Here is a 144,179-nt window from a genome sequence, read left to right as displayed (position 1 = left end):
AACCATCCAAAATCATCTAATCAGAGTGTCCGTGTTCCAAATGGCACCCTATTCCGTACATAGGGCACTACTTTTGACACTTTGGCCTGAGGTCAAAAGTAGTGCACTATATAGGAAATAGGGTACCGTTTGGGAAGCAACCATAATCAGAATGTGTGGGAAATCCTTGCTCATGTCCTGCTGGCGACACCAGTGAGTCCAGTGTAATCAGATAATTACAGTGACATTAATCATCTTTGCTTTAAGACTGTCTGTAATTCATATGTCATACAGCTGTACCCCTCTCGCTTTCCCGCTTGTTATGGGGACTCAGTAGAGGGTAATTAAAAAGTAAAGACAACGATTATTCCACACTCTGGAGAGGCGTCCACTGGGACCTTGGTATCTCCGGATCAGAACCGTATCCCAGAAATTAGTTGGTGGATGGGCACAAATTAATTAATAAAAAGGTGTTGATGTTTTTTTGGGGGGGGGTGCAGAGAGGAATATGTGCAGTTTTACAGCTAATCTCATGCTATTCTATACATTTTGCCATTAGGCTGAGAGAAAATGTTGCATTTTTAAAGCTAAAATATGGTGTGTTAACTATGATGAAGGCACTGGATTATGAGCTGTCTTGTTTGCTAAATGAACAATTAAAATAGGCAGTGGCATGGTGTATTTAGCCATTGAAGCATAGTGACATATGCCTCAATAAAGTCATATTCGTTCTGACTTTTTTTATTGGGGGTGTGGCGTTCAGTTAGTTATTTTTAGCCTGTCATTCCACTGCTTGCTTTGAATTCTATCTGATGGTGTTGCATGTTTAGGTAAAAACACAAATATTGCCCCGTTTGGAACACTGACAATTGGAGATAATTTTTTGGCTCAATCTGATTGGGTGGGCCTGGCTCCCCAGAGGGTGGGCCTGGGCCCATCAGGCCCACCTGTGACTATGCGGCTGTTCTGGACGATTCTATCTCTAGGCCAATCTTAAGGGGGAGCAGTTTTGTTTACCTATTTATTTATTTGTTTGTGTTTTTCAGTTATTTTATGCAGGGTTCAGTCCCGCGAGGGTTTGTGCATTGGTGATAAGAGTTAGTGTTGAGTTCAAGAGGTAAAGTACGGTTAAGGAGGTAGTGTTTAAAACGCAGTGTTAAAGAGTTAGTGCTATGCTTTTTGTCTTAAGCCATTAGTGTTACTGTAAGGTGTCAAGGAATAACTGTTAAGCAGCTACAATAGTGTCAAATTAGTGTTAAGGCAACAAGTGCTGAGCTCTGAGACGGTAGTACAAGATGTCTATTGAGCGTTAAGACTGAGTCAAAGTACCGGTTTGGAACTGTGTGTTAAGGGGTGTTGACAGGTGTTGCTGGCAGACACAGGCAGGTTGTGATGCCCCGTCCAGCATACGGATGTCATAGCACAGGGAGAATATTGCCATGGCAGATAAACGAGAGCTCCCTGGGGTCCATTTTCTTATGTGGAAATTGTATGATACACAGTGGGCTTCAAACAGGTTTTTAAACACGACTGGTATGGATTCGATTCAGGATTCATTCAGACTGCACCGGATCAAATCAGACAGTTCATTATGGATTACAGTACTGTTTGAATGTTTTTTAATTTATGTTTAATTTCACCTTTATTTAACCAGGTAGGCAAGTTGAGAACAAGTCCTCATTTACAATTGCGACCTGGCCAAGATAAAGCAAAGCAGTTCGACACGTACAACAACACAGAGTTACACATGGAGTAAAACAAACATACAGTCAATAATACAGTAGAAAAATGAGTCTATATACAATGAGAGCAAATGAGGTGAGATAAGGGAGGTAAAGGCAAAAAAAAGGCCATGGTGGCGAAGTAAATACAATAGAGCAAGTAAAAAAATAATAAAAAAAATAAACACTGGAATGGTAGATTTGCAGTGGAAGAATGTGTAAAGTAGAGATATAAATAATGGGGGTGCAAAGGAGCAAAATAAATAAATAAATAAATACAGTAGGGGGAGAGGTAGTTGTTTGGGCTAAATTATAGATGGGCTATGTACAGGTGCAGTAATCTGTGAGCTGCTCTGACAGCTGGTGCTTAAAGCTAGTGAGGGGGATAAGTGTTTCCAGTTTCAGAGATTTTTCAGTTCGTTCCAGTCACTGGCAGCAGAGAACTGGAAGGCGAGGCGGCCAAAGTAAGAATTGGTTTTGGGGGTGACCAGAGAGATATACCTGATGTAGCGCATGCTACAGGTGGGTGATGCAATGATGACCAGCAAGGTGAGATAAGAGGGACTTTACCTAGCAGGGTCTTGTAGATGACCTGGAGCCAGTGGGTTTGGCAACGAGTATGATGCGAGGGCCAGCCAACGAGAGCGTACAGGTCGCAGTGGTGGGTAGTATATGGGGCTTTGGTGACAAAACGGATGGCACTGTGATAGACTGCATCCAATTTATTGAGTAGGGTATTGGAGGCTATTTTGTAAATGACGTCGCCGAAGTCGAGGAACGGTAGGATGGTCAGTTTTACAAGGGTATGTTTGGCAGCATGAGTGAAGGAGGCTTTGTAGAAGGAGCCAGTTCTAGATTTAACTTTGGATTGGAGATGTTTGATGTGAGTCTGGAAGGAAAGTTTACAGTCTAACCAGACACCTAGATATTTGTAGTTGTCCACATATTCTAAGACAGAACTGTCCAGAGTAGTGATGTTGGACGGGCGGGCAGGTGCAGGCAGCGATCGGTTGAAGAGCATGCATTTAGTTTTACTTGTATTTAAGAGCAATTGGAGGCCATGGAAGAAGAGTTGTAGGCATTGAAGCTCGTCTGGAGGGTTGTTAACAGAGTCCAAAGAAGGGCCAGAAGTATACATAATGGTGTCGTCTGCGTAGAGGTGGATCAGAGACTCACCAGCAGCAAGAGCAACATCATTGATGTATACAGAGAAAAGAGTCGGTCCAAGAATTGAACCCTGTGGCACCCCCATAGAGACTGCCAGAGGCCCGGACAACAGGCCCTCCGATTTGACACACTGAACTCTATCAGAGAAATAGTTGGTGAACCAGGCGAGGCAATCATCTGAGAAACCAAGGCTATTGAGTCTGCCATTGAGGATGTGGTGATTGACAGAGTCGAAAGCCTTGGCCAGGTCAATGAATATGGCTGCACAGTATTGTTTCTTATCGATGGCGGTTAAGATATCATTTAGGACCTTGAGCGTGGCTGAGGTGCACCCATGACCAGCTCTGAAACCAGATTGCATAGCGGAGAAGGTATGGTGGGATTCAAAATGGTCAGTAATCTGTTTGTTGACTTGGCTTTCGAAGAAAGGCAGGGTAGGATAGATATAGGTCTGTGGCAGTTTGGGTCAAGAGTTTGGGTCAAGAGTGTCCCCCACTTTGAAGAGGAGGATGACCGCAGCTGCTTTCCAATCTTTGGGAATCTCAGACGACACAAAAGAGAGGTTGAACAGGCTCGTAATAGGGGTTGCAACAATTTCGGCAGATAATTTTAGAAAGAAAGTGTCCAGATTGTCTCGCCTGGCTGATTTGTAGGGGTCCAGATTTGCAGCTCTTTCAGAACATCAGCTGACTGGATTTGGGAGACGGAGAAATGGGGAAAGCATGGCCAGCTGTAGAAAAATGCTTATTGAAATTCTCAATTATAGTTTATTTATCGGTAGTGACAGTGTTTCCTATCCTCAGTGCAGTGGGCAGCTGGGAGGAGGTGTTCTTATTCTCCAAGGACTTTACAGTGTCCCAGAACCTTTTTGAGTTTGTGTTGCAGGAAGCACATTTCTGCTTGAAAAAGCTAGCCTTGGCTTTTCTAACTGCCTGTGTAACGACGTTCTTCGTTTGTCGAAAGAGAGTCGGACCGAAATGCAGCGTGTTGGTTACTCATGTTTTTAATGGAACAAATGACGATACACAAAATAACTTATAAATACAAAAAAACAACAAACCGAACGTGAAAAAACCTATACAGCCTGTCTGGTGAACACTAACACAGAGACAGGAACAATCACCCACGAAATACAAAGTGAAACCCAGGCTACCTAAATACGGTTCCCAATCAGAGACAACGAGAATCACCTGACTCTGATTAAGAACCGCCTCAGGCAGCCAAACCTATGCAACACACACCCCTAATCAGCCACAATCCCAATAACTAAAAAACCCCACTAAGAAATACAACAAACAATAAACCCATGCCACACCCTGGCCTGACCAACTAATTAACTAAAACACAAAATACTAAGACCAAGGTGTGACAGCCTGTGTGTATTGGTTTCTAGCTTCCCTGAAAATTTGCATATCACAGGGGCTGTTTGATGCTAATGCAGAACGCCATAGGATGTTTTTGTGTTGGTTAAGGGCAGTCTGGTCTGGAGAGAACCAGGGGCAATACCTGTTCCTGGTTCTAAATTTATTGAATGGGACATGCTTATTTAAGATGGTGAGGAAGGCAAATAACCAGGCATCCTCTACGGACGGGATGAGGTCAATGTCCTTCCAGGATACCCCGGCCAGGTCGATTCGAACGGCCTGCTCGCTGAAGTGTTTCAGGGAGCGTTTGACAGTGATGAGTGGAGGTCGTTTGACCGCTGACCCATTACGGATGCAGGCAATGAGGCAGTGATCGCTGAGATCTTGGTTGAAAACAGCAGAAGTGTATTTAGAGGGCAAGTTGGTTAGGATGATATCTATGAGGGTGCCCGTGTTTACGGCTTTGGGGTGGTACCTGGTAGGTTCATTCATAATTTGTGTGAGATTGAGGGCATCAAGCTTAGATTGTAGGATGGCTGGGGTGTTTAGCATGTTCCAGTTTAGGTCGCCTAGCAGCACGAGCTCTGAAGATAGATCGAGGGGCAATCAGTTCACATATGGTGTACAGAGCACAGCTGGGGGCAGAGGGTGGTCTATAGCAGGTGGCAACAGTGAGAGACTTGTTTTAGAGAGGTGGATTTTTAAAAGTAGAAGTTCAAATTGTTTGGGTACAGAACTGGATAGTAGGACAGAACTCTGCAGGCTATCTCAGCAGGAAATTGCAACACCGCCCCCTTTGGCCGTTCTATCTTGTCTGAAAATGTTGTTGTTAGGAATCGAGATTTCAACATTTTTGGTGGTATGTATGTGAACCATTTGTGCAATTACAGATTATTTTAGTTTTTAACGTGAAATCTTCATTTAATCAGAACCAGTATTTTTGATCTGACATAACAGGTCTATATTTACCAATACCATATGTTGGTGTAGAGGAAATCATGTGTGTAGTAGAAAAACAAAATTAAAAAGGAATAAGTGCAGGTGCAAAAATAAGTGAACCACAGGTTGCATTAGTCAAATCAAGTAGGTAAGTAGAATCAGGTAAATAATTGGGTACCAAATGAACCAATCAAAGGAGAGATCATTAGGAAGGAGATTGGGTGGTATAAATAGAGATAAGAAACCTGGTCAGGTGAATGCATAACAGGTGAATGCATAACACACCATGCCGAGAGGAAAGGAGAGGACATCGGTCTGGGAAAGGCTATAAAATCATCTCAAAAATATTTCAGCTCCATCAGTCCACTGTAAGGCAAATAATTTACAAATGGAGAGCATTTAACATGACAGCAACTTGGCCTAGAAGTGGACGCCCTTTCAAAATATATCCAAGAGCCACAAGAACAATAATAAATCAGGGAAAAGCCAACCCAAACATTGCATCTAGAGATTTGCAGACCTCCCTTGCTGCATCTCCGGTAACTGTGCATACTTCAACAATAAGAAGAACACTGAATCGAAATTCCTTTCATGGGAGGGTTGCTAGGAGAAGCCTCTGCGGTCAAAAAAATAACCCAACTGCCCATCTTAACTTTGCCAGAAACCACCTGCACAACCCTGAAGCTTTCTGGAAGTCAATTCCTTGGACCGATGAGTCCAAAATTGACCTTTTTGGTCAATCAACACCTCTATGTTTGGCGAAAACCCAACACGGCCTACCTAATAACATTATCCCAGCAGTCAAGCATAATGGTGGGAATGTCAAGATCTGGGGCTGCTTTTCCTCCTCTGGACCTGGATGACTCCACATCATTAAGGGAACCATGAATTCTTAGGTACACCAGGAGATTCTTGAACCTCAGGTCATCAGTCAAGGAGCTAAAGCTGGGCTGAAAATGGGTCTACAACCCAAAGCATTCAAGCAAAACTACCAAAGAATGGCTCAGGAGAAAGAAGACTTGTGTTTTGGAAGATGCTGTGGCAAGACCTGAACCGGGCAGTTCATGTCAGACAACCCTCTGTCACGCCGTGACCTGAGATATCTCTGTTTTCTTTATATTTTGGTTAGGTCAGGGTGTGACTAGAGTGGGTACGCTAGTTTTGTATTGTCTAGGGTTTTTGTATTGTCTATGGGTTTTGTATGTCTAGGGTTTTGTAAGTCTAGGTGTTTTGTAATTCTATGTTGGCCTGATATGGTTCCCAATTAGAGATAGCTGTTTATCGTTGTCTCTGATTGGGGATCATATTTCGGTAGCCATTTCCCTTTGGTGTTTGTGGGATCTTGTTCTATGTTTAGTTGCCTGTCTGCACTATTCGTATAGCTTCACGGTTTGTTTGTGCTTGTTTGTTTTGAGTTTTGGTTTTATTAAAAACATGTGGAAACTATTACACTCAACTGAACGACTCGATTAGCGTAGTGTCAGCTAGCTACATAGTTGTCTTCGCTGTCTTCGTATCCAAGATAATTGTGTAGTTTAGAGTGTGTAGACTTAGAGTGATTATCTTAATTTACCGAGGTTAGCTAGCCAGCTATTTGTCGTCCTTAACGTAGGAGATGCTGCTAGCTAGCTAGCCAACAGCTCGCCAACCTCTACCGAATTGAACTTCTACTACCCGGTCAACATTCCGCGTCGCTCCACAGGTAGTATCACATTTTCATTTCACTTCATTACAGTACAACGGTTTGATTTGTTTGATCGTAGCTAGCCAGCTACATAGCCGTCTTTGTATCTAAGACAATTGTGTAGTCTAGAGCGATTTTATAGGTTAGCTGGCCAGCTATTGTCGTTCTTTTAACGTAGCTAGCCAGCTAGCCCCCGAATAGCAGCACTGTAGAAACTATTACAGTACAACGGTTTGATTTGTTTGATCGTAGCTAGCTAGCTACATAGCCGTCTTTGTATCTAAGACAATTGTGTAGCCTAGAGCGATTTTCTAGGTTAGCTAGCCAGCTATTGTCGTTCTTTTAAGGTAACGTAACGCAATCAATCTGCTAGCTAGCCAGCTAGCCCCCGAATAGCAGCACTGTAGAAACTATTACACTCGACGGAACGACTTGATTAGTGTAGTGTCAACATCGCAGCCACTACCAGCTAGCCTACAAAGTCAACAACGCAGCCACTGCCAGCTAGCCTACTCCAGCAGTACTGTAGCATTTCAATCATTTTAGTCAATAAGATTCTTGCTACGTAAGCTTAACTTTCTGAACATTCGAGACGTGTGGTCCACTTGTCATTCCAATCTCCTTTGCATTAGCGTAGCCTCTTCTGTAGCCTGTCAACTATGTGTCTATCTATCCCTGTTCTCTCCTCTCTGCACAGACCATACAAACGCTCAACACCGCGTGGCCGCGGCCACCCTAATCTGGTGGTCCCAGCGCGCACGACCCACGTGGAGTTCCAGGTCTCCGGTAGCCTCTGGAACTGCCGATCTGCGGCCAACAAGGCAGAGTTCATCTCAGCCTATGCCTCCCTCCAGTCCCTCGACTTCTTGGCACTGACGGAAACATGGATCACCACAGATAACACTGCTACTCCTACTGCTCTCTCTTCGTCCGCCCACGTGTTCTCGCACACCCCGAGAGCTTCTGGTCAGCGGGGTGGTGGCACCGGGATCCTCATCTCTCCCAAGTGGTCATTCTCTCTCTCTCCCCTTACCCATCTGTCTATCGCCTCCTTTGAATTCCATGCTGTCACAGTTACCAGCCCTTTCAAGCTTAACATCCTTATCATTTATCGCCCTCCAGGTTCCCTCGGAGAGTTCATCAATGAGCTTGATGCCTTGATAAGCTCCTTTCCTGAGGACGGCTCACCTCTCACAGTCCTGGGCGACTTTAACCTCCCCACGTCTACCTTTGACTCATTCCTCTCTGCCTCCTTCTTTCCACTCCTCTCCTCTTTTGACCTCACCCTCTCACCTTCCCCCTACTCACAAGGCAGGCAATACGCTCGACCTCATCTTTACTAGATGCTGTTCTTCCACTAACCTCATTGCAACTCCCCTCCAAGTCTCCGACCACTACCTTGTATCCTTTTCCCTCTCGCTCTCATCCAACACTTCCCACACTGCCCCTACTCGGATGGTATCGCGCCGTCCCAACCTTCGCTCTCTCTCCCCCGCTACTCTCTCCTCTTCCATCCTATCATCTCTTCCCTCTGCTCATACCTTCTCCAACCTATCTCCTGATTCTGCCTCCTCAACCCTCCTCTCTTCCCTTTCTGCATCCTTTGACTCTCTATGTCCCCTATCCTCCAGGCCGGCTCGGTCCTCCCCTCCCGCTCCGTGGCTCGATGACTCATTGCGAGCTCACAGAACAGAGCTCCGGGCAGCCGAGCGGAAATGGAGGAAAACTCGCCTCCCTGCGGACCTGGCATCCTTTCACTCCCTCCTCTCTACATTTTCCTCCTCTGTCTCTGCTGCTAAAGCCACTTTCTACCACTCTAAATTCCAAGCATCTGCCTCTAACCCTAGGAAGCTCTTTGCCACCTTCTCCTCCCTCCTGAATCCTCCTCCCCCTCCCCCCCCCTCCTCCCTCTCTGCAGATGACTTCGTCAACCATTTTGAAAAGAAGGTCGACGACATCCGATCCTCGTTTGCTAAGTCAAACGACACCGCTGGTTCTGCTCACACTGCCCTACCCTGTGCTCTGACCTCTTTCTCCCCTCTCTCTCCAGATGAAATCTCGCTTCTTGTGACGGCCGGCCGCCCAACAACCTGCCCGCTTGACCCTATCCCCTCCTCTCTTCTCCAGACCATTTCCGGAGACCTTCTCCCTTACCTCACCTCGCTCATCAACTCATCCCTGACCGCTGGCTACGTCCCTTCCGTCTTCAAGAGAGCGAGAGTTGCACCCCTTCTGAAAAAACCTACACTCGATCCCTCCGATGTCAACAACTACAGACCAGTATCCCTTCTTTCTTTTCTCTCCAAAACTCTTGAACGTGCCGTCCTTGGCCAGCTCTCCCGCTATCTCTCTCAGAATGACCTTCTTGATCCAAATCAGTCAGGTTTCAAGACTAGTCATTCAACTGAGACTGCTCTTCTCTGTATCACGGAGGCGCTCCGCACTGCTAAAGCTAACTCTCTCTCCTCTGCTCTCATCCTTCTAGACCTATCGGCTGCCTTCGATACTGTGAACCATCAGATCCTCCTCTCCACCCTCTCCGAGTTGGGCATCTCCGGCGCGGCCCACGCTTGGATTGCGTCCTACCTGACAGGTCGCTCCTACCAGGTGGCGTGGCGAGAATCTGTCTCCTCACCACGCGCTCTCACCACTGGTGTCCCCCAGGGCTCTGTTCTAGGCCCTCTCCTATTCTCGCTATACACCAAGTCACTTGGCTCTGTCATAACCTCACATGGTCTCTCCTATCATTGCTATGCAGACGACACACAATTAATCTTCTCCTTTCCCCCTTCTGATGACCAGGTGGCGAATCGCATCTCTGCATGTCTGGCAGACATATCAGTGTGGATGACGGATCACCACCTCAAGCTGAACCTCGGCAAGACGGAGCTGCTCTTCCTCCCGGGGAAGGACTGCCCATTCCATGATCTCGCCATCACGGTTGACAACTCCATTGTGTCCTCCTCCCAGAGCGCTAAGAACCTTGGCGTGATCCTGGACAACACCCTGTCGTTCTCAACCAACATCATGGCGGTGGCCCGTTCCTGTAGGTTCATGCTCTACAACATCCGCAGAGTACGACCCTGCCTCACACAGGAAGCGGCGCAGGTCCTAATCCAGGCACTTGTCATCTCCCGTCTGGATTGCTGCAACTCGCTGTTGGCTGGGCTCCTGCCTGTGCCATTAAACCCCTACAACTCATCCAGAACGCCGCAGCCCGTCTGGTGTTCAACCTTCCCAAGTTCTCTCACGTCACCCCGCTCCTCCGCTCTCTCCACTGGCTTCCAGTTGAAGCTCGCATCCGCTACAAGACCATGGTGCTTGCCTACGGAGCTGTGAGGGGAACGGCACCGCAGTACCTCCAGGCTCTGATCAGGCCCTACACCCAAGCAAGGGCACTGCGTTCATCCACCTCTGGCCTGCTCGCCTCCCTACCACTGAGGAAGTACAGTTCCCGCTCAGCCCAGTCAAAACTGTTCGCTGCTCTGGCCCCCCAATGGTGGAACAAACTCCCTCACGACGCCAGGACAGCGGAGTCAATCACCACCTTCCGGAGACACCTGAAACCCCACCTCTTCAAGGAATACCTAGGATAGGATAAGTAATCCTTCTCACCCCCCTTAATGATTTAGATGCACTATTGTAAAGTGGCTGTTCCACTGGATGTCAGAAGGTGAATTCACCAATTTGTAAGTCGCTCTGGATAAGAGCGTCTGCTAAATGACTTAAATGTAAATGTAAATGTGGAACTCTACTCAAGCTACGCCTTGGTCTCATCTTTATAACGAACGCAGTGATGCGCATGGTGTCTACAGTGCCCAGTACGTCTTGTTCTAGCGCCCCGCACTTGCCGGGCTCAAGTGAGCATCAAGCCAGGACGCATTGTGCCAGCTCTATGCTCCATATCTCCAGTACGCCTCCACAGTCCAGTAAGTCCTGTGCCTACTGCCCGCACTTGCCCTGAGGTGCGTGTCACCAGCACGGTACCACCAGTGCCGGCACCACGCATCAGACCTCCAGTGTGCCACCACAGTCCAGTACGTCCTGTACCTCCTCCCTGCACTCGCCCTGAGGTGCGTGTCATCACCTCGGTACCACCAGTACCGGTCCCTCGCATCAGAACTCCGGCGACAGTTCCCAGTCCAGAGCTTCCGGCGACGTTTCACAGTCCGGAACCTCCAACGATGGGCCACAGTCCGGAACCTCCAACGACGGTCCACAATCCTGAACCTCCACCGACGGTCCCCAGTCCGGAACCTCCACCGACGGTCCCCAGTCCGGGGTCTCCAGCAACAACGATGATCCGCAGTCCAGAGCCTCCGGCGATGATCCACGGTCCAGTTCTGCAAAGGCGGAGGGATCAGTGTAAAGAAGGGGGGCTGCATCCAGAATCGGAGCCCCCACCGAGGGTAGATATAGGTTCAGGTTTGAGGCCGGGAGTCCACACCTTTGGGGGCGAGGGGGGTACTGTCACGCCCTGACCTGAGATATCTCTGTTTTCTTTATATTTTGTTTAGGTCAGGGTGTGACTAGGGTGGGTACACAAGTTTTGTATTGTCTAGGGTTTATGTATTATCTAGGGTTTTGTATGTCTAGGGTTTTGTAGGTCCAGGAGTTTTTGTAATTTTATGTTGGCCTGATATTGTTCCCAATCAGAGACAGCTGTTTATCGTTGTCTCTGATTGGGGATCATATTTAGGTAGCCATTTCCCTTTGGTGTTTGTGGGATCTTGTTCTATGTTTAGTTGCCTGTTTGCACTATTCGTATAGCGTCACGTTTCGTTTGTGCTTGTTTTGCTGAGTTTCGGTTTTATTAAAAACATGTGGAACTCTACTCAAGCTGCGCCTTGGTCTCATCTTTATAACGAACGTGACACCCTCAAACCTCACTCAATTGGCTGAGTTCTGTAAGGAGGAGTGGGAAAATAATTCCTCAAACAGATGTCATAGACTAGATTACTGGCTATAGGAGACATTTACTCCAAGTTCTCTCTGCTAATGGATGTTACACAAGCTATTGACTGAAGGGGTTCAAATCTCAGTTTCTGTTAAGTAAACAATGAATATACATATTTTTTGGTTTATGTCATTTACTTGGAATGTCTTTATTGTGAATTGGGGTTTAGATAAGGATATTATATGATTATTTTAATATTTTAAAGCAAGATAATGACCAGCCCTGTAGGGTTTACATACTTTCCAGCAGCACTGTATATAAGACATGCAGTATTAAAACATGATTCAAAAACTAAAGACTGTTGTCAAGCAGCACACAAAGACGAGGTGGGATTGCTTTGCTATATACTATCCTCTCTGCTTAGTGAACTTGTGGATGGGGGACAGGTCAGCAGACACATATAGTACAATGTACAAGGTACATAGTATTCATAAACCCACACAAACAAACAGGCACACTTATGAACAAGTGCATGCTTCCAAACAGAGGGATGTGGAGGAGGCTTTGGACACAATGTACATTTTAGAACTCTTCTATATTGGGCTCGCCTCGGTTCCTATGGCAACGGTGACAGACGGCCACACACTGCCCATGAGTTCCTCTTGTCTCACTCCCCCCCCCCCCACACACACACACACACACTGGGTAGAGGTATCTGGTGTTGTGTGCCCCCCACACCATCCCCCAAGGGCGAGAGTAGGTGAAGTGAGGTCTAGGAGCCAGCTGCCTACAATTTTTGACAAGTGCATGCACATACTCTTTCTCTGCCAACACACACACACACATACACACACACACACACACACACACACACACACACACACACACACACACACACACACACACACACACACACACACATACACACACACACATTAACACAATTCCAGTCTCCATCTCTCTGGCACACATGCCCTCATACATCCTCATTACATGCCACTTTCTCTCTCAAAAAGTACACACACGTGTGCACAGAGACACCGTTGTCTCGAATGTCAGTTCCTCCTCTTTTCCTTTCAACGTGCTTTCGACACGCACACACAGATCCTCCCCTGCTCTCCAGCTTTGATCTGAGGGAACAGAAGATTGTTTTTTTCTCATCTCTTCCAGACCTGGAACATCCCTCAGCAGTCTGCTCCGACCAAGAGAACTATTTCACATTGCAATCATCAGGTCAAGACCTCATGCTCCAGGGTTTCCCACTGCGATGGAAAAATATTGTTCCATCTCTAGTTCCCACAGTGTGTCTGATACTTCACTGTTGTGGAAATGTCAAAATGTTGTAAAATACCATCCACCATCACATAGAATTTCTATGTTTCATCCAATCATGCCCTGCATCACCCAACATGCTGTGAAAACATTGAAATTATAAGATTTAGATTTACTGCCCTAGTAATTATTTTCAATTTAACAGTTGTGAATCACTCGGTGTACATTTGAAATAGTCAACCAGTCATACAGCTGGACATTTACTGAAGCAAACCAGATTACAAGGCCTTTTCAAAGTGCACAACAGCTGTATGGCTAGAGATGCATTCACAGTCCACCAGCAAGCCTCCAGTAGTCTCTGGTCTACATTTCAAACACTGAGGTAATATTACCATAATATTAAGTCAATCCATATTCCGTGATGTTTTTGATGGGAAATTCATCGAGCCTCAATTTCTCAAACATTCATAGAAGAAGAAAATAATTTGCTTCACAGGGCAAAGGACTTGATCTTAAGGAATTGTGACGGGTTGGTTCCTGCACACACATTGATGCTGATATATTCATTTGATCATAAGCACACTGCACTGACATAATTGGGCAAACATACACTTGATAGATGAGATACTGTGATATCAGGCATGATGAATGCTGCCTGTCAATCACAGTCTCCTCCTGTTACGGATATTACTCTGCTGAGAGAGCGTAACTGAAGAGGATCTACACTTGATGTGTAGACGGCTGCTATCCGTCCGAGTCAATTTGCCCTACTATTTCCCATCCTTTGACCACCAGAGTGAGGTGTTCACAATGTTTTTACATTCAGTATCAGTACATCAAGGAAAATATAGTATTATTTCTAACAAAGATATCTACATATATTTCTGGATGTTTTGTATCCCTGGAAATAATCGAATGAATTAAACAGCATTGAAAACATAGCTTTTCAAAAAAGTGGTCTCGGCACAACTTACCCCGGGTATGGGGTAAGTTGAGCATAGGGACAGGGTAAGTTGAGCCACCTTGGGGTAAGTAGGCGATGGTGTCCTGTGACAGTGGGTGCTGGTAGGTCAAAGATTAATTCCTGGAACGGGGTTGTGGTATATTGTATATCTTAAATGTACGTCTACATTTAGATATAGATCTCTCTGTTCAATATCACTTACCCTTCCATTTCTTGACCAGTTGTCTGGGACAGGGATGTTGTTTCGATGTACCAATTCGTAGGAACGTTTTCCGCATTTAAAGTACTAAAGCTGAAGAACAAATGCACATTCAGGTACTTTTAGCAGGTTCTGGAGTTATGGGTGAATGCATGAAAAATTAAAAGGAAAACTTTGCACTGCCCCCATATATAGGACCTTCCACCCCCATCTGGGATATGGATGCCTGATGAAGACCTAAGGGGCAAAATGTAGTTATAATGAAATCACCTAGGAGCATGAGCAGCAGCGTGTTGCGTTTTTTTGGGGGGAGGGGGGGTGAGATTATTCATATGTTTAACAAGCTCAGACTCCGTAGCCGTAGTTACGCCTTGCATTAACATGTGGTTGTCATCATCCAGTCAAGATGATCCGATCACTATGTGATCGAGATTTGTTGCGTCTACTCATGGTAACAAAATGTCTCTCTTATCTGCCCACATCATCTGTATTGTGACCAAATTACCTGGTCCCTCCCTGTATGCTAATTAACCCAACCTGCCTTGCACCTCCCCTTGTGGCACAAGCTGTATAAATCGACAGAAAACAGCACACTTTTATAGTCAATAGTTTTATACTCTCATCCTTCGAGCCCACTTTTGTTATCCAACGATTTAAGACTGGGCGTCCACAGCAATGCAAATAAATATTCTGGGAATCTCTCCCATCCCTAAAACATTCAACACACAAATGAGCTGAGTATCTGGAAGTGTGTAAAAAAAATAAAAAATTAAAGCACATTATAAATAAAAATGGCACTTAGGCCCTAATGCACACACTAAAAGCATAAACAGGTTAAGTTACAGAATAGGCTACAAAGGGCATCTCTGAATGGCACAGCACATTTATCCACACAGGTCTGGACAGGGTTGATCTTTATGCATGGATGTACAGATATGTTGTCTTTATATTAGTGTAATCTTGTATTGTAAACTAGATGTACATTTTCCATGAAGAAAAACTTTGTGACTTGCTTCAGTTTTTTGAAACTATTTTTGCGACTATGGATAGGATTTGTGAAAGTTGGTTTGGTGTCTCTTGCTTGAAGGGTTCAAGAGTTACTGTTGGTGAGTCATTTTATTCAAATGTAGCACATTTATATAGGTGGAGTTTATAAAGATCCTAAAGAATTTGAAGTTAGGATAGCCTGAATGTTTTAAAGTTGTTTTAATGTTTTAAAGATAATTTAAAGACAACTCTCTAACTTTGCCCATACCCTTTGGACTTCATAGCATTCTCAGAAGGCATGGAGTATTGAGTCATTGTTAGTTTTACATTGTTATCTTATGTGCATCTGTTTGGACATCTTCTGCACTTTATTCTTAGCTTGAAAATGCTCAAAGATTCACAGTATTTAATATAATATAATGCAATCGAAAATGATTGCATTACAATATCCATGTATTATTTTCATAACTGATATAGCAACTGAATTAGACTATACACCACCCTCCCACAGTTCATTTTAGATCTAACTTTAGTCATTTAGCAGCTGCTGTTATCTAGAACAACTTACAGGAGCAATTAGAGTTAAGTGCCTTGCTCATGGGCACGTCGGCAGATTTTTCACGTAGTCAGCTCGGGGATTTGAACCAACTGACTTTTCGGTTGCTGGTTCAACGCTATTAAACGCTTGGCTAAAATTAGGCCTACACATTATTCCTTGTTATACACTTGTCATTCAATGTGCACTTCTACTCCATCATTGTCCGTCCCATGCATCCCCGATACATTTCCAGTTCAGTTTATATTCTGCTATTACACTCCTTGGCCATTCTGTATGATGTTTTTAAATATTAGATTTTGTGCTGGCATTGGACGTGGGAATGCGAGAACCTTTTTATTTTGTTTGGACGATATCTCTACATAAATATATTTTTCTATATGCCCATTTTATTAAGAGCTGGACACAGTATTGGACTGCGGCATCCGTTCAAAGTGCCAGTAGCCAGATGGTTTCTAATGAAGACTATGATCTTAATTCAACTGACCGGTGGGATTTGTTTTTTTTAGGGCAGGACAACCGTGACGTTGGCCAAATGTATGCGATCATAACCATGTCATAACCATGTCATAACCATGTCATAAAAGCTAATATGGTCATAACACTTTCTTGACACTTAGTCCATTCAATGGATTTTCTTTATTTGTACTATTTTCTACATTGTAGAACAATAGTGAAGACATCAAAACTGTGAAATAACACATATGGGTTCATGTAGTAACCAAAAAAAAGTGTTGAACAAAGCAAAATATATTTTATATTTGACATTCTTCAAAGTAGCCACCCTTTGCCTTGATGAAAGCTTTGCACATTCTTAGCATATATGATTATGATGGTCATAATGCTTCTTGACAGTGTCATGAAGTGTATTTTCTTAGTCCAAGTAAAGTGACACAGGATGGTCACAATGCTTCATGACAGTTATTTAAAATATGATTTAAAAAAAAGCATGACTGTAAAGAGTTCATTACAACAACAAAGGATTTAAGGGTCCCGCTTTAAATGATGTCCAGCTTAGGCTTAATAAAACCTTCATAATGCCTTCATTAGCACTACATAAATGTCTTACAAAGCATCTATAACCATATGTCATGCTTTAGGGTTCATCAATGCTGCGTAACTGTGTTACATAATCACCAATGTCAAATGCGACCTAACCCACTATGTCGAATATGATATAAAAAATGTGCTTTATAAAAGGGTGACATGTTGTGCTGAGGGGTGACATATGCTCTAAAGGTGTGTGATGTTAGTCATAGTACACCTAATCTTGTTCCTAGACAGTGGACCAACGCATCAAACTTGGCATTCATTAGTTAGAGTTAGGTTTAAAATCTAATTTTAGAAGATAAATTGTGGAAATGGGCAGGGTTTAGCAATCATTTTGACTTTATGACTGTGTTAAGTAGTGAAGATGACAAATACTTTACTCAGTAAGGTCACTCCTATATAATTTTATGGTCACTCCCACTAAGGCCAATTTTGAATGGTTGATATCATAGGCTTATTCATTATGCACTGTGTGTGCAAGAGCCTTGGGATGGTGTTACGTCAAGTAACACTTACCTTGATGAAAGCCCCCAACCTAAAGAAATGTAAAGTGCCTTCTGGAAGCAAGTTACAAATTACTCAGTACACAAACATGCACACACCAAAAACAAGCCCTACCATAGGGTGCTGTTGGCACCATTGTAACAGATTGTAATTAAGCCCTGGTCTCCAGTATGGGAACAGAAGAGAATACCTGGTGCGGTAGTCTCAGGTTGGACTACTCTAAATCATCTTGGTTCTAACCAGTGGTGTAAAGTACTTAACTAGAAATACTTTAAAGTAATACTTAAGTAGTTTTTTGGGGTATCTGTACTTTACTTTACCATTTATATTTTATGACAACTTTTACTTTTACTTCATTACATTCCTAAAGAAAATAATGTACTTTTTACTCCCTACATTTTTCTTGATACCCAAAAGTACATTTTGAATGCTTTGCAGCACAGGAAATTAGTCCAATTCTCGCACTTATCAAGAGAATACGTGGTCATCTCTACTGCCTCTGATCTGGCGGACTCACTAAACACATGCATCGCTTGTCAATTTTGTTGGAGTGTGCCCCTGGCTATCCATACATTTTAAAAACAAGAAACTGGTGCCGTCTGCTTTGCTTAAAATAAGGAATTTGAAATTACTTTTACTTTTGATACTTAAATATATTTGATCAATTGCATTTACTTTTTATACATAAGTATATTTAGAACCAAATACTTTACTCAAGTAGTACTTTACTTTTACTTTTACTTGAGTAACTTTCTATTAATGTATCTATACTTTTACTCAAGTATGACAATTGTGTACTTTTTCCACCACTGGTTCTGACACACACACACACACACACACACACACACACACACACACACACACACACACACACACACACACGTTTTACAGGTCCATTGACCCATTTAAATACCTCTAACACCCTACAATAACCTGTGGATTGCTCATGAGATAACCTTCATAAATCAGCAGAACGTTTATAACCTATTCATTGACACTTTATGTAGTGTCCTGTAATACTTTGTTTGAAGTGAGACACGTCCGGTCAATAATAACAAATCCATAAGGACTTAATGACGTAAACACAAATGTATTTCTCTCATGACCTTGTACTTAATTTAAAGTCAGACCCCCTTGGTCATTTATAACACATACATAAATGCCTTGTATCATATGACTCTGTACTTTCTATAAATGCACACACCTTTCATAACACATACATAAAGGCTTAATGACGTAAACACTATGTATTAACACATAGGGAATTATTACTAACAGCCAAAACAAATACACATTAAAGACATGTTTAAACTATACATTTCCTTTTATCTGTACATTTTTAAACAACACAAATACATGAAGTTTCAAAACATCCAGCAATGCAATTACATTGAACATTACACAGGGCTGTGAATAGTGGAGGAATGGTTCTTGCCTCTCTTCCTGCTGGAGGTACTACATGTTGATTCCAACCTTAAAAGTAACAAAAAGAAAGTTAGCAGGTCTGTTTGGAAATGCCTTTGTCACACTATTTGGATAAAGGTATTCTGTGCTGCGCCAGATACTCTAAATAGGAAGATGGGAAACTTCATTCAATTCGTATGATTATATTCCTCTTTCATTGACAAATCTCATAATGTGACTATGAGACGTGGCTGTATCTAGGGTTATTTGTATTTAGCTGAGCTTGATAGCGAGCAAAATTTCGGCTAGCTAGCAATTGCTGTGAAGTCACACAAATTATTTGAAATAAGGATTGAGTTAGCTACAGTATGTAATCTAACTCAACACTTAACTACTACAAACAAATTTAAAATGACAATAAATAAAGGTTAACTTGCTTTTTGCTGTCCAGTGGCAGCCCAAGTGGGCATTTGATTTGCGAACTCATCACATGATCAGCGTCTCAACGGCAACACTAAAAAAGTACTTCTGGGTCATAGGATTTCAGAAAAGTGCCCCACATAACAGTAGAAAAGTGTCAATATTCATGAAATATTCATGAAATATGAAAAATAATTGTCTTACAATAACAATGATTCATATTTGTTCCTATTTAAGTGACATTTGCATTAAACGTGGGTTTTAAAACATGTTCCAAGATCAAATAAAGGCCTCCAATGCGAATCACTGTGTATGGAATACATATTGGCTTAGAGCAATAACTATTCTGGGTGCAGTAAAAGTATTGCAGGGAATACTCAGAAGGGTCTGTAGAATTGATATATGGTGTCATTTCATGGGGCTCTGAATTATATGGAGTATTGCTGGCCTTTTCCTCCACCCATTCCATTGGTGGCCGAATCACATGTGCACTTACTGCACTACAGAAAACTCTTTAACCAGACAACAGTGCAGGTCATGCTCACTAAATTAAAGGGCAACTACACTCAAAACTACACTCCCAGTGTCAAAGGTGTGTACGGGAGGCGAAGTCAGGTGTAGGAGAGCAGAGTGTAGTGCTTAATTCCGTTCCAAAATACACAGCACATAAAAACAATAACGTGTCAAAAACACAGAACATCAAATTTATTTATACAGCCCTTCTTACATCAGCTGATATATCAAAGTGCTGTACAGAAACCCAGCCTAAAACCTCAAACAGCAAGCAATGCAGGTGTAGAAGCACGGCGGCTAGGAAAAACTCCCTAGAAAGGCCATAAACCTAGGAGGAAACCTAGAGAGGAACCAGGCTATTTTTTAATTTTTTTTTATTTTACCTTTATTTTACTAGGCAAGTCACTCTGGGGGCGCAATTTCATTTTTGGATGAAAAACGTTCCCGTTTTAAACAAGATATTTTGTCACAAAAAGATGCTCGACTATGCATATAATTGATAGCTTTGGAAAGAAAACACTCTGAATTTTCCAGAACTGCAAAGATAGTCTGTGGGTGCCCTAGAACGGGAGCTACAGGCAAAACCAAGATGAAACCAGGAAATCAGCAGGATTTTTGAGGCTCCGTTTTCCATTGTCTCCTTATATGGCTGTGAATGCGAGAGGAATGAGCCTGCCCTTTCTGCCGTTTCCCCAAATGTGTCTGCAGCATTGTGACGTATTTGTAAGCATATCATTGGAAGATTGACCATAAGAGACTACATTTTCCAGGTGTCCGCCCGGTGTCCTCCGTCGAAATTGGTGCGTCTTTTTCAGCTGCTGGTATTTTTCCATGCGATTCTGAGGGGAAAGCAGGCTTCCACGAACTGCATATCAATGAAGAGATATGTGAAAAAACACCTTGAGGATTGATTCTAAACAACGTTTGCCATGAGGTCAGGTCCAATGTTGACTATGCACCCAAGAGGGAAAGAGGTTGGGTCATCCTAGAAATGTTTTCGTGAAATATAATATATAATATTTAGTAAATGCTTTTATCCAAAGCTTGAGTCATGCGTGAATACATTTTTACGTATAGGTGGTCCCGAGAATCTAACCCAATATCCTACCAAGATGCATGACAGGATAATAAATGCTTTGTGAAGCCTCCATTTAATATGATTTATAAGGCCTTTATTAAGTGGTGCTTATGACACTTTATAAAGCAGAGGTTTATTAGCCCTATAGGGCGGCGCACAATTAGCCCAGCGTCGTCCGGGTTTGGCCATCATTGTAAATAATAATTTGTTCTTAACTGACTTGCCTAGTTAAATAAAGGTTAAATAAAACTTTTTTTTTAAATGTCATATTTGACATAGTGAGTTATGTCACATTTGACATTGTTTGTTATGTCACACAGTTATGCCACATTTATGAACCCTTTATAAAGCATGTCATATGATTATAGATGCTTTGTACGACATTTATGTAGTTCTTATCAAGGCATTATGAATTCTTTACAAGCTGGACGTAATTTAAGAGGGACCGATTTAAGAAACACACTTTCAAACTAAAGGAAACTTCTTGGCAGCCATAAAATAACGCAATATATGTCACAACAGGTATATGACAGTGTTATGACAAGTTATGTCAGCTGTCATGACCTATGATGACACGGTTATGATCATGTTATGACACTGGGTGTCAAGTAAAATGCTACTCTTTTTTTGTCAGGATTTATTCACACTTCAAGGATATCCATACAAGATGTGTTTTCGACGACCTCCGGAAGTGGTCAGGAAGATCTAATCACAATCGGATCACAATTTATCTTTTGATTGTCTACACCTGTGTGCCTCTGCTACATAGCCTCTCTTTCTTACAGGTACATGTTATTTTCTTTTATTGTCAATGTAGCTCTTCAATGTAATTCAGTCTATTTTTTCATCCCTTGCTGTTCCTCAAATGGACTTCTTCTCTTCTCTCACTTCCTTGGCTGCTCTCTCAACAATCTCAAGGGGGACCAGACCCCTGCTTGTTTAACCTTTCTAGCGACAACATTCCACTGAAAAGGCAGCGTGCGAAATTCAAAAATAATTTTTTGAAATATGTAACTTTCACACATTAACAAGTCCAATAAGGCAAATTAAAAGAAACTTCTTGTTAATCTACCCATCGTGTCCGATTTAAAAAATGCTAAAGCACAACATATCATTATGTTAGGTCATAGCCAAGTTGAAAAAACACAGCCATTTTTCCAGCCAAAGATCGGAGTCACAAAAAAACAGAAATATAGATCAAATTAATCACTAACCTTTGATGATCTTCATCAGATGACACTCATAGGACTTCATGTTACACAATACATGTATGTTTGGTTCGATAATGTGCATATCAATATATCAAAAAATCTCAGTTTACATTGGCACCTTATGGGCAGTAATGTTTTGATTCCAAAACATCCGGTGATTTTGCAGAAATACTCATAATAAACAATGATAAAAGATACAAGTGTTTTTCACTATCGTTGTCTCTGATTGAGAACCATACTTAGGTAGCCTGTTCCCACCTGTGTTTGTGGGTAGTTGTTTTCTGTCTCTGTGTCTGCACCAGACAGAACTGTTTCGTGTTGGTCTATTTTTGTTATTTTGTCTAAGTGTTCTGAGTTAAAATAAATATTAACATGGCCACGCCGCGTTTTGGTCCGATCTTGACTACTCTTCCTCAGACGAAGAGGAGATTCGTTACATTTACGGAAAAATCATAATCCGAGAACGGCGCTCAGAACCCAAAACAGCCAGAGGAATATCCTCCCTTTTGGAATCAACAAAGTTAGAAACAAAACCATAAATATTCACTTACCTTTGATGATCTTCATCAGAAGGCACTCCCAGGAATCCCAGTTCGACAATAAATGACTGATTTGTTCCATAAAGTTACATCATTTATGTCCAAATAGCCACTTGTTGTTAGCGTGTTCAGCCCAGTAATCCATCTTCATGAGGCGTGAGCATTTCGTCCAGACAAAAACTCGAAAAGTTCCATTGCAGTCCTTTAGAAACATGTCAAACGATGTATGGAATCAATCTTTAGGATGTTTTTAACCTCTTACACTTATGGTGGCGCTATTTCATTTTTGGAAGAAAAACGTTCCCGTTTTAAACAAGATATTTTGTCACAAAAAGATGCTCGACTATGCATATAATTGCTACTGTTCGAAAGAAAACACTCTGACGTGTCCAGAAATACAAATATCTTCTCTGTGCGTGCCCTTTAACGTGAGCTTCAGGCAAAACCAAGATGACTTGGCATCCAGGAAATGACAAGGATTTTTGAGGCTCTGTCTTTCATGATCTCCTTATATGGCTGTGAACGCAAGAGGAATGAGTCTGCCCTTTCTGTCGTTTCCCCAAGGTGTCTGCAGCATTGTGACGTATTTGTAGGCAGATCGTTGGAAGATTGACCATAAGAGACCACATTTACCACGTGTCCGCCCGGTGTCCTGCGCCGAAATTGGTGCACAAAAGTCACCTGCCAGTATTTTTCCATGGGGCACAGAGAGAGAAGCAAGCTTCCATGAACTGCATGTCAATGAAGAGATATGTGAAAAAACACCTTGAGGATTGATTCCAAACAACGTTTGCCATGTTTCGGTCGATATTATGTAGTTAATCCGGAAAAAGTTTCACGTTGTAGGTGACTGCATTTTCGGTTCGTTTCGGTAGCCAGGCGCAATGTAGAAAACGGAACGATTTCTCCTACACACAGACGCTTTCAGGAAACACTGCGCATTTGGTATGTGGCTGGGAGTCTCCTCATTGAAAACATCAGAAGCTCTTCAAAGGTAAATGATTTTATTTATTTGGTTATCTGGCTTTTGTGAAAATGTTGCGTGCTACATGCTACACAAAATGCTATGCTAGCTTTGCATACTCTTACACAAATTAGTCAATTTCTATGGTTCAAAGGCATATTTTGAAAATCTGAGATGACAGTGTTGTTAAGAAAAGGCTAAGCTTGAGAGCAAACGCATTATTTTAATTTTATTTGCGATTTTCAGAAATCGTTAACGTTGCGTTATGCTAATGAGCCTGAGGCTTAGTCACAATCCCGGATCCGGGATGGGGAGTCATAAAACATCAATAATGTTCCAACCGGAGATTTCCTTTGTCTTCAGAGAAGCACTGGAACGAAAAGTAACTCTGTTGGGAGCGCGCGTCATGAGACCAAGGCTCTCTGCCAGACCACTGACTCAAAGAGATCTCATGAGCCCTCCTTTATAGTAGAATCCTCAAACCAGTTTCTAAAGACGGTTGACATCTAGTGGAAGCCCTAGGAAGTGCAAACTCATCCATATCTCAATGTGTATTCGGTTGGCCAAGCTTTGAAAAACTACAAACCTCAGATGTCCCACTTCCTGGTTGGATTTTCTCAGGTTTTCACCTGCCATATGAGTTCTGTTATACTCACATACATCATTCAAACAGTTTTAGAAACTTCAGAGTGTTTTCTATCAAATACTACTAATAATATGCATATATTAGCATCTGGGACAGAGTAGGAGGCAGTTCACCCTGGGCACGCTATTCATCCAAAAGTGAAAATGCTGCCCCCTATCCCAAAAAGGTTAACGTTTGTAACACGGGGAATGATGATATCTGCTCTGTAAAAATACAAATGCACATCTTGAGTTCATATCTATGACACGTTACAAAAATACAATGCATATTATGCATAAAACTGACCAAATCTACTTGGCTTAGACACAAGCAATATGAAACCTATAACAATAAATTCATTTGGCTTCCTAGAAAATCAGTTTGGGACATAACTTGCTTACCACTTTTTCCATGTGGTTTCTTCCTTGACAAACTCCATGAAATGATGACCTCATCCTAAATATTTGGTCACATGATTAATTTTGTATATGGTTTCCTAGAAACAAGGTGTGGCTCAACTAACCCTTTGGCTCAACTAACCCCACTCTCCCATACCATAAGCTCATGCCACAGCCAGCTTGAAATGACGCCGATGGTGCTATTGAATTAGATTTGGTAGCTCAAGCGGTTGGCATGTTACCAAGGAGGGCCGTCACATGTGCTAGCAAAGCAGAGGTCCTGGGTTCGAGCTTCGGTGTCAGCCGAATCAGGAGGAGGAGGCACTTGTTAAGCAAGCAGCGTGATGTCTGTATCACTCACAAACCAGTCTTCAATGTCTGTCTATTGCACATTACAAGATTCCACACGCTAACTTCAGCACTCTCTCTGCCACATTGACCTTTCCGGAGCTTTTGTATTGTGTGACCTAATTAGCTTAGTGCAGCAGCTGCTACAACCCACCATTTCCCAATCATCCAACTCAGCCCCATTATGAATATACCACTAATGCCTCAGATCAAAGAAGACAACATTAGCACGTGCTGAAGGGTGGCGGCTGATAATTATTTTCGTCCACCGTGGCATATACCAATTGCTCTCGACCTCTTTGAGGTCCGCCAGATAACTCCTATCTACGGATGTGTTAATTGGTCTTTCAGCAGGAAGTCGGCTTATTAAAGCAGTCTAAGGGGCTAGTGTACACACCAGACCAAAGCCTCGGGAAATGAGACGTGCTTTGAGCTGACCTTCAGCTAATGTGCAGTCGAAAGGACAGTCTAGGACTGGATTTGCATACACAGATAGACAGAGTGGAATTAAATGCAGGGAAGAAGGAGGATAAACTAAGACATTCAGCCATTTGTGGATGTTAATGTTAATGCGAATTGTCATTTTAACATCACATAAAAAGTTGGCATCAGTGGTGTACAGAAAGTTTTATTTTAGCTCGATATTAAACAATTTGTATTTGTTTGCATGTTAAAGACATTATACATTTGTACATTTACATAATTCAACTGGCTGGTGAAGACCAGTGTAGGATCAGGACGTAACTGGGGTAAACAGTAGGCTACTCAGTACAGAGCTAAAATCAACACTACACAATGTGATCATAATGCCTACACAACCTAATAACAGTCTGTGACAACTGACTTGACACTTATGACAACTGACATGACACTGTTCTGATGTATAATGTTGTGCGATGTTGAACGAAACTATAAATATTCACCATATCACACAGCAAAACAGTGTATGTCATAAGTGGAAGGCTACACATAAGCAAGTTATGCAAGCATTGGGACCGCCATTTCAAGTGTCTCTAGACTACCCCTGTCGTTATCTACATTATTGCACAGACCTAAGGCAGAGCTATTAAGCGTTCTTACAACCAATGGGAGACTGATGCTTCACCCTTTGAGTGATCACAGAAAAGCTGCGCCCAGATTGAGGCCTATGAACCATCGATCTCTGACTACGGTCACCCTTAAATTGTGACATCTGACCAGGGCACTGCAGGACTAGCAGGTAGGTGTTCAAGAGACGATGAAGGACTAATTAAGATGAATTGGACATATTTTGACAATGTAATTAGTACAACAGATGTATTTACATAACATATGTGATGGAATGAGACCGACTTTGATGAGATAGAGATAGTAGAACAGACGTACTGTATAATACGTAGTGACTTCAGAAAGTATTCATACCCCTTGATTTATTCCACATTTTGCTGTGTTAGAGCCTGAATTCATATAGAATGAAATATTTGTTCCTCTTCTCTCCTACACAATAGCCCATAATGACAAAGTGAAAACATATTTCTAGAAATTCGTGCTAATTTATTGAAAATGAAATACAGAAATGTCTCTTTTAAGTATTCACGCCCCTGAGTCAATACATGTTAGAATCACCTTTGGCTGCAATAACAGTCTTTCTGGGTAATTCTCTAAGAGCTTTGCACACCTGGATTGTACAATATTTGCACATGATTCTTTTTAAAATTGTTCTAGCTCTGCGAAGGTGGTTGTTGATCATTGCTGGACAGCCCTTTTCCAATCATGCCATAGATTTTCAAGCCTATTTAAGTCAAAATTGTGACTAGGTCAGGAACATTCAATGTCGTCTTGGTAAGCAACTCCAGTGTATATTTGGCCTTGTGTTTTAGGTTATTGTCCTGCTGAAAGGTGAATTTGTCTCCCAGAGTTTGAACCAGGTTTACCCTAGGATTTTGCCTGTGCTTTGCTATATTCCGTTTATTTATATCCTAAGAAACTCCCTAGTCCTTGCCGATGATAAGCATATCCATAACATGATGCAGCCACCATAGTGCTTAAAAATATGAAGAGTGGTACTCAGTGATGTGATGGATTTGCCCCAAACATAACACTTTTTATTCAGGGCATAAAGTTGCCACATTTTTAGCAGTTTTACTTTAGTGCCTTATTGCAAACTGGATGCATGTTTTGGAATATTTTTTATTCTGTAAATGCTTCCTTCTTTTCAGTCTGCAATTTAGGTTTGTATCAATGCTTCTCCTATCACAGCCATTCAAATTAAACTTTGAAATTGTTTTAAAGTCACCATTGGCCTCATGGTGAAATCCCTGAGGAGTTTCCTTCCACTCCGGCAACTGAGTTAGGAAGGACCCTTGTATCTTCCAAGTGACTGTGTGTATTGATACACCATCCGAAGTGCAATTAATAAGTCCAGCTTGGTCAAAGGGATATTCAATGTCTGCTTTTAAAAATGTTTACCCATCTACCAATAGTTGCCCTTCTTTGTTAAGCATTGGCAAACCACCCTGGTATTTGTGGTTGAATCAGTGTTTGAAATTCACTGGTTGACAACTGAAGGACCTTACAGATAATTGTATATGTGGGGTACAGAGATGAGGTAGGCATTCAAAAATCATGTTAAACACTATTATTGCACACAGAGTGAGCCCATGCAAATTATTATGTGACTTGATAGTCACATTTTTACTCCTGAACATATTTAGGCTTAGATTTGACTACTGTCTCAAAACATTTCAGCTTTACATTTTTATTTAATTTGTAAACATTTCTAAAAACATAATTCCACTTTTGACATGATGGGGTTTTGTGTGTAGGACAGTGACACAAAATATAAACTTTATCCCATTTTAAAATCAGGCTGTAACACAACAACATTTGGATAAAGTTAAGGGGTTGTGAATACCCTCTGAAGGCACTGTATATAATATATATATATATACATACATACACATGACCAAAAGTGTGCGAACACCTGCTCGTTGCACATCCCATTCCAAAATCATGGGCATTAATACAGAGTTGGTCCCTCCTTTGCTGCTGTAACAGCCTCCACTCTTCTGGGAAGGCTTTACACTATACGTTGGAACATTTCTGCAGGTACTTGCTTCCCTTTAGCCACAGGAGCATTAGCAAAGTCGGGCACTGATGTTGGGGGATTAGGCCTGGCTCTCAGTCAGCGTTCGTTCCAATTCATCGACATACCATTTCTGTATGGACCTCATTTTGTGCCCAGAGGCATTGTCATGCTGAAACAGGAAAGGGCCTTTCCCAAACTGTTGCCACAAAGTTGGAAGCACAGAATCGTCTAGAATGTCATTGTATGCTGTAGCATTAACTGTGACCTTAATTGTCTACCGTCTGTAAGCTGTTAGTGTCTTAACGTTAACGTTAGTGCTGTTAGTGTCTTACTGACACTAACGTTCCCTTCACTGGAACTAAGGGGCCTAGCCTGAACCATGAAAAACAGCCCAAGACCATTATTCCTCCTCCACCAAACTTTATAGTTGGCACGATGCATTGGGGCATGTAGCGTTCCCCTGGCATCCACCAATTCCCGATTCTTCCATCGGACTGCCAGATGGTGAAGCGTGATTCATCACTCCAGAGAACGCATTTCCACTGCTCCAGAGTCCAATGGTGATGAGCTTTACACCACTCCAGCCGACGCTTGGCAATGAGCATGGTGATCTTAGGCTTGTGTGCAGCTTCTCAGCCATGGAAACCCATTTGTTGCTCCTAGACGTTTACACTTCACAACAACAGCAAATACAGTTGACGGGGTAGCTCTAGCATGACAGAAATTTGACGAACTTACTTGTTGGAAAGGTGGCACCCTATGACGGTTTCATGTTGAAAGTCACTGAGCTCTTCAGTAAGGCCATTGTATTGCCAATGTATAAATATATAAACTCAGCCCAAAAAGAAACGTCCCTTTTTCAGGAGCCGGTCTTTCAAATATAATTAGTAAAAATCCAAACAACTTCACAGATTTTCATTGTAAACATTGTTTAAACACTCTTTCCCATGCTTGTTCAATGAACCATAAACAATTAATGAACATGCACCTGTGGAAAGGTCGTTAAGACACTAACAGCTTACAGACGGTAGACAATTAAGGTCACAGTTATGACAACTTAGGACACTAAAGAGGCATTTCTACTGACTCTGAAAAACACCAAAAGAAATATGCCCAGCGTCCCTGCTCATCTGCGTGAACGTGCCTTACGCATGCTGCAAGGAGGCATAAGGACTGCAGATGTGGCCAGGGCAATAAATTGCAATGTTTGTACTGTGAGACCCCTAAGACGGCACTACAGGGAGACAGGACAGACAGCTGATCGTCCTCTCAGTGGCAGACTACAACACCTGCACAGGATCGGTACATCCGAACATAACACTTGCGGGACAGGTACAGGATGGCAACAACAACTGCCCGAGTTACACCAGGAACGCACAATCCCTCCATCAGTGCTCAGACTCTCAGCCTTTTGCGGCCAGAGGCTGGACTGAGGGCTTGTAGGCCTGTTGTAAGGCAGGTCCCCACCAGACATCACCGGCAACAACGTCACCTGTGGGCACAAACCCACTGTCGCTGGACCAGACAGGATTGGCAAAAAGTGCTCTTCACTGACAAGTCATGGTTCTCTCTCACCAGGGGTGATGGTCGGATTCGCGTTTATAGTTGAAGGAATGAGCGTTACACCGAGGCCTGTACTCTGGAGCGGGATCGATTTGGAGGTGGAGGGTTTGTCATGGTCTGGGGCGGCGGCGTGTCACAGCATCACCGGACTGAGCATGTTGTCATTGCAGGCAATCTCAAAGCTGTGCGTTACAAGGATGACATCCTCCTTCCTCATGTGGTATCCTTCCTGCAGGCTCATCCTGACATGACCCTCCAGCATGACAATGCCACCAGCCATACTGCTCATTCTGTGCATGATTTCCTGCTAGACAGAAATGTTAAATGTTCTGCCATGGCCAGCGAAGAGCCTGGATCTCAATCCCAATGAGCACATCTGGGACCTGTTGATCGGAGGATGAGGACTAGGGCCAATCCCCCCCAGAAATGTCCGGGAACTTGTAGGTGCCTTGGTGGAAGAGTGGGGTAACATCTCACAACAAGAACTGGCAAATCTGGTGCAGTCCATGAGGAGATGCACTGCAGTACTTAATGCAGATGGTGGCCACACTAGATACTGACTTACTTTTGATTTTGAACTCCCCTTTGTTCAGGGACACATTATTCCATTTCTGTCAGTCACATGTCTTTGGAACTAGTTCAGTTTATGTCTCAGTTGTTGAATCATGTTAAGTTCTTGCAAATATTTACACATGTTAAGTTTGAAGAAAATAAAACGCAATTGACAGTGAGAGGACGTTTCTGTTTTTGCTGAATATATATATAAATATATATATATATTTTCAGTTGAAGTCGGAAGTTTACATACACTTAGGTTGGAGTCATTAAAAGTTGTTTTTCAACCACTCCACAAATTTCTTATCAACAAACTGTAGTTCTGGCAAGTCGGTTAGGACATCTACTTTGTGCATGATACAAGTAATTTTTCCTACAATTGTTTAAAAAAAGATTATTTCACTTACAATTCACTGTGTCACAATTCCAGTGGGTCAGAAGTTTACATGCACTAAGTTCACTGTGCTTTTAAACAGCTTGGAAAATTCCAGATAACTGTTTGGCCATAATGACCATTGTTATGTTTGGAGGAAAAAGGGCGAGGCTTGCAAGCCGAAGAACACCATCCCAACGGTGAATCACGGGGTGCTTTGCTGCAGGAGGGACTAGTGCACTTCACAAAATAGATGGTGGAAAAGGAGGGAAAATTATGTAAATATATTGAATCAACATCTCAAGACATCAGTCAGGAAGTTAAAGCTTGGTCGCAAATGGTTCTTCCAAATGGACAATGACCCCAAGCATACTTCCAAAGTTGTGGCAAAATGGCTTAAGGACAACAAAGTCAAGGTATTGGAGAGACCATCACAAAGCCCTGACCTCAGTCCTATAGAAAATGTGTGGGCAGAACTGAAAAATTGTGTGCGAGCAAGGAGGCCTACAAACCTGACTCAGTTACACCAGCTCTGTCAGGAGGAATTGGCCAAAATTCACCCAACTTATTGTGAGAAGCTTGTGGAAGGATACCCGAAACGTTTGACCCAAGTTAAACAATGTAAAGGCAATGCTACCAAATACTAATTGAGTGTATGTAAACTTCTGACCCACTGGGAATGTGATGAAAGTAATAAAAGCTGAAATAAATCATTCTCTCTCATTATTCTGACATAACACAATCTTAAAATAAAGTGGTGATCCTAACTGACCTAAGACAGGGAATTTTTACAAGGATTAAATGTCAGGAATTGTGAAAAACTTTGAAATGTTGAAATGTATTTGGCTAAGGTGTATGTAAACTTCCGACTTCAACTGTATGTACAGTACCAGTCAAAAGTTTGGACAGACCAACTTATTACAGGGTTTTTCTTTTTACAAATTTGACTATTTTCTACAATGCAGAATAATAGTGAAGACATCAAAACGATGAAATAACACATATAGAATCTTGTAGTAACCAAAAAAACTGTTAAACAAATGAAAATATATTTTACATTTGAGATTCTTCAAAGTAGCCACACTTTTCCTTGATGACAGCTTCGCACACTCTTGGCATTCTCTCAACCAGCTTCATGAGGTAGTCATCTGGAATGCATTTCAATTAAAGGTATGCCTTGTTAAAAGTCCATTTGTGGAATTTTTTTCCTTTTTATTGCATTTGAGCCAATCAGTTGTGTTGTGACAAGATAGGGTTGGTATACAGAAGATAGCCCTATTTGGTAAAGACCAAGTCCATATTATGGCAAGAACAGTTCAAATAAGCAAAGAGAAACAACACGCCATTATTACTTTAAGACATGAAGGTCAGTCAATACGGAACATTTCAAGAACTTTTAAAGTTTCTTCAAGTGCAGTGCAAAAACCATTAAGCGCTATGATGAAACTGTCTCTCACGAGGACCGCCACAGGAAAGGAAGACCGAGAGTTCCCTCTGCTGCAAAGGATAAGTTCATTACCAGCCTCAGAAATTGCAGTACAGATAAATGCTTCACAAGTAACAGACACATCTCAACATCAACTGTTCAGAGGAGACTGCGTGAATCAGGCTTTCACGGTCAAATTGCTGCAAAGAAACCACTACTAAAGGACACCAATAAGAAGAAGAGACTTCTTTGGGCCAAGAAACACGAGCAATGCACATCAGACAGGTGGAAATTTGTTCTTTGGTCTGATGAGTCCAAATTTGAGATTTTTGGTTCCAACCGCCATGTCTTTGTGAGAGTATGTGAACGGATGATCGCCGCATGTGTGGTTCCCACAGTAAAGCATGAGGAGCTGTGATGGTGTGGCGGTGCTTTGCTGGTGACACTGTCTGTGATTTATTTAGAATTCAAGGCACACTTAACCAGCATGGCTACCACAGGATTCTGGAGCAATACGCCATCCCATTTGGTTTGCGCTTCGTGGGACTATCATTTGTTTTTCAAAAGGACAATGACCCAACACACCTCCAGGCTGTGTAAGGGCTATTTGACCAAAAGGAGAGTGATGGAGTGCTGCATCAGATTACCTGGCCTCTACGATCACCCAACCTCAACCCAATTGAGCTGGTTTGGGGTGAGTTGTGACCTGCTTTTCCTTCACTCTTCGGTCCAAGTGCTCAGCATATGTTGGAACTCCTTTAAGACTGTTGGAAAAGCATTCCAGGTGAAGCTGGTTGAGAGACTGCCAAGAGTGTGCAAAGCTGTCATCAAGGCAAAAGGTGGCTACTTTGAAGAATTTAAACACATTTTCAAATGTAACACTTTTATGGTTACTACATGATTCCATGTGTTATTTCATAGTTTTGATGTCTTCACTATTATTCTATAATGTAGAAAATAGTATAAATAAAGAAAAACCCTTGAATGAGCAGGTGTGTCCAAACTATGTACACACACACACACACACACACACACACACACACACACACACACACACACACACACATACATACATACATACATACATACATACATACATACATACATACATACATACATACATACATACATACATACATACATACATACATACATACATGTGAAGACGGCAATTGCCATGAGAACTCATGGCTAGCAGGGTGGTGTTGTTATTCATACTAGGGAGGTGTTGTTGCAGAACAACCAGACAAGTCAATTATGTTTGATGTTTTGGGAGTGGACAGGAGCTGAGAAACTAACCAGAAAAACACTGACTGTCACTATAGCAACAGGGATGATGGTCTGTCATCATTGAAAGGAAGGGAAGGGTGAGACTCACTAACAAACAAACACATACACACACAAACACACACCTGCAAGACATGACAGTAGCGGCAGCTTAGCAGATAAATAGAGACGAATGCTCGATAAAGCAGCATACAGAGTGCTTTTTAGACGCTTATCTAGCACATGTGGATGTGTGAAACTTACACAGAACCCAAACCGGCTGCGTGTGTGCTCCATCTCCCCCCCCCCCCCCCTCACACCAGACTTGCAGCGCGATCTGCGTAACAAATAGAACTGACTTCTATTTTAGCCCTTGGCAGCGCAGATGCGTGTTGGCGCGCGCGAGCAGTGTGGGTGCAATGTTTGAATAATATAGATTTCAAAATGTATTTTGCGAACGCGAGCGGTGTAGTCGGGGTATTACTCCTCAGCCTGTAGTGTCCCCATTTGCGCCAGCAAATAGCTAGCTTTTTGCATGGCGCCGACAGTTAAGACGCTCCAGGAGAGCGGTCACGTGTGCAGAGGTCCTGGGTTTAAGGAGGACGTTGTACTCACTAAGCAAGCAGCGTGACGTCCTTTGCACTTATGTAACTCATTTTCTTTTTTTCCCCGTGAGATGAGACTCTCGCCATGCAACGGCCTCTATTGATCATCAGCCCACAGCATGCCAAAGGGGAGAGAGAGATCATCCCAACCAGACAACACAACATGGCTCAGAGACTCATTCGCAGGAGAAAGACAGGCAGATGAGAGGGAGGAATGAGCGAGCGAGAGAGAAAGGAGAAAAAGGTGAAGGACAGAGAGTGGGGAAATTGGGTGGCTGGGGGTTTGAGGAGCCTGGAGTGAACATGGGATCTTTGAACACTTGTGCTGGAATTGCTTTGGTAATGTTATGCAGTGTGTATGTGTGCAGTAATACAGAAAAGCAGTAATTCAGTAAAGTACTTGATTGAATTGAGTTGTGAGTAAGGCGAAAGGGACTATTGATGGTCAAGATGTGCTCAGGTCATGATGGGGTCACGTTGTTCAGAATGTGCTCGGGGAGAGACATTACCAGTGTTAAACAGTACTATTCCAATGGGCCCTGGTCCGATCCCTCCCACACTCTAAAGGCTGCTACTGTCCACCAAATATCGTCCCGGGTTTCTGCACCATGATTCACCACTACAGAGCATTATCTTTTTATAGCTTTCATATACTGTACATACTTTTCCATATTCCTTTGCTACATACTGTGCATTGCTCTAAAAAGAACATAAAATCCTGTAACCCCTCCCAGTAGTAAAACTAAATTAGTAAAGCTACATGGTTGAACTACCTGACGATGATACAGTGTACCACTTCACATATGAAATATTTACAGTATAAAGTCCATTTTTCCTTTTAACATTTTTCCCCCGTTACAAAGAGCGCGTGATTTAGTTGTTCAAACACACACATATACACCCATATACATACACACCCACAGTCCCACACACACACAAATAGCGGGTATAAAATAAGCAATCGCTGGACTCTATTCTATAACAGCTGCCAAGCATTTGAATATCAATATAATAAATCATTTATTTTCACACCTGAAGATACCTGTGCCTGTATGAACCAATGAGCACACTGTTACTGTATGAAATGTGTCCTTTTAAACTGTTTGTCTATCAGAAGAAATCACTTGTAACCCTAATAAGGAAGTCATTGTGAGACAGGAGGTGACCCGCTAAGATGTCCTGAGATAATGGGGGAATCTCATTTGGATTTGCTCAACTCCTGTGTCCTCTCTCCGGCGTCCTCCCTCTCTCGCTTACTATATATGAAACAAGACTCTTTCTCCACTCGCAATATTAGGCAAATTATGTTTACAAGGGTGGAATCATAGAGATATGTTATATATCCATGGGTGGAATCCCCAAAATAAATGTTTGAAGTGATAAAAAACGAATTTATATAGTTGTGCAAGACATTTTATAGATAAAAGGATAAGTAGCATATCGTTTTTAAATGTTTGCATGCTTTTCACCTTCAAGAAAACAACAGCTGATTCAAAGGGGCAGCTATTAAAATAATTTGGCGCTTGCCACCACGAGGATTCTCCTGTGCTTCCTCTGCAGAAGTAGGTAATCGAGGAGGTGAGCAGGCTCCTTCGTTCGCCTACTAACGAATTGACACTCTCCTCCACCACTCGAACACTTATCGGTTTTCGGAGAGAGGACGGAGGAGTCGAGGAGAGGACGAACTTTTACCCAAATTAGAATCTCCCGATGTCTGACAGCAAGGTCCTATCTTAGTCCAGACAGTCTAGATGAGCAGATGTCCTGTCGTCATAGTAACTGCTCCATTGGAGAGTCACTTTCACATATTTTCTTCTTTTGAAAAACGATCCTTCTCCCCTATTGTCCATAGCCATTTTCACACTTTAGAAATGTTCAGAAAATCTGTGAGATCACATTGGTTCAGCGATGTCAGCTCGAAGATCAGTTTTCCCTATTGGATTACTGGCCCTCAGATCAGCTAGTTTTCTAAAGAAAGTCACCTGACCAGCTAACGTTTCGGCCTCCCCAGGTTAAATGTATTCATAGAGAGAGAGAGAAGTGGAGGAAGAAAGAAAAAAAATGGAGAAAGGAGAGAATAGATGTCACATCAGAGCATTGCGTGTTTTTACCAAACTCCTTGTTTAGAAATGGCTAGCGTTGTTTCTTTCGTTAGCATCAGTAGCAGTGTTACTGTGTGGGCTCAGAAGCAAAATGGCTGAACAGCAGAAAGAGTTGCTGTGAGAAACGGTGACAGTCAGTGGACTCTTGAATGTTGCTTCTCCAACTCTTAGGTCACAAATCAAAATGACAAACGCATGCTCTAGAGATGACTCGTCCTATAGTACGCTGTTGTGAGTGATGACACCAATTTCTGTGGCACAGTCAGGATTTTGACATTGGGGTTCTTCTCGGCAGCGTTGTAATACGTCATCCTTTCACTCCAGTCTCAATGGCAGTCGCTATTACTTTGCACAGCTTCCGATCGCTGTGGCAACAGTCACAAACACTGCTGCTCATCCCCTCATTCTCAGACACAGATCTCTATGGCAGTAGCCATCACCATCTGGCTCTTGGTCTTCTCCCGGCCCGGAGAAGAGTGGTGCTGGCCAGGAGACTCCTCCTGAGGGGGATGGGTGTCAGAGAGGACACTCCTCTTCAGGGGCGCTGGGCGCAGGAGTGAGGTCGTCCCAGGGGGGGTGGAGGGCTCTGGGTGTCTGTGGGAGCGTGATGAGGTGGAAGACGAAGAGGAGTTGGAGGTACAGCTTGCGGAGCATACGCCAGACGAACTGGACCTCTCGCCTCTCTTGGCCCGGCAGGAGGCGCGGCGTCGGAGCTCGCTGACCAGTTCGTACTTGACAAAGCAGAAGACATCCTTCACGCCGCAGCGCTTCTCTGGCTCGGCGGCGAGCAGCCGCTGGAACATGCGTAGGGCGTCGTCAGTGAAGCGGCGCCACTGGGACGGGTAGGCTGCCGTGGGGCATCCTGCTCGCTGCCAGCGGCGGAATTCCTCGTAGAAGGCATCGGCGGGCAGCGCTGCCTCCCAAGGGAAGTTACCCGTCAGCATGCAGAAGACGAGCACACCAAAGGCCCACACGTCTAGACTGGTGGTCACCAGGAAGCCTTCGGCACGACTGGCACGGCACACCTCTGGCGCCGTGTACGGGATGGTGCCGCTCACGCGCTTCACGCGACAGCCCACTCGCCGTGTCATGCCGAAGTCAGCCAGCTTGATGCGTCTGCACTCGCGGTCGAAGAGGAGCACGTTCTCGGGCTTGACGTCACGGTGCACCAGATTCTTGCTGTGCATGAAGTCCAGAGCCAGACCCAGCTGCTGCATACAGCGCTTCACCATCTCCTCTGGAAGACCAACCTACAGGGAGGAGGATAGGAAATGAGGAAGGAGGGAAGATAGAGAAAGGGGTGAACAGATTTGTTTTAGTGTACGGTGGAGGGGAGGAAAACCAAGTGCAATAAATTAAATGAGAAACAGAATAGAGGTATAGAGGGAGTAAAGTGGGACCAAATAGGTTTTGTTAAGCATTATATTTGCACTCATATTTAACAACCTAGAGTAAGAACCTTTGAGTCAAAGGTAGCCCTCCACTGAAAAGCACTGGAATTAAATGAGAGCCTTACGGTACACACTAAAGGAGCATGCAGCTCAAATCTGAGTAGGGACTTAGACAAGGCGCCAATCCCAGAAGGGCTTGTTAAAACCACATTGCTTTGAAACACTGCGCTTGATTGGCTAAGGTGTGGGAGAACAGGGATTGGTGGGCAGATGATAAGCATGATCCAGTACAGTACCTGGGGGGGAATGATGTCGAACAAGTCTCCCGCGGGGGCGTACTCCTGTCCGAAGACGTAGCTATCCTCGGTCTCGAAGAGTACATCCAGGACTTTGATGATGAAGGGGCTGCAGCTCAGTGTGCCCGTCAGGCTGTACTCCCTCAGGAAGCTCTTCAGCTTCGTCTTGCTCTTTGTCACAAACTTCAGAGCCATTTTGGTGCCTGATATGTTCACACAGAGAAGAACAGAATGAATGAATGAATACTTTAATGTCCCATGGGAAAAGTTGTTTGGTAACACTTCAGAAGACAGACAGACTGTATCAAAATACTGTACAGTATCAGAGCAATATTTTAGAGTCAAGGCAAACGTATAAACTAAACTGACATTTATTAAGTGAATTTAACTAAATATGCCTGTGCAATCTGATTCTGTGTATCTGAAACCTCCTCCACTCTCCTCTCTGTACCAGCTGCCTCTGTGCTCTGAAACACACCCTCAGCTGTTGACTAAGCACACAGCTGTGCAATCAGAGCATCTTAGAAAGCTCCCACTGCACTTTTACCCGGTCTAGTGCCCTCTTCACCTTAATGGCATGTAACCTTTTAATGAACTCTCAACCTAAAGAGCCTTTTCACCCCGAAGTCTTACACTATTGTGACCTTTGACCTCACAAACACCCTGTCACTGTAGTGCCCCGTTTAATTGAACTCTTGATTTAGCCTACATTCTATTGCACCATCTGGCTCTCTGGTTCTGTTGTGGTATGACCGTGTAAACTCTATTGAAACCTTTGCTCCCAACAAAGTCCCTTCACCACACCCATGCATGCCCTCTGACTCACCCTGTGTGCGGTGTGCCACCAAGTCCACCTTGCCGTAGGTGCCCTTGCCCAGCTTGCGAATGTGCTCGTAGTGTTTGGCCACATCTGCAGCCGACAGGGAGGTTATGGCCAGAGCCTGCATGTCCTCCACAGGCACACCGCCACCACCGCAGTAGCCCACCTTGGAGGTGGGAGAGCCCCTGCCGCTGCCCACCTGGCCCGGCCCCGACGGGGACAGAGACAGGCTCGCCTTGACGCTGTGGGGCACACTGGGGACAGAAGAGAACACACAAACATAACATTATGTAACATTATGTCATGTCTGAGACAGTAAAGACTAGGAGAGTTTCATGCTAAATACAGCAAGCTTATTTGCGATCAAACACACACACGTGACAACTTTGACTTAGTGTGTGTGTTTGCCTATGTGCAAGTGAATGGTGGTGCGAGCTATGATCCCTTATTGATGTCACATGTTAAATCCACTTGAATCCGTGTAGAAGAAGGGGAGAAGACATGGATTGAGACATGGATTAGGTGTGTGCTATTCAGAGTGTGAATGAGTACGACAAATGATTTAAGTGCCTTTGAACAGGGTATGGTAGTAGGTGCCAAAAGCACCTGTTTGAGTCTGTCAAGAACTGCAACGCTGCTGGGTTTTTCACGCTCAACAGATTTCCGTGTGTATCAAGAAAGGTCCACCACCCAAACGACATACAGCCAACTTGATACTGTAGGAAACATTGGAGTCAACATGGGGCAGCATCACTGTGGATGCTTTCGACACCTTGTAAAATCCGAATTGAGGCTGTTCTGAGGAAAAAAAGGGGGTGCAGCTCAATATTGGGAAGGTGTTCCTAATGTTTTGTCCACTCAGCGCACAACCGACAGGTTCGAGTACATCTTCATTTGCATACAATCAATGCAGTGGCAGGGGAGTAGAAGGGGATTGGGTTGTGTGCCTGGTAGTGGAGGCTGGTGGGAGGAGCTATAGGAAGACAGGCTCTGTGTAATGGCTGAAATGGAATTCATAGAATGAAATCAAACATGGTTTCTATATGTTTGATACTGTTCCATTGATTCCATTCCAGCCATTACAATGAGCCCGTCCTCCTATAGCTCCTCCCACCAGCCTCCTTTGGTGCCTAGTAAACATATTTGACATAGAGTCCCTCTGGGAAGTTAGCCATGTGTCTTAGACTGGGTCTAAGGGTCGCTGATCTTCTAGGAACTCATGCAGACACTATTGACCTTGACAGTACACGAGTTGGATGTAGGGATAGAAACAGCTGACACAGAAATGGTAAAGACAGTGGTGGATATAATATAATAATAATAATAATATAATCCAGATTATATTCAAGTGCCTTTTCCAATAGAGATGCATTTCCATACAATCGATAGCGTGAAGGAAGAAAAAGGGATTACTTTAGTTGTGCCTAGTAAATATTATTTGGCTTGTAGTGGCTCTGGGCTAGCTGTTGGAATGTTGGTTGTCGACTCAAGTTGCTGAACCATGAAAAAGTTGTCGCTGAGATGTTTGGTAGGACTTTGCAATAGGGCGGACTGACCATTGGAGGACTTTGTGGTCGTATAGGGCATCAACACTTCATTACACTCTTTGACACAATAGATAAGCTTATTCGGAATGCAAGGCTGACCTAAGAAACTAACAAATGTATACATCTCTACCATTGTCATTATGCGTGACTGTTTGTACGTGCTGTGTGTTTACTTGTACTGTACACACAGATAGGGTTATTGATAAGGCAAGGCTGATCTCACATGGAGATGTCGTCTATTGTGCATGAATATCAACACACACACACAAACCCAACAGTGTGTACTTCACACAGAGGGCCATTGGGCCTCCCGAGTGGCGCAGTGGTTAAGGGCACTGTACTGCAGCGTCAGCCGTGCCATCAGAGACCCTGGGTTCGCGCCCAGGCTCTGACGTAACCGGCCACGACCTGGGAGGTGACCTACCCCGGCCTCCCCCAACCCAGACGACGCTGGGCCAATTGTGCGCCGCCCTATGGGACTCCCGATCACAGCCTATTGTGATACAGTCAAGGATCCAACCAGGGTCTGCAGTGACGCCTCTCAGGATCCATGCTGGGACTAAACAAGGCCAAAGTGACACCTTGCTAAGTATCTTCCATAAGAATACTAATTTATCAGTCACGATTAGAGAGATATATACTGTACAGTGCATTGTCTACGTTGCTATCAAAAAAACTGCTTTGAACAAGTTTGGTTCAATTGCCCAAATAGCCTTTGAAAGTTAGAAACAGATTGACTAGACCGGATCCCCGCTCCTGATCCATCAATCATAATGAATGTTTGTTTACTGGCTCTCCTTCAGCTCTAGCATGCTAGTTGCAGCCCCCTAGGGCTCCACGGGGAACATGTAACGCTCCGCCATCAAGTCTAATCGCATTACTCAGCCTCCACTAAGACAAAAACATCCCGAACCAAAGACGCTGCTACCTCATTTCCTTTGCAGAGCATGATTAAGAGGCCCAGAATGTGATGAGGGGAAGAGATGCATCAGCTGCAGTCTAAAGTTCTAAATGGGAACCAGAAAATGGAAACCTGCAAAGTGCTTTGTGAGTGTGTTGATGGAGGGTTATGTGTGAGTCTGGGTTTGGATGAAATTGTGTGACCGAGCTACGTTTGCATGTGTATAGGTTTTGTGTGAGCGTCTGTCTATGTGTGTCTGTGCACTCATTTGTGTATGTGTGTGTGCCCCCGTACACACAGTCCGGCAGTGACACTATCAAAGGGCCATTGTGTTTTCTATCTCTCCCAGAGAGCAGCTGCGGCGCTGCATGAGGGAGGCAGAGTGTCTCCACCGGGTCGCTTTCCTCACGACTCAGCGTAAATGTTCAGTTAAGGCCACATGCCATACTGTGCTCCCATACTGCTCTCTGATCCCACTCTGTCTTCGGCAGCTATAACAGAGTGGCACCGTGGATATATACGGATTTCACTGGTGTGAGATCCTTATGTCCCTTGCTTTATTGAGCCAGTGTAGATCATTAAAATGACCGAATAGTCTGCACACTCAAATGATCCATACACGCGTACATTTGAAGTCGGAAGTCTACATACACCTTAGCGAAATACATTTAAACTCATTTAAATTTTCCACAATTCCTGATATTTAATCCAAGTAACAATGCCCTGTCTTTGGTCAGTTAGGATCACCAATTTATTTTAAGAATGTGAAATGTCAGAATAATAGGAGAGAGAATGATTTATTTCAGCTTTCATTTCTTTCATCACATTCCCAGTGGCTCAGAAGTTTACATACACTCAATTAGTATTTGGTAGCATTGCCTTTAAATTGTTTGACTTGGGTTAAACGTTTTGTGTAGCCTTCCACAAGCTTTCCACAATAAGTTGGGTGAATTTTGGCCCATTCCTCCTGACAGAGCTGGTGTAACTGAGTCAAGTTTCAGATCTGCCCACAAATTTTCGATAGCATGGAGGTCAGGGCTTTGTGATGGCCACTCCAATACCATGACTTTGTTGTCCTTAAGCCATTTTGCCACAGCTTTGGAAGTATGCTTGGGTCATTGTCCATTTGGAAGACCCATTTGCGACCAAGCGTTAACTTCCCGACTGATGTCTTGAGATGTTGCTTCAATATATCCACGTAATTTTCCTCCCTCATGTTGCCATCTATTTGGTGAAGTGCACCAGTCCCTCCTGCAGCAAAGCACGCCCACAACATGATGCTGCCACCCCCATGCTTCACGGTTAGGATGGTGTTTTTCGGCTTGCAAGCCTCCCCCTTTTGCCTCCAAACATAACGATGGTCATTATGGCCAAACAGTTCTATTTTTGTTTCATCAGACCAGAGGACATTTCTCCAAAGTGTACAATATTTGTGCCCATGTGCAGTTGCAAACTGTAGTCTGGCTTTTTTATTGCAGTTTTGGAGCAGTGGATTCTTCCTTGCTGAGCGGCCTTACAGGTTATGTCGATATATGACTCGTTTTACTGTGGATATAGATACTTTTGTGCCTGTTTCCTCCAGCATCTTCACAAGGTCCTTGTTGTCCTTGCTGTTGTTCTGGGATTGATTTGCACTTTTCGCACCAAAGTACGTTCATCTCTAGGAGACAGAATGCTTCTCCTTCCTGAGCGGTATGACGGCTGCGTGGTCCCATGGTGTTTATACTTGCGTACTATTGTTCGTACAGATGAACGTAGTACCTTCAGGCATTTGGAAATGTATCTGTTATAAACTTGAAAAACAAGTTTTAATGACTCAAACCTCATTGTATGTACATTTCCAACTGTATCTACTACTGTCACACCCTGACCATAGAAACATACAAAGCAAACTATGTTTTGTTTGGTCAGGGTGTGATCTGAGTGGGCATTCTATGTTGTGTGTCTAGTTTGTCTGTTTCTGTGTTGGCCTGATATGGTTCTCAATCAGAGGCAGGTGTTAGTCATTGTCTCTGATTGGGAACCATATTTAGGTAGCCTGTTTGGTGTTGGGTTTTGTGGGTGATTGTTCCCGTCTCTGTGTTTGTTTGCACCAGATAGGCTGTTTAGGTTTTTCACATTTCTTGTTTTGTATACTGTTCGTGTTGTCATCTTTATTAAAGATGTATACAAGTAACCACGTTGTATTTTGGTCCGCCTCTCCTTCAACTCAAGAAAACCGTTACAACCACGATCAAAACACTTAAATAAAGGTATGTTAGTTAAATAATACAGTTTGACTGCCATTAAAATGGGTGAGCGGATTGCAGTGAGAGATCTATTCCAGTTTATCATTCCCAATTCATGTCATTCTTAACACCTCGCAGGCCCTTAATTTGCGGCTCGCAGTGATTTTCCTATTTTCCATTTATAGTGCATAACACTGATACAATTTCAATTCAATGTGTTTAATGCAGGCCTGAATCACTTCATTGAATAGATCTATTGTTCCCTGGACGGTAGAGAGATGGCAGTATAGCACAGCTGTTGAACAGTAAGGCCGAACTGGAACGTTTGCCGAAATAAAACTGTTCAGCTACAGGGACCGACACATATCAGTTTGCTACTAGCTAATTTTGCAGTCTGGCGACATGGATCGATTTATTGTAAAAAAGAAACGTAAATATATTGACAATGAAAATGAGGGGGAAGAGCTGGAGAACAACGTGACAGCTATGAACAAACAACCACCGGAGAACCAGGAAAATGAGGAAGATGGCGGCAGGGAAATGCAGCTAGCTAACGTAGCTAACATAGCTAATGTGGCTTTGATGGCTAAGAGAAGGAAATCGAACGAAAGTTCCAAGAGAAATGGACAGACAAGTATTTTTTTTAACTGCATGATGGGACCAGCTCACTTTGTCTTATTTTCCAGAAGGCAGTCAATAATTTTAAACGAGCAAAAGTGGAGTGACATTTCCAGTCACATCATGCCCACTTTGACAAAACATATCCGCCACAAAGCAACATCAGAAACAACAAAATAGCGCAGCTCAAAAGAAAACGACAAATGATGGACATATCTAGCACTGTTGCAGAGATTGCTTGGATATTCGCGAGAAACAAGGCCTTCACAGGCGCAGAGATTGTCAAATAATGTTTTTTTGGCCTCAGCCCTAAATATTGTATGCTGATTTCACAAACAATGAAGCTATTTTAAAGCAAATTTAAGGGACTGCAACTCTCAGACTCGGCAATAACAAGACGGATAGAAGACATTGACATCGGTAAGCAACTGATTACTGACATATCCGTGGCGCTGTGTTTCAGTATTGCGCTTGACGAAGGCACTGATGTAAGTGACATTGCCCAATTATGTGTTTGGGTCCGATTCCCTCAAAATTAGTCATTCAGAGAGGAACTTCTATGCCTCTTTAGGGACAAAAATGAGGAGAGGATATTCTGAAAGTCCTTGTTACATTGTTTGCTGATAAAATTGACTGGTCAAATCTGGCATCTGTGTGCACTGACGGTTCCCCAAACATGCGAGGACAGGAGAAAGGACTCATAGGCCTGATGAGAAAGATGGAGGATATTCCCTAATTCGTTACGTTTCACTGTATCATTCATCAGGAAACACTCAAAGACTGTGACTTACAGAATGTGATGCAGCTAGTCGTGTGCGCGGGTGAACATTATTGTTGCGAGGGCACTGAATCACCGGCAATTCCGCGAGTTGCCAGAGGAACACCAGACAGAATGCGAAGACTTGATAATTCACAACGAGGAGAGATGGCTGTCTCGTGGCAGAGTTTTTGGAAAGATTTCTCTCCTCCTTTAAATCCGTGAATTTGTTGCAAGCAAGGGGAGAGACGAGCCAGAGCTGGATGATCCACAGTGAATACTGAAGCGTTCTTTTTTAACTGACATCACCTGCCACCTGAACACGGTGAACCTCCAGCTCCAAGGGAAAGCTAAAACTCCAGGCAAAATGCTGCGTGTGGTCACAGCATTTCAAAATAAAATCACCACACTGTTTGACAGACAATTTGTTCATTTCCGAAAGCTCAGAGCAGTCACCACATCCAACCCAGACATACTGCAACATTTTAGCTATGATGTATTTGTGCGTGTGTTGGAAGAGTTGAAGCTGGAGTTTGAGTTAAGATTCAAGAATATCATGGAGTACAAGGAGTTTTTTCAACTTCATTGAGAACCCCCTTCCATGTGCCAGTGTCTCTGACCCCAGTCATCACAGCCCTCTGTCCTGACCATGCTGGAATAAAGAGTGAGATAGTGGAGCTGCAGGCACATGACACATTGCAAGGTGAACTAAGATCAGGTGTTACCCATCTCTGGAGCCTTGTGTCAGACACAGAGTATCCACTTCTGAAGCAGTGTGTGCAAAAGGTAACACCACTTCTGGTCAGCACTTATTCATGTGAAGCAACATTTTCAACAATGAACATTGTGAAACAAAAACAGATTGATCAGACTGACGAATGCACACATGGATTGCCTCACAAGGATAACAACAACAGACTATACATTTAGAATGAATTCAGTCAAGGAGCAGAAGGGACATTTTCGCTCATCCAACTACTGAGGTAACCCTTAATATGGGTCTTATACATGTGATGTAGCCTATTTGATGTGTGTAAAGTGGGGAGAACAAGTATTTGATACACTGTCGGTAGGTTTTCCTACTTACAAAGCATGTAGAGGTCTGTAATTTTTATCATAGGTACACTTCAACTGTGAGAGATGGAATCTAAAACAAAAATCCAGAAAATCACATTGTATGTTTTTTTAAAGTTATTAATTTGCATTTTATTGCATGACATAAGTATTTGATCACCTACCAACCAGTAAGAATTCTGGCTCTCACAGACCTGTTAGCTTTTCTTTAAGAAGCCCTCCTGTTCTCCACTCATTACCTGTAATAACTGCACCTGTTTGAACTCGTTACCTGTATAATAGACACCTGTCCACACACTCATTCAAAGAGACTCCAACCTCTCCACAATGGCCAAGACCAGAGAGCTGTGTAAGGACATCAGTGATAAATTGTAGACTTGCACAAGGCTGGGATGGGCTACAGGACAATAGGCAAGCAGCTTGGTGAGAAGGCAACAACTGTTGGTGCAATTATTAGAAAATGGAAGAAGTTCAAGATGACGGTCAATCATCCTCGGTCTGGGGCTCCATGCAAGATCTCACCTTGTGGGGCATCAATGATCATGAGGAAGGTGAGGGATCAGCCCAGAACTACACAGCAGGACCTGGTCAATGACCTGAAGAGAGCTGGGCCCACAGTCTCAAAGAAAACCATTAGTAACACATTACGCCATCATGGATTAAAATCCTGAAGCGTACGCAAGGTCCCCCTGCTCAAGCCAGCGCATGTCCAGGCCCGTCTGAAGTTTGCCAATGACCATCTGGATGATCCAGAGGAGGAATGGGAGAGGGTCATGTGGTCTGATGAGACAAAAATAGAGCTTTTTGGGTCTAAACTCCACTCGCCGTGTTTGGAGGAAGAAGAAGGATGAGTACAACCCCAAGAACACCATCCCAACCGTGAAGCATGGAAGTGGAAATATCATTCTTTGGGGATGCTTTTCTGCAAAGGGAACAGGACGACTGCACCGTATTGAGGGGAGGATGGATGGGGCCATGTATCGTGAGATCTTGGCTAACAACCTCCTTCAATCAGTAAGAGCATTGAAACACACAGCCAGGGCAACTAAGGAGTGGCTCCGTAAGAAGCATCTCAAGGTCCTGGAGTGGCCTAGCCAGTCTCCAGACCTGAACCCAATAGAAAATCTTTGGAGGGAGCTGAAAGTCCGTATTGCCCAGCGACAGCCCCGAAACCTGAAGGATCCGGAGAAGGTCTGTATAGAGGAGTGGGCCAAAATCCCTGCTGCAGTGTGTGCAAACCTGGTCAAGAACTACAGGAAACGTATGATCTCTGTAATTGCAAACAGGTTTCTGTACCAAATATTAAGTTCTGCTTTTCTGATGTATCAAATACTTTGTGGGGCAAAAATGTATTTAGTCAGCCACCAATTGTGCAAGTTCTCCCACTTAAAAAGATGAGAGTCCTGTAATTTTCATCATAGGTACACTTCAACTATGACCAACAAAATGAGAGAAAAAAATCCAGAAAATCACATTGTAGGATTTTGTTATGAATATATTTGCAAATTAGGGTGGAAAATAAGTATTTGGTCACCTACAAACAAGTAAGATTTCTGGCTCTCACAGACCTGTAACTTCTTTAAGAGGCTCCTCTGTCCTCCACTCGTTACCTGTACTAATGGCACCTGTTTGAACGTGTTATCAGTATAAAAGACACCTGTCCACAACCTCAAACAGTCACACTCCAAACTCCACTATGGCCAAGACCAAAGAGCTGTCAAAGGACACCAGAAACAAAATTGTAGACCTGCACCAGACTGGGAAGACTGAATCTGCAATAGGTAAGCAGCTTGGTTTGAAGAAATCAACTGTGGGAGCAATTATTAGGAAATGGAAGACATACAAGACCACTGATAATCTCCCTCGATCTGGGGCTCCACGCAAGATCTCACCCCGTGGAATCAAAATGATCACAAGAACGGTGAGCAAAAATCCCAGAACCACACGGGGGGACCTAGTGAATGACCTGCAGAGAGCTGGGACCAAAGTAACAAAGCCTACCATCAGTAACACACTACGCCGCCAGGGACTCAAATCCTGCAGTGCCAGACGTGTCCCCCTGCTTAAGCCAGTACATGTCCAGGCCCGTCTGAAGTTTGCTAGAGAGCATTTGGATGATCCAGAAGAAGATTGGGAGAATGTCAGATGAAACCAAAATATAACTTTTTGGTAAAAACTCAACTCATCATGTTTGGAGGACAAAGAATGCTGAGTTGCATCCAAAGAACACCATACCCACTGTGAAGCATGGGGGTGGTAACATCATGCTTTGGGGCTGTTTTTCTGCAAAGGGACCAGGACAACTGATCTGTGTAAAGGAAAGAATGAATGGGGCCATGTATCGTGAGATTGAGTGAAAACTTCCTTCCATCAGCAAGGGCATTGAAGATGAAACGTGGCTGGGTCTTTCAGCATGATAATGATCCCAAACACACCGCGCGGGCAACAAAGGACTGGCTTCGTAAGAAGCATTTCAAGGTCCTGGAGTGGCCTAGCCAGTCTCCAGATCTCAACCCCATAGAAAATCTTTGGAGGGAGTTGAAAGTCCGTGTTGCCCAGCAACAGCCCCAAAACATCACTGCTCTAGAGGAGATCTGCATGGACGAATGGGCCAAAATACCAGCAACAGTGTGTGAAAACCTTGTCAAGACTTACAGAAACGTTTGACCTCTGTCATTGCCAACAAAGGGTACATAACAAAGTATTGAGATAAACTTTTGTTATTGACCAAATATTTATTTTCCACCATAATCTGCAAATAAATTCATTAAAAATCCTGCAATGTGATTTTCTGGAGAAAATGTCTGTCATAGTTGAAGTGTACCTATGATGAAAATTACAGGCCTCATCTTTTTAAGTGGGAGAACTTGCACAATTGGTGGCTGACTCAATACTTTTTTTGCCCCACTGTATGTCATGCAATAAAATGCAAATGAATTACTTAAAAATCATACAATGTGACAAATTAAAGATCTCGGCCCTCTGAATGATTGTCTCAACCCAAAGTGGCCCCCTTACAAGAAATAGCGAGTAACACTGTTCTAGACTCTAGAGATCACCACATGCAGCCATTTAGTATTTTCTGCAATGTTTCCTGTGCTGTGAACTGAAAAATGACCTCTAGCAGCAATCAGCGCAGAGGTCGTCTACTTTGCTAACCCTAACAGATAAGACATCCCCTTTAAAGCCCAGAATTCCCTAACAGACAAAAGCATACCATTTAAGGTCCAGAATAGTCCACACTAACAGACAGAAGAAACTGCGTGAACCACACACACACACACACACACACCAACATTTCTGCTAAATTCCAAAAACTGTATTATTATATTAAAATGGTCTACAGTAACAGCCTGGACCTCCATATGCCCAGACACGAGATGGCTAGTGAAATAGCCAGACGACCTTTACTGAACAAACTCTTGGCTTGAGATGAGAATAGAGATGAACCCTCCGAAACTAATGCCAAAATGTTTTATTTTTTTGTCTCAGTTTGTATGGCTGGGCCACTCAAGGACTTTCACATTCTTGTTCTGATGCCAATCCAGCATTGCTTTGGCTGTATGCTTGGGGGTCATTGTCCTGTTGGAACAAATCTTTTTCCCAGTCTAAGGTCGTTTGGACTCTGAAGCAGGTTCTCATCAAGGATTTACCTGTATTTGGCACTCATTGTTCCCTCTATCCTTACCAGCCTCCCAGTCCATGCCGCTGAATAATTCCAATAGCAGGATGCTGCCACCACCATGCTTCACAGTAGGGATGGTGTTAGACGGGTGATGAGCTGTGCCTTGTTTTCTCCAGACATAGCGCTTTGCATTCAGGCCAAAATGTTCAATATTATCATCAGACCACAGAATATTTTGTCTTATTCAGAGTCTTTCACGTGTCTTTTTGGAAACTCCAGGCGTGCTGTCATGTGCCTTTTTCTCTGGAGTGGCTTCCGTCTGGCCACTCTCCCATAAAGCCCATATTGGTGAAGTGCTGTAGCGACTGTTATCCTAGCCAAGAAACGCTGTAGCTCTGTTAGAGTGGTCATTTGGGTTCCTGGTCAACTCTCTGACCAAGGTCCTTCTTGCCCGGTTTCTCAGTTTGGGCGGACAGCCCAAGGCAGAGTCTGCGTAGATCCATTTTTTTTCTCTCCATATGATGGAGACCACTGTGCTCTTGGAAACTTTGAACATTCTAGAAATTGTTTAATAGTCGTCCCTAGATTTATGCCTCATCCCAATTATATCTTGGAGATCTACGGACAGTTCCTTGGACTTTATGGGGGTATATTTTCTGCTCTGACATGCACTGTCAACTGTGGGACCTTATATAGACAGGTCATGTCCAAACAATTTAATTTACCACAGGTGGACTCCAATCAAGTTGTAGTAAGTGACATCTCAAACATGATCAAAGAAATTGGATGCACCTGAGCTTAATTTGTGGTGTCATAGCAAAGAGTCTGAATACTTATGTAAATAAGGTATTTCTGTTTTTAATTTGTAATAAATGTGCAAACATTTCTAAAAACATGTTTTCACTTTATCATTATATGGTATTGTCTATAGATGGATGAGAAGTTTTTTAATCTATTTAATCCATTTTGAATTCAGGCTGTAACAGAACAAAGTGTGGAAGAAGTCCAAGGGTATGAATTCTTTCTGAAGGTGCTGTATGTCTCCTTTGTTCTTTACTAAACTTAGCGTTGTTTTGTGTAAAGATTGTTTGGTCTTGAATCTATAATTGATCCCTTGTGCCTCATCTCATCCTTTTCCCATATTCACTGAAATGTTCTATCTGTACAATACTGGCCTCGTGTTTGAGTGCCTATTCATCTCCATTCATCTCAACATGAGAACACATCAATAATTAGGCTCTTTTGTCTTTCATATTGGTGTTAAATTAAAGGCCCAGTGCAGTCAAAAATATGATTTCCTGTGTTTTATATATATTTCCACTCTAGGAGGTTGGAATAATACTGTGCAATTGTGAAAATGGATGATGCCATGTTAGTGTAAGAGCTGTTTGAAAAAACCGCCTGAATTTTAGCCTGTTTTGGCAGTACATTAGTTAATAGAACAATGGGAAAGAGAGTTTCAAACCTCTCTGCCAATAACAGCTAGTTTTTCGTTTTACCCTCCCCACGAAGACCACCCACTGGGCACAGATGTCAGTTCAACGTCTAGTTTTGATTTACATTTGGTTGAGTTGTCAACTAATGTGAATTCAATGTGAAATCAACCAAAAAAATAGGAAATTCCCTTACGTTGATGCGTTTTTGAAAATTCAATCAGTTTTCCACATCATCACCAAAGACATCATGCCCATAGGGGGCACAGGGGCACATGCCCACTCAGATTTGTCCTGTTTAAAAAAAACACTTTTATTTGTATATTTTGGGTGTTGTTTCTCTGTAATATTACTTGCCACCTAGCAATTTTATGACGTTTCCTTTAGGTAGCCCAGATAGGTTCCCAATCTCACAACCTCATAACTAGCTACCAGGAAGCCATTTCAGGCTATCAATCAAGTTAGAGTAGCTGGCTTGTCGAATTATCTTAGCTGGCATGCCTGCTGACAACGTTGGTAGACTTTAGAAAAGCAATTACTAAATGTACTGAATAGGATTCACATTCCCTTCAATCATTTACAGATTTTGCAAAGATGCAGAGAAACATATTTAGTTTCTAAAAATAAAAATAAACACCAGTCAGGAGGATACAGACAGCTCAAGAGGTATGCTTAGATATGCAGAAAAATACTTATTTTTTTAAATGGAATTAAGCATAACGGTTTTGTCTCTAGATAGCAGGAAAAAGCTGTTTCAGATGTTTGAAAAATGATGCCCCTGGTCATCACAATGAATTTTGTGTTGAAATGACTGGAAACAATGTTGATTCAACCAGTTTTTGTCCAGTGGGCACTCCCAGACAGTCCTAGCAAAATTCTTGCTTGAGAAATTGCTCTTTGCAAAGACGCTATTTTTGTTTATTTTTGACCATTTTAATTAAAAACAATCACAGTAAGGTACTTAATTGTTACATAGAAATGATTTGATATTGAGATAAAAACGGCTGCATTGGACCTTTAACATTACATTTCCATGGGAACCGTTTCCCCTGATAATAGACGCAGCTTGGCAACTTCAAGTGGACATCTCTCTCTTACACTTTAATACTGCAGTAGGGATCTCATCTACACAGTAGCATCCTATTCTCTGAGTCTGGCCATTTAATTAAAACTGTATGAATAACGCAATCAGAGTTAATTGTAGCCTGTGAGAAAAAAGTTCTGTGATGAATGTCATGTCATAAGCTTGAGTTGAGGCGAATCAGCCGATATAAAGAATATTTAAAAAAAGCTTTATTTAAAAAGGTATTGCCTGTAAACTGGGGCACTACTTTGGACAGCTCACGTTATTCAATCATAGCTGTATTAATGTCACCATTAGGTCTGCTTGTGTGTGGGTGTGTCTAGGGTGGGCATTCTATGTTCATTTTCTATGTTGTTTGGCCGTGTGGTTCTCAATCAGAGGCAGCTGTCTATCGTTGTCTCTGATTGAGAACCATACATAGGTAGCCTTTTCCCCACCAGTGTGGTGTGGGTAGTTATTTTCTGTTTAGTGTGTTTTGCACCTGACGGAGCTGTTTCGGTTGTTCTTTTGTTACTTGTTGTGTTCAGTTTAATAAATAACATGAACACGTACCACGCTGAGCTTTAGTCCACACCTTCTTCCACCAACAGCCGTTGCAGTACTACCCACCACCAAAGGACCAAGCAGAATGGTAAGGAGGAGCAGCGCTATCTGGAGAAATGGACATGGGAGGAGATACTGGAAGGCAAGGGACCCTGGGCACAGTCTGGGGAGTATTGCCGTCCACAGGAGGAACTGGAGGCAGCTCAGGCTGGGCGGCAACACTACGAGGAGTTGGCACGGCTGGCAATGAAGCCCGAGAGGCAGCCCCCCCCCCAAAGAAAATTGGGGGGGCTACATCTCAGCTCCCCGCATCTGCCGGGTGAGGATCCAGCCAGGACGGATGGTGCCAGCCCTGCTCACCAGACCTCCAGTGAGTCTCCTCGGGCCAGGATATCCTGTGTCGGCGCTGCGCACTGTGTCTCCCGTGTGTCTGCACAGCCCAGTGCGTCCTGCACGTGCCGGGCTAAAATGACCATCCAGCCAAGACGGGTTGTGCAGGCCCGTAGTTCGAGACTGCCAGTGCGCCTCCACAGCCCGGTCTATCCTGTGCCTCCTCCAAGGACCAGGCTGTCTCTCCGTCTCCTCCCTGCAGAGCCTCCCGCCTGTCCGGCGCTGCCAGAGCCTCCCGCCTGTCCGGCGCTGCCAGAGCCTCCCGCCTGTCCGGCGCTGCCAGAGCCTCCCGCCTGTCCGGGGCCCGCTGCAAGGGTCCCCGCTCCAGAGGCGCCACCTAAGTGGGTCAAGCCTAAGGTGGAGCAGGGTCCACGTCCCGAACCAGAGCCGCCGCCATAGAGGCGCCCGGACCCTCCCCTTTAGTCAGGCCCACCTGGACCCTCCCCTTTAGAGGCCACACCTTTTTTTTGGGGGGGGGGGGGTGTACTGTCACGCCCTGGCCAGAGGCTTTTATTCTCTACTTTGGTTAGTCCAGGGTGTGACTAGGGTGGGCTTTTTATGTTCATTTTCTATGTTTTGGATTTCTGTGTTTGGCCGGGTGTGGTTCTCAATCAGAGGCAGCTGTCTATCGTTGTCTCTGATTGAGAACCATACTTATATAGCCTTTTCCCACCTGTGTGGTGTGGGTAGTTACTTTCTGTTTAGTACCTGACGGAGCTGTTTCAGTTCTTTTGTTATTTGTTGTATTTAGGCTTCAGTTTAATAAATAACATGACCATGTACCACGCTGTGCTTTGGTCCTCACCTTCTTCCACCAACAGACGTTACACTACTTTAGCTGCTGTGTTAGAGGGGTCAAAAACCTTCAATGACATGAAACATGGCCGCTCTTTACAATCCATTCTGAGGAATTGGCCAACTGATTCTAAAAAGTGGGGGCGTGGGTGTCTGACACAGCAAATCAATATGGAGAGTTTGCGCTCTTCATAGCTTCTAAAGTCCATCTCCTCAATTCCCTCTTCTCTATTCTTGAGAAATGTAAACAGGAGACTAATGAAAGAAATAATTTGATTTCGTAGTCTGACTCACTTCTCTCTCCCAGGCCCTAATGGACTCTACATTTTGTCTCAGCTGAAAATTCATGATCTCTCACAGCATATTGGATGACCATCATTCATATGACATTGATAGGTTTAGGCTTCTCACATTTGCCGTATACCCATCATGCGGTTGCTACAACCTAGCCTACAAATAAAAGTTCATAATCTAGTTGCACAGGTCGAGAGACGAATTGGAGTAATCAAGGTGACAGACAGTGACGCGTTCAATACCGTTTTGCACATTCTTGCCTGTATCCAGCTGATCTGAGGGGTAATCAATAGTCCAAATAGTTGCATTCCGTTTTGCAACAAAAACGAGAGTTTCTATTGGACAAATTCAGGTAGGTTCATCCAAGTTTCATTCCGCTTCTGTTTAAAAATATATTTTGCAACTGAATCGGCAGAATGAATACACCCCAGATAACCCGCACACACACCTTTCACTTTCATAGGATCCACATACAGCATCATCACTTTGCTCGTTGTATAATTCTCTCACATCTACGCACTCTCCTCCTCTCAGCTCTTCCCTTCACTTGTGGATTTCAGTGCACAACACAACTAAATACAGCTAGCTCTCCCCCACTGCATCTCCTTAATTTTGAAAGATCAACCATTTTCAGCAAATTTATATAACTATTGTCCTCTTTGAGTCAACAACTCACCATACTGCAGTGCTAGCTAGCTGTAGTTTATGCAGCTTATGCTTCCGGTAATAGAGTAATTCTCTGAACCTTTGATTGCGTGGACAACATTTCAGTTCATGCTGCAAGAGCTTTGATAGGTCGGAGGACATCCTCTGGATGTAGTCATAATTACTGTGTAAGTCCATGGAAGTTGGTGAGAACCATGAGCCTCCTAGGTTTTGTATTGAAGTCTCCTACCCAGAGGAGGACGGAAAATAGCTGTCCTCCAGCTACACCATTGGTCTACCCTAGAGGGTGCTGTTGAGGCTACTGTAGACCTTCATTGCAAAACAGTGTTTTAACCAGTTATTTGGTGACGTGAATATGTTTAGTATAGTTTCAACTTTACATTAAAAGAATGAAATTCACTGAGTAGGATGGTCCTTCCCTTCCTTCTCTGAGGGGCCTCCACTGTCACACACACACTGTATCACAGTTTGTGAGCACTGAGGACATGCTTGAGAGGAACAACAAAACACTTTATTCAATATAACCTCAATAAACAACTTGTTCAATAGGAGCGCCCTGTGAGTGTTATCTAGCTCCGTGGTCCACCACTCAGTAGCAAATAACTGAATCATCTACCTTAACAGCACGAGTGCCAGTAGAGCCAGGTAGGAGGAGAGCTAGCTACAGTAGCACTCCTCAGTTTTCCTCACACAGGCCCATAACATTGGAGACTTCCTGCTGGCCGGTGATTGACAAATCACCTTCACTCTGCTGATCCGGCTCTCTCCTCTCTGTCCCCCCACCCCCCCTCTCCCCCACTGAGCCTCTGAGCCGTGCGGGTGCCACTTGACTCCCTCTCTCTTTCTCTCTCTCATGCCTGCCTCAACACCTGCTGCTTCTACTGAGAGCTGTCAGGGACGGTCAGGGACAGTCAGGCACAGTAAGGCATCACCTCGCCACCACGCCGAGTGGGACTGGACAACACAGACAGCACAGAGCGGTAACCCTGCCCGAGGGTAAACACCCAGAGAGCAGTCAACTCTCCACCTATTATTGCTCTATTGTGAGCAGAGCAGCTAGATTCAAAGAAACTAGACTGTGTGCTACTGCTAACTACAATGGATTGAACTATAAGGATGTAGAGCACCATTCAACATGAAATAGCTAGTACACCATTCCACATGAAATGTCTAGTCTACATCATGCAAAAGCAATTATGAAAACAGTAGAGCCACACAAAACCACTCAACAGTCAAAAAGCTGTGCTCAGCCAGCCAATAGGAAAATATACCGTATGCCCCCTCACCCTGTATGCACACCACAGTGTAGGAATGTTTCATGTCATGACTGACACTATAGGATTGAGGACATGAAATGGGAGCGAAACACAGCAGCCTTCCCCAAGGCAGGGAGAATAATTAATCTCTTTGATATGAAATGGATGGGTAACCGTGACTCCACAGCTGTACTGACAACAACTGTAGCAGACTAGAGTCTATAAGAGTCTACAACAGGCTGGGAGAGACACAGTTTGGCTGTATTATGATGAGGAGGATCTAAAGAGAAACTTGGCCATTGGCTGGAGGGGACCACTGTAACCAGAGAATCAGGCCTTGATGTATTACCATGACGATGGGGGGATCCTACCGCCAAACGCCAACCCTGTGGTGACATCAGGCTGGATTGATTGCTGAGGCTGCTGAGATCACTGAACCAGATGGGCTGAAAACCAATCAAGTCCAATCCTCTCACTCGTTCCTTCCCCTTTCCTCTGGCCTCATTGACTTTGGATGGAATGCCTCCGCTGTAGATGCCGCTGATCTAACATCACGCCTATCCATTCAGTTAAGCACATCAATTTACCTGCCACCGAAGCGTGTCATGATTTACCAGCCCACCAGGTCTGTCGTGTCCAACCTGCCCCCTGTCTACACGCTACACATGACACAGGCTATACAGTAGGTGTACTGCTCAGTGCACTGTGTTAATTGCAAAACAGGGCAGAGTGGTGTGCATACTGTTGACAGTACAGCGTGTTTTATTATATATATATATATATATATATATATATATATATATAGTATGCTACAGTGTATGATAGGCTACCATGAATTATACAGTATGGGATTTAACCATTTTCCAGTATATAGAGTGAAACTGTACTGTGATTTATTCATATAGTACAGTAACGTACTAGCTTCAGGAAGTTGTTCATGAACACTTTGCAACGCTGTTAGTGAACAATGGTCCTGTGATTGCCCTGCAAGGTCAAGGAAGTAACGCTCTTTCATCAAGCAATAAATGGTGAATAAATTGAATGTCCAACTCTTCACCGTCATCATGTTTCATTTAGATTCCATTACACCCCAGAAGGCCTGCTGCTTTTATTGATTTTTGTTCAATACATGCCATTATCAGTGAGATATTTACGCCACTCACCAGAGTGTACACTCGCTTTATGGTGCTTCCGAGTGCCCATTGTGTTACTCTATTAGTGCATTATGGTGCTAAATAACAAATGCAAAGTGCTGGCTGGGAAAGGAAATCCTGCCTGATTTAAAATGTACATGCACTATGGAAATGTGTGGAGGAAAACTCAATCACATCCACCTAGAGAGAGAGAAACACACATTCAAGTTCACCTGGAGAATATACTGAATAGCCCGTCTACCTTGAAGGTATGTCTGTGCTCATCAAATCGTTTAATTGTAAAAAAATAAATAATACGTTTTTAAAAAAGAAGACAGGTACAATAGAGACAATTTTGAAGATGTCACCGTTTCCTCAAAGAAAACATATTGCATAGGTGAATAGGTGAATAGTGAAAGAAATGTGGTTTTTAAAATCTATGTGAAATAATGATCACAATTTGTTGAATGAATAGTCCACAATCCACTTACAATTAAATAAAGACCACTGAAAACCTTTAGAGACTAGGCTACACTAAAAATGATGCACATAGCCTAAAGCACAATACATAGAAACAAACAAGCAAACACAGACTGACCAATAAATAACGGTTCATTGCGTTTATGATTCAAGTTGCCATTGCATCATATTTCCCAAGATGTATGCATATGCTAATGAGGTAACTTTCACACGATCTGTGTGATAATGAAGTCCGATCAGAGGTTTAACTTAATTAACTCACCTGCTGGCGACCTGTCTGTCTCCTCCATGGTCCTGCATTTGCGCAGCGCGAGGAGCCCCTGCGCTCTTCAACTGACCGGTTGATTCACCGGGGTTTGGTGGCAATAAATCGAAGAGATCTCCTGTTTTTTTAAACTATTCTATTTTAAATTAAATGAATCATATGTCAACATCAACGAATGAGTCCATATATGAAAGTTTTATTTTTAAACTGCAGTTGTGTTTTTGTTTCAACTATGCAGGGTTCTCTTGTCTGAAAAATGAATGGCCTATAGTGTGAACTGACTTCTGGTCCGTCTTTGTGTCTTGTTTTCTCCTCTGTGTTGGTAGTAATTCTCTGTTTGGTTCCGTGCGTAAAGGCGCTCTTCTATTTAGGGCTATTCGGTGCCAATGGAGAATTGACTCCGTTATCTTCTATGGTTTGGCGAATGGTCGGTAAGATTGCCCGTTTGCCTCTCGAAAGCGCACATCCACCCTCAACCTGCGAGGCAACTAGAGGCGGGTGTGTGTTTATCTTTCGCTCTTCTTGGGGTCTGCATGACCCAATTCAACACCACACCAAATCCATTCATTTGCAGCATACTTTTCAGCCTGCGTGGAAAATGACCCGACTCTCTATCTGCACCTATTCACCGTTTCTCCATTTGTCCTCTTTGAATCAGAGTGCTATTGTTGCTTTTCGCTCTCATTTTCACAGCTGTTCCAATCTCTGCTGCTTAGCACTACCAGCCAGCTCTTTCATTGTTCCCTCCCGTCTCGTCGTCTCCACCACTCCACCTTCTGGCAGCAGAAGCGCGCTCTCACGTGCACTGGGTCCTAGTGCCTGGGGTTTGTTCCCAATATGTCTTTGAATTACCACACCAATGACTGTTGCGTAATTCAGTAGTTTATGGCCTCAAGTACTGTCAATGAATTTACTGGTTGGTGGTTCCCTGGCCTTGTTTAACAACAGGCAGGCATGCAGGCATCTTTGTCATCCTGAATAGATTGGATTGGTGGAATGGGATTAGAATAACAGGGATAACCTTATCAACCTTAGCGCATAGTCGCCCACTAATCCTTCCTGAGCAGTCATCAGAAATCACGGATCAGAAAGGTTGACGAGTAGAGGAGTTGAACGGTTGGGAACTAGTCGTTGCCATATCCCCTTCAGGCTGGCCATTTGTTCCACTCAAGACCCGCTGCTCCAGAACTAAGACAGCCTAGGCCTACAGGGTGTGGAAGATAAGCTGGTTACACACATAACCAGGACTGGATCAGCCCACGGAAGAGGAAAGAAAAAGGAGCTTCAGCCTCTGTAACAACTACACGGCTAGTTTATTAGGTACACCACCCCGTTCATGAAAATGGATCGCTCCTACAGACAGTGTCTCGGCTGGCCATGGCTTGCTATATAAAGCAGGCAGACAGGCATTGAGGCATTCAGTTACTGTTCGATTGAACATTAGAAGGGGGAAAAAGAGTGGCCTAAGTAACTTTGATCGTGGTATGATCGTCGGTGCCAGGCTCGCCGGACCCAGTATCTCAGAAACGTCCGCCTTCCTGGGATTTTTACGCACGACAGTGTCAAGGTGTTCCGGAGAATTTTGCCCTGTGGGTGAAAACAGTTTGTTGATGACATAGTTCTAAGGAGAATTGGAAAGATTTGTGCAAGCTAACTGGCGGGCCACAAACAGACAAATAACGGCACAGTACAACAGTGGTGTGCCGAATGGCATCTCGGAATGCACAACTCAGTCATGGATGGGCTAATGCAGTAGATGACCACCCCGGGTTCCACTCCTATCAGGTAAAAACAAGAATAAGCGGCTCCAGCAATCACCAACAATGGACAATTGAGGAGTGAAAAAACATGGCCTGGAACATGACAGCAAGTTCAGTTAACTTGAGTGGCCTGAGCAGTCCCCAGATCTCAACCCAATAGAGCATCTTTCGGATGAAATGGAACGGGCTGTTCGCAGCATGAATGTGCTGTCGTCCAATCTGCAGCAACTGTGTGATGCCATCGCGTCAGCAAGGACCAAGGTCCCTGGGGAACGATTCTGACACCTTGTAGAATGCCCCAAAGAATTCAGGCTGTTCTGGTGCAAAGGAGGATCCGACCTGGTACTAGATGGGTGTACCTAATAAAACTGTTCGGTGAATGTATGTCAGTACTGAGAGTATGTCTGCCTCTACCTATGTCTTGAAACAATATCAGTGACCTCAGAGTATTCTATTGCAGTCTTTTCCTGTTCAAGTAACATGTATTGAAAAGACAGTTATTTGATAAAGTATCATCAGTTCGATGATCTCACCTTTTGAGAGGTTCAAGACTTCTCACACTCTTTGGGAATTGGGCAAAAAGCAGTGAGGCAGAAAGTGAGAACTAGGCTGTCATAAATCATGTTGAAGGTCAAGTACTGTGGACTGACAAAAGGGAGCGGTGTGGGTCAAGTAAGTCCAGGGGGGCTTGAGCCGTGAACAAATAGAGCAACACTACTTGTCTGCTCTCCCCTCTCTCCCTCTCTCTCTCTCACTCTTTCTCTCTCCAGAGAAGTTGCTCTGTATCCTTCCTTCCTTCCTCCATCTCTCTCTCTCCTCTTTTTTCAGACACCAGACCTTCATTGCTCTTGTCCTAGTTTTCACTTTTGTGTGTCACCTCTTCCTCTCATTTACAGGGGTGGCCTCCTTTCTCTCTGTTCTCAAACTTGTTTTCTTGTTCCCCAAAGTGAACTATAAAACAGTGGACTGTTTTACTGCACTGTTTTTCTTTCTAAAAGGATATAATAACATCAGTGGCCTGTCATGCTTACATTTGTTCTCTAATTCCTCTGAAAATAAATCAAAGCTTGGCAAAAAATGTCATCATGAAATGTAATCTTCCTAACCTTTATTGTCTCTCTCTATTTCCTATTGCCAGTGCAAGAAGGTCTGTGGATATCCATCCTTACCCCATACATTGTTTGTAATGTCCCAGTGTTATATAACAAGAGTGTTCAAGGGGAGGGTGGTCTAGATATGGAGAGCTTAGATGTGTGTTATTAACAGGGGTGCAACTTTGGTTTTAGAAGTGGTGGGGGACATAATTTTTTTAATATATATTTTTATCCAGTCGGATAAACACTCCAAACAGTCTATTCGACCGCTCGGGGGTGTCCGCATGGTCCTAAAACACACCATTGCCTCGTTTTGTATCACATTCCAATGATAAAACTGGGGGAAACGAAAATGCAATTTCAGAATGTGGGGGGGACATTTCCCCCCTGTCCCCGGTGAAAGTTGCGCCCCTGGTTATAAATGTGGCTCAGACACTGAGCTGTTCTGACAGCATAGGAGACTTGTTTACTCCACTGATGTTGGGTCAGCTTGAGAGGACGTGTCTGGGATCATCAGCATCTCTTTAGAGAACATCAATAAGACATGTCCTAATGTACAATGCAGACAGGGGGTCACCCTGTACGAGAGAGAGAGAGAGAGAGAGAGAGAGAGAGAGACACAGAGAGAGAGAGAGACAGAGAGAGAGAGAGAGAGAGAGAGAGAGAGAGAGAGAGAGAGAGAGAGAGAGAGAGAGAGAGAGAGAGTGTTAATGCAAAAAAATGGTCAATACAGGTATTCTGGGTAGCCATTTGATCATTTATTTAGCAGTCTTGTTTAGCGGTCTTATGGCTTGGGGGTAGAAGCTGTTCTGTTGGTTCCAGACTTGGTGCACTGTTACCGCTTGCCGTGCGGTAGCAGAGAGAAAATTCTATGGCGTGGGTTGCTGGAACCTTTGACAATAGTTTGGGCCTTCCTCTGACACCTCCTGGTATAGAGGTTCTGGATGGCAGGGAGCTTGGCCCCAGTGATGTACTGGGCCGTACTCACCACCCTGTGTAGCACCTTGTGGTCGGGTGCCTTGCAGTTGCCGTACCAAGCGGTGGTGCAGCCAGTTAAGATGCTCTCAATGGTGCAGCTGTAGAGCTAGTGCTACACTTTCACAAAGACTTAATTGATGGTTGTTCTTAAAAAGCACAAAAAACTGACATCGATACAAAAAATGAACAGTTGGGAAACATGTACAGACACAGGTTTATAACCCATCACAAGAGTGGGAATATCAAAATGTCACACCGCACTTCAGGCTTCTGCAGGGGTATTCGTCAGTTGGGACACCTACTCCAAAGACTTTGATTTAATACCAAGTAAGCCTAGTTCTTCATAATTTGCTGAATTAGAATGTTAACATCATAGAGATCCTATTAAGTATTCTAATGACTAATTCTGTGGTTAAAGCTGCAATATGTATATTTTGGGCAGATGTGAGTTATAAATCTGTCATTCTCATTGAAAGCAAGTCTAAGAAGAAGTAGATCTGTTCTATATGTGCGATTTTTTACTTCTGGTTCTTAAGTTTCGTTTTTGGCCCTAATAATTGGAGTCATTGTCCACAAGGCAGCACTATGGGCTGTCTAGTTCCTGCCTATCCTTTCTTTGGATTGGTGGATGCATCTCCGCTGAATTGGGCCTCGCTCTTCCTCTTCCTCTCTAGCTGATGAAGATTATGTCATAGAACAAAATGTATAAGATCTCCTAAGCCTGTGTTGACCACAGACCTTAATTTCGAGGGTTTATCCTACAAAACGCCATTAAAGTCCCCATAAGCTTTGTCCAACTGACCATTGTGGAGTTAGTGCCTACAAAAATACGTAATTACTATTTCTCTCCATAGCACTTTCAACATTTTGTCGTACAAGATAGTAACGCAGTTATCGTTTAAAAAAAAAAGTATTACACTATAAGTCCCATAATGCTATTGGCGAATGTTTTCGTTGTGATTGGTCAGACGCCTGTGAACTGGTTGACGTGTATTACCGTGCGCCTTTAACCTTGTCCATGAGGATATTATGAAAGTCTCCTGTTTGTTCGCAGTTTTATAACCTGTCTTGTGTTATTTGTGTGTGTAAATCTTCGAAAAACGATGAGCAAATATATTCTGCCCGTCTCGGTCTTTGGAACAGTGTTTGGGTCCGCTGTTTTATTGAAGTGAGTCGCCAAAGAAATTAATTCTCGCTGATGCTTCTGTAGTCTTATGACAAAGCTGCCCAATCCATCAGGGGTTTGATGTAATGAAACTGCCAGTGTCACAGTTAAAGATATATAATGCACAGTGCTTTTTAACATTGCATGTTGTAATGTGTAGCCAAAACCTTTCTAAACCATATCTCACAGCCTGTGTGTCACTCTGAATTATGATTGTGTCATTCTCCCCATAGGAACCATGTTACTGGAGGCCCTTGTCCCAGTAAGGCTAAAATTCCAGGGAAGACCGTGGTCATAACAGGAGCCAACACTGGGATTGGTAAAGAGACAGCCAAAGAACTGGCCAAGAGAGGTACAGAGAATTTGGCTACATCATAACCACTTATTTTACACAATGGCTTATTAGTAGGCTACAGAGCACATATTTAGACAATGCAATTATATTCCATTTTGGTCACTGTGTAAGGGATCTCGTCCTCCTTTGAGGAGGAGTAGCGAGAAGGATCGGAGGATCAATTTGCAGCATGGTAAGTGTTCATGATGTAATATTTAATTAAGCAAACTGAACACTGAAATACAGAAAACAATAAAGTGAACGAACGAAAACCGAAACAGTCCTGTCTGGCGACATACACAAAGACAGAAAATAAACACCCACAAAACACAGGTGGAAAAAGGCTACCTAAGTATGATTCTCAATCAGAGACAACTAACGACACCTGCCTCTGATTGAGAACACAGAAACCAACATAGAAAAACAAACAGACTGCCCACCCCAACTCACGCCCTGACCATACTAAAACAAAGACGAAACAAAGGAACTAAGGTCAGAACGTGACACACTGGCTATTATTATAGTTTTACTATTATTAATGTTTGTCTTTACTATTGTGTGATTGCCTAGTTGTTACAAGTAATTCAAGCAACCATAATTGCTTGAGAAAACAGCCAGAACGACCTTAGTATCAATTATGAGTTACCTACAGTTGAAGTCGGAAGTTTGCATATACCTTAGCCAAATACATTTAATCTGTTTTTCACAATTTCTGACATTTAATCTAAGTGACAATTCCCTGTCTTAGGTCAGTTAGGATCACCACTTTATTTTAAGAATGTGACATTTCAGAATAATAGTAGAGTGATTTACTTCAGCTTTTATTTCTTTCATCCAATTCCCAGTGGGTCAGAAGTTTACATTCACTCAATTAATATTTGGTAGCATTGCCTTTAAATTGTCTAACTTGGGTCAAACGTTTTGGGTATCCTTTCACAAGCGTCCCACAATAAGTTGGGTGAATTTTGGCCCATTCCTCCTGACAGAGATGGTGTAACTGAGTCAGGTTTGTACGTCTCCTTGCTCGCACACGCTTTTTCAGTTCTGCCCACAAATTGTATATGGGATTGAGGTCAGGGCTTTGTGTTGGCCACTCCAATACCTTGACTTTTTTGTCCTTAAGCCATTTTGCCACAACTTTGGAAGTATGCTTGAGGTCATTGTCCATTTGGAAGACCCATTTGCGACCAAGCTTTAACTTCCTTACTGATGTCTTGAGATGTTGCTTCAATATATCCACGTAATTTTCCTCCCTCATGATGCCATCTATTTTGTGAAGTGCACCAGTCCCTCCAGCAGCAAAGCACCCCCACAACATGATGCTGCCACTCCCGTGCTTCACAGTTGGGATGCTGTTCTTCGGCTTGCAAGCTTCCCCCTTTTTCTCCAAACATAACGATGGTCATTATGGCCAAACAGTTATATTTTTGTTTCCTCAGACCAGAGGACATTTCTCCAAAAAGTACGATCTTTGTCCCCATGTGCAGTTGCAAACCGTAGTCTGGCTTTTTTATTGCAGTTTTGGACATTTACATTTTACATTTAAGTCATTTAGCAGACGCTCTTATCCAGAGCGACGTACAAATTGGTGAATTCACCTTCTGACATCCAGTGGAACAGCCACTTTACAATAGTGCATCTAAATCATTTAAGGGGGGGGGGGGGGTGAGAAGGATTACTTTATCCTATCCTAGGTATTCCTTAAAGAGGTGGGGTTTCAGGTGTCTCCGGAAGGTGGTGATTGACTCCGCTGTCCTGGCGTCGTGAGGGAGTTTGTTCCACCATTGGGGGAGCAGTGGCTTCTTCCTTTCTGTGTGACCTTTCAGGTTATATCTATATATGAGTCGTTTTACTGTGGATATAGATACTTTTGTAGCTGTTTCCTCCAGCATCTTCACAAGGTCCAATGCTGTTGTTCTATGATTGATTTGCACTTTTCACACCAAAGTACGTTCATCTCTAGGAGACAGAACGCGTCTCCTTCCTGAGCGGTATGACGGCTGCGTGGTCCCATGGTGTTTATACTTGCGTACTATTGTTTGTACAGATGAACGTGGTACCTTCAGGCTTTTGGAAATTGCTCCCAAGGATGAACCAGACTTGTGGAGGTCTACAATTTTTTTTCTATAGTCTTGGCTGATTTCTTTTGATTTTCCCATGATTTCAAGCAAAGAGGCACTGAGTTTGAAGGTAGGCCTTGAAACATCCACAGGTACACCGTTAATTGACTCAAATGATGTCATTAAGGCTAACAGAAACTTCTAAAGCCATGACATAATTTTCTGGAATTTTCCAAGCTGTTTAAAGGCACAGTCAACTTAGTGCATGTAAACTTCTGACCCACTGGAATTGTGATACAGTGAAATAATCTGTCTGTAAACAATTGTTGGAAAAATTACTTGTCATGCACAAAGTAGATGTCCTAACCGACTTGCTAAAACTATAGTTTGTTGACAAGAAATTTGTGGAGTGGTTGAAAAATGAGTTTTAATGAATCCAACCTAAGTGTATGTAAACTTTCAACTTCAACCGTAGCTACTCTTTCCCATTTCCTATCCTTTTCCATCCAATCAGGTGGTCGAATTATTATGGGGTGCAGGGATATGGAGAAATGTGAGGCGGCTGCCAAAGAGATCCGGGGGCAGACACTGAATCCTCATGTTTACGCACGCCACATAGACCTGGCCTCCATCAAATCCATCCGCCAGTTTGCAGAGAGAGTCAACCAAGGTCAGTTAAAATACGCACTGGAGAGACATCAACTCAAATGAGACCCATTGGAAGTAACGGCCACTTTATGAGTTGAGCTACACCCTATTCTCAGACAATCGTGTGTGTGTGTCTCTCTCTTTCTCGGTGTTTCTCTCTGTGTCTCTCTGTGTGTGTGTTTTCTTCATGTCATTGCAGAGGAAAAGCATGTGGATGTGCTGATAAACAATGCAGGCGTAATGAGATGTCCAGCAGGGAAGACAGAGGATGGGTTTGACATACAGTTTGGAGTGAACCATTTAGGTATGTTCCTGAATACTCCCAAGTAGTGTGCACTTTCTGCAGGGTTTTATTTCATACTGTTGCTTTACATTGTATTATAAATACATAGCTATAATATAGGAGAATATGGGCATTGTCATATGTTCATGTTACTGTGTTCCTCTGTTTTTTCAGGCCACTTCTTGCTGACCAATCTGCTGCTGGAAAAGCTGAAGGACTCTGCCCCTAGCAGAGTGGTCAACCTGACCTCTCTCGCCCACATCGTCGGGGAGATCGATTTCAACGACCTCAACTGGGACAATAAGAAGTTTGACACCAAACGGGCCTACTGCCAAAGCAAACTCGCCAACGTTCTATTCACAAGAGAACTGGCCCAAAGGCTAGAAGGTAAGTCCAGTAGCTCTGTATATGTGTGTGTGTGTGTGTGTGTGTTCTCTGTGTGGATGGATAGGTTTGTCCTCTGTTTGGATAGGTTTGTTATTTTCGTGTTGTTGGGTTTGTATTTTCCATTGATTACAGTATTGATTACTGTGTTCTTAATCTTTGTTGTGACAGGTACTGGGGTCACTGTGAATTGCCTACACCCCGGGGTTGTTGCCACAGAGCTGGGGAGACACACTGGCCTCCACCAATCGCAATTCTCCAGCTCAGTGCTCAGTGAGTCCGCCGCCTTATTGTCTATTACACTTGGAGATCCACTCACGTGAAAATGTTTGCTAAACCATCATATCAGTTTAGATTAATAGGCTTAGTAGGTCATAGTTGAAGCTCCCAATCACTCAGGAAAAGTTATTCACAAAATGCTTCAAATGACCCCTAATGTCTCTGCCTCTCCCTGCAGGTCCGGTCTTCACCCTCCTAGTGAAGGGGCCAGAGCTGGGGGCACAGCCTAGTGTCTATCTGGCCGTGGCCGAGGAGTTGGAGGGGGTTACGGGCTGCTACTACGACGTCATGATAGAGAAGGAGCCAGCACCCAAGGCCCTCGACCAGGAGGTGTCCCGGAGGCTGTGGGAGGCCAGTGCCAGGCTGATGGGGCTGGAGCAGGCAGCATCAGCAGCAGTGCCAGCCTCAAATGGGGCCCAAGAGAAGCCTAGCACAGACCCAGACACAAAGATCATAGCCAAGCACTCACTGTCAGCGCTTGAGCAAACAGGGATGAACCCTGGAGTATGAGCCCTGATATGGAAAGAAGTCACAGTGAACGGTTGACTTTGCATAGGTGACATTTTCTCTCGACAAGAGCATGTACAATATGAAATCGGAGCTAGCTTGAGATTTCGATTAAGGCTCGTGAGACATATGCATATGCTACAGACTAATGCTTGATTTCACCTGCTTGTCCAATGTCCATACATCTGGAGATGTTATCGAGGCAATGATACAGAAGTGACTTGTCCAACAGCACAGTGAGTGTTGGCTTACAGTAGGTTCCAGAGGGAGCAGGTTTTCATTCCAACCAATGTCAAGTTATATTTTAATGAATAATTATGGAAACCTTTCATGCCCAGATACTCTGAGACAGAAGGAGATGGAAATCACTGTTATTAAAACAGTTGTAATGTGTTATGAACTGAACACACAGGCTCAAGCTCATTGCATGTATTGTAATGAGTAAAGTATAATGTTGCCTCATCTGGCCATGACGAGGCTCAAGGGAAATGGTTCCCCTGTCATATTATTTTTTACATTTTTAACCTTTATTTAACTAGGCAAGTCGGTTAAGAAAAAAATCTTATTTACAGTGACGGCCTTCTCCGGACGACCATGGGCCAATTGTGCGCCGTCCAATGGGACTCCCAATCACAGCTGGTTGTGATACAGCCTGGATTCGACCCTGGGACTGTAGTGACGCCTCTTGCACAGAGATTCAGTGCCTTAGACCACTGCGCCACTCGGGAGAAGCAGTTGCTTATCATTGATTATACTATTATTCACTGAGCTAATCTAACAATACTCGAGTGAAAGTCGGAATCAGAAAAGTGGAAACGCAATAATGAGATACCTGGAGTCGCATTATAGATCCCAAACTTAAAAAATATATATATTCTCGGATTTCTCCCACAAGACCTGATTAAGATAAGCACATACTGTGGAATCTGGAGCTGTATTTATGCTTTAACCCTGTCATGTTTGTTTGGTCTGGTTTATGTATTATTAATCGTTTGTGAGGAAGAGGGTTAGCATTCTACAGGCTTTGCCAGTGTTTTAAAAACTGTAATCTGCCAATTACCACCACCTGGTGGTGAGCTTTCAAACTATGAGGGCAACACATTTTGACCACTTATGTAATGAAGAAAATGGAGACCAAATAAAACATTTCTTAACCCCCCCCCCCACACACACACACACACAGAGCTTCTGCAAGCTTTGACTGTGTCTCACCAAAAATATGTTACTTGTCTTGATGTTTTGCTGTAGCTACATTGTTGCTTTATAACAACACATCACCTCACTATCTGGAGTCAAAAAACTGTTGATAAAACTGTCCAGGCTGGCCTGCATTAATGGATACTGTTGGCATACACACAGCCTAAGTGCTTTGGATATATTAGCCCTGAACTCTCTGAGGGATCCATTTCACAGGGCTCTTCCTGTCAATAAAATCCCCAAATTCAGATTGAGAGGAAGACATCCACCATCTGAATGTACTCTGATGAGCTTCGATCCCTGGAAACTAATACCGTTCACCAGCCAAATCTGGTGTCAGTTTACCAGCAATGACACTCCCTGGTGCCACCCTAAAAAGCTGAGGGTAATAGGAGATCAAGGGTTTTCCACATCCCTCTGATTTGGAAAAGCAGGTAATGTTTTGTAAAGTGGAATACCAGGAAGACTTTAACATATGGTTGTGAAGGGCCATAAAAGAGACACTGTTATTGCTCTCCCTAAACATGCACAGATACATTTAGATTATAAAAAACAAAATCATATTCTTTTAATGGCCACCTAGAATATGGTGTTATGGAAACACTTTTGACAATGAAAACAATGACCTTTTTGTTTCTGTATCTTTTCTGAAGGTTCTGCAATGATTTATTCACTCTTGCCTTGAGGTAAAATTTAGAAACATATCTATCATGTCTGTGTGAGCCTTGAGGCATTTGTATACTGAACAAAAATGTAAACGCAACATGTTTTGGTCCTATGTTTCATGACCTGAAATAAAAGATTACAGAAATTTTCCCTATGCACAAAAAGCTTATTTCTCTCAAATTTTGTGCACAAATTTGTTAACATCCCTGTTAGTGAGCATTTCCTTGCCAAGATAATCCAACCACCTGACAGGTCAAGAATCAAGAAGCTGATTAAACAGCGTGGTTGTTACAGGTGCACCTTGTGCTGGGGACAATAAAGGTCACTCTAAAATGTGCAGTTTTGTCACACAACACAATGCCACAGATGTCTGAAGTTTTGAGGGAGTGCAATTGGCATGCTGACTGCAAGAATGTGAACCTAATGAATAGAATAGAACCTAATGAATTCATTTCAATTGGCTGATTTCCCTATATGAAGTGTCACTCAGTAAAATTGTTGAAATTATTGCATGTTGCATATATATATATATATATATATATATATTGTATAGTTTAAGAATCTCAAGAGAAAAAACAACACTAGATATTCTTTCCCAGTATTTTTATGAATAAGCAAATAACACATTTTCTATCCTCTGCATGGGATGACAGCAGGAGTATGACGTTTGCGCTCTTGAACAGACCCTCTTGAACTACATATCCCAAAATGCACTTATCGTTTCACAAAAAAATAGGTTCAATGTACAGTATGTTCATGACCAGAGAGCAAATTTGCTGTTTGACAATTTAGTGAATGTGTAAACGTCTTGGGTCGCAATTTGTGAAGTTAATCTGCAACAGAGTGCATTTGGTCGTCAAGAGACGTTTGTGAGGCGGTGTCTTTACAGAGGAGAAGCTACAACAGGAAAAACACAACAACACTGTCGGTGAGTGCAACTTTACCATACATAGAGAGAACAATGAGCCAGATGTTTTAAAATAGAATAGGATGTAGAAATCTGAAGCATCCGGTTGGCGTTTCGACTCAACACCAAATATGGTGATGAGAGGAAGCCCAGTGGCCGGCAGTGGGAGAAGACGGAGCAAGATTAATTTTGGACGAGATTCTGCAAATTTCCTCAAACGTTTGATCCAATACAGTTTTCTGTTCCCAAAACATGTTACGAACATAGTACTTTTTGCCAAAGTTTCAAAAAAAATTGCGTTGTTTTGTAAGTGCAAGGGCGAATTGAGATTCAGGCTATGCGTTCCCTAACTGAAATATGCAAATACATGCTTGAACGCGCCAATGGGATCTCGTTAGTTCGTGCTTGTTCTGCCGTCTATGATTAATTTTCTACCATTGGAAACGATTGGCTGTGGTCTATCTTTGGGTTATAAAAAAATCTTTGACTTTACTTTGTCAACTTTAAATTCTTCCATGCATCTCCCGCTGCAGTCTGCAATGCAGCATATGTCCCAGCGATTGCTACATAGCACAACGTGTGCCTTAGAAGTGTAATAAATGTATATTTTTGTTCCAGCCAGGCACCTTTGGAACATCAGTATGGCAGAGCCACAGAGGGTGAGAGATTTGCCTGAGGATGTAGACACAGATGACTGCATGACTTCATACACTCACATTTACAGTCCAGATTTACTCAAGTAAGTGGAAATACAACCTTAACGTACCAACTGTACTTGAGCTGTGCATTGTCATTTGGAACAAAAGCAATGGCCAGTAGATTTTATAGGGAAATGGTATTACCTTAAGTGATGTAATAGGAAAATATGACATAGGGCACTCTGTATAATACTGGTACTGTACATAATTTTTTAACAATATCTTTTCACAGAGACCAAGTGGCGTTCATAACTGGCGGGGGAACTGGAATTGGACTGCGCATAGCTGAAGTGCTCATGAGGTACTGTACCTGGAGTCTCTTGACGTACTACTCCATGCTCCCTGAGACTGTACTTTAACCCTCTGGTTGGGTTATCACTGCCTATCTTCTTTTACCTATAGAGCATGTTACTCTTCACCTAAGACCTTGAATGATACATCTGTCACGTTTGGCTTCCTGGTACATCACATGATCTCAGCCTTAACCTTGCACCTTTCACTTGACATGTCCCTGCTCCCCTCACCCCTCATCTATCACATTCCCTTGGCCTTTACCCTGCCTACACCTGGGACTGCTCACCTCATGCCACTGTGTTCTACCTATAGCTACCATCCGCAAACCACCATTAGAGGCAACTAAAACCTTATGCCGCATGTCATCACACACGGAACACCTTGCACCTCACCCCTAACCTCTCACCTTTCGTCTCTTTCAGGCACGGCTGTGACACAGTGATTGCCAGCAGAAACTTGGAAAAGCTGACAGAGGTCTGCTACCCTTATATCGTTTAGTAGACCAAACAAAAACATAAAAAAAAAAAAAACGATGTTGATTAAATGTTGAATAAATGTTGATTTATCATGCTGATGTCTCGTCTATGTTTTCTTCCAGGCTGCTAAGAAGCTGATGGCAGCAACGGGACGCCGCTGTCTCCCTCTGACCATTGACGTGCGACAGCCCCAGACCATCTCCGCTGCCGTGGACGAGACGCTGAAAGAGCTGGGCAGGATTGATATCCTCATTAATAGTATGTAGAACACACACGTGTGCACAGACAGACATGCACATGCACCCATACAACAACATTGTAGGTATGGGGGGAAGTGAAATGGGCTCTGCTGTGAAATTGTGTGCGACATTGATTTTAATGAAGCCATGTCGCGGTGAAAGCAGTGTGATTTTGTTTCAATTATGACATTTTCTCAAGCAATGTCAATCTCTCTTTATCAACTTTTCTCATATAGGCCTGTTTCAGATCACAAAGTCATCATCTGTTCTGGCTTTTATCGTTTTTGTTACGTTTATAACTTGATTTGCATTTTACAACATTTCAATCTCAGTCTTTCTTTACATTTGTACATTTTCTTTTTAATACCCAATTTTAAATGGAAACGTGTTAACGTTGGTTGTTTGAAATAGGTATATCTCTCTGGTCACCCCCAAAACCAATTCTTCCTTTGGCCGCCTCTCCTTCCAGTTCTCTGCTATCAATGACTGGAACGAACTACACAAGTCTCTGAAACTGGAAACACTTATATCCCTCACTAGCTTTAACCACCAACTGTCAGAGCAGCTCACAGATTACTGTACCTGTACATGGCCCATCTATAATTTAGCCCAAACAACTACCTCTCCCCCTACTGTATTTATTTATTTATTTTGCTCCTTTGCACCCCATTATTTCTATCTCTACCTTGCACATTCTTCCACTGCAAATCTACCATTCCAGTGTTTTACTTGCTATATTGTATTTACTTCGCCACTATGGCCGTTTTTGTTTTTTTGCCTTTACCTCCCTTATCTCACCTCATTTGCTCACATTGTATATAGACTTATGTTTTCTTATTATTTCTTATTGACTGTATGTTTGTTTTACTCCATGTGTAACTCTGTGTTGTTGTATATGTCAAACTGCTTTGCTTTATCTTGGCCAGGTCGCAATTGTAAATGAGAACTTGTTCTCAACTTGCCTACCTGGTTAAATAAAGGTTAAATAAATAAATGAATGTAAAAAAAAATATGTAAGGAACTGTCTAGCGATCTATTTTATTTTATAGATGCTGCTGGAAACTTCCTGTGCCCTGCAATCTCCCTCTCCTTCAATGCCTTCAAGACAGTCCTGGAGATTGACACCCTGGGTACATTTAACACCAGCAAGGTGGTCTATGAGAAGTGGTTCAAGGTACGGTACACTCTCAGTATGCACTGAGATTTTTCAATCAATTTCCTTCAATCTAACTACCTACCTTTTCACATGACTTGCATGGATATTCCTGTTTGTTTTTCATTGTTGTGCTATTACCTCAGATAGTCATACTTCTGGTAAAATGTATGGATAGATAGACTTGATCATGTCTGATGTTTGTGTTCAGGACCACGGGGGTGCCATTGTAAACATCTCTGCCACCCTCGGCTACAGGGGTCAGGCTCTCCAGGTGCATGCTGGCTCTGCCAAGGCTGCCAACGGTAAGAAACGTTACAGTGTTATAACTCTATGATTGTAACTATATTGTTGTGTTTTTATGTGGTTCTATGTATTTGGTAGAAGCAGCTGTAGTCTTTTGGTGAGTCAGCACTATTTCTCAGATATAACAGCAAGCCCACTAACAACTTCCCCTCTCTTTATTCATCCCACTACTCTTTTCTTTTCACATCTCTCTCCCTCAGATGCCATGACCAAGCACCTGGCTGTTGAATGGGGACCAAGTGGGGTAAGGGTTAACACCCTGGCACCAGGTCCTATTTCTGGGACAGAGGGCTTCCATAGACTGGGTAAGGATCTGTGGCTGCCTGGCTGTGGTTTGATAAACATGTTTGGATTGATTAAGCCGTGAGCCAAACTCACACATTGCCACACATACTTTTTAGTGATAAATCCTGCCACTCCTCTCTACCTTTTTAATGAAGTATGTTTTATTATACACTTAAGTAGATCTGGGTAATTCTGTGTTATTTCTATGCTAGTGAGGTCAAAGTTATCAACAGCAGAGCCTTAGGGGCTTCCCGGGTGGCGCAGTGGTCTAGGGCACTGCATCGCTGTTCACACCCAGGCTCTGTCGCAGCCAGCCGCAACAATTGGCCTAGCGTCGTCCGGGTTCTGGGAGGTTTTGGCCGATAGAGAAATCCTTTTCTCATCGCGCACCAGCAACTCCTGTGGCGGGCCAGGCTCAGTGCGCGCCAACCAAGGTAGCCAGGTGCACGGTGTTTCCTCTGACACATTGGTGCAGCTGGCTTCCAGGTTGGAGGCTCTCTGTGTTAGGAAGCAGTGCAGCATGGTTGGGTTGTGTTTTGGACGACGCATGGCTTTCGACCTTTGTCTCTCCCAAGTGAGAGTTGTAGCGATGAGACAAGATATAGTATAGTAAATATAGTAAAGATATAGTAAATAAAAAATATATATAAAAAAAAGAGCAGAGCCTTAGAAGAGGTAAACTAAATTAAGTCCTCTTCAGTCTCATTTTTCTTTGCCCCAAATACTTGTTCTCACCCTCCCCTCCCCTCTTGTCTTCAGGTGGCAACATAGCAGACAGCATGGGCGCCTTCTCATCCATTCCGCTGCAGCGGGCAGGCAACAAGACTGAGATGGCCCACAGCGTGCTGTTCCTGGCCAGCCGTGCCTCCTCCTATGTGACGGGCCACATCATGGTGGCTGACGGCGGGAGCTGGCTCACCTCAGCCAATGACGTGTCCATGCTGCTCGGTATAGCTTCCTCTCAGTCTGCTAAACTCTGACACGGCCCCTCTCCCCGTCCCAGGTGTGTAGTACAGGGAAGGAGGTGCAGCTGTAGGTGTAGGGGAAGAGGACGTTGTGAAGTGTATTGTGGATAAGTAGAGTGCATTTATCTTTAATCTAGAAAAAAATATTTTTCTGCACTTTGTGACATCAGCTGATGTCAAATTTGATTGATTGGAGTAAAGTGGCATAGTTATAGGGGTAGTGTTTTGCCCTGAGTTGGGCATAACTGATTGCTTAATTTGTCTGGCTTGTGTTTCATTTTCTTCTGTGGCCTTTCGCCTAAGGACACTTTAGATAGAGAAGCATCAACTTATTATTTGATATGCAGATACTGTCTTCAAATTAAATTGTGTTTATTTTGCTTTCAGGCTATTGGTCAGCTGAACTGAAGAGAGACAAGTAGATGGTGAAGAAGAAGTGGCAGATTTTGAATAATCTGCTAAATATAAATCAATGGATTTGCCATGTATGATATTTGAGACTGGACAGCTACCATAGCTGATAGTGGTTAAGTGGACAATAGGAGGTAAACACAAATATTGACTGGAAATTATTGACCTAGAAAGACACATCACAGCCACATGTTGAAAACGGGATAGATTGGCCCAATCATGTTTCAAGCGTTGGATAATGAGTTAATCCACACCATTTAAACAAATTGTAATTACTAAATACAATAACTACTTTGGATTAAGAATCAATATGTTGATGAACGTGATTAGTAAAATCGCCTTCTGTAGTTGTTGAATCATGGAGGCTAGTTGTTGAAATTACATTGTAAAGCACTTACAATTTCCATACACAATGTCCAGAAATTTTCCTAATAAACCTTGACATAATGACATTTAAAAACTCTGCCTCCATTTCAAACATCACAACACTTTTCTAACCTCATCATACATGTACTGAACTCGAGTATTCAAAATGACTCCTCCAAGCAAACACTGAGTTTTCACATAGCATGCCCTACTGTATGACCATATTGCTCTAGATAAATGGCGAATGAAACAGTAACCACAATAGTATAGCCTGAAAGATAATACATTATTAATATGCATTGACTAAAATCTGCCAGAGGGGGGCGCCAACGTACAATGCACTAGAAATTGGGACCTTTGCTTTGGATTCAATGTGTGTTGTGTTGCTAAGATGTTAAACTTGCCAATATACCCTTTACATTATTCGTTCACCATTATTATGCTAAACAAAGCCCAAGAAAACCAAGAACATTTAATCTATTGCCTACATGAGAAAGGCTGGGTACCACTCACAATCACTGTTGGTGCTAGTTGAAGTCTTTTGGAGAATGTGCATGGTCATGGATGTAAAAATACATTACATTACCAAAGGTATGTGGACACCTGCTCGTGGAACATCTCATTCCAAAATCATGGGAATTAATATGGAGTTGGTCATCCCTTTGCTGCTATAACAGCCTCCACTCTTCTGGGAAGGCTTTCCACTAAATGTTGGAACATTGCTGTGGAGACTTGCTTCCATTCAGAGCTTTAGTGAGGTCGGGCACTGATGTTGGGCGATTATGCCTGGCTCGCAGTCAGTGTTCCAATTCATCCCAAAGGTGTTCGATGGGGTTGAGGTCAGGGCTCTGCAGGCTAGTCAAATTCTTCTACACCAATCTCAAAAACCATTTCTGTATGGACCTCACTTTGTGCATGGGGGCATTGTCATTCTGAAACAGGAAAGGGCCTTCCCCAAACTGTTGCCACAATGTTAGAAGCACAGAATTGTCCAGAATGTCATTGTGTTAAAGCACACACTGACATTCTGGACAATTCTGTGCTTCTAACATCGTTAAGAGATCCCTTCACTGGAAGTAAGGGGCCTAACCCAAACCATGAAAAACAACCCCAGACCATTATCCCTCCTCCACCAAACTTTACAGTTGGCACCATACATTGGGGCAGGTAGCATCCACCAAACCCAGATTCGTCAGTCGGACTGTCAGATGGTGAAGTGTGATACTCCAGAGACTGCATTTCCACTGCTCCAGAGTCCAATGGCAGTGAGCTTTACACCACTCCAGCCAACGCTTGGCATTGCGCATGGTGATCTTAGGCTTGTATATGGCTGCTCGGCCATGGAAGTCCATTTCATGAAGCTCCCGATTAACAGTTATTGTACTGACGTTGCTTCTAGAGACAGTTTGGAACTCTTTAGTGAGTTGCAACCGAGGACAGACGATTTTTTTTACACACTAAGTGCTTCAGCACACAGCCATTGTGTGACAGCTCTTAAGTAAGGCCATTCTACTGCCAATGTTTGGCTATGGAGATTGCATGGCTGAGTGCTCGAGTTCATACACCTGTCATCAACGGGTATGGCTGAAATAGTTGAATCCACTCACTTTAAGAGTTGTCCACATACTTTTGTATATATAGTATATGAAATAAACAATGGTTAGACAATGCAATTAAAAGCCTACACAGGTATTTTGCATCGTATTTTGGACTGCGGTTCGTTCTGTGCGCGTGCGTGAAACGTCACCGCTGTATGCGGCGGAGGGATGGCAAGGGCCGGGTATTTGCTGCTGATGCTGATGACAGTGTGAACGGCCTCTGCGCTCCTTTATATCGTTATACCTCAGTGCTGTAATCACGGTTTAGAAATGTGGCAACATATTTTGTATGTTTGACACATACAGAAGCATCTTCAGACGGAGAATCATGTCTTTGGAGAGCGTTAGGATGGTAAATACATTTCGGGAGGCCGGGAGAAGCTGAAGAAATTTTAAGCAAGCGGACTGAATTTGTTCCTGACACAGGTGGATGATTGTTGGATCCGAAACGTCTGGATAAAAACACAAAACGCGGATGTAAATGAAAAGTATCGTCAGAACGAATAAACTGACTTAAATGGGAAAAGGAAATTAGCTGAAGGTCTTCATATTCAGTCTACTTTTGCTTCAGAATCAAGGGCTGACGAATTGGCTCGTTAGCTAGCTAGTTAACAAGCTAACTAGCTCGAGCTTCCTTCAGGATATTATAGGGATGCTCGGACGCCTTCGCGTTAAATCAATGTTAATATTGCCAAACATGTTATTGTCAGTCTGCAAGCATTTGCATGCTTTACATGGAGTTCAGCGTTGCTAGCTAACTAAGTTAGCAAGCTAGCTATTTATTTACTCGAAGGTTGGCGTATTATAATCCACTGTCAAGTTAAAACACATCTCGCATTGGCTAAAAGCTAGCTAGCTAGCTGGTTAACCAGTTGACGTTAGCTACAGTCACACTTTGAAACCAAATTGTCGATAACCGAGTGGCAGTGCCACATATTAGTACATGTTAACTAGTTAAAAGTAGTTAAACGTTGGTGATATTATTGCATCCAATTTATAGCACGAATCCAATGTTTGCTTATTTTCCAGACTGAATTTTTTGGCAGTCAGCTGTATTAGCAAGACTATGCTTGACAACAACCGGGGCAACTGACAGCTAAAATTAGTCCGTCCCAATGATGCTGGAGATGGGGACAGTAAATTTATATAGCACGCCGTGTTTATCATTTGCTTCCCTTTTCCTTGATCAGGTTTGACCATTTTCTATCAAGCTAAACTGATCAATTCCCTTACTATCACAGGAACTCATCTTTTTGTGTGTTATGTCACTTCATATTGTCTTGTAATATCATAGTCATTGTATGACATTGGCATGGAATTAGAATACTAACTATTAGAATATAGTAATTTAATAGGATCGATATGAACATTAGCATGTTGCCCCAGTAATAGTTTGGTTCTTAGAACATTTCTATTTAGTCTGTGCTATTTTGCTAAGCCACATGTCACCAATTAATGTTGCATTCTAAAGTATACATCAAAGTTCATAATTCTATGGAATGAATTATACATTTTTCTGAAAATGCACATTGGATTAGTTGACAACATTTAAAAAAAAATGCAGGGTTAGTCACTGTAAATGCATGAGTAGTGGATAATTTAAGGCAACATCAACAATTATGGCAAGTAGACAAATCAATGAATATAGGGAGTACACTGGTTATAAGCACTAAGGTGTTTACACAGTGCTGAGATGTCATAAATTCAGAGCTGGACAGGCAGGTTTTTATTTACCATCATGCAACATTTGCCTATGGATCTAATCAAGGATATCAACTGCCATGTGTAGAATAACAATATTGAAATTGAGAAAGATTTGGATTTTGACTTTAATGTAAGAGGAATTATAAGCTTTCTCAAATTTGCTCAGGAATTATCTATTTAAATGGAACAGACTCTGATGTCGAGCCCTCTGGGGCATTCTGAGTGGGATCCAGAAGGCACAAGCTCCCATGGATTCATCCTCTTGGATTCAGAGAAAGGAGCCATAATGCCTCAGAGAAAAGGTGGTCAGACGGCTTTGGATTTCCAGAAAGTTGACCAGGATGTATCTCTATGCCTGGAAGAGCTTTTCCAGGAGAACGCCTTAAATTTAGACAGTCTTTTCAGGACCTCCAGTTACTCTGGTGGAGACAAGATTTTGCCATGGGAGGGAGATCAATCTAATCATTCTCAAGATGTTCCCCTGGACAAACCTCTAGAGTTATCGCCTCTCAAAGACAAAATTGAGGAACATAACAATGTAAGTGACAGTCCTCTACCTTGGCTGTTATTCTCTAAAACCACTGATTTGCTCAGGGACAACTCAGTGTGCGAGGAACTAAATTCCCTGCAAGATCCACCTGTGAGTTACACAGACTCTGTTAACAGTTACAAGGAGCTGATAACCCTCAGTGAACCTCCTTCTCCTGTGAAGGTTTCAGATAGGACTCCAGATACCAACACAGAGGCTTCCTCTTTGTTGGTAGATCACCTCTCATCTGAAAACTTCACCTTCTCCCCCAGCCCTGCCCCTTCAGGTGAGGTGAACCCACAGGGTGTCAGTAAGGAGCTTTTACTCCTGTCACTGGATGAGGACAGTGGCTTCCCTCCTCCCTTACAGGGCGGAGAGACTGTGTCACCTGAAACCGGGGACAAAGGTTTATTCCTGGAACCTGTGACTGATCTACCCACAGTCAGTAACAGTACCCCTGAAGGTTTACCTGAGAGCAGCTTCTCACACAACAACATCCATACTGACTGCGCTAGAGAATCTCCAGGGGTTCAGGTGGGATCTGTGCCTTTGCTGGATCTGGAGGTTCCTGACTGCGACAGCAGCCTCAGCCTCTGCCCTACTCCTCTTGAGTCACCTACCTGCACAGGTGCATCACCTGCAGAGGATTCAGAGCAGGAACACACTTTGGCTACTTCAATTCTGACTCTATCAGAGCACAGAGGTGAGGGGGACTCGTCCCTCCTTCTGAACTCTTCACCACCATCGATTGAACCCCCATCGCCAAAGTTCCTCTCCAACAGAGATGCTTCGGTCCTTGGTCAACTGCCCAGTGGCTGCAGCTCCGAGGAGAATGGCCCCCAAGATTTGATGGAAGACAAAATTATCTTTGATTTTACCAAACATGAGGGAGAGGAGGAAATGGCTCTGGATCAGTGCTTGACCTCAGACGTGCTGCCCGATGAGGAAACGTTGGACTTGAAACCACCTGAGGCTGTACAGGGTGACAGTGTTCCTGCCTTACAAACTGAACAGCGCGATGGGGAAAGGTTGGCTGACTTGGACCTGTTTGCCGGAACCACGGATTGTCACAAACGTGATAGTTTTGATTGCCCAGTTCTGGAGTTGAATGGTTTGTCTTCTGACTCTGGATGGACTAGTGAACAAACAGTAGAGACGCTGTCACTCTCTAAAATGGTGGGGTCTGACTCCATGGTCCCCATAGTGAATCAGAGAGAGGAAGACCCATCACCTCTGAAGGCAGTGTTTGACGCTCTGGACCAGGATGGGGATGGATTTGTACGCATTGAGGAGTTTATGGAGTTTGCTGCTGCCTATGGGGCTGACCAGGTGAGACGCATCTCTTTTTAGATTTGTGTCTGTGCATTGTTTTTGCTATTCAGTTCCCAGTCAGTGCATGAGGGAGTGTAAGGTCATGGTGAATTGGTCATCTGAAAGGGTTCTGCATGCGTGTTAACCTAGAGATCATAAGCCTCATTCTGTTTAAATGATTTACTATTGATTTTCCACTTTACTGTAGAGCTTCCTGTAAAATCTTAGTTAATTCCATCAACTGCAATCCATCCCTCAGTGTTTCCTCAAAGGGCGAGAGGCTTTAATTTGTAGGCTATTTTGTAACAGAGACTAGGCAGCCAAGCTAACTGGTAGGCCTCTGTTAATGGCCATTATTACAACTAGTTTCAGATTGAGTAAGAGGAGCCTAGATTATAAACATCAGGTAACATGTTCTCACATGGGATAGGCATACACTCTTTTTTGTTATTTTCCATGATGAGGGAACGCACTGGGGGGGATTTATGTTACCCCAAAATGCAATAGAACCCAGGAAACCTGAGCACTTGGACTTTGGTGTACGATACTGAAGAACACCGGGCAATGTTTTTATAATTTAAACCCTAAACGTAGCGTTTGCCGGCAGAGGGCGATATTGAGTCGTCCTTTTACCGTCCAAACTCATTGTATGCAGCCTGCAATATATTCGTATCCCTCGTAGACCGTACCTAAAACATTATCTATTGGCTTAGATTTCCTCCTTAACTTTATTTAATGGCGAGGAGGCTGGTAAAAAAGGGAAATATGCAAACTTTCCATGTGAATCACCATTTTTCACCACCATGGTGGCTAAATGCCAATCCTGGTTGTGTATCGTGTTCAGCCAATCAAGTTGCAGCAGTCTTTTTTTCCCCCGTTAACCTAACGCAGCGCTGTATCGTGGAAAACTAAGACTGTTCTCAGGGCGGGTCTGTCGGTTTTGACGAGCAGAAGTGACTTTTCGCAGCAGGTTTAGAGAATTAGGTTAGGGTTAGCTAAAATGCTAAAAAATTGTCTCTGGCGTGACTCAAACATATCTAGCAACAACCTGGTCTGCCCTGAGAATAGTCTTGGTTTCCACTAATGCGATGAAACCCTTGGTCTGATAGTTTCAACCGTATTGGCTGAACGCGATACAACACATCCGGGATTAACATTTAGCCACTCTAGCATGGTGATGGAAATGGTATTTCATAAGTAAAGTACTTATTTCCCCTGGGTTTTTTTCACCTTATCGCCATTAAGAAAGGTTAAGGAGGAAATCGAAGCCCATGCAGCCTGAATGTGTTTTTTTTGCACTAATTTGTTCACGAGGAATACAACTGTATTGCTGGCTGCATATGCATTTGGACGGTAAAATGACTTGACTCAATATCGCCATCTGCCGGCCGTTGGGCTACCCTAAACACAAACCTTCAGCTTTGCATTTATCAGCAATAACAGTAAACTAGGATACAATAGGTCACAAATGGTTTGTGAACACACTATTGAAACATGATCAGACAAAGCTTGAGAGTAATTTCATGCTCTATAGCTTGGGTTTGAAATGAATTATCAGAGGATGAACTCTGGTCACTTATTCCCGTTAAACCCAGAGAATGCTTTTTGGATTTGAGAATAGATTTGGCCAACACTGCCACTCATTCTTAACCTTGTTTTGATTAATATTTTGCCTAATCTCTCATTGGTCAGTGTTCAATAGCTGGGATTTGGCATGAAAATCGTGATAAATCTGAAGGAAAATATATGGGCTGAAATTAATTCTGACAGGACAGGCCTGGTACCTCCTGCCCTCTTATTCTACAAAACAAGCCACGAAGATGGTCAAATCTGCCCATAGGCAACATACCTCACTCCATTGTACTGCATAATCTCATGTGTATTGGCTGCTCCATCCTGCCCCAGCTATGACCTTCACCCATTCTCCATCCTAGGCATCTTGCTTTACACCCAAACATATCACTTAAATTCTGTGGTTTTTCTTTGCTAGGAAGTGAGGCCAATTAAAGAAAAACATTGAAATGCCTTCCACAGCTGTTGGGAGGTGAAAGGTGTAAAATAAATAATTTGATTGGCATCCATCCCTTTTTGTGAAAATAATTGTATTTGGGTATAGGCTAGAGTTTCCCCCTTAGCTTTTTTTCATAGTCCTTTGGTTTTACTCCGAATCCACCCTGCTTTATTTCTCTGTAAGGCCATGGAGTTAATTGTATTATTTGTCTACGAGGACATGGCTGGGCCTAGGTGTTGGATGTGGTTATATCTACACAAACTCAGTACATAAACAATAAAGTTAAAAGGGTGTCAGGTTCATTCCTCTGTTGTCCAACATTCTTGCCTTTTGTGCCAGTCACAAAAGTATGTTTATAACAAGTAGTCCTTACTTCCTGTAAGCACCCAACCTTTCAGTTGCAAATAATGGGCGAAAGGTTGGATGCAAATACCATTGTAACTGGTGACCCACACATTCGAAATTTAATTATCTTTTGAATGATTACCATTCCATATAGGCTAAATGTGCTGAAGTAGGCCTATCTTGCCAATTGTAGGCTCGAACAGAATTTTAGGACTGACCCTGAATGTGGTTGCTGAAAGGAAGATCTTGGAATGTGTGGTGGTGGTGGGGGTTGAGGCAATTAAAGAACTTCCATTATAGCTTTATCCACAATTCTTTCAGAGGAGACATTCTATTTTGTTAACCTCATTTCCCTGATTTTAGATTTTACCATGGCATTTTAAGCACAGATGCACTCTACGTTATACAAGTTAGTTAGTGCGTAGTGGTTGGCAAACAAAAGTCACTCGAGTCAAACCACCATTTAGGCCTAGTCAAAACATTTGACAGTGATTTCTTTACAACAGGAACAGGATAGAATAGCAGGCTCTATTGCTGGCTGACTAATCGTCTCTTTAAATCCCCTTCCCCCAGTTCATAACACCATTGTCAGCCCTGTTTTTTTCCTGTACACCCCATAGATATCTCTGGCTCCCCAGATTGAGTGGTTAGGGAGGCTTAAGTAGAATGTTGTATTTCCCCAGAGTCAGAGGGGCTGAAATGTGTAGGGTACCATCACCTCCCTATGACCCTGTTTTCTGAGAGGGAGGGGGGACTGCTTCACTCTGGACCATCACCACGAAGTACCATATCTAGTTTTTTTATGGCGCGAGATAAATGAACATGACATTTGGGAAACCCTCCCAGATCGCTGGTGTAGTCTAACTCTTGTGTTATTCCATGGTGTTTGGTTTCTGGTGGCCTCTTCCACGAGTAGCTCCATAATATCCTTGTGGTTTTCCTGACATCCATGTTTATCAAGGATTTGTTTTGGATCGCAAACCAGGTTGTGCAGATTTGATTACCTCAGTGTCTCTCGTTGAGCTGAGGTATTGCATGTCTGGTTTCCATGAGCTGTGGGAAAGCTTGCACCCTTTACAGCTTAGCTTATTCAATTGCTTCTCAGATGTCCGCCTGGCCTATCATGACTAGAGAGAGAAAGATGGGCTTAGACTGGTTTGCGTTCTTCATTAAGGAAAGTAAGCAAGCAGTAGACAGACTTATCTCTAGAATTTGAAGAATGTTATTTAATGACCTTATGAGTGGGTTTTGTATTTGTCGATTCAAGGACAGTTTGGCATAGTCCTAGTTAGTGACACAAATGTTCCACCCAGTAGGATAGACAGACCTATAAAACCCATAGAAGCCCACCTAACTTTCCATTTGTTTTCGGGTGAAAGGACCATGTGACTAGGCCTAGCTATATACAGATCAAACTTAGGCCTAGTTATTCCCTCCTTGCTCGGTGGTAGTACAAGCTTCTGAGTAACTAGATTGCAGAAATGCAATGGCCTTTCTGGCATCTGCATCACTATTCATGTGAAGGATGCCATTTCACAAACAAAATATACCTATGAAAAATCAATAGAAAGTGGTGTTCAGCATGACAGTGTGGGCAATGGGCATATAAAATTTGTTTACAGCAACTTATTTTATATGGTACATTTAGTCTGTCCTTGTGGATTTTTATTGTGCCTGTAAGCTTCACAAATCATTTTATTTTCCTTGTGGTGGAAGCGCTTGGCAAATCTCTCATGTACCTAAAAACATTTCACAGGTAGGTCTGAGCAGAGGATAATTAATATCTAACCCAGCTAACTTTACACTGCTTGGTCTGCATAGGACATTCCCTGCGTTGATAGTTGCAGACGAGGGAAGCTATTGCATGTACAGTGTGATATCAGATATCTGATATTTGCATGGATGTCCTAATCCGTTAATGGGGCCTCAGAGTTGAATGCAAATCCCATCCCGGAAACATTCCAGGAAGAGGTGTGTGTGTGTGTGTGTGTGTGTGTGTGTGTGTGTGTGTGTGTGTGTGTGTGTGTGTGTGTGTGTGTGTGTGTGTGTGTGTGTGAGACAGTCAGGCAACCGTGTGGATCGGAGGAGAGAAAATGGAACAAGAAGAGTTTGTAGAACATGGCACTTGAATCCACAACCCTGGCATTGTGATTCCCATTGGGGACCAGTACGAAAAAAGTATGAATGTATGAACTCACTACTCTGGATAAGAGCGTCTGGTAAATGACTTGAATGTAAATGTATATACTCCATCACGGAATGACCTTTGACAGTGGCTAAGCCCCTATACTGGGGTACTGATGTAAAAAGTATTTCTGTCTGTAATAAAGCACTTTTGTGGGGAAAAAATCATTCTGATTGGCTGGGCCTGGCTCCCCAGTGGGTGGGCCTAGACCCTCTCAGGCCCACCCATGGCTGTGCCCCTGCCCAGTCATGTGAAATCTGTAGATTAGGGACTAATTAATTTATTTCAATATACTGATTTCCTTCTATGAACTGTAACTCAGTAAAGTCTTTGAAATTGATGCATGTTGCGTTTATATTTTTGTTCAGTGTAGAACAGGATTATCTATTTTGGATGCAGTTTAAATGGAGTTGATAGAGAGAAAAAGACTGCAAGATTGTGCTCACGTTAGTGATAGGCTGTTTTAAACTCTATAGCTGCAATTAAAAAATAAATAATAATCTTTACAATTAAAAAACAAGGTGACCCCCCCCCCTGAAAGCCAGATGGAGATGGATAAATTAGACATACATTCGGTCTTTGTATTACTGTAGCATAGACTATGCTGCAGCAAATGTAGGCATACCTGTTCCAAGAAAAACCATGAGATGATAGGTCTACATGCATTGTGAGCATCGCTCCATACTGAGATGGGCTGTCTGTCCCCACCCTGAGCGTTGGTGATTCATCATGCAGAGGCCATAGAGAAGCCAGATTTAGACTTTGCATATAATTTAACAGTTCCATTTCACGCCTTGCTGTTCATATAAATAATTTATTTTAATTTACTGGTTTCTCGCAGTTATTTATCCCAGGAAAAGGAGTGGTTTTGGGCAGTAAATCTCGGTAACCGGGTTCCCGCCATTCAACCCTAGATCTAAAGGGTTAGACAAGTTAGTGGCAAGGGATAAAAATGTAACTGGGCTGAGAAAAGAAGATGGAGAAGACAACGGAGATGAAAGAAGAGCCTGAATGTGATGTGGTGGAGTCAATGAGAATGAGAGGGAAGAGCGGAGCAAATGAAAGAGATGAGACTGCAGGCGGGGATTCATGATGTAGCCAGTCTAGCCACCTCAGCCTTTTAGTCTGTCTCACAGTTGTTTTGATTTCCCTGAGGTCTGATGATCAGAAAATGTTACAGTAAATAAGTAACTTGTACAGGAAGCCCTGCTGCATATCTCACAGCCACAATCCTAACCCTCTGTTATCGCACATTGATCACCCTCAAAATAAGTTCACCCCAGGAGTGAAGACATGGCAGTATCAGGGAATTGGAAGATCACAAATTGAACAAGGTTTTTTTCAACAAACACTCCAGTGGGTTTTGACCTAGTTTCCACACAAAGCTCTTGGCCCTGCATTGTGATTGTGGCAGGCAGCTCTTGTCCATCCACCTCCCTCTCCCCTCTACAGACAGTCAGCCTCCCCTGTCCTGCTTTTATGTACATTCCCACTAATCCTCAGCGGAATGTCCGATGCCCTGTCCCAAACCCCCATCCTGTTTCTGTGTGTGTGTTCCATTGTTGTTCACAGAGAGAATCTCCCATTAGCTCCATCTCCCTATCCATCTAGGCTATTGCTAGTGAAGTGTCAGGAATAGTTATTCAGCACAGTAATACTCCGTTGAAGACGAGCTGTTGTGAAAACCCCCCCATAGGAATAAGCATCTCACTCTTGGCATGTTACTGCGTCTTACTGCACAACTGTGGCCTGTGTGGGGACACAAATAGAGGAAACCCAGAAAAACCACCATCCATCCAGGCTCTCACTGCCATGTAAATGGAAGGACGTGCCCGTTTTTGCCCGTGAAGTATTCTGACTAGTGCTTTCCTCAGACTGTCCCCTCAGGGCCGTTCTCTTTGGGCTACTGTACATATGGTGGGGTCTTTCTTCCCTGCCTTTTTTGCTGTCAGGACTACAAAAGCACAGCACTGACAGTAGTGAAACCCCCACCTACGTGTGCTGGTCTCACCAATTCTCTAACTGGAGGTGTGAAGAGAGGTGTTTCCTGTGCTGTGATGACCCGGCGCTCTGGTTGTCTGTGGCCTGTTCTGAGGAGGATCGAAAGCTCAAGTGCAGGGAGACACCCACTCACTCTCACCTCTCAAATGTCAATCTCCATCTCATTTACTGCTGTTTATAAACTTCCAACCGCTTTAAACGACCCATCTATTCACCACCATCCACTTCCTGACCAACCTAATTTATGAAAGATTTGCATAGCAGCGAGCACTTGGCTATCAAATTTAACCTGAAATCTTATATCAACATTTCAGTGTTAACCCACCAATAAGGCAAACAAGTCTGATCTTGCCTTTCAAACTTCAGTTGTGTTTAAAGACATGCTCCAGAACTTTGGCAACCAGTAAGTATTTTTTTAAACCTCCCGCTTTGGGCTGGATGTGTCAATGTGTAGTTCGTATGTGCATAATCTATGAGCAGAATTACTGTTTTACCTCAATTAGCCTCGAAATCTCTGATTTGAAAGCAACTGTTTACTGGAAGTTGTTCAGTGCCATTTTACCCCACCTGGGCCAGCCCCCTAGCAATTTGAGTTTCAGCCCCTCTTCATTTGAGTTACAGCTAGCAAGATGCACACACAGCAGAGCGTGAGAGCGCAATGACATGGTGCACATATCTGCACGTGGCTCGTGAACGCTACTTTCAGAACTGCTGGCTAAAAAGTATACAAAAGTACTGGAGAATCTCTTTAATATTCAAGCAGGTAAAGTGAATCGGTCTATCACCTTGAGGGCTGTAGTTCTCAGGCTAAGTCAATCCACAGTTTGCTAAGAGTTTCAGCTGCTACCTCTCTAGATGTAGCTTATGTTTGCTAAGCAGATCGACTGTTTGGGTGTGTGTAACTGATACAAAAGTGCAGAACAGGAAAGTCTATTCACAAAGTTAAAGCCTCTGTTGAATGGTCATGTTAAGCCCAGTCAGATTTGTACTTGTGGTACTATGTTATCTATTGTGGCACTATGTCATCTATTGTCTCGGTTTACTCTCATGTTGATGTTGAACGTTTTCCCAAGGCCTCTGCTTGTGATTTGCCCACAAACGTCCGTAACCTCCCAGCTAATTGTAAATGATACATGTATGCAATGACAGCACAATGAGAATGGGATGTGTAATTGCAACATACTGCATTTGTATCTAAAACTTTATAGAAATTGGGTCACAACTAGGAGTGATATTATTTTGTGTGGCCTATTCTTAAAAGAGAACTGCCTCCTAGAACCAACTTCTCTGGTTATAAATGTGGTATCGATATGAGTCAGAAACATTACAAAGTGTAAATAGGATCATTTTTGATCATGAAGTCAGTCTGCCTTCACTTGTAGCCTGTGAGAAAGACCCTTGACAGAGAGCCATGTGAGTGAGAGGTGCTTCGGCACACAGCCAGGAGAAGGTAATTATATAATTATTACATTCAGCCCAAAGGCACAATGGCCACTGGCCACAAAATGCATGGATTTTAGGGGGCATTACAGCCACACAAACGGGATGGAGGTGGAAATTTGAGGCATTATGAAATGCTTGTCAAATTGTGATGAGAGTGTGTATAGCCTGGGCAAAAAAACAAAGAAGAGCTCATGCCTTTCATGCAACTTTTTCAAATCATTATTAGTCTCATCAAAACATACAGCCCAACATTTGTATCACATCTAAAGTTACATAACTCTAAATTAAGCGTATATAGGAGGACATGTTTCTATGTTAACCACTCAACACAGAGCGCACTCCCCCAAATCGTTTGGAGAAAATATCCTTTCTATTTTATTCAGCTATGTTCAAATGTATTCTTCATACTATAAAATAATGCCACAAAATTCTAAGCAAATCTTGTTTGCTGCATGAGTGGAAGAAGTAGCACAGACCCTCTGCTGGTGCAAAACACTGAGCAGTCAATAATGTATGTACAGTGGCAAGAAAAAGTATGTGAACCCTTTGGAATTACCTGGATTTCTGCATAAATTAGTCATAACATTTGATCTAATCTTCATCTTAGTCACAACAATAGACACTTACAGTGTGCTTAAACTAATAACACACAACTTATTGTATTCTTCTTGTCTATATTGAATACATAATTTAAACATTCACAGTGTAGGTTGGGAAAAAGTATATGAATCCCTAGGCTAATGACTTTTCCAAAAGCTAATTGGATTCTGGACTCCAGGTTAGCTGACTCCTATCAATGTGATGAGATTGGAGATGTTGGTTAGAGCTGCCTTGCCCTATAAAAATACTCACTAAATGTGAGTTTGCTATTCACAAGAAGCATTGCCTGATGTGAACCATGCCTCGAACAAAAGATATATCAGAAGACCTAAGATTAAGAATTGTTGACTGGAAAGGGTTACAAATGTATCTCTAAAAGCCTTGATGTTCATCAGTCCATGGTAAGACAAAAGTTCAGCACTGTTGCTACTCTCCCTAGGAGTGGCCGTCCTGCAAAGATGACAGCAAGAGTACAGTGCAGAATGCTCAATGAGGCTAAGAAGAATCCTGGAGTGTCAGCTAAAGACTTACAGAAATCTCTGGAACATGCTAACATCTCTGTTGACGAGTCTAGGATACGTAAAACACTAAAGAAGAATGATGTTCATGGGAGGACAACACGTGAGAAGCCACTGCGGTCCAAAAAAACATTGCTGCACATCTGATGTTTGCAAAAGAACACCTGGATGTTCCACAGCGTTTCTGGCAAAAAAAGTAATTCTCACCAGAGAAAGTCTCAGAGCAAACGAAACAGCACCCCTCTGTTCATTTAAATAAATAAATTAGGCCCTAATCTATGGATTTCACATGACTGGGAAGAGGCACAGCCATGGGTGGGCCTGGGAGGACAAAGGCCCACCCACTGAGGAGCCAGGCCCAGCCAATCAGAATTAGTTTTCCCCACAAAAGGGCTTTATTAGACACAAATACTCTTCAGTTTCATCAGCTGTCCGGTTGGCTGGTGTCAGATGATCCTGCAGGTGAAGAAGCCATATGTGGAGGTCCTGGGCTTGTGTGGTTACAAATGGTCTGCGGTTGTGCGGCCGGTTGGACGTACCGCCAAATTTTCTAAAACAACATTGGAGGTGGCTTATGGTAGAGAAATTAAATTCTCTGGCAACAGCTCTGTTGGACATTCCTCCAGTCAGCATGCCAATTCCGTGCGCACCCTCAACTTAAGTGTTGTGTTGTGTGACAAAATTGTGCATTTGTGACCGACCGCCTTGATTCGCGTCTTCAGTAGAAAAATTTGAAATTGTGTTTTTTACATTAGATTAAAGCAGAGCCAGAGCTACAAAATGGTATATCATAAACTGCATTTGAGGAACAATTGGAAAGTAATTCTGCTTTGAAAGTTGATAACTTGTAAACTCGACTTTTGAGAAAATGGCCTTTGAACGTTTTGGTACCTACTGGAGAGCTCTCCTTTGTCTACACTCATTCTGCATTGTTCACACCCTCTTAAGCCAGTCCCACCCATCTCTTTAAGGATTCACATGTGAGGTCATGTGCTAAACAGTGAGTAGAGTAGTAAAGATTAAGACTAAAAGTGGTAAAATTAGTAGCCTACAGTAAGGAAAAAATCCAGGTAAACAGAAAATGTCCAGATAAAAATATTTTATAAATATTAGATGACGCTTACCCAGACATTCTGGGTCGTGAAAATGCAATAACCACCAGCCACATCTTGCTAAGTGGATGGGTCTCTACAGAAGGTGTAAACGGTACAGTGAAATGGTTACGCCGCGTTAGACAGGATTACCTACACATTCTGACCAGATCAAATAGACAGAAGCGTGCTATATGGCAGACCAATCCAAACTCATCTCTCGGCATGTCCATCCCAATCATTATCTTAGCCAATCATGGCTAGCGAGAAGGTTTCTGTCTTCTTCTGTGACTTAACCAACTGGGCTTGTAATTTAACAATTTTATTCATATTTACAGGCATACAAGTTTGTTATTAAGGCACGTGAAAGTTCACGTGTTCAAAAAAAAAATTAAAAACCTTACGTTGAAACGGCTCTCCTGTGAAGTAGTGACCCACAAAGTAGTGAAACGGGTCACATTTAAGAGTGGCCTTTTGTTGTACCCAGCACAGGGGGCACCTGTGTAAGGATCATGCTGTTTAATCAGCTTCTTGATATGCCACACCTGTCAAGTGGATGGATTCTCTTGGCTAAAGATAAATGCTCACTAACAGGGATGTAAACAAATTTGTGCACAATATTTAAAAGCTGAAATGTATTATACTCCTTTATGGCAAGCCTAAATATGTTCAATAGTAAAAAGTCACATAAGTTCCATGGACTCGGTGCGCAATAGTAGTTGTTAACATGATTTTCGAATGATTATCCCAGCTCTGTACCCCACACCCAGTTACTATAAAGATACAGGCGTCCTTCCTAACTCAGTTGCCGAAGATGAAGGAAACCGCTCAGGGATTCATCATGAGGCCAATGGTAATTTTAAAACAGTTGCAAACATTGTAGTTACTCCACTATACTAACCTAAATGGCAGAATGAACAGAAGGAAGTCTATACATAATAAAAATATAACAAAACTTGCATCCTGTTTGCAATAAGGCACTGAAGTAATACTGCAAAAAATGTGGCAAATTAACTTTTTGTCCAGAATACAAAGCATTATGTTACAAAGCATTAGCAAATCCAACACAACACATCACTGAGTACCAAGTTTCATATTTTCAAGCATGGTGGTGGCTGCATCATGTTATGGATATCCTCGTCATCGGCAAGGATTAGGGAGTGGTTTTAGGATAAAAATAAATGGAATAAAGCTAAGCAACAGATGCTAGGAGACATTCACCTTTCAGCAAGACAATAACCTAAAACTCAAGGCCAAATATACACTGGAGTTGCTTACCAAGACAACATTGAATGTTCCTAAGTGGTCTAGTTACAGTTTTCACTTAAATCTGCTTTAAAAATATGGAAAGACTTGGCTGTCTAGACAGAGCTTGAATAATGTTTTTTTAAAGGCAAATATTATACAATCCAGGTTTGCAAAGCTTTTAGACTGTAATCGCTGCCAAAGGTGACTGTATTGACTCAAGGGGTTGAATACTTATCTAATCAAGATACAGTCTATTATTGTTTTATTTTTCATTAAACTTTAAAAATGTCACAGCAGCAATTGATAAAACAGGACCATGTTTGCAAAACAAGTGTTTCTGAGCTTATGTCAATATTACACAGGTAAGCTAGCGATTACGGAAATCAGGAATGCAGACAGGCTCAATAGACCTTTAATAAACGAGGGACTGTGTCCACACCACCTGGTGTTATGTTGGGCACCACCTACTTACTGACCTAAAGATTTTATGATTTTTTTCTTCTCAATGACATGTATTGCTAAATAAAAATTTTGTAAGAAAATACAGTTAGGCACCACATTACAACAAGACAAAACAGCTTGTTGAATCAAGTCTTATGAGTATAAAAGCAAAGCTTGTTTTCACATAATAAAAAAAGCTTGAAAAGGTAATGGAATGGGATTAGTGTGGTGTGTATGCGGTACAATTCACATTATTGTCGGAGCACCTCCTCTAAGTGTATGAATGAGGCGATTTGAGAAGCATTCACGTTGTTTGAAGTACAATAGACCAACATCGCTACTGTAGTAGGTCAAAGCTGTGTGCTGGAAAACCTTAGTAGAGCATGGGTGGAATAGGCATTGTGGTGCTCATGTGAATATCCTTTATTTTTCAGACCAATGCCCTTTTCTCACTTAAAACCATATTTTTGTGTGTTTTTAATAGAAATTTGTGTTGACAGCTGAGCTGACTGAAGACCGGGAATTCAACTCGCAGTTGTTATCATTTCCACGGTAACATGTCTTTAGATGACGTGATAAAACTTCAAGTTGCAAGCTACTCTAGTAGCAAGGTGTTGTCGAATGAGTGTCTCATGAAGCACATTCCAGACACTGGTACTTCTTGCTATGTTGATATAATTGGGATTTGACAGATAAATATTTCTATGCTAGCTAGCTGCTCCCAGGTTTGCTAAACATAAGGTCAGCGCGAGCTTTAGCCTACACCTAGAACTGAATCAGCAGATCATCTTGAGATGGCGAGTCAGTCAGGAGGGCAGAAGTCTTCAGCATCAACTTCTCTCCTTAGCAAAGCTATCTTAGCTTACCTCGCTGTTACTCACTACTGCTTTTGTTTGTTTGTTGTGATTTGAATGGCAAAGACACACCCAAGAAACACCCACATTAAGCCACACCCCAAAGACGGCTCTCGTTTGGGCTTCAGTAATGGCCGCTGAATTTCTTAATGAGCACCGGAAGAAACACATGCGGAATCAGTGAGTGCAGTTCACCTTTTGGAAAACAAAACAATAAAGTACATTCCATATTCCCCAATTCCATATTTCAGCCCCACAACAATGTTTATGTTGGCTGTTCAGTCTAGTTCTTATACATTAGGGTGTAAAGAGCACAAACACTCGTCTCCTTGGATACCACCTCTTGTTGCCAGGTTACCCGGGGAATGGATACAGGGACATCACGTAACTGATTGTATCTTGTCATTTGAGTGCCAGGTTAGGTGCACTCTGTCTCGTTGTGTATAGAAATCTTTATTTAAGTTGTAAAATGCAAGTGGTAGCAAGGTTTTGTGTGTGTGTGTGTGTGAGAGAGAGTGCATGCGTGTGTGTGCCTTTTGGTATAAGTAGATTTATAGAGACGTGTTGGGCTTGTGTTGAGGGAGCTGAGACACTTGGAGCTCAACCCATAAGCTCACCTTGTCTGAGGACACTGCAGTCCTGTAAAATTGAAGCGCATTCCCATGTACCTTTTATGAAAGAGTTATGAAATCAGAAATATGTCTACGTGTGCAGAAACGTATGATTCTGTGGAGGTCAGAGCACTTTGTTATTGGTTCTCATTGTCTTGTCTTGAAAAGAAACATCATACCGGTTGAAGGGCCTATCCACAGAAGGCTCAGTGAGACAGTTCAGTCATTTTGCAGATTTTCAATTCTGTTTTTTCCGTCCCTGACAAATTTCCATTACGTGACCGAGCTCAATGAAATCAGTAATTTTAGGTAGTCCATTTGTTTTAATATCCTTAGTGTCTACAACCTTTCAATTTGAATGCATTCCCCTGTTCCTTAATTCTATTCGCTAATTTTTTCCACGTGTAAGCATTGCCCATACATCACGTTAATTTGGACAGAATGAAATGTGATTTATTCACAAAGCACTCGGGGCAACACAACTGATTTGATTATATGATGAAGTTAGCTTTTTGATTGCTGTGTCTAAGTGTGTTTGAAAGGTCCATCATGGCTGTCTCATTATTACAGGTGAAGGATCTGACCAAGTTCCTGGATCCAAGTGGGCTGGGGGTGATCAGCTTCGAGGACTTCCATCGAGGAATCTCGGCCATCAGCAATGGAGGTGAGTCAGAGGATCTTCCTTACAAAGCTGTGATGACCATGACTGCCGTCATAGCTTGGACCTTTTTTTGGAAACGCCTCTGAAAGCTCGAAAATGAGGCCTATGCGCTCTCACTGACATGCCAAGAAAATCGGACAAAATGGGGCGTCTTTTGTCAATCAGTTGGTATCGCTATCCACTAGATGGACTCCAATACATCATCATTTGAACTATTTGAAATTTGCTATCATTTCATTAAGTCTGCTATTTCTGACGATATAGAGAGCTGTGCAGTTTGAAGATCAGGGCCTCCATTGATCAGTACCATATGTCTGTCCTATCAGGCTCTATCCCAGCTTCTTCCTGATGGCAGCGGCCATTGTTCATCTGTTCACATTTAGCTAAGGTGAAAGGTTTCGAGGAGGGGAGAGAAAAAAAACAGTGACCCAGTTTCATTCAGACTGCACTCAAATCACATTGTTTTTCTTTCACGGAACATTTTCCTCTTCAGCTCATTTCATGAGTTGAGAAAAAGTGGGAGTGTATACAAAGGCCTAGCCTACTATAAACCTTCCTTTTCTAAACAATGGAAGCAATGTATCATGTGCCTGACTACTGAGTCATCAGGTTTTTCTCATCCACTTCAAGGACGGGTGAGAGATGTGTCCTGAAAAGTATGTGTAGGCCGTAGACTGCTTGTTTACACACTGTCCATTTTTCAGCCCACCCATGAAAATCATAGGTTGCTGCAAACGAAACCAGTGGAATACTAAAAACAAATATTCCACTGCAATCCTGTTATGAGTCACAATATTGCCATTATGGTAAAGAATGTCACCCTGGAGCTATGCTGACATCATCATCATCAACACAGAGACAGTGTTGACATCACACACGAGCTGTGTTAGCGTGATGCAGAGGTTTGTGTTGATGTCATCGCAGCAGTGTTGTCGTCCTGGCTGCCACCACAGCTCTTTGCTTTGATGTTAGTCTGTGTTGGAGTTTTTCCCTGTGCTTTCTGGGTTACAAACGCTCCAGTTACCCGGACCGTTAATAAGTAATATTCTGGAAAGCATGAGACACGAGGCACATGGACTTCTGCGAGGCCAGGTTTCAGCTAGAGAATGGAGGAGGGGGAGAGGGACTGGGCTGAGTCCTAATCACCTGAATAATTCAGTCTCCTCTCTCTCTCTTTCACTCTCTCTCCCCCCCACTCGTTTCTGATCGTCTCTCTGTCTTTCTTCTCATGTCAGCTCCTTATCCGTTTCATGAGACCTCACAAAGGACAGGAGAAAGAGTCACCCTTAACTTCCCAGGCCTCTCACACTTGGTTGTCAGAATTCCAGTCCATCTGTCTGTATAGCTAACCTAGCTCAGGGCTACAAGTGTTCTGCACTGGTCACCCCCACCTCGTTTCTCTGGAGTCACATCAGAAAACCTGCTATTCCAGCTCCAAATGGAATCCAAGTTCATTTAGAATGTTTACTTATTTTAATTTTAACTTGGTTTTTCCTTGTCATTTCTCTGTCGGTTACTGGCTGGATGTGTTTTTAATAAAGAAAGCCTGTTGGCAGTGGAAATACCGTACCCCCTGTGGTGTCTATGACATGTCTGGTATAGTTAAGCCAGTGTAGCACAGGGAGACAAGTTGAATAAAGTCTGTCAACTCTTAGAAAATACAATGTCTCTGCCCATTGTGACCCTTTTTGAGTCGGTGCCAAGCGACCGTCTTATACAGAGGGACAGGCAACCCTCTCAAACGAACCTCCTCCCAGCACAAAATGAGACTTTATGTTCTAGTTAACTGGCCAGTCATTTGTATCAGTCCTGAACAGCAGCGGCTGTTACGTAAGACCGAGGTACAACCTGCATGTGGTCCAGCGACCGCTGCTGTCAAGAGCACTGTTTGTGTTCTTAGCTCAGCAGCAGGGTGTTATTCAGAGCTTTGTTAACTAGATACAGGAGCCTGCCCCAGTGGCTGCTGGGAGTCTGGCCCGACACCCTACTGTCCACTCCCGATTGGTTGGTCTCGGGTTTCACAGCACTTATCTGCAGGTGCTTTCATTGGAGTCTCTAAATCTGAATTTGATAGGGGTCATTTCGTGTTCTTTTCATTGGTTGATTTAGCTGACACACACTTCACACACTCACATTGTGTACACGGCAGCCCTTGAAATGTGACTGTTACATAATGTTGATTGTTACTCCAAGCATAAAGACTGTTATTCTAAATAGGGCAGCGAAGACATGTACAGTAAAAGAAGCACTGTATTTGACCATAGTACATTTGACTTTTTTCCCGACATTTACTCCCCCCCCCTTCTGTATACTTTCAAGTTTTGCCCTTTTAATAAAAAAGCGGAAATCCTTTTTTGATTTGCTTCACTTATACAGTGCAGCCTATTATTAGTTCTCTAACGTGCAGTTAAATCTTTAACTCCCAGAGTGGACCCTACAGTATTTCCTCTGTTTACTGTATTACACCTGTGTAGTGGCACTGTTCTGCCATGTTTTCGTTGGCACATTGGCTCGGTGTTTACCATCGCATTGTGTTGACTTTGCTCTGTATGTGTTTGCTGTGTGTTATTGGCCTGCGTGTGTTGACCTTGTCCTGTCTGTGTCTGCAGGGACAGAGCCCCAGCTCTACGATGTGCACTTCAGCCCAGGGGACGGAGCCGTGGGCTGCTCAGAGGAGTACGATGAGGTGGGTGATGTCATTGGATATCGTCATCGCGGCATTAGTTACTACCAGCGATATGACCACTTACACAGACTTAAGTACATCAGGAAAGCAGTGTGACTGACCTCACCACAGTATATGAACCCCTAACATAAAGCAGCATAATATGGGCCAGGGTGGTGAATGAGCAGCCCTGTATAGCATGGTACACCACTGTGATGGTCCATTGTAATTTATTTTGGTCTGGTTGTGCTTTGCATACAGTTCCCAGGCTGAAGTCTCTGTCACACATCCCATAGTATTTTCAGCAAGTGGCCAGAAAAGCTATCATTACCCCACTGGGAATATTTCCGCATGCTGAACACTACGGTCCGGCACCCGTCGTATTTTTCTTTTGCCTAAATATTGAATGGTTGGAGTCTGGTCGTACTTTACACACGCATGCTGTTATGTTTTTTCAGCTGCGGTGGACATATCTGAAATTCCTGGCTCCTCTTCTGTGTGGACTTGTAAATTTAAAAATGTCCTACTTCATATTCATCCTCACCAGCACCAGCCCAACATCAACTTGGTGAAAATGGTGGGCTTTCTATGTTTGTAGTAAACAAATATATATTTGGAAGGTAAGTGTTTTCCAATGACATCGGTGGGCATCGTGTGATTTTGACCAATTGTGAGTAGGCGTTGCCTACTAATTGGTTGTTGATGTCATTGGAAATACTTATCTTTTTCTATCTTTTTTACTACGAAACATAAACGCGCCATTTTCACACAGCTTGACGTTGGGGTGGTGCTGGAGATGATGAATATGAAGATTAGACCATTTCTTTCGACTGTTTTTACATTTTTTACATTTATTTCACCTTTATTTAACCAGGTAGGCCAGTTGAGAACAAGCTCTCATTTACAACTGCAACCTGGCCAAGATAAAGCAAAGCAGTGCGACAAAAACAACAACACAGAGTTACACATAAACAAACATACAGTCAATAACACAATAGAAAAACCTATGTACGGTGTGTGCAAATGTAGAAGAGTAGGGAGGTAAGGCAAAATATTATTCAATCAGTTTGCTTCCAACACTGTAGTATGTGCACACGGTATAGTTTCAGCGCCCCCTATTGGTATGGCTAATTAGTGCAGTCTGTCATCTCAGTATAATATACAGCAGTGGTCTGGCCAGGCAAGCTTTGGCTCTAACCTAGCACTTAAACCTTAGTGTTTACTTGACAGGTTGAATCAAGTCCAACACTGTTTTTCAATGGACTTTCATTTGTATTAGCCCTCCAATAATACCTATCTGGTTTGGGTACCTTTTTAAATTGACATTTTAGTCCCCTGGGGGAATCGAACCTACAACCCTGGCGTAGCAAGCACCATGCTTTACCAATTGAGACACACGGGAGAGGAAAATTACAACTAATAGCCTTTAGTTATTGCACAACCTCCAAAAACACAGTGAAGATAGTTGCAGAAACGGTTTGCTTAAAATCAGTGTTGGGTGTCCTCTCCATGACATTGAATTAAACATTACCTGCTGTATCACTACAGTATACATTTCTAACAAATGTCCTGCCCTAAGAAATAGCGGTAGCTGTATTGGATGGAGTTTGGGGAGAGTTGGTGGTTGGTGCTTTTAATGTCGATGCCACACCTGTGTCCCTGAACTCGTTGTTTTCCCCCTGGGGTCCTGGCAGTAAGGTTCCTCACTCAATGGCCACACTGTTCTAACCCTGTTTGCTCTCAAAACAGGAGAGGTGAGGTAGCTGGGCGGAGGGCCTGCTTGCCTTGAGAAAACCAAACACTCCACCCTCCTCCTCCTACTTTTCCTCTTCCTTGTCCTTCCCGCTCTCAGCCGGCTTGTTTACGTCCCCAAAAATACCCAACCAGTGTGTTGTTACCCCTTGTTATTGTGAGAGTATCTCTCCCTGTCAATACTTAGCCATTGTGGCCTAACCTCTTCTTATAAGGAAGAGATGCATTAACACAGCCAATCCAGACCCCTCTCCTCCAATGGCTCGATCTCTGAGCTTACAACGTGCTGGTTTTGCCTCCTTAAAGGTCCAATGCAGCCGTTTTTATCTCAGTATCAAATAATTTCTGTGTTAACAATTTAGTACCTCACTGTGATTTGTTTTTAATTAAAATGGTCCAAAAAAGAAATAAATGCTTTTTTAGCAAAGAGACATTTCTCAAGCAATAATTTTGCTAAGACTGTCTGGGAGTGGTCTGAATGGGTAGGGGGAAAGTAAAAAATAGCTGTTTTTGGCAGAGCGGTTTGGAACTCTCTCTCATTGTTTTAACTCATTTACGGCCAAAACTCCGTCCCACCAAAACAGGCTGACGTTTCAGACAGTCTTTTCAAACAGCCCTTACTCTCTTTTTCACAGTATCCATCCTCATAGTTTGGAAATATATATATATATATATATAACACATGAAAATCAAATATTTTACTGCACTGGGCCTTTAAGGTAAACAACTAGTCAGTTTATGGCTATGCACGTACAGTTTATATGGCCCTCTTCATCCAATCATACAAGCCTGTAAAGACTGGTAGAACAGGCGGTGGCTTAATGATTCACCCTGTCACATTGGTCCAGGAACTAGAGACATTGAAGAAGAAAACGTTAAAGGGAACATTGCTCCCTTTCTTTCATATGACATTTTGATCATCAAATTCCATGAGAGGGGTAGTTGGGGTGGTAGTGGCAGTACGGGCTGTACCCTTGCCTTCGGACTCTTTCAGTCTCCAGACTCCACCCCTTTTGAGAACCCACTGGAGCTGAACTAGGTGTTGGGAATTCTATGTTTTACACTTTTGCTTTCTGAGATTGAAAAGAAGGAAGCGCTAGGAGGGGAAATTACTGGGGGGTTTCATTACAGGCCAGTCTTCCTGCCCGTGAGCCCCAGGCAGACAGCATGGTTTTGGGCATGGTGGACAGCCTTCTGGGCCCGGTTCCTCCTGGAACTCAACACAGACAGGTATGGGAGGGTCTCCCATGATGGCTCTCTTGCTCTGGACTCATTGAGACTTACCTGGCAGGCTCTTGTTATAGCTAAATGTCTTATGAAGTTCTATTGAGTGTCTATTTGAACATTTTGATGTTTTTTTGTGCTTTGAGCTTTAGGAAGTGAAATCTCTGTGTTAGTCAATGTTGACTCAAAGTGTTGACACAGTAGGCTTTGCTTGGCACGGACATCTGAAACCTGACAGGTTGGATCTGAAATGTGTTTATGCCGCATCAGTTGTTTGGACGCGGCTCTAATTGGCTTTTCACTGCCATTGGCAACAGTTGAATTGCAACTACGCTCTCCTATGAGAATACTGTTTCTTTTGCTTGTTTTCTTTGATGAACCGTCTATGATTGGTGATGTGAAATGTTTGAGCAGACTTATCTCAAGATTTACACAATTTGGCCTATACAATCTACGAGGATCGTAATTCATCTGTTCTGCTTGGTTTCATGATATACGTAACAGCTTGTTAATCATTACCATCGTTTGTTTCTTTCCATATCTGCTCAGGATGCGTCACAGATAAACATCTTTCCTCTGGAGTCATAATTGATATCAATGAATGCTGTCAGCAAAATTATAGCTCGGAAAAAAGTAGGCCGTAAGAGTCAACCGTATCCAGTATAGCCTCTAGTCATCGGCTCTGAACTGGGTGTTTTTAATGTTGATTTGCTTATACAGTCCACCCACACATTAGATACTGTATGTACAGTGCATTCGAAAATAATTCAGACCCCTTGACTTTTTCCACATTTTGTTAGGTTTCAACCTTATTCAAAAATGGATTCAATTGTTTTTGTTCCTGATCAATCTACACACAATGTCCCATAATGACAAATCAAAAGCAGGTTTTTAGAATTTTTGTCACATTTATTAAAAATAAAAAGCAGATATATCACATTTACATAAGTATTCAGACCCTTTAGTCAGTACTTTGTTGAAGCACCTTTGGCAACGATTACAGCCTTGAGTCTTTTTGGGTATGACGCTACAAGCTTGGCACATATGTATTTGGGGGATTTCTCCCATTCTTCTCTGCAGATCCTCTCAAGCTCTGTCAGGTTGGATGGGGAGTGTCGCTGCACAGCTATTTTCCGGTCTCTCCAGAGATGTTCGATTGGGTTCAAGTCTGGGCTCTGGCCCTGCCACTCAAGGACATTCAGAGACCTGTCCCGAAGCCACTCCTGCGTTGTCTTGGCAGTGTGTTTAAGGTCGTTGTCCTGTTGGAAGGTGAACCTTTGCCCCAGTCTGAGGTCCTGAGCGCTCTGGAGCAGGTTTTCATCAAGGATCTCTCTGTACTTTGCTCCGTTCATATTTCCCTCGATCCACACTAGTCTCTCAGTCCCTGCCGCTGAAAAAACATCCCCACAGCATGATGCTTCTACCACCATGCTTCACCGTAGGGATGGTGCCAGGTTTCCTCCAGATGTGACTCTTGGCATTCAGGCCAAAGAGTTCAATCTTGGTTTCATAAGACCAGAGAATCTTGTTTCTAATGATCTGAGAATCCTTTAGGGGCCTTTTGGCAAACTTCAAGTTGGCTGTCGTGCCTTTTACTGAGGAGTGGCTTCCGTCTGGCCACTCTACCATAAAGGCATGATTGGTGGAGTGCTGCAGAGATGTTTGTCCTCCTGGAAGGTTCTCCCATCTCCACAGAGAAACTGTTGACCTCTCTCAGAGTGACCATCATGTTCTTGGTCACCTCTCTGACCAAGGCCCTTCTCTCCCAAATGTTCCGTTTGGCCGGGCGGCCAGCTCTAGGAAGAGTCTCGGTGGTTCCAAACTTCTTCTATGTAAGGATGATAGAGGCAACTGCGTTCTTGGGGATCTTCAATGCTGCAGACATGTTTTGGTACCCTTCCCCAGATCTGTGCCTCGACACAATCCTGTCTCGGAGCTCTACGGACAATTCCTTCGACCTCATGGCTTGGTTTTTGCTCTGACATGCACTGTCAACTGTGGGACCTTATATAGACAGGTGTGTGCCTTCCCAAAACTTGTCAAATCAATTGAACTTACCACAGGTGGACTCCAATCAAGTTGTAGAAACATCTCAAGGATGATCAATGAAAACAGGATGCACCTGAACTCAATTTCAAGTCTCATAGCAAAGGGTCTGAATACTTATGTAAATAAGTTTTACATTTTTTATAAATTAGCAAACCTTTCTAAAAAACTGTTTTCACTTATTTATTATGGGGTATTCTGTGTAGATTGATGAGGATTTTTATTTTTTTAATACTTTTTAAAATAGCACTGTAACATAACAAATTGTGGAAAAGGTCAAGGGTTCTGAATACTTTCTGAATGCACTGTACCTACCAGTCATCATACTGCTGTTTTTAGTCATCTGTTAATGATTTCTCAATTCAAACGATGTCCACTTAACTCTCTTTGTGTACCAGGGCGGCAGGTAGCCTAGTGGTTTAGAGAGTTCAGACAGTAAATGAAATGTCGTTGGTTCGAATCCGGGAGCTTGGTAAAACAGCTGTCGATGTGCCCTTGAGCAGGGCACTTAACCCTAATTGCTTTGTAAAGTCGCTCTGGATAAGAGCGTCTTGCTAAATAACAAAACATGTACGTACTTTAGACCACAATTGTGACATTATATGATTACTAACTTTGTCTTAAAGGATAACTATAAATGTCCTATTTCCCTCCTGTAGCAAAACGAGGTGACGGACAGTGCATACCTGGGCTCGGAGAGCACTTACAGCGAGTGTGAGACGTTCACCGACGAGGACACGGGAGCCCTGGTCCAGCCCGAGATGCACGAGGATGTGGAGACGGACAGCGGCATCGAGGCCACGCTCCACGACCCAGAGGACAGTAGCAACAGGTCAGTTCTGGCTTACTTTTGCCTCTGCATGGTCATTCACAGTTTTCTCAGGACAGGCCCCTGGCCCAATAGTTAGTCCTCATCATCACCTCTAACCTCAGCCCCTTAACTCGACCCACATACGGTTGGCAAAAATCAATCCCTAACTATACCCCTTCACCTCGTACTTAGAACTACCATAATCATTAAAGGTAGACTCAGCGAAATGGCGTTGCTACGAGCAGCACAGCGGATATTGCGATGTGCGAAATGTAAGACAATCGCACACAGTATTTGCACATGTGCACGGGTACGCTTCATGATTTTACCACGTGCTAGCCACGGGACCAAAACAGCGACGAAGTTGAGCCTCTCGCTTCAACACTCTTTGTTGCTGTGGAAATTGATCCACCGTGCTGTTTACTTTCTGTATCTACGTCATATCGCTGAGTCTACCTTTAACCTTGCGCTAAAGTTGTAATTTCGTATGTAGCTAAATCGAGGTGAGGCAAAGGTAGGTCGAAGCTGTCCTGAATACCACCCACGTTGAGTCACTGCTAATCACTCAGACACCAGGGTTTGACTGTAACATTATGGTACATATAGGTCGAAATAGTAATGGTAATTAACTAGGATAAGTCAAACTAACGCTAGCTCCAGTCATCACAGCCTCGGTAGCATCAAGCCTCTGTATCCTGTCTTAGTTTTTAGAGACGACTTGGAGTCTTATGTGGGTCACCAGACAGATTAGAGGCAATAATAGCCACCATTGTAATGGCCCTGGGCTTAAAATATCTTTCGTCTACCGAGAACAAAACGTCTTATCATATCAATCTAACTGAAGACGCCTTTTGTTTATGGTTGCTCCAGGGTGGTTGGTCCTGGCTGCTCTTCAAGTGCATGCAGGCTCCAATGTGCTTCTAGTCTTAATTACCATGGTTTGTTTTGATCAGTTAACAAATTACATAGATCATGTTATTGTCTTACTATTGGACGATTACTGTTGGCCAGATGTGTATTGAACTCTTAGATTTCCAGTGGGACCTGTCTTCAACACATGGCAGATAACTTGCAAGATGAAGCATTATAAAGTGATGATTGTGATGAAATGCAGTACATGGTTATTTGAGGAACAAAGCCTGGAGATCGTAGTTATTTTGAGTGACGATTGTTTTTATTTGCTAAGGACCAGATGGTAGAGAATCGAGATCCTAGGTCATCGACATCATTTTCAAAGGCGTAATAGATCACCGACAGTTTGAAATGAACTTGCTTACCCCGTTATTAAACTACACTTTGGTTGTTGAACATTCTGCCCTCGATTTTTGCTGCATGATATTCGAGGTGACCTCACACTCAGACACAATGTAAAATCCAGAGACCTTGAAGAGACAGCTACGTGTGCCCTGATCTATCCACTGTATGTTTGAGTTTGTCTTTTGGTTGACTGTGAGCTTTGAGACAAGTTGATCTTCAGAGTTATGTGTTGCTGCAATGATTACAGTAAGTTAATCTTCTATGTTGACTTTTACCTGCACTTCTACCTCAACTTATCTGGTTAGCGGAAATCAGGCAATAGCATGACACCTCTTGCCTTTTGAGCTCTATTTGTGTAGTATTATCAATGCCCAACGAGTTTGTTTCGAGTCAATGCTACTTTATTTGTTCCCTTAGGGCAAAAACTAGACATATTGTCCCTTCGGGGCAAATACTGATAACATATACCATTGTCTTGCGGTCTTTGTCTAAGGATTTGTTTTGGTAGGGTTCTTCCACCCCTAAGGATTTAATTGAGTCAATGGTTAGAATGAAGCAAAGATTATCAGCTGTGGTCACTCTGTAGTGCGTACCCCCAACACCCTGTCCCTAAAATGTCAGATTAGTGCCCGCCACCTGTTTGGAACAGCCACTTGACAACGTCCTTTTCACAGGCAGTTCCAGATATCTCTGTCAAGAGCTTATGCGTTTAAGTGTTTGATACCTAATTGTGGAAGTTTACATCGACTAATTGTTAATGTAGGCTAATTTGGCCGCAAGGGATTTTATATGCCCCCCCCCCCCAAGTAATAAACAGCTCCAAGTGATTTTATATTCCCCCCCCCCAAGTAAGAACAGCTCCAAGTGTAATAAACAGCTCCAAGTGATTTTGATGTTATTGCCCCCCCCCCCAAGTAAGAACAGCTCCAAGTGATTTTTATAGTAAAAACAGCTTCAAGTGATTTTATATCCCCCCCCCCAAGTAAGAACAGCTCCAAGTGATTTTATATTCCCCCCCCCAAAAAACAGCTCCAAGTGATTTTATATGCCCCCCCCAAGTAAAAACAGCTCCAAGTGATTTTATATGCCCCCCCCAAGTAAAAACAGCTCCAAGTGATGTTATATGCCCCCCCCCCAAGTAAAAACAGCTCCAAGTGATTTTATATGCCTCCCCCCAAGTAAAAACAGCTCCAAGTGATTTTATATGCCCCCCCCCCAAGTAAAAACAGCTCCAAGTGATTTTATATGCCCCCCCCTAAGTAAAAACAGCTCCAAGTGATTTTATAAAAACAGCTCCAAGTGCCCCCCCTCCCAAGTAAAAACAGCTCCAAGTGATTTTAATTTTGGAAATCTGTTCCAAAGTATTCTCACGCATAATAGAGAGAGACATTTGATCGGACACAAATGTAAGTAAGGTTTGAAATGATAATGTATTAGTCATCTTATATCTGTTTGGGCTTCTTGCGGTCAATATGCAGTCTACAAATTATTTGTAATTATGTTCTGGCCATCCGCTCAAGAAAGTAGCTACTGTTTGGGTCTATATTCTGACTCTATTAATTAGTTGTTTTTGCCTGTAGTGCTGGGGTCAGTCACGAGGGAGGAGGAAGTGTAGGGGAATGAGGTCTTATCTGCTGACTGTGTAACCTGTCTGTCCGGGTAGATGACGGATCTGGGGGGGTGGACCAGTTAACAGGGATGTGTTTGGACTTCCTGTCAACAGCTGTGCCTTGAATTCCAGGAAGTGTGGAGTTTGCTCTTTTTTTTTGCTCTTTTCCTTTTTTTTCTGGAAGGGGCCCTATCTTTCCTTCGTGCTGATGGGGGCCAAAGCGCGGCCGGCAGGCACTTCCACTTTCTCCTGTTTCAGCAGTCCTGCACTATCAGCGGTTTGGCAGGAATCATGGAAGATCGTCCCCTGACTCACCAGGGCTGAACTTCCCAAGAAAGACTTTCAGTGTATTTTGACCTTTCGCTGGGCTGAATCGTGTTGACACATTTTGAATAGAAATGTATTCCACTGCCAAACTGCAAAGTCTATCCAACATCCATTTTCTACTCTGCTATGTCAGATCATGCCCCTGTTACTCTTGCCATACAGGTGTTTTCTTATACAACTTTCTAGATTTCGCTTGTTGTGGCTATCTCAGGCCTCGCCTATCAATTCGTCCTTGAGGCAGATTCCTCTGCGTTTCAGCTCAGTTCCTTCTTTGAGTTCCATATTTCCTGTGTTGAATTGCCCTGTCTGTCACCGAGTCTGAAGATCACTGCAGGTGAGTTACACAAACCAACCACAACCATGTTGAGTTGACGTCACGGTGAAAAGGTTTACAATGGGTGTCAGCGGTGGGATCACACCGCTGACAGCAATCAGATGTGCTACTCTAAAATTATAAATTGGCTTCATGAAAGACGCTGCAATTCTTGTACAGCAGCCCTGTGTGTGTATCTCACATCATATCCCACTGGAGTCCACTGGAAACATGTGATGAGTCCCATGATGATCCTGCCCCATTAAACATTTTTTTTTTAAGTGAATCAGAACAATAACAACACACTCCCACCTCTCTGTCATGTGCTCTTGCATGAAGACCTAGACAAATTTCCTATTCCTACACATGATGACTCAACACTGTCAGTAACATTTAACAAAATGTTTAAGCTTCGGTTTTTCAACTCCTCCTAGTAGTTTCTGTTCCCCGGGAGACGGCCGTTACATGAATGAGTCTATGCTCTTGGCTGGGGATTAGGAGTTTAACAGGATTACCCAGCCCCAGCCCTTCCGCCCCTCGTGTCCTACCCCAGCACTACCTCACTCGGCTGGGCCCGGGCCGGTCACCGCACCTGCCTGGTGCCTCTGCTTAGCCCTTAATCGTATTAACCCTCAGCCACTCACAGCCTGCCTCCCCGTCTTGCCACAAGTCTACGGGGACGAGCCCATGGTAACAGGGGACAATCCGGCTGGTCACTTGTGAGGACTGATCATTTGTGGTTACAGACTGTGAGGAAGACTTTCTAGTCAACCAAGTTGGCGGTAACCTATAAAACGTGCAAAGAAAGACGAGTGTGCGACTCTCAGTAACATGTTCTGGGTACCATGGACTAATCCCTTGAGTGGACAAGGTCTTTGGGATCGTCTCCTTAACTGAAGAACTGAGCAGCACTCCTCTTGGGTTGGTGTGACCAGTGAGCATTCAGGATTCCACTCTGGTTGACTGGAGGTCGTCTGTCTCCAGTTGCTCCGAGGTTGAGACGCGGGGGCAGCGGGCGGCGTTTAAAGATGCGGTCTCTCTCCTCACCTGCCCTCCATGTGCGGGACCTTACTAGGGACCTCAGTGTCGGGCTGAGTAGTGGGTAAGTGGGCCCCGAATGTTGGGCTGCGAGTCAAATGTATTGAGGTTGAGGTTTTGAGTGCTATGCCAGAATGTTCAAGTGTTAGGGTGTTGCAAGTTTTGTGCTGAGTCAGTGTTAATTGTTTTTTAATGTTGGGTTGAGAGAGGCTGAAGTGTATCTGAAGTTGATCAGTGTTTAAGTGCAGGCTACCCTGTCGGTGGTTAGCGTACAGTGAATTTGAAGGTAGGATTGAGTGGGTTAAAAGTCTGTTGACTCTGTATGTGTAAACACAAGAAATAGAACTAGGCTTTGTCATTGGATTGACAGCAACCCTTGGAATGGTGCTGAGGTGTATGTCCTGTGTGTATGTAGCTACAATCCAGCCACCCTTCATGTCCTGTTGGGGTACAAAGGAAAGTCTGGCTATCTAATACCCTTTCTTGTTACAGAAAGCAGGGCCACTGTATTATATATCATCTGAACTCAGGTGAACCTACCAATTTGGCTGTCGCAGACCAGCCAAGCATGTCTATTTTGGTGGCTAAACATGACTAACTTTAGCTTTCCATGTATTTGTGTCAAAATTTGCCTGCTAATTTTTTAAACTTCGCCCAGTCTCTTTTCGATTAAGGTCACCCCTTAAGCTTACACTACATAGAACCCAGTGAAAGCGCTACTCTCATGCAGCGAGTGTAGCTAGACATCAGATGTATATTGCCGGTGGACCACGAACATTAAATGTGCTTCATCTTGACCAACGAGTCTGTGGGATTAATGAATTATCAGATTACCCTTAAAGACAACTGATTTTAAAACTGGTCCAGATTGCCGGGCGCTTTGTAGGGCTGTCTTAATCTGGGATGCCAAATATTCTATTTGTTGGATTTAGGCTAGTTGCTTTCAATGCATCACAGTTCAACACAAACGGTCTGCTAAAGTCTGCATATAGAACTTGGAACATATCCACACTCGTACTGTGATAGTTGAGCGCTTCTAATTTGGTTGAAGCCGTGTTAAAATAGATCATCCGTGTTACGGAAGCGATGCCTCCATGGTCTGTTGGTGTAGGAAACCCTGACCTGTTTTTACAGTGAAGTGATAAACAGATAGTCAGGTGTAAAAACTAAGCTCTAGCCCTGACCTTAGCCCGTAAATGAGTTTGTACACAATCTAAGGAACAAACGCACATACAGGCATAGAACCACAAACCATGAGTAGGTCAATTCAAGATTTTTTGGGCATTTCCACCCCTGAGACACCATTGATACAGACACCAATACAGTCACAAATTTGGGTAAATGTAGAAGAATACCTCCGTGAACGTGGCTATATGCAATTCCTGTGTGTGTACCTGAAGGGGTATTCTTCCACCTATGTTTCTCTGTCTCTGTCTCTGTCTCTGTCTCTGTCTCTGTCTCTGTCTCTCTCTCTCTCTCTCTCTCTCTCTCTCTCTCTCTCTCTCATACACAATCATCCCTATTTTCTCTCTCCCTCAGGTTCTCCCTGAGCTCTGAGTTGAACAGCCACACCCTGGTGACAGTGATTGGTGGGGATGAGGAACATTTTGAGGACTTTGGGGAGAGCAACACCTCGGAGCTGCTGCTGGACACCACTGAGGAGGGAACCGAGGGAGAGGGGGACTCATCCCACCTCCAGACCCCCGACCAGAGCAACTGCTCCTCCCTGCTACTCTCTCCCAGGTACGGGCCACCCTAAAGAACAGCAGCCAGGGTCATACTGAGCACTCAGAGTAAGACTGTGACAGCCTACACGTTCATATATGACACAACTGCTATGTTTTTAAGTGCCACGAATCAGTTCAAAACTCTGGCGTGTCGGATGAAGGTCACCCACAGTAGCTGCCACATTGTTACCAACAATAACATTACTTTATCCTAGGGCATCGTCTCTAAAGTCAAACATACAGCGCAGTTGTTGGCTTCTGTCAGCGAACAGGGAACGTGTTGTCTTGCTGGATAGAGTAGCACGGTGGATTTAGTCTCTGGAAATGGTGGTGGCACATTCCCAGCTACATTCTCAGCTCTAGTGTCCTAGCCACAACCTTCCCTGGTGCTGTTATAACAAGACAGACTGGCTGTATGTTTGGAAAGACTGGAGGTCAAACATGGATAAGAACTCTCTGGAGACCTCATTTCCAGTCCACTCCCACTGACTCCTACTCCTGAAGGGCGAGGTAAAAAGGGAACAAGGGCAAAGTTCACTTACTTAGAACTCTTCCTGTTGATGCTTACTCTTTAGAGCTACTGCACACCATACACTTACACATATCCAGTCATCAAGGGTAGACATAACCAAGCGTGTTTATTAACGGAGAGTTACAGGCTTTCCATAGGCTCGCTAACAAAGCTGGCGTTTGAGCCAGCCATTATGGACTGTGTTAAGTCTGTCTCACCTGACCACACCTGATCACTCACTCACTCCCCTCTCTCTTTCTTCTGACACAGTACTGCTCTGCCTGAACACTCCTGAGCACTTCCCCTCCTCTTTTTCTGCAGCTGCTCCACCCCCTCCATCTCCCACACTCTGTTTTCATCAGAGACCCTAAGCCGGATAATGCGTAATTCCCATTTGGGTGATATTTTTCCCTATCTTTCATGCCTGCAAATTCTTAGCCAGCTAACTGCCTGTGTTTTTCTCGGTCACAATATGGAAATAAGCCGGCCCAAGTGGATTGGCTTTAATGATTCCTACCAGTAATTCTAAACCTTTCCCTCCCTCTGTAAGTCACCCTTACAACCGTAAATTCCTTCCAACCAGAATGAGTGGGCACTAAGGCAATTTGAATGAGGCCATTGTGATCCAGGAGCATTGTGGTTAGTGCAGTAGTGTATGCGGTGATGCCGAAAATTTCTCTGACCCTCTCCACACTGCTGTGTGTAAACACACTCCTCTGTACGCACAGGACGCTAACCACTCTCCTCATCTTACTACACACACACACACACACACACACACACACACACACACACACACACACACACACACACACACACACACACACACACACACACACCTAGATGTGACACTGCTGCTTCACTGCCACTCTGTCTTCAAACCCACACTTCTGCATCACTACTACGGCTACACACAAACCCTACTGCAGCTGTTACTTCACATAAGTGTCCTTCACTACAGGCCAGCCAGCAGAACATGCCTGAGACAGCACAGCAGTGATTCTCAGGAACCTATGACCACCTCGAGACACACACGCCACACTTACAGGAATCGAGGCCCACGCCACACATACAGGAATCGAGGCCCATGCCACACATACAGGAATCGAGGCCCACGCCACACATACAGGAATCGAGGCACACGCCACACATACAGGAATCGAGGCCCATGCCACACATACAGGAATTGAGGCCCATGCCACACATACAGGAATTGAGGCCCATGCCACACATACAGGAATCGAGGCACACGCCACACATACAGGAATCGAGGCCCATGCCACACATACAGGAATTGAGGCCCATGCCACACATACAGGAATCGAGGCACACGCCACACATACAGGAATCGAGGCCCATGCCACACATACAGGAATCGAGGCCCATGCCACACATACAGGAATCGAGGCCCATGCCACGCATACAGGAATCGAGGCACACGCCACGCATACAGGAATCGAGGCACACGCCACGCATACAGGAATCGAGGCACACGCCACACATACAGGAATCGAGGCCCATGCCACGAATCGACAGGAATCGAGGCACACGCCACGCATACAGGAATCGAGGCACACGCCACGCATACAGGAATCGAGGCACACGCCACACATACAGGAATCGAGCCACACGCCACGCATACAGGAATCGAGGCACACGCCACGCATACAGGAATCGAGGCCCATGCCACACATACAGGAATCGAGGCACACGCCACACATACAGGAGTCGAGGCCCATGCCACACATACAGGAATCGAGGCACACGCCACACATACAGGAGTCGAGGCCCATGCCACACATACAGGAATTGAGGCCCATGCCACACATACAGGAATTGAGGCCCATGCCACACATACAGGAATCGAGGCCCATGCCACACAAACAGGAATTGAGGCCCATGCCACACAAACAGGAATCGAGGCCCATGCCACACATACAGGAATCGAGGCCCATGCCACACATACAGGAATCGAGGCACACGCCACACATACAGGAGTCGAGGCCCATGCCACACATACAGGAATCGAGGCACACGCCACACATACAGGAATCGAGGCCCATGCCACGCATACAGGAATCGAGGCACACGCCACGCATACAGGAATCGAGGCACACGCCACGCATACAGGAATCGAGGCACACGCCACACATACAGGAATCGAGGCACACGCCACGCATACAGGAATCGAGGCACACGCCACGCATACAGGAATCGAGGCCCATGCCACGCATACAGGAATCGAGGCACACGCCACACATACAGGAATCGAGGCACACGCCACGCATACAGGAATCGAGGCACACGCCACGCATACAGGAATCGAGGCACACGCCACACATACAGGAATCGAGGCCCATGCCACACATACAGGAATCGAGGCACACGCCACACATACAGGAATCGAGGCCCATGCCACGCATACAGGAATCGAGGCACACGCCACACATACAGGAATCGAGGCACACGCCACGCATACAGGAATCGAGGCACACGCCACGCATACAGGAATCGAGGCACACGCCACGCATACAGGAATCGAGGCACACGCCACGCATACAGGAATCGAGGCCCATGCCACACATACAGGAATCGAGGCACACGCCACACATACAGGAATCGAGGCACACGCCACACATACAGAGGCGCACTCTTCTGAATAAATTATCAGCCAGAAAAGGTGACGTGAGGAGAGGCTGCGGCGACCACACACACTCCAGTTAGCTATTGATGTTTGTTTGTGTGCTAGTTATCGTGAGCTGAATATGAACCTCACTGCAGCTCCTCGGGGCCAAGTCACTAAAGTAATACATGAATGTACAGATAAAAGTGTTCCCCGTGACAGTAGCCCTTCTGTTGAAGGGGCAGGAAGAACCCTTGGTTGGAACAGCTCTCTTAGAAGGAGTCCATCCTTTCATTTTACCCCCACACAGCTCAATTACTCAAACTCTCATGATTCTGCACTCTTGATCCCCGACGCTTCATCTTCTCCATCACGGTGCACCTCCCTTCTCCGTCACTCACTCCCCTTCTCCTCCTTTACTCCTCTCTTTTTCTCCCCAGCACCCCCACTACTCTCCCTGCCAGCTTTCAGAGCTTCCTCAGGGAGGAAGCGCTGGACTTTTTCTGTAACCAATGTCACAAACAAATCTCTCGCCTGGAGGACCTCTCCACTCGCCTCAATTTCCTAGAGATGAATAGGTAACATTCCCCACCACCACTAAGGTTATCCTGTGTGTGTGTGTGTGTGTGTGTGTGTGTGTGTGTGTGTGTGTGTGTGTGTGTGTGTGTGTGTGTGTGTGTGTGTGTGTGTGTGTGTGTGTGTGTGTGTGTGTGTGTATTGCCGTGTTGACGAGGTAACACACACTGCTCTCGCTCTCTGTGCGTGTGCTGTCCTGTTGTGTTCCGTTTGTAAGATGCACACAGATGTGTTGTGTTTAATACTGTCAAACAGGCGGACACATGCACAGAGTTTGACAGCGTTTGTGCGTATGTTTTTGAATAGGTCGTCATACACATCTCCACTCCACTCATCTTGACTCTTCAGTGCACGTTTGTGTGTGAGTTGCGGTGTGTTGACAGCGTTAGTGCTTGGTTCGACTCGGCTTTGGGGAGAACCTCTCACTCAAACTCAAGCTTGCTCGTGGTGTCTGTACTGTGGCGTTATAAATAAGGTTTCTAAGGTTCATAATCGATGTTGGTAAAGGTGAGTTTGGTGGACCGCCGCTCTTTGCTCTAGCTGTTGGTGCCAGGTGGCCAACAGAAGGTTTGCCCAGAGTTCCCATTGCTCGTATCATTGCATGCCCTATGAGTTCCATGCATACATATCTCGCATCCTGTCAAGGTCATGGAAACAATTCCATGTGTGTAGTGACAAACGTTGCAACAAAAAAAACAAATATGCTAAACCTGAATTTACTTCCAGGTAATTGACGTCATTGGCAGTGGTGCATGGCTTATATCATTGCTCTCATATTTCATTTAAAGTACTCACTCTATTACAGCCTTAGAAATGGATTTAATCATCTTGTACCTGTTCAAGCATGAGTGCTGATGGAAAAAACAACCTTTTTAACTGATACACATGCTTTTGTGTCTGGGTTGTGTTCATTAGGCACCAAACGGATGAAAATGGACTGAAACAGGGAGTGACTAGGCCTACCTCCTAGACCAGCCCAATAAAAAACATGCATTTTTTGTTTTCGGGTTGCATTTCAAATGCGGGCGTGTGTGTGTTTTATTGCTGTGGCGTATCTGCAGACGTGCATATGAACATGTACCTTACATTAGGATCCTGTGCTCCCCGTATGACAACCTCTTTATCCCTCTGCTTTTTGGAGCGAGGGATGAGGGGGTGGGGAGGAAGGACACCAAGAGACAGACGCTGTCTCTTTCATCTGTCTTTTCTCCCTTCTGACTGGTCTTCTGTTGTTCTATCCCCCCCCCCAATTCAGCTCCAGCAAGAGGCTGTCCAGCAAGAAAGTAGCACGGTAGGTCAAAATGAGTTATTTTAATCAGTTCAGTAGAAAATTATTTTAGATTGAACGTGAAAATATGGTGGATTTTGACGAACACAACTAGCTATCTTGACGTATCGTGAAGTTTTAAAGTGAAAGTTTTCCAGGACGGAACAAACATTTATTTCTTCTCCCTGGCGTTTCAGACACCTCCTCCAGAACAGCTCCATGACGCTGGACAGCATGAGTGAGCTGTCCCGGGACATCCTGGACCTGGCTGACACCGACATCACTGACAAGGTCAGAGTTCAACATCACAACGTCATAAGATTATACCGCATCATACCGAGTTTATCAACCGTGTCAAACAGCATTATACAGCACTGTATGTCAATGTAAAGAAAGAGTTCAGCGTCAAACCTACACAGTATCATACACAGTATTATACTTGCATTGTTGCGTTTAGAGCTTGCAAGAAAGGCATTTCACTACCTGTGCATTTGACATTAAAACTTGAAACCACTGAACATAAAATAAAAATATCATCCAGTTCTCAATAGCATCATTTAAATGCAACAAATCAATTCTACACAGTGTAGTGCCACTTGTAGTCCCCCCCATTGTGGGCTTAAAGAGATCGTAATAAACAAACAACACTGTTCTGCGCTAACCCTCACCCCGTCCTCCTCCCAGGTGCTCCTGCTGGAGCGTCGCGTGGCAGAGCTGGAGAAGGACTCGGAGGCTAGCGGGGAGCAGCACGCGCGCCTCCGTCAGGAGAACCTGCAGCTGGTGCACCGGGCCAACGCCCTGGAGGAGCAGCTCAAGGAGCAAGAGCTCCGCGCTGAGGACCACCTGCACCAGGAGACCCGCCGCCACAAGGATGCCCTCACCAAGCTGGAGCGGGAGAGGGGCCTGGAGCTGGAGAACCTGCAGGCTAGGTATGTGGGGGGTGGGTGTGTGGTGTGCGTGTCCATAAAGACGAGGAGAGAGGTTAGCAACCTGTGCGTAGCATCCTCAGCTCTGCCCGTGTGTGTGTGTGTGTGTGTGTGACTGTAGCAAGGGTGGCCAGCAGGTGTGCCTGGAACATAGGCCTTTAGAGGCTGTGATGGTCAACACTACTCCAATGATTGCGTCGGTCAGTGACATTGTGGGGCTTCACTGACACCTACTGGTTTATAGCTGATTCAAATCATCCAAGCTTGATGATGAGTTGCTTATTTGAATCAGCTGTGTAGTGCCAGGGCAAACACTGTGCACCTAGGGGGGGCCCCAGGACCACCCTCCCAAAGCCCTTGAACCCAAAGCTGTTTCTCAGTAGAGTAGACTTGTAGCAGGTAGCTGCCAAAATAAAGGAAACACTTGAGTAAATTAGGGTTCTGGCAGCTCTATTATCGGTTTCATTTTCCTGGCATGGTTTTGGTCCACTCAATCCCATAGAGGGCAAGGTAAATACACTGCCATTCTGAGTGATCACCTTCAACCTATGGTGAATCATGTCTATCCTGATGGGAGTGGTCTCTTCCAGGATGGCAATTCCCCCATCCACAGGCACCGAGTGGTCAGTGAATGGTTTGATGAGCATGAAAACGATGTAAACCATATGCCATGGCCGTTTCAGTCACCAGATCTCAACCCAATTGAACACTTATGGGAGATTCTGGAGTAGCACCAAAGACAGCATTTTCCACCACCATCAACAAAAAACAAATTATATAATTTTCCATGGAAGAATGGTGTTGCATCCCTCCAATAGAGTTCCATACACTTGTAGAATCTATGCCAAGGCTCAATGAAGCTCTTCTGGCGGCTCGAGGTGGCCCAACTCCTTAAGATACTTTATGTTGATGTTTCCTTTATTTTGACAGTTACCTGTAGGTGTCACAGCAGGTCAGTTGTTGCCTGACTACCCAGACTCCTTGCTTTGGCCAAAGGCCACGCCCACGGACATTAGTTTCTTCTCCGCAATGAATCTGTATGTGAGTACTTCCCTGACCCTTCACCAAATGCGAACGCATTCGGGGCCGTCTGATTGGTCCAGAAACCGATGGGTTGGGCCAGAGCAAGAACACATGCGGGTAAAGCAGTGGTTTGAAAATGTGTCATTGGCTTTGATACTTGATTGGTTAGAGACGATCCAATCTCTGATGACTGTTTTGTACAACACCCCTCGTGCCCCTCGTCACCACAAATGGCTTCAATGATGGCAGTCTCAGACTAAAGCATGTCGCGACCGACAGAGCAGCGGAAGAATGGAGTGTGAGTCGTCAGGCTAGGTCAGTTGTACTGTATCTGCTCAGCTGTGAATGTGCCAGTGTGTGGAACAGAATGTTAATTTAATTTGTTGAATGAATGAATTGAATAGATTGAATTGGTTTTGTCAAATGTGTTGTGTACCGCGGCTCTAACATTGGTGAATGTAATTTAACTGCGCAGTTTTCTGCCCTAGGCTGCAGCAGCTGGATGAGGAGAACAGTGAGCTGAAATCCTGTGTGCCCTGTTACCGCGCCAACATCGAGAGACTAGAGGAGGTAAGAGCACTGTCTTCTCTCCTCCTCCTCGTCTTTCTTCCCCTCTTCCTACTCCTCCCATTCACCTCTCTATCACCTCCAGTTTCCTTCTCTTCCCCCATCTCCTTTCTGTTCCCTCCAATCCCTTGTCTATTTACCTCTCCTCTCATCCACCTCTTCTTTCCATCTACCTCAACCCCCATTTCCCAAGTTTCCTTGGGAAGTTTCCTTCTCTTCCCTCCCATACCTTGTCTGTGTATTTCTCCTATCATCTCTCATTCCTACTCCTTCTCGTTCGCCCATCAGGAGAAGAGGAAGCTGGAAGACGAGGTGGAGGACGTGACGGAGCGGATGAACGAGGAGCTGGAAACCCGGAGGAAGACGACCGACAAGCTGACCCACGAGCGCCACCAGAACCAGAAGGAAAAGGAGCACACGCAGGAGGTGAGAGGTCACAAGGTGCCACTTGTACATCGCAAACTGTACGTCTGTCTGACTCGGAAGGCACGTCAAATGTGGAGTGCTGTCCTGTCTGTTGTTTAGTTTTGGTCTGTCGATGAGTAAGGGTTTGTTTTTGCTTTTCGTTATTTCTCTGCTGCTGGGTAGAACTTATGTAAAAATGTTTTTTTTTAAATAAAAATATTACGTTTTCTATTTGTCAACCTACCCCTCCAACGGTTGGTGACTAGTTGCTCTTGCAGAATAGACTATTGCTGTATCTCTCTCTAACAGCGGCCTTTCTCTCTCTCCTATCCCCCCCTCCACCAGCTGATTGAGGACCTGCGGAAGCAGTTGGAGCACCTGCAGTTGTACAAGCTGGAGGCAGAGGCTAGGAGAGGACGCTCTCCCAGTGCCGGGCTGCAGGAGTACCAGAGCCGCACCCGCGAGGCCGAGTTGGAGCAGGAGATCCGACGCCTCAAGCAGGACAACCGCAGTCTGAAGGAGCAGAACGATGAGCTGAACGGCCAGATCATCAACCTGAGCATCCAGGGAGCCAAGAACCTGGTGACGGCCTCCTTCTCCGAGTCGCTGGCTGCCGAGATCAACTCTGTGTCCCGGGGAGAGGTGAGTCACAATATAGATAGATACATGTAAACAGTAGATACACATATATGTACATGCCATAGATATACAGAGAAGGCTAAGCATAGATACAAGGCCATAGATATGCAGAGAAGGCCAAAAATGTACAGGCCATGAATATACAGTACCAGTCAAAAGTTTGTACACACAGCTGGCAGATGCAGTGCGGGTATAGCATACATGATGAGATTATTATAGGCAAAAGGACAGAGCGAGATTAGTTTAATTTGTCAAACGGCAGCCGAGCATCAATCATTACGTCACCAGAATAAGACCCTCGATATTTATTGGAAAGCAGCATCAAGCTCATCGCTGTGCACTTTCACCACCCTGTGAAGTTCATCATAACTTATTTCATCTGTAGACTAATAAACTGCATGATTTCCCGTGTCGTAGTGGGAGGACCACACGTCATCGCGTGACTCCAAGTTTGCTTCGATATTATGGTTATCATATCAATGTTTGTGCTTAAAAGTGTTTCTACTGCCATTGGATAGAAACGTGGTTAGTGAGACTAACAATTAAGGCAGCCCCCGCACCTCTCTGATTCAGAAGGTTGCGTTAAATGCGGAAGACACATTTCAGTTGAAGGCATTCAGTTGTACAACTGACTAGGTATTCCCCTTTCCCCCTTTTAACCTTGATGATTAAAGGTAGAATAAAATAAATTTCTTAAGACTCCTGGTGCCCAGATGGCGGCCTCATCACAATTCTGAATCTTTCACGTTTATTGCAGAACTCTGTATTGTATATCTTGTTGTGCCGTTTTACCATCTTGAATCATTTTTCAGTGCAAATGAAAAGGTCTCAATAAGTTACTGTCCTTGTAATCATTAGATCTTTTTTGTGTGTTTTTTTTTTGCAGTTGATGGAGGCCATCCGCAAGCAGGAGGACGTCAACTTCCGACTACAGGACTACATCGACCGCATCATCGTGGCCATCATGGAGTCCAACCCCTCCATGCTGGAGGTCAAGTAGAGGTGGCCGTCTTGGAGTAAGGCAGCCTGGCGGCCTCTCCGCCTCGCTGGACTGCCATACTAGGACAGACTGGCTAAACACTTAAAGACTGGCTACTGAGACTGACCACAGAGAAAGCAATACCTATTGAACTATACTAGGTGGGGGAAAAGTACTCCAATTATCATTAAAGAAGATGTATTTTTTTGTCACTGTTGGTGGCTGTTGTCTATGAGAAAATAAGCTACATGGTTTAACGTCCCTGGGATTTGAGCTTTGCTTTGTGTGTGTGTCTGTTCCCCCTGTATACAGTAGGCTTTGGTTCTAATGACTTCCCTGCATTTGGGTAGAGGGACCTGAGTTTTCCTTGTGTGTCTGAGGTTGTGTGTGCAAATGTGTTTTCTCTGAGGAACTCTTGGAATCCATGGAAGACCTGGTTAACGGGTCACTGTCCCCTTAAATATCTTATTGGCAATGAAATCTTGTGAGCCCCAATGCTAGCATGATTCTAAAATGTATTGTCCTTGCACTACATATCAGCCGATATCATCTTTCACCATGAGCTCAGTAAATGAACTCCTGGGGTGTTTTGGGAGCGTTCTCCTGTATCAGACTGAACCGTGTTTAATCCACGTTTAAACCGTATGTAGCACTGGTCAGGGGACGAGGTCAGATGATGTTGACCCTGGCTGCTCTCTTGAACACAGACTTGCGGTGGCACCTACTACATAAACCGTGTCACGTTTGCAGTGTAAGTCTTTATCCTGGTTTGACTTTTGACTTGGATTATATTCCCAGTGTGAGTTAACGCAACCCAGGTGAGGGACATTTCCTGGGGTAGAGGACAAGAAATGCCCTGAGGGTTAGTGTGTGTGTGTGTGTGTGTGTGTGTGTGTGTGTGTGTGTGTGTGTGTGTGTGTGTGTGTGTGTGTGTGTGTGTGTGTGTGTGTGTGTGTGTGTGTGTGTGTGTGTGTGTGTGTGTGTGTGTGTGAGAGAGTGCATGCATTTGTGTAAGTGTGTGTTACGTTTTTTTTGTGTTGCTTGCAATACTTTGTTTTGAAAAAAGGTTAAAAAGGTTTGGTGACTACAATGGTAGTAACACGAATGACATGTTCATTCTTGTGAGCCTCAATGTCTCCACAGTGAAGCTGAGTGGCTCATTGTTTGCTGTATCTCCGTTTGTTTTTACAATGAAACAGAGTCCTAGGGGGTCAGGCGGGCTAAATACTCCAATACAAGAACACTTCTCCATCACATCAATTCCTTTTAATGTAAGCTCTGACTTTGAGGTAGTTAAAAACGGACAAATACTGACAAATGTTGGTCATACTGACAGGAAATAATTGGATTGTCTAACTTGGACACTAAATCAAAAGGAGAGAAAATGTTGCTGTGTTGTTTTTATTTGAGCTGAGTGCGCTGGGAAGTGTTGTTCTTTTAAAGTGTGACTGACCCACCTGATCCTTAGTGGAGCCTTGCTGAGTGAAAGTGAAAGGGAGCCAGTTTATCCAGTGGGAAGGACATGTCTGGTCTGCTTGTAACCAAAAACATTTACTGGATAAGTGACTTACTTTCCATAAAGATGTTCAGACAGAAAATGCTGAATAATTTCACTAATGAATAATGTCTTATTGAAGGAATTAGAATCGGTTCATTTATCGGGGGGTTTAGACAAAAAAAGTATTATTTGTATAAAAAAAAAATATAAAAAAATGTAAAGTTTATTGTGAAGGGATGTAATCCTAATATGACGATATATTGTTTTAAAACAATATGAATGAATTAAGAATGCTGAATTGATTTGAAAACTGACCTTTTTTGAAGAGGTTACATGTCGTTACTCTCCCGCAGATTTTTGATTTAAAGGAGCGGAACACGTTCAACACTTAGATGAAGCAATAATGTTTTGAAGAACAGTGGAGAACTAAGAAGAACAGACGTCGTGGACAAACGGACATCAGCAAACCAACAAAACTCCCTTCTTTTACTGTATGAGCCTCAGTTGACTAAGCACCAATCTGAATTTCCTGGAACTTTTCGCCACATTTCTGGACGTAAGCAAGAGGAAATGAGAATGGCAGACTTTTAATACACGTCATCAGTGCTACCTATTCACTAATGCACTCCCTGAGACGGAGATACTGGACATATTGAAGGATATCACTGTTGCTGACTCTTACTTGCTGGAACTGCTGACAACTTGTGGTTTGTCCCTGTGTGAAAGGGATGAACAGCAACGTATACTGTACCAACCGTCGCAGCTATACTAAAAAAAAACTACCGCAGCCACCTCCACCACCTATAAAACTCTTGCTACAGTATGTCACCACGCTTTTCTCCTCTTCAGCGCTCCATGGAAAATGGCCTTGGGTGTAAACGACTTGTACATGTCATTTTTTCCCCCGAGCCTTTAGATTCTAGGTATTTTTATAGTTGGGGGGGGGATTGCATTTTTCATAATTTTCTTTTTGGTCTTCTGCTGAAAAATAATATGATCCTCCCCCAAGGGAGGGTCTTGTGTACGCCGCTCTCGCATGTAGCCCGTACACGTCAATTTCTCCCGTCTGAATCACATCCAGATATTTATTCTGCATTTCATTTCACAGTCCCTGCCCTGTTGTTTCTCTCTAATAGCAGTTGTTTTTGAGGGAAAGGTTTGTAAATAGTTTTGGAATCTATGGATTCTCAAGGGAAACTGGCATTTAATGGTTGAATGCTACTCGAGGGGAACTTGTTGATTTGAGAAAAATAGTTGTTTATTTTAGATTGAAATGTATATCTTGTACTCAAGGTAGCATACAGTACATTTCAAAAGTGTTGCATTGAGCACCCATTGAATTGGAAACACTGGCGTGCTTCAGTCTCGTCTGACCAATTCAAAATGTCTGTTTATGGTGAGGTCTTTCCACTTCAACCCAACTGAAGTGTGATCCACTGTACTGCTGAGGTTGCAGACAGTGGCCTCATGAAGGGCATTGTCATTGTAGTCAACGTCAGTGACACATGCCAACTCTGTTATCGCCCCAGCTGAGAACAGGCACTGCACAGAACTACTGATCACTATTGTATATCACTTTCTGAATCTTTAAAACCGATCATTAGGTTCACCGAACCATATCATGAGGAGGTCAGTGGAGTTGCACTGCGCCTGATGCCTCGGGACAGATAGTGAGGCCTCAGAAAGCCAGCCCACAGAGGGCTGAACTGTCTGAGTGGTTCAAGTCATTCTGCCTTTGAGTGTAATAGGTTGCTTTCCCCAGCATATATGAGCCTCAAGAGGCTTCAGCCAATCATTTACTACTACAGTACCCAGCAGCCAGTGGTGCATTCCTAGGAGGAAACCATAAGACATATCTTCCCCTATCTTACATGGAGACAGCAGCAGGATTACCCTATTTTCTGTTTATTCCTTGTTTATTTTTCATTTCAGACTGTCTACTGTAGACGGCTAGTTGTGAGACTTACACTAGCATGATTGCTAGCTGACTGATTAGACTAAGAACAGAGTCCTGTCCAGACATTACACTTGATTCAATGGGATTCTCTAATGCACTTTAAACACGTTCCAATTTCTTTTTAACCACATAATTTTAAAACTGACCAAAGAACAGAAGTTTTACTTCTCACTGACCATTTTAACTATCGGCTCACACTCTCTTCCTTGCTGAAATTTGAAAACGTTATCATCAGAAGAGTAATTCATTATCATTGCTGAGTCCAACTCTGCCCTGAAAAACTGGCCTGCTAGTCTTAACACTGTGCCTCTCTCTCATAATTTCCCCTCTTACTAACCTGATGACGAGCCCTTGGAAAACACTGACCGTATGTGACTGTCAGTTTGTTAAATTATACTTATAAAAACTTAAATGTGTATATAAAATGGTTTGTGATTTTTTTTTTTTGGCTCTCACACTAGCTTCCAATGTCCAAAGAAAGTTTTGCTCAAGGCACAAACATCACTACTATAGTAGTGCATGGCTTGCCATTTAAAATGAATGGGAAGGGAAAAAGAGAACATTGTAGAAACAAGAATTGTACAACTGAAGTTTATTCTTATTCTGAAGGATAATGTATTGTTTACTGCTCTGTGTTTTTCTTTGAAGGTCCTCTGAATGATGTAACCTTTGTTGTTCTTGGGGAATTATAATTTCAAGTCATTGTAAAAAGGTAAAAGAAAACAATGAAGTAAGATTAGAAAATAAATCAAATAATAAAATGATATTTTGTTTGATCTCGTTATTTCGTGTGATATTGCTCATCACATTTCCATACACGAGACTGCGTACATGAAGACATAATTGTATCTTGTAACCATGATAAGAATGTGGTTTCCGTGGAGAGAGTGCAGTGTACTTTGAACTTTCTTGACCAATAGTATTTGTGATGTAGACAATTATATTTCCTGGATTGCTGCTCATTGGAGGATTGTACCACTAATCTATTTTCTCACATTCTGCTGAAAGTCCAGTGATTAAGAAAATGATGTCCCTCTATATGACAAGGGAGAACTGAAATTGAAAGTTCCATAGTAAATTGTTCAGGCATTCTAAAATTTGCCCAGTGTTATCTACAGGTTATTTATAGCAGCCTAAACACTGAGTGTACAAAATATTAAGATCACCTGCTCTTTCAATGACATAGACTAATCAGGTGAAGGCTATGGTCCCTTATTGATGTCACTTGTTAAATCCACTTCCATCAGTGTAGATGAAGGGGAGGAGACAGGTTAAAGAAGGATTTTTAAGTCTTGAGACAATTGAGACATGGATTGTGTATGTGTGCCATTCAGAGGATGAACAAAATATTTAAGTGCCTTTGAACGGGGTATGGTAGTATGTGCCAGGCTCACTGGTTTGTGTCAAGAACCTCAACGCTGCTGGGTTTTTCACGCTCCAAAGTTTCCCATGTGTATCAAGAATGGTCCACCACCCACAGGACATCCAGCCAACTTGACACAATTATGGGAAGTATTTGAGGCAACATGGGCCAGCATCCCTGTGGAACACTTTCGACACCTTGTAGTCCATGACCAGACAAATTGAGGCTGTTCTGAAGGCAAAGGGTGATTAATAGTAGCTTATACAGTGCATTTGAAAAGTATTCAGGCCCCTTGACTTTTTCCACATTTTGTTACATTACAGCCTTATTATAAAATTGATTACATTGTTTTTTTCCCCTCATCAATCTTTACACAATATCCCATAATGACAAAGCAAAAACTGTTTTTTAGATATTTTTGCAAATATATATAAAAAATAAAACTGGTATCACCTTTACATAAGTATTCAGACCGTTTACTCAGTACTTTGTTGAAGTACCTTTGGCAGTGATTCTTCTTGGGTATGACGCTACAAGCTTGGCACACCTGTATTTGGGAAGTTTCTCCCATTCTCTGCAGATCCTCTCAAGCTCTGTCAGGTTGGATGGGGAGTGTCGCTGCACAGCTATTGTTAGATCTCTCCAGAGATGTTAGATTGGGTTCAAGTCCGGGCTCTGGTTGGACCACTCAAGGACATTCAGAGATTTGTCCCGAAGCCACTCCTGCGTTGTCTTGGCTGTGTGCTTAGTGTTGTTGTCCTGTTGGAAGGTAAACTTTTTCCCCAGCCTGAGGTCCTGAGCACTCTGGAGCAGGTTTTCATCAAGGATCTCACTGTACTTTGCTCCGTTCATCTTTCACTTGATCCTGACTAGTCTCCCAGTCCCTGCCGCTGAAAAAACATACCCACAGCATGATGTTGCCACCACCGTGCTTCACCATAGGTGAATGGTGCCAGGTGTCCTCCAGGCGTGACGCTCGGCATTCAGGCCAAAGATTTCAATCTTGTTTCTCATGGTCTGATAGTCCTTTAGGTGCCTTTTAGCAAACTCCAATCGGGCTGTCATCTGCCTTTTACTGAGGAGTGGCTTCCATCTGGCAACTCTACCATAAAGGCCTGATTGGTGGAGTGCTACAGAGATCATTGTCCTTCTGGAAGGTTGTCCCATCTCTACAGAGGAACTCTGGAGCTCTGTCAGAGTGACCATCGTGTTCTTGGTGACCTCCCTGACCAAGGCCCTTCTCCCCCGATTACTCAGTTTGGCTGGGCGGCCACCTCTAGGAAGAGTTTTGGTGATTCCAAACTTCTTCCATTTAAGAATGATGGAGGCCATTGTGTTCTTGAGGACCTTCAATGGTGCAGACATTTTTTGGTACCCTTCTCCCGAACTGTGCCTCGACACAATTCTGTCTCGGAGCTCTACGATAATTCCTTCGACCTCATGGCTTGGTTTTTGCTCTGACATGCACTGTCAACTGTGGGACCTTATATAGACAGGTGTGTGCCTTTTACATATCATATACAATCAGTTGAATTTACCACAGGTGGACTCCAATCAAGTTGCAGAAACATCTCAAGGATGATCAATGGAAACAGGATGCACCTGAGCTTAATTTCGAGTCTCATAGCAAAGGGTCTGAATACTTATGTAAATAAGGTATTTCTGTTTATTATTTTGTATAAATGTGCTAAAATGTTGCTTTGTCATTATGGGTTATTGTGTGTAGACTGATGAGGAATAACAACGTAACAAAATGTGGTAAAAGGTAAGGGATCTGAATACTTTCCGAAAGCACTGTGTCTAAGTTTAGAATAAAAAACAACTATGTCTAATACAATGGTTTGGCCTTAGCTCTCTCTTGTGTTGCCTATTCAATCCAGAGGAAGCCTTTCCTTCTTTATCACCCACTCCCCTGACCTATGGATACCCTCTCCATCCCAAGAACCAGAACCTCCCCAGCCAGGTCCCTGCCTTTTCCCACTATGGGGAGGCAGGTAGCCTAGTGGTTAGAGTGTTGCGCCAGTAACTGAAAGGTTGCTAGCTCGAATCCCCGGGCTGACAAGGTACAAATCTGTCATTCTTCCCCTGAACACGGCTGTTAACCCACTGTTTCTAGGCCGTCATTGTAAATAAGAATTGGTTCTTAACTGATTTGCCTAGTTAAATAAAGGTTCAATTTAAAACTATCAGCCTTTTCAATACTGGCCCGATCCATCTCCAATCCATCACCCCCACCTGCAGGCTTTGGACATGTACTACCAGAGCCCACAACAAGGCTCTGCCCTCCTGGAAACAGCACAGTCTTAGCTTTACTGACTACACACCATCCTCTCATACTGAGCAACAGTAGGGCAATTTCTACAATTATACCCTGTCCCATGGAGATCACTATGGTATAGTATCAGGGGGCTTCATTCTCACCACCACCGATAAAGGTACCACAGTCCACCGCCTACAGTATGACGAGCGTATGTTGGAACAGATGGGGCCTGTGTGTCCTCTGATGGAAGTCATGATGGTGGGAAGTATACCAGTATACCAGTGGTCCCTGTGGATGGTATAGGCTTGGGAAGTGTGTGGTTAACAGTCCAACGGTTCATGGATATTAACCCAAGAATGGATTTTTTTATTTTTTTATTTCACCTTTATTTAACCAGGTAGGCCAGTTGAGAACAAGTTCTCATTTACAACTGCGACCTGGACCAAAGATAAGGCAAAGCAGTGTGACAAAAACAACAACACAGAGTTACACATAAAGAAACGTACAGTCAATAAAGCAATAGAAAAGAAAAATGTAAAAATCTATGTACAGTATGTGCAAATGTAGAAGAGTAGGGAGATAGGCAATAAATAGGCCCTAGTGGTGAAAATGAATTACCATTTAGCATTAATACTGGAGTGACAGATGTGCAGATGATTTTGTTCAGGTAGGGATACTGGGGTGCAAAAGAGCAAGAGGGTATGTAATACTATGGGGATGAGGTAGTTGGTGTGCTATTTACAGATTGGCTGTGTACAGGTATAGTGATCTGTAAGCTGCTCAGACAGCTGATGCTTAAAATTAGAGAGGGAGATATAAGACTCCAGATTCAGAGATTTTTGCAATTCATTCCAGTCATTGACAGCAGAGAAGGGAGAGAAAGGCGGCCAAAGAAAATGTTGGCTTTGGGGATGACCAGTGCAATATACCTGCTGAACCGAGGGCCAAGGGAGGATGTTGCTATGGTAACCAGTGAGCGGAGATAAGGCTGGGCTTTACCTAGCAAAGACTTATAGATGACCTGGAGCCAGTGGATTTTGCGACGGATATGTAGTGAGGGCCAGCCAACGAGAGCATACAGGTCGCAGTGGTGGGTAGTTTGCTGAGTAGAGTGTTGGAGGCTATTTTGTAAATGACATCGCCGAAGTCAAGGATCGGTAGGATAGTCCGTTTTACGAGGGTATGCTTTGTGGCATGAGTGAAGAAGGCTTTGTTGCAAAATAGGAAGCCGAATCTAGATTTACTTTTGGATTGGATATGCTTAATGTCAGTCTGGAAGGAGAGTTTACAGTCTAACCAGACACCCAGGTATTTGTAGTTGTCCACATATTCTAAGTCAGAACCATCCAGAGTAGTGATGCGAGTCAGGCGGGAGGGTGCGGGCAGCAATCGGTTGAAGAGCATGCACTTAGTTTTACTAGCATTTAAAAGCAGTTGGAGGCCACGGAAGGAGTGATGTATTGTGTTGAAGCTCATTTGGAGGTTTGTTAGCACAGTGTCCAAAGAAGGGCCAGATGTTTACAGAATGGTGTTTTCTGCGTATAGGTGGATCAGAGAATCACCAGCTGCAAGAGCAACATGTGCAACCAGAGGGAAAAATAATCAAATGGCTACCTGGAGTATTTGCATTGTGTGCCTCCCCCAACCCCTCTTTTTACGCTGCTGCTACTCTCTGTTATCATATATGCATAGTCAATTTAGCCATATCTACATGTACATAATACCTCATTCAGCCTGACTAACTGGTGTCTGTATGTAGCCTCGCTACTTTTATAGCCTCGCTACTGTATATAGCCTGTCTTTTTACATTTGTTTTATTTCTTTACTTACCTATTGTTCACCCAACACCTTTTTTTCACTATTGGTTAGAGCCTGTAAGTAAGCATATCACTGTTTGTATTCAGCGCACGTGACAAATAAACTTTGATTTGATTTGACATCATTGATATTTACAGAGAAAAGAGTCGGCCCGAGAATTGAACCCTGTGGCACCCCCATAGAGACTGCCAGAGGTCCGGACAACAGGCCCTCCGATTTGACACACTGAACTCTATCTGAGAAGTAGTTGGTGAACCAGGAGAGGCAATCATTTGAGAAGCCAAGGCTATTGAGTCTGCCGATAGGAATGTTGTGATTGACAGAGTCGAAAGCCTTGGCCGGGTTCATGAAGACGACTGCACAGTACTGTCTTTTATCAATGTACTTTGGCATCATTGCAGAGTTCTGAGGAGGAGAGATACTGGAGTGAAGGATCATTCCTTGTACAGCAGTCATATTCCTCTTGGCCGGTTTGGCCACTTCACTTGATAAAGCTGGTAGAGGATTGTAAAATAAAAAATCATTAGTACAATATTGAGGTTTCTATATGACCAGTACAATATTATCATATAATTGTATATGTATTTTTATATCGTTCAAAGTCGCTTACCGCTGTACAAATAAAGATGTTAAATATTGCTTATGCTAAATTGCACCTAGTATGTTTATTCATGTTTTCAATTCAGGTTCATTCAGAATAAATTAAAAGTCTGAATAAAAACTCTTGTTACCAACATGAATGCTATTTAAAAAATCCTCACCCTAAACGTCCCTTGCTTCATACACAGTACGTACTTTTATTCAGTAAGGATGTATTTTGTTAGCGCACTCATTGAGCGCAGGAGGCGATTTCTACCATTGTGAAAAATAGCTAGCTATTACTAGCTAGTTAGAATAATAAATAACTTTTTCAAGCAATTTGAACCTTAGCTTGTTTTCAGCTGTAGTATTTGTTCATTTCTGTTCATTCACTGCTTCAAACAATTTAAAATGTGTCGTTTATCACCCACGGTGTGGAAATACAACCTGTCAGGCTGCCTAATGGTAGCTACTGGCTAGCTAGCTAAACATTCAGGTGAGTGCCTATCAAGTGTCTATCACTAGTATGTCCGCAGCACAAGGTGCACCTGTGTAATGATCATGCTGTTTAATCCATTTTTTGATATGCCACACTTGTCAGGTGGATGGATTATCTTGGCAAAGGAGAAATGCTCACTATCAAGGATTTAAACAAATTTGTGCACAAAATTTGAGAGAAATAAGCTTTTTGTGCGTATGGAACATTTTTGGGATCTTTAATTTCAGTTCATGAAACATGGGACCAACACTTTACATGTTGCGTTTATATTTTTGTTAGATATATTTAATATGTAGCTAGGTAACGAGCTAGCTAAGTTATTTGAAAGTAGTGATAGAAGTTAGAACACATGATCTATTATCTAACATAGATAATGTATGCATTGAAGCTCATCTTGTCATGTGTGTGTGTGAGTGAGTGAGTGAGTGAGTGAGTGAGTGAGTGAGTGAGTGAGTGAGTGAGTGAGTGAGTGAGTGAGTGAGTGAGTGAGAGAGAGAGACCAGCCTACTGAATCTCAACGTATTGGGCGGAGTTGGAGTTAATTTACCCAGCCAATTCAGGAAGTATGCATATCGACCGTAGTATTAGTTTATTATGAATATTAAATCTAGGCCATATTTGGCAGCTAAGAGCTGAATTGCAGTGAATGATGACCATTCAGTTGGTTGCTGATATGATGTACCGGGAGAGGTTAGTTCGGGTACCAGCCTGAGTCATGTTAAATTGCTCTCTGGTCCCCAGGTGATCCTCAGTCCTCTTCAGCTTCTCTGCATCCACACGGGACTTTGTAGGCGTACTCCTCTACTAATGGGCAGCATCCACTAGGGTGATGCTTAAGCCGCCATTGGCGTACTCAAAAGCTCGAAGCAGTGGTCATCTACATGTCCTTTGCCATTTCCACACTGCACTCTGCAATCTTTGGGAAGAATGTGGTTAAAAAGAGCACAGTCCACATGTTCATGCAGCTGCTCCGTGTGCGTCAGTCAGGGAATCCAGGAAATCCTGTCCTGCAAAGTTTTGTCGGTGACATCGTTCACTTATCAATGGGAATTTAAATTCTCCCAAGGATATTACCAATAGTCCAGAAGACTCTACATGTATGCTAGAAATGTTCCAATTGCAGGATCATGGAAACTTTAATTTAATGTACACGTTTTCAATGTGAATCAACTGTGTTAAATGTAGCCTTGCGTTTAAATGGCCACACTAGTAGAATTCCACTTTTTTGAGCTGGAAAATGATGGCCAGAGCTTACCCATGATATTGCACAGCGATGTAAGTCATTAAGTCACCGTTTTAGTCAAAGTATGATATTTCAGACTTGAAGTGACAAAACCGAACTCCCCACTTTGTGCAAATTCGTGCCAATGATGTGTCTTTTCCCTCTGAAAATATGTGTAAATTCTTTGAGAGTCAACGTTTAGTTTCAGGGCTGGGTTTTATTTGAATGATACCACCCACCATCATGGCATTGTTTATTAATCAGAAACCTCTGCAAAGTTTGCGAGTTGCAACTGAGCTGAGCAATATAATAGATCATCTTGGGCTACAGCAAAGATGGTGGATAAATGAAGAGAGTTCACTCAGGCCATTTAACGTTGAAAATAATTGTCAGTTCCGGTCTACTTAACGGAATGGATCTCCCATAGACACCAATGAAATAGCAACTGGGTCTGATCTACTTAAGTCATTGACTTTCATTGAACCAGAAAAAAACTACAGCAAGTGGGACTGTCTTGCTTTCTTCTCCATCTCTAGCTACAGCTTTTCGCTGTACCCTACACTTTGCTGCCTGGGCCAATGAGAAAATAAGGTGGTAAGGGTAGGCAACAACACGTCTGGCATGCTGATCCTCAACACTGGGGCCCCTCAGGGGTGTGTACTTAGTCCCCTCCTGTACTCCCTGTTCACCCACAACTGCGTGGCCAAAACGACTCCAACACCATCATTAAGTTTGCTGACGACAGTGGTAGGCCTGATCACCGACAACAATGAAACAGCCTATAGGGAGGAGGTCAGAGAACTGTCAGTGTGTTGCCAGGACAAAAATCTCTCCCTCAATGTGAGCAAGACAAAGGAGCTGGTCGTGGACTACAGGGAAAGGTGGGCCGAATAGGCCCGCATTAACATCGACGGGGCTGTGGTGGAGCAAGTTGAGAGTTTCAAGTTCCTTGGTGTACACATCACCAACGAACTATCATGATCCAAACACACCAAGACAGTTGTGAAGAGGGCACAACAAAACCTTTTTCACAACCGGAGACTGAAAAGATTTGGCATGGGTTCCCAGATCCTCAAAAAGTTCTACAGCTGCGCCATCGAGAGCATCCAGACCGGCTGCATCACTGCCTGGTATGGCAACTGCTCTGCATCTGACTGTAAGGCGCTACAGAGGGTATTGCGTACGGCCCAGTACATCACTGTGGCCAAGCTTCCTACCATCCAGGACCTACAGTTGAAGTCGGAAGTTTACATACACTTAGGTTGGAGTCGTTAAAACTTATTTTTCAACCACTCCACAAATTTCTTGTTAATAAACTATAGTTTAGGCAAGTCGGTTAGGACATCTATAGTGTGCATGACACAAGTAATTTTTCCAACAATTATTATTTCACTTATAATTCACTGTATCACATTTCCAGTGGATCAGAAGTTTACATACACTAAGTTGACTGTGCCTTTAAACAGCTTGGAAAATTCCAGAAAATGATGTCATGGCTTTAGAAGCTTCTGATAGGCTAATTGACATAATTTGAGTCAATTGCAGGTGTACCTGTGGATGGATTTCAAGGCCTACCTTCAAACTCAGTGCCTCTTTGCTTGACATCATGGGAAAATCAAAATAAATCAGCAAAGACCTCAGAAAAAAATGTGTAGACCTCCACAAGTCTGGTTCATCCTTGGGAGCAATTTCCAAACACCTGAAGGTACCACGTTAATCTGTACAAACAATAGTACGTAAGTATAAACAGCATGGGACCACGCAGCCGTCATACTGCTCAGGAAGGAGAAGCGTTCTGTCAAAGATGAACGTACTTTGGTGTGAAAAGTGCAAATCAATCCCAGAACAACAGCAAAGGACCCTGCTGGAGGAAACAGGTACAAAAGTATCTATATCCACAGTAAAAACACATCCTATATCAACAGATAACATTAGTTACCTAGATAAGGTTAGCATGCTAGCTAGCTACACTGACAGCTGTCAGCGCACTACTTATTGTTATTTCTCCACTCCACGTGGAAATCACCCATGTGTATTAGCAGCCTGCGTCATTCATCGTAGGTGTAACCTAAAGGACAATTTCTGCTATTGGACAGGAATTACGTCAAATTGCCCTCTGGCAGGGCCCTTTAAAAAATATTTTGCTTGAACAGCCTCATTGCTCCTTATGTTTTATGTCTACCTGTTTATGATAATGACGATTGTAATGGTCAAACTGTGGTGTTGTTGACAGATGTAGCTGAAGGGGACCCTGATGGAGACTGCGGGAACCTGGCCGTGCAGAGCCTGGTGCTGCTGGAGAATAGTCTGAAGACTGGATTGGACCCTGCTCCACTGGGCCTGCCGTCATGATCACGACATGATGATACACAGTGGACCTTGAAGTCCTATCCCACTGTTGCATACAGGGCAACAGCCAGCGTTTTGGTTGGCACTGCCGGTGTACTGGTAGTGACTGCCTTGGGACACTGGCTGTGAGAGGATTACAAATGATGCTTGCCACTAGGAACTGGCTGGCAGAGGGCCCGAGGATGTTACGGATCCTGGATCCTGGACACTGAAGGACGTCCTTTCAGTTAGAGCTGCAGGTGCGGCTGGCCCACCATATCCTGGAAGGAATGCATGCATGCCAAGCCAAAGGAAAGAGAGAAATGAATGACATGTATTAAAATGTTTGTGTGGAGGATGACGTTTTGCTCTCTTTTCTGCGCAGGAATATCCCTCTGTATTGTAGGAGTTTGTTTACACAGAAAGACTTGTCAATGATGTTTCCTTACGCACACAAATACACACGTGTGCAATATGCATCCTTATCCCGGAGAAAGACCATGGGTGATGTGGACATCGTTGTGTACCTCAACAAGATATTTTTTGGAAGATTATTTTCTGCTGCCTGAAAAGGAAGTGTCTTCCATACATGCATATGAAAAAGAGAAAGCACTAGCTCAGTTGCTTGGGTGCCACTATGTTTCTGTTCTCTTTTTTTGCTGTGACAATGAGTGTCAAGTAGTTGGCAAGACGGCACCAACAGATCTGGGACCAGGCTAGGTAAATTGCTCCTGGCTTCTTTATGTTTCAGGACCATTTAGCGGGCCAAACACTTACAAAGCCTTGCCCTCCTGAGTAGAATGAAGAATATTGTATTTTTCTGACAAGCAAAGGTACACAATCCACAACACTTCATGTCGCATATCTGATGGACTGAATGTTAATCTCATACATTTTGTGGTGTCCTCAAATCAAATGTACAGAATTCAAACAGAAACTTCAATATGAATATAAAGTGCATTTGGAAAATATTCAGACCCCTTGACTTTTTAAACATTTTGTTACTTTACAGCTTTTATTCTAAAATGGATGAAATACTTTTTTCCTGATTCGATCTACACATAATACCCCATAATGACAAAGCACAAATAGGTTTTTAGAAGTTTTTTCAAATGTATTACAAATAAAAAATGTACATAAGTATTCCGACCTTTGCTCTGAGACTCGAAATTGAGCTCAGGTGCATCCTGTTCCCATTGATCATCCTTGAGATGTTTCTACAACTTGATTGGAGCCCACATGTCGTAAATTCAATTGATTGGACATGATTTGGAAAGGCACACACCTGTCACTCGGGGGCTCCCGAGTGGTGCAGCGGTCTAAGGCACTGCATCTCAGTGCTAGAGGAGTCAACCGGACGTGATCGGGAGTCCCATAGGGCGGCGCACAATTGGCCCATCATCGTCTCGGTTAGGGTTTGGCAGAGGTAGGCCGTCATTGTAAATAAGAATTTGTTCTTAACTGACTTGCCTATTTTAAAAAAAAGTGTAATTAAATAAAATTATATTATATATAAGGTCCCACAACTGACAGAGCAAAAACCAAGCCATGAGGTTGAAGGAATTGTCCGTCGAGCTCCGAGACAGGATTGTGTCGATGCACAGATCTGGGAAAAGGTACCAAAACATTTCTGCAGCATTTAAGGTCCCCCAAGAACACAGTGGCCTTGTTAAATGGAATAAGTTTCGACCACCAAGACTCTTATTAGAGCTGGCCACCCGGGCAAACTGAGCAATCAGGGGAGAAGGGCCTTGGTCAGGGAGGTGACCAAGAACCTGATGGTCACTCTGACAGAACTCCAGAGTCCCTCTCTGGAGATGGTAGAACCTTCCAGAAGGACAACAATCTCTGCAGCACTCCACCAATCAGGCCTTTATGGTAGGGTGGCCAGACAGAAGCCATTCCTCTGTAAAAAGGCACATGACAGCCCACTTGGAGTTTGCCAAAAGGCACCTAAAAAACTCAGACCATGAGAAACAAGATTCCCTGAATTAACCAAGATTGAGCTCTGGCCTGAATGCCAAGCGTCACGTCTGAAGGAAACCTGACACCATCCATACAGTGAAGATGGCGCTGACAGCATCATGCTGTGGGGATTTATTTAAGCGGAAGGGACTGGGAGACTAGTCAGGATTGAGGGAAAGATTAACAGAGCAAAGTACAGAGATCCTTCATGAAAACCTGCTCCAGAGCGCTCAGGACCTCAGATTGGGGTGAAGGTTCAACGACCCTAGCACACAACCAAGACAACGCAGGAGTGGCTTCGAGACATGTCTCTGAATGTCTTTGAGTGGCCCAGCCAGAGCCCGGACTTAAACCCGATCAAACATCTCTGGAGAGACCTGAAAATAGCTGTGCAGTGATGCTCCCCATCCAACCTGACAGGGCTTGATAGGATCTGCAGAGAAGAATGGGAGAAACTCCCCAAATACGGGTGTGTAAAGCTTGTAGCTTCATACCCAATGAAGACTCAAGGCTGTAATTGCTGCCAAAGGTGCTTCAACAAAGTAGTGATTAAAGGGTCTGAAAACCTATGTAAATATGTTATTTCAGTGTTTACATTTTATACATTTGCAAACATTTCTAAAAAACGTGTTTTGCTAATTCATTGTAGTGTTGTATGTAGATAGATGAGGGGAAAAAAGATTTTATACATTTTAGAATAAAGCTGTAACGTAATAAAATGTGGAAAAGTTAAGGGATCTGAATGCTTCTTTCTGAATTCACTTTATGTCTCCATATCTGCACAGGTTCTGAGAATCTGTATTTCGAAGGAGAGTGCTATTTTTGTATTATTTTTGTGTTCGTTTTTATTTACAAATCAGATGTATTTATAAAGCCCTTTTTACATTTCAAAATGCTAAAACCCCAATCAGCAAGCAATGCAGATGTAGAAGCATGGTGGCTAGGAAAAAGTCCCTAGAAAGGCAGGAACCTAGAAAGAAACCTAGAGAGGAACCCGGCTCTGAGGGGTGGCCAGTCCTCTTCTGGTTGTGCCGGGTGGATATTATAAGAGTACTTGGCCATTAAGGCCAGAACGTACTTCAAGATGTTCAAATGTTTATAGATGACCAGCAGGGTCAAATAATAATCAAATAATAATAATTATCAAATAATAATAATCACAGTGCAACAGGTCAGCACCTCAGGAGTAAATGTTAGTTGGGTTTCATAGCCAAGCATTCAGAGGTCGAGACAGCAAGTGCTGTAGAGAAGGTCGATAACAGCAGGTCCAGGACAAGGTAGCACATCTGGTGAACAGGTCAGTGTTCCATTGCCACAAGTAAAACAGCAGAAACTGAATCAGCAGCACAACCAGGTGGACTAGGGACAACCAGGAGTCATCAGGCTAGGTAGTCATTAAGTATGATCCTAGGGCTCAGGTCCTTCGAGAGAGAGATGGGAGAATTAGAGGGAGCATACTCCTGGGGCGGTTCATCACTCCAGTGCCTTGCCGTTTAACTTCGCAACCCTGGGTCAAACTACACTCAATCATAGGACCTACTGAAGAGATGAGTCTTCAGTAAAGACTTAAAAGGTCGTCGAGACCGAGTCTACGTCTCTCACATGGGTCGGCAGACCATTCCATAAAAATTGAGCTCTATAGGAGAAAGTCCTGCCTCCAGCTGTTCATTTAGAAATTCTAGGAACAATAAGGAGGCCTGAGTCTTGTGGTCGTAAGGTACGTGTAGGTATGTACAGCAAAGCAAAATTGGAGAGATAGGTAGGAGCAAGTCCATGAAATGCTTTGTAGGTTGACCTTGAAATCAGCCCTAGCCAATGAAACCAGTGTAGAGAGGCTAACACTGGAGTATCAAATTATCAAATGTTTTGGTTCTAGTCAATATTATTTATCCGGGTAGCCGGAGAGTAGAACACTGCAATAGTCTAATCTAGAAGTGACAAAACCATGGATTAGTTTTTCTGCATCATTTTTTGATAAACATTTTCAGATTTTTGCAATGTTACGAAGAAAAAAGCTGCCCTTGAAATACTATTGATATGTTTGTCAAAAGATATCAGTGTCCTGAGTAAGTCCAGGTTCCTTCACAGTTTTATTTGAGACGACTACAACCATCAAGATTAATTGTCAGATCAAACAGCAGATCTCTTTGTTTCTTGCGACCTAGGACTAGCATTTCTGTTTTGTCAAAGTTTAAAAGTAAAACATTTGCTGCCATCCACTTCCTTATGCCTGGGACACTGGCTTCCAGGTTAGGCAATTTTGGGGCTTCACCATGTTTCATTGAAATGCACAGCTGTGTGTCCTCCGCATAGCAGTGAAAGTTGACATTCACCAAGAGGTAAAAAATATAGTGAACAAAATATTTGTCCTAAAACGGACCATTGAGGAACACCGAAACGTACAATTGATTTGTCAGAGGACAAACCATCAACAAAGACAAACTGACATCTTTCTGACAGAAAATATCTAAACCAGGCAAGAACTTGTCCTTGTAGTCCGACTAGGGTTTCTAATCTCTCCAAAAGAATGTGGTGATCGATGGTGTCAAAAGCAGCACTAAGGTCTAGGAGCACGAGGACAGATGCAGAGCCTTGGTTTGACTCCATTAAAAGGTCATTTACCACATTCATGAGTGCAGTCTCAGTACTATTTGTACAAAGCTTATAGCAACTAAAGTTAAATAAAGGTTAGATAAATAAAACTAAAACTAAACTATGATGGGGTCTAAAACCAGACTGGAGCGTTTCTTATACATTTTTCATTTTTAGGAAGCCAGTGAGTTGCTGCGCAACAGATTTTTCAAAAAATGTTGAGAGGAATGGGTAATTTGATATAAGCTGATTGTTTTTTGTTTTTTTGGGGTGGCTTTTTCGGGATTTATTACTACAAATTTTAGTGAGTTTGGTATACATCCGGAGGATAGGGAGCCATTTATTATGTTCAACATAGGATTGCCAAGCACAGGAAGTAGCTTGTTCAGTAGGTTAGTTAGTCCACAGAGCTGTAAGCAAACCTGTAAAACTGTAATGGTTGTGAGCAACATTAGATAACTGCGATTTACTCTCTCTAATTTCTGTAACTCCTCCTTGAACTGTATGGCGTAGATGGGGAGTGATTTGGGAAAGGGTTAGAAAGGCTGGACAGGGTTTGGGTTTGGGTGGTGTAGTGGGAAGAAAAACGGGAGGGAATTGGTGTCTATGGCTCTATTTCACTTTCTGAGAGGAACATGACTATTGAAGATAATTTAATGTAGGTAGGCTGTGACTGGCCTCATACTCCAGTACAGTAGGTGGCGGTAAATGCTCCTTAAAGTTTGGATAGGATCTGCCAATCCAATATCAAAGAAGAAGAACTCATCCTTGCCCACCCTTTCCGATGAGGTTGTCGGGGTAACTAGAAAGGACGCTTTTATCCCTCACACCGCAGCAGAGCAAAACCACAACAGTGGACAGTTGCCATTTATGTTGTTACGACTATTGACCATTTTTTTGGACTGCACATAGCTAGAAGAAAGCTTTTCAGGTAACTTCTCTATTCTCGGCATTTGGAACTCTAAATCCCTTGTAAATTGTAGCAAGCCGTTTTAATGCTAACGGGAGCTAACCATGGTATGCTATTTTTTGCAAAAGGCCCCAATGGATTAACGTTAGCTAACGGTAACTAGCTAATGCTAGCTAGCTGGTAGCCAATGTTTAGTTAGCAAAGCAAAGATACCAAGTAAGCTAGCTTGTATTTTGTTGTAACGTTGTCCAATAAATATCCACATAAGTCACAATTAACTAGGGGACCCAGTTGTCCGTTTTAATTATCAGGTAGCTAACGCCAGCTGCCCAAATGTCAGAGTGATCATTCCAGCAGTTTCTAGCTAGCAAACGTTAGCTAGCTAATTTACTTGACAGCAGCAGTGGCTAATCTGTTGCTTGTTTATCTGATCAAGTCACTTGATGCAACACATACATCATATTTTACAATGTAAGTTTTCTTGGGACCCCTCTCCTCATCATCCTCCATTCCTCCTCCTAATGTTCCTCTTCCTCCATTTCTTCCTCTCTACAGATAAAGGAGCACTGGGGACATGGCGGTGTACTTTGATCACCGTATCGAGGCCCCTGAGTCAAGTGGGGGCCCCTCTCAGGTGGCATGGCATCCCACTCAGCCTGTACTAGCAGTGGCCTCCAACAGCCCCACCACCGGGGGCAACATCGACCTTTACCTCCAACAGGTGAACCCCCCTCACCACACACTGCAGTTAGTCAGAGTTGCACCCATCCTGTCCTCAATCTGCAACTGACCAAATTATGCTATAGACTGACTGCATTGCCACATCAGACATCAGTCTATAGCTTCATGTTTATCAATTGCTGAGGGGAATTATAAACCCACTGCACTTTGCCTTTTGAAGACTGTTTAACCCCAGTAAACACTTGCAGAGTGGAGAAGATGTAGACAAGTATGAAACTGCTACTAATGGATTGACTGAACTGCTCTCCTATCATCATGTAGGGGGAGCACGTAGGGAGCTGCCATGTGGACCGTCCCTTCCAGCCCACGGTGCTGTGTTGGCACCCCACCAAGCCTCTGCTGGCTCTGGGCTGGGAGACAGGCGAGGTGCTGCTGCTCACACACCCCTCTGGAGAGCAGACGCCGCTGCCCGCCACACATACTGCCTGCATCACCCTGCTGGAGTGGAGCAGCTCCGGCAGCCGCCTGATCACCGGGGATCAGGTGAGTGCGTGTGAACACAGACAAGTAGACACACACAAACAAACAAACCACACACACACAGACTACTAAGCATTTGAAATACATGCTAGAATATCAAAAGTAGTGAAGATATTTTCATAGTCCTCCGTCTTTGGGCTATTCCATGTAAAAGTCAACCTGAGCATGCACAAATAAAGTTACTCATTTCCAAATAAAATCACATTCATAATTATCCTTAAAGTCTATACGTTGAAGTGCAGGCTTAATTTGACAAGTTTCGTGGCTCTTACAAAGCTCACAGAGCGTGTTTTTCCACCAACAGCTATTATAGTTGCACAGATGAGATGTTAATGAAGCAATACAGACCAAATTGAATTGTCTTGAGATTCCTTTGCGTGTTCTACAGTCTTGTAAAGATAGGAGGGTGACTGAGACATGCAATGTAACATCCATAACGATTTTTACTTTGGATCATCTTAAGTCTCTGTAATGCTAACTTTCATCAAGGTTTTATATGGTCTATAATTGGTTTCTCTCTTCTCATTGTCAGTATCCTTTTTCAGTGGTATGATATCCGTAACATCCGTAACGGTTGTGGATGTGATGGATATTGATGTATTTATCTGAGGTTCAGAAGCTTCTGGCATTTATTCTTCAGACTTTCCCTGAAGCAATTGTTGCGTTTTTGTGTTCGAGCTACGATTCTCTTGGAAAATATATGCTGAAATGCATTTCTCATACATGGTAGTACTGTTTTTTTTTTAAGATAGAAAGATGAGAAGAGTGTTTATCAACAATCTGTGAGTAGTCCTGGAGTGTCATTTTTAAATGAAGGCTCATCTATTTGTAGTATAGGCACATGTACATTTGAAGTCTGAAGTTTACATACACCGTAGCCAAATAAAATACATTTAAACTCAGTTTGTCACAATTCCTGACATTTAATCCTAGTAAAAATTCAGTCTTAGGTCAGTTAGGATCACCACTTCATTTTAAGAATGTGAAATGTCAGAATAATAGTAAAGAGTGATTTTATTTCAGCTCTTATTACTTTCATCACATTCCCAGTGGGTCAGAATTTTGCATACACTCAATTAGTATTTGATAGCATTGCCTTCAAATGTTTTAACTTGGGTCAAACGTTTCGGGTAGCCTTCCACAAGCTTCTCACAATAAGTTGTATTTTGGTCCATTCCTCCTGACAGAGCTGGTGTAACTGAGTCAGGTTTGTAGGCCTCCTTACTCGCACACTTTTTTTTTAGTTCTGCCCACAAATTTTCTATAGGATTGAGGTCAGGGCTTTGTGATGGCCACTCTAATACCTTGACTTTGTTGTCGTTAAGCCATTTTGCCAAAAGTTTGAAAGTATGCTTGGGGTCATTGTCCATTTGGAAGACCCATTTGCGACCAAGCTTTAACTTCCTGACTGATCTCTTGAGATGCTGCTTCAATATATTCACATCATTTTCCTACCTCATGATGCCATCTATTTTGTGAAGTGCACCAGTCCCTCCTGCAGCAAAGCACCCCCACAACATGATGCTGCCACCCCCGTGCTTCACGGTTGGGATGGTGTTCTTCAGCTTACAAGCCCCCTCCTTTTTCCTCTGAACATAACGATGGTTGTTATAGCCAAAGAGTTCTATTTTTGTTTCATCAGACTGGAGGACATTTCTCCAAAAAATACAATCTTCGTCCCCATTTGCAGTTGCAAACCGTAGTCTTGTTTTTTTACTGGTGGGTTTGGAGCAGTGGCTTCTTCCTTGCTACGCAGCCTTTGATGTTATGTCGCTATAGGACTCGTTTTACTGTGGATATAGATACTTTTGTACCTGTTTCCTCCAGCATCTTCACAAGGTCCTTTGCTGTTGTTCTGGGATTGATTTGCACTTTTGGCACCAAAGTACGTTCGTCTCTAGGAGACAGAACGTGTCTCCTTCCTGGGTGGTATGATGGCTGCGTGGTCCCATACTGTTTTATACTTGCGTGCTATTGTTTGTACAAATGAACGTAGTACCTTCAGGCGTTTGGAAATTGCTCCCAAGAAGGAACCAGACTTGTGGAGGTCTACAATTTTTTCTGAGGTCTTGGCTGATTTCTTTTGATTTTCCCATGATGTCAAGCACAGAGTTTGAAGGTGGGCCTCGAAATACATCCACAGGTACACTTCCAATTGACTCAAATGGTGTCAATTAGCCTATCAGAAGCTTCTAATGCCATGACATCATTTTCTGAAATTTTTCAAGCTGTTTAAAGGCACAGTCAACTTAGTGTAAACTTCTGACCCACTGGAATTGTGATACAGTGAATAATAAGTGAAATAATCTGTCTGTAAACAATTGTTGGAAAAATATTTGTCATGCACACCGTAGATGTCCTAACCAACTTGCCAGAACTATAGTTTGTTTACAAGAAATTTGTGGAGTGCTTGAAAAACGAGTTTTAATGACTCCAACCTAAGTGTATGTAAACTTCCGACTTCAACTGTGTGTTGTCTCATTTGCATATTTTGTTACAATATTTCAGGAACATTTTAATACAGAAAAATCTGGTCTAAATTGAAATGGTAAAGGTTAATTTTGATATATAAAGATATAAAAATAACTTATTAGGGTGTGGTGCCTGGTCTTGTATATTATTCAGGCTACCTGTAGTTATGCAATCTTCTTCTGACATTTAAAAAACCTTCCAAGTGACAACAAATGTATTGTGATAGATTTTTCTCAAGATATCTTTAAGATTTTAATGTCTATTTCAGACTAACATCATAACGGAGGGGGGCGGAAGGTATCCTAGTGGTTAGAGCGTTGGGCCAGTAACCGAAGGGTTGCTGGATCGAATCCCCAAGCTGACAAGGTAAAAATCTGTCGCTCTGCCCCTGAGCAAGGCAGTTAACCCACTATTCCCCGGGCCCGAAGATGTGGATGTCGATTAAGGCAGACCCCCGCACCTCTCTGATTCAGAGGGGTTGGGTTAAATGTGGAAGACTCATTTCAATTGAATAGGTTCAGTTGGACAACTGACTTTTCTTTCCCACCTATAACATCCATAAAAGTAATTTTTCCTCTAAAGTAATAAAGGAAATTAGTATTTTCAAAAAAACATTTTTTTTTGTGTTCAGCCATGTGTTCAATCCATGTTTTGACTTAAGACCTTTGCTAAGAATTCCAGTTTCCTCAAAAAACTTGTCCATTTCATTTAACATCCATAAGGCTTCTTATTTGCTTCATTTTTACAACATGTCAATATATACAAGTCCATTTTTAGGGGTATACACCCCAAGGGGGATACACACATCAAAAGTTTCATTTATATTTTGTTTGTCCGTTCTGTGAGACATTAAAGTTGTGATTTTTCTTGCAAATGTAATATCCATAACGCTGGGATCGCCCATTTGGCATGTGTGTTCGAATGTGCTGTCGTTGATCTGTGTAGATGGGAGTTCTCGCGTTATGGAAGGTGGACGCCCGAGGAAGACTACAGGGAAGTCACATAGTGAAGCACGACTACACCAAGCCCTTAACCTACTGTATCTTCAGACCAGCACCCCCGGGAGAGTGAGTTACTAGAACCGTATAAGTACCCCAAAAGGTCAGAGCAGGCTATTGTTCTGCATATGTTCTTGACAAAGAGATGCATCAATTGATATACAGCAATGGCCCCCAATTACATTAATCTGCGGGTAGATTTCTTTCTTGAGCGGATGGACAGGAGACAGGAACATAGTTATAAATAATTTGTACACTGCAAATTGGCCTCAAGAAGCCCAAACAGAAATAGGATTTGACAAAAACAAACCTTGATTACATTGGGATACAATCACATATGCCTCTATATTTATGCGTAGGAATAGTTGGGAACAGATTTCCCTAAATTAAAATGACTTTGATCTGAGTTCCTGGTGATTTAACAGTCCTTTATGTCCAACAACAAAAATGATATATCAAGTTTTTATTTTATTGCTCAAAAAACTTGGATGGCCAAATAAAATCAGCATTTGGCCCGAGAGCCGCCTATTGGGGAACCCTGATATACTGTATGTGGATAAATATTTTAGAGCCCATGTGGTTTTATGCAACTAGTCAATATTATGTTTAGGTAGGACAACTAATTGTATCCATATTAGCACAGTTGCGAAATTATCTTGGGTTGTCAATCAATGACACTGACACTGTCTCGCCCTGCTATTAAACATATAAATGCCAAGTGTAAGTTAAGCCAGGCAATGTCTCCCAAATTGTTGGTCGGGACCCAAACCCACTGGTGCATTGCAGTTGTTTCTCTTGGGTGTTGCTCAATACTGGGCCCTATCTAGAAAAATGGTTTTGCTCATTCACTGGGTCAGAATGATTAACATTTGAAAGACCTTAGCTGTGCTATTTTGCCAACTCCTATTGCCATTGTCACATCATTGTTTGGCGTAACAATGGCCATAGTAGTTGGCAAGACTGCACAAACAGATCTGGGATTCAGGCTAGTGTCAGTGTCACAATGCATAGTTTGGAAACCATTCCACTAAGATCCTGTCCCAGTGTATGATGCTAACTGTGTTTGTGGTCGGTACCAAGGGATGTGGCGATGCTGGCGCGGGCGGCAGTGGGCGGGGACGAGAGTGCCCTGGACATGTTCAACTGGAGGAAGGCTGGGAATGGACCGCCGCTCAAGATGGGTCCTCAGGAGGGTCTGGTGTTCTACGTCGGCACGGCAGACGGTTAGACGCTCTCAAACTCTGTGCTTTTACCTGCATTGTTCCCCTGCGTGTGAGTGTGTGAGAGACCTCTCGCCTCAGGTCCTGAAGAGGAATTCCTCCAAAACAGGCACTCAACAGTTGGAGTGTGTTTAGCTTTTGTGCACTGCCCACAGGGATGCAAAGTAGTCACATTTTGGCGAAATTCGCTGTTTTGAATCCAAAATATGTGACCTATGTGATTCGTGTAGATCCGATGAGAAAAGTTTGGGCGGGGGGCTTTGGATGACTACTGCCTGTATGCGAACGACTGATGCACATTTGGAGCAATACTGACTGTATCCAGGGCTCATCCAATCGTTCACATAACAACAGAATGCAGCACGTGACTGAAGAGACAACCGATTTGCTAGTTACAACATCAGAGTGCGCTCTGGCAAGACAGCAGAGAGTGAAAAGGCAGTTTGTGTCTATGCCTTTGCGTCCCCTGAACAATAGCGAAGAGGTAGGTGAGAACCCTGACCACGGCGACGGGGTTATAAAGTGATGAAGCATACTTCATGAATTGTAACCCGAAAACAACTGGCATTTGGAAAGTTTGAGGTGAGGGAGAAAGTGTGGTGGAACAAGTATTGTTAGCATTGTTAAGTTACTTATCTTGCTAGCTGGATCTAATTTTGTAAAAAAATGTAAATATTTTTTTTCACCTTTATTTAACCAGGGAGGCTAGTTGAGAACAAGTTCTCATTTGCAACTGCGACCTGGCCAAGATAAAGCAGAGCAGTGTGAACAGCTGTATGTACAGCTGCAGCGATCGGTTAGCTGCTCAGATAGCAGATGTTTGAAATTGGTGAGGGAGATAAAAGTCTCCAACTTCAGCGATTTTTGCAATTCGTTCCAGTCACAGGCAGCAGAGAACTGGAACGAAAGGCGGCCAAATGAGGTGTTGGCTTTAGGGATGATCAGTGAGATACACCTGCTGGAGCGCGTGCTACGGGTGGGTGTTGCCATCGTGACCAGTGAACTGAGATAAGGCGGAGCTTTACCTAGCATGGACTTGTAGATGACCTG

At 43.3% G+C, this 144,179-nt stretch overlaps 5 protein-coding genes across 8 annotated transcripts in view; 4 read left to right on the top strand and 1 right to left on the bottom strand.

Moving 5' to 3' along the window:
- Positions 1-34,258: 34,258 nt before the first annotated feature.
- Positions 34,259-58,066, bottom strand: sbk1 (SH3 domain binding kinase 1). Its single transcript, XM_064923832.1, has 4 exons — positions 57,334-58,066; positions 38,254-38,501; positions 37,428-37,630; positions 34,259-36,990 (listed from the first exon to the last, which is right to left on the bottom strand). Exons 1-4 carry the CDS (start codon positions 57,369-57,371, stop codon positions 36,148-36,150), a joined length of 1,332 nt encoding a protein of 443 aa, XP_064779904.1. The 5' UTR covers positions 57,372-58,066; the 3' UTR covers positions 34,259-36,147.
- A 4,090-nt stretch (positions 58,067-62,156) lies between these two features.
- Positions 62,157-68,839, top strand: LOC135504907 (retinol dehydrogenase 13-like). 2 transcript variants are annotated; one of them, XM_064923833.1, is made up of 7 exons: positions 62,157-62,336; positions 62,567-62,685; positions 65,242-65,397; positions 65,575-65,679; positions 65,833-66,045; positions 66,214-66,315; positions 66,500-68,839. In XM_064923833.1, exons 1-7 carry the CDS (start codon positions 62,272-62,274, stop codon positions 66,829-66,831), a joined length of 1,092 nt encoding a protein of 363 aa, XP_064779905.1. In that variant the 5' UTR covers positions 62,157-62,271; the 3' UTR covers positions 66,832-68,839. The 2 variants fall into 2 exon arrangements, with proteins under 2 accessions (XP_064779905.1, XP_064779906.1); XM_064923834.1 differs by lacking the exons at positions 62,157-62,336; positions 62,567-62,685 and adding an exon at positions 62,695-62,860.
- A 577-nt stretch (positions 68,840-69,416) lies between these two features.
- Positions 69,417-74,885, top strand: decr2 (2,4-dienoyl CoA reductase 2, peroxisomal). 3 transcript variants are annotated; one of them, XM_064923830.1, is made up of 10 exons: positions 69,417-69,619; positions 70,221-70,337; positions 70,529-70,597; positions 71,013-71,064; positions 71,189-71,324; positions 72,355-72,479; positions 72,670-72,763; positions 72,965-73,069; positions 73,809-73,997; positions 74,402-74,885. In XM_064923830.1, the coding sequence occupies exons 2-10, from the start codon at positions 70,240-70,242 to the stop codon at positions 74,434-74,436; spliced, it is 903 nt and encodes a 300-aa protein (XP_064779902.1). In that variant the 5' UTR covers positions 69,417-69,619; positions 70,221-70,239; the 3' UTR covers positions 74,437-74,885. The 3 variants fall into 3 exon arrangements, with proteins under 3 accessions (XP_064779902.1, XP_064779901.1, XP_064779903.1); XM_064923829.1 differs by having other exon boundaries at positions 70,217-70,337; XM_064923831.1 differs by having other exon boundaries at positions 70,217-70,337; positions 73,809-74,052.
- A 1,657-nt stretch (positions 74,886-76,542) lies between these two features.
- On the top strand, positions 76,543-122,446 carry rab11fip3 (RAB11 family interacting protein 3 (class II)). Its single transcript, XM_064923828.1, has 12 exons — positions 76,543-79,951; positions 93,852-93,945; positions 96,552-96,628; positions 102,289-102,461; positions 108,524-108,727; positions 113,677-113,712; positions 113,886-113,979; positions 114,373-114,617; positions 116,126-116,207; positions 116,493-116,630; positions 116,955-117,251; positions 118,135-122,446. Exons 1-12 carry the CDS (start codon positions 78,275-78,277, stop codon positions 118,246-118,248), a joined length of 3,231 nt encoding a protein of 1,076 aa, XP_064779900.1. The 5' UTR covers positions 76,543-78,274; the 3' UTR covers positions 118,249-122,446.
- A 14,650-nt stretch (positions 122,447-137,096) lies between these two features.
- The window catches only part of ift140 (intraflagellar transport 140 homolog (Chlamydomonas)), a 49,834-nt gene continuing 42,751 nt past the window's right edge, over positions 137,097-144,179 (top strand). The window contains exons 1-5 of the mRNA XM_064923825.1: positions 137,097-137,239; positions 137,774-137,939; positions 138,221-138,442; positions 141,857-141,978; positions 142,990-143,132. Of these exons, the coding sequence (XP_064779897.1) occupies positions 137,793-137,939; positions 138,221-138,442; positions 141,857-141,978; positions 142,990-143,132 (634 nt within the window). The 5' untranslated portion in view covers positions 137,097-137,239; positions 137,774-137,792. The remainder of the gene's footprint in view (positions 137,240-137,773; positions 137,940-138,220; positions 138,443-141,856; positions 141,979-142,989; positions 143,133-144,179) is intronic.

This window comes from Oncorhynchus masou, chromosome 18 (assembly GCF_036934945.1).
Source record: "Oncorhynchus masou masou isolate Uvic2021 chromosome 18, UVic_Omas_1.1, whole genome shotgun sequence".
Lineage (NCBI taxonomy): Eukaryota > Metazoa > Chordata > Actinopteri > Salmoniformes > Salmonidae > Oncorhynchus > Oncorhynchus masou.
The sequence above is the reverse complement of the archived record's forward strand: the minus strand, read 5'-3'. Positions and strand labels throughout refer to the sequence as shown.

What these genes read in the sequence shown, in the direction of transcription:
- sbk1 (XM_064923832.1), bottom strand. Translation starts at nt 57,371, where the DNA reads ATGCAGGACCATGGAGGAGACAGACAGGTCGCCAGCAG. An exon ending in GACAGACAGGTCGCCAGCAG is followed by an intron (nt 38,502 to 57,333) that starts GTGAGTTAATTA and finishes TTCTGTCCCCAG; the next exon opens with TGTGCCCCACAGCGTCAAGG. An exon ending in GGTGGCACACCGCACACAGG is followed by an intron (nt 37,631 to 38,253) that starts GTGAGTCAGAGG and finishes TGAACATATCAG; the next exon opens with GCACCAAAATGGCTCTGAAG.
- LOC135504907 (XM_064923833.1), top strand. Translation starts at nt 62,272, where the DNA reads ATGAGCAAATATATTCTGCCCGTCTCGGTCTTTGGAACAGTGTTTGGG. An exon ending in CAAAGAACTGGCCAAGAGAG is followed by an intron (nt 62,686 to 65,241) that starts GTACAGAGAATT and finishes CCATCCAATCAG; the next exon opens with GTGGTCGAATTATTATGGGG. An exon ending in TGCAGAGAGAGTCAACCAAG is followed by an intron (nt 65,398 to 65,574) that starts GTCAGTTAAAAT and finishes ATGTCATTGCAG; the next exon opens with AGGAAAAGCATGTGGATGTG.
- decr2 (XM_064923830.1), top strand. Translation starts at nt 70,240, where the DNA reads ATGGCAGAGCCACAGAGGGTGAGAGATTTGCCTGAGGATGTAGACACA. An exon ending in ATAGCTGAAGTGCTCATGAG is followed by an intron (nt 70,598 to 71,012) that starts GTACTGTACCTG and finishes CGTCTCTTTCAG; the next exon opens with GCACGGCTGTGACACAGTGA. An exon ending in AGAGGGCTTCCATAGACTGG is followed by an intron (nt 73,070 to 73,808) that starts GTAAGGATCTGT and finishes TCTTGTCTTCAG; the next exon opens with GTGGCAACATAGCAGACAGC.
- rab11fip3 (XM_064923828.1), top strand. Translation starts at nt 78,275, where the DNA reads ATGGAACAGACTCTGATGTCGAGCCCTCTGGGGCATTCTGAGTGGGAT. An exon ending in GCTCAGAGGAGTACGATGAG is followed by an intron (nt 96,629 to 102,288) that starts GTGGGTGATGTC and finishes TCCCTCCTGTAG; the next exon opens with CAAAACGAGGTGACGGACAG. An exon ending in AAAAGGAGCACACGCAGGAG is followed by an intron (nt 116,631 to 116,954) that starts GTGAGAGGTCAC and finishes CCCCTCCACCAG; the next exon opens with CTGATTGAGGACCTGCGGAA.